General features: G+C 35.0%; 16 protein-coding genes, 1 non-coding gene and 1 pseudogene across 31 annotated transcripts; 6 read left to right on the forward strand and 12 right to left on the reverse strand.

Moving 5' to 3' along the window:
• Window positions 1-6,784: 6,784 nt before the first annotated feature.
• Window positions 6,785-14,337, reverse strand: LOC111018683 (proline-, glutamic acid/leucine-rich protein). Of its 2 annotated transcripts, XM_022294884.2 has the most exons (14): window positions 14,145-14,337; window positions 13,585-13,902; window positions 13,117-13,233; window positions 12,537-12,595; window positions 12,016-12,121; window positions 11,683-11,754; window positions 10,771-10,830; window positions 10,538-10,667; window positions 10,260-10,453; window positions 9,927-10,111; window positions 9,473-9,600; window positions 8,612-8,889; window positions 7,929-8,172; window positions 6,785-7,686 (listed from the first exon to the last, which is right to left on the reverse strand). In XM_022294884.2, exons 2-14 carry the CDS (start codon window positions 13,846-13,848, stop codon window positions 7,070-7,072), a joined length of 2,454 nt encoding a protein of 817 aa, XP_022150576.1. In that variant the 5' UTR covers window positions 13,849-13,902; window positions 14,145-14,337; the 3' UTR covers window positions 6,785-7,069. The 2 variants fall into 2 exon arrangements, with proteins under 2 accessions (XP_022150576.1, XP_022150577.1); XM_022294885.2 differs by lacking the exon at window positions 14,145-14,337 and having other exon boundaries at window positions 12,537-12,591; window positions 13,585-13,726.
• A 2,873-nt stretch (window positions 14,338-17,210) lies between these two features.
• On the forward strand, window positions 17,211-19,903 carry TBL36 (TRICHOME BIREFRINGENCE-LIKE 36). The gene is made up of 5 exons (XM_022294777.2): window positions 17,211-17,619; window positions 18,298-18,469; window positions 18,595-18,776; window positions 19,160-19,318; window positions 19,395-19,903. Exons 1-5 carry the CDS (start codon window positions 17,294-17,296, stop codon window positions 19,690-19,692), a joined length of 1,137 nt encoding a protein of 378 aa, XP_022150469.1. The 5' UTR covers window positions 17,211-17,293; the 3' UTR covers window positions 19,693-19,903.
• Window positions 19,904-20,165: 262 nt separating this feature from the next.
• LOC111018710 (germin-like protein subfamily 3 member 2) lies at window positions 20,166-21,236 on the reverse strand. The gene has a single exon (XM_022294923.2). It carries the CDS (start codon window positions 21,145-21,147, stop codon window positions 20,515-20,517), a length of 633 nt encoding a protein of 210 aa, XP_022150615.1. The 5' UTR covers window positions 21,148-21,236; the 3' UTR covers window positions 20,166-20,514.
• Window positions 21,237-21,910: 674 nt separating this feature from the next.
• LOC111018686 (uncharacterized) lies at window positions 21,911-26,734 on the reverse strand. Of its 3 annotated transcripts, none has more exons than XM_022294890.2 (5): window positions 26,353-26,734; window positions 24,814-24,946; window positions 23,487-23,731; window positions 22,602-22,773; window positions 21,911-22,309 (listed from the first exon to the last, which is right to left on the reverse strand). In XM_022294890.2, the coding sequence occupies exons 2-5, from the start codon at window positions 24,934-24,936 to the stop codon at window positions 22,145-22,147; spliced, it is 705 nt and encodes a 234-aa protein (XP_022150582.1). In that variant the 5' UTR covers window positions 24,937-24,946; window positions 26,353-26,734; the 3' UTR covers window positions 21,911-22,144. The 3 variants fall into 3 exon arrangements, with proteins under 3 accessions (XP_022150582.1, XP_022150581.1, XP_087973187.1); XM_022294889.2 differs by lacking the exon at window positions 26,353-26,734 and adding an exon at window positions 25,212-25,474; XM_088117061.1 differs by lacking the exon at window positions 26,353-26,734 and adding an exon at window positions 25,034-25,187.
• A 9-nt stretch (window positions 26,735-26,743) lies between these two features.
• On the reverse strand, window positions 26,744-31,117 carry LOC111018687 (iron-sulfur assembly protein IscA-like 1, mitochondrial). Of its 2 annotated transcripts, XR_015787092.1 has the most exons (5): window positions 31,044-31,117; window positions 28,784-29,008; window positions 27,667-27,784; window positions 26,904-27,117; window positions 26,744-26,803 (listed from the first exon to the last, which is right to left on the reverse strand). XR_015787092.1 is itself a non-coding variant. In XM_022294891.2 (4 exons), exons 1-4 carry the CDS (start codon window positions 31,051-31,053, stop codon window positions 27,021-27,023), a joined length of 450 nt encoding a protein of 149 aa, XP_022150583.2. In that variant the 5' UTR covers window positions 31,054-31,117; the 3' UTR covers window positions 26,744-27,020. The 2 variants fall into 2 exon arrangements, 1 of the variants encoding a protein (XP_022150583.2); XM_022294891.2 differs by having other exon boundaries at window positions 26,744-27,117.
• On the reverse strand, window positions 30,779-33,326 carry LOC111018714 (replication protein A 14 kDa subunit B). 2 transcript variants are annotated; one of them, XM_022294926.2, is made up of 4 exons: window positions 33,174-33,326; window positions 32,472-32,561; window positions 31,342-31,600; window positions 30,779-31,135 (listed from the first exon to the last, which is right to left on the reverse strand). In XM_022294926.2, the coding sequence occupies exons 3-4, from the start codon at window positions 31,595-31,597 to the stop codon at window positions 31,071-31,073; spliced, it is 321 nt and encodes a 106-aa protein (XP_022150618.1). In that variant the 5' UTR covers window positions 31,598-31,600; window positions 32,472-32,561; window positions 33,174-33,326; the 3' UTR covers window positions 30,779-31,070. The 2 variants fall into 2 exon arrangements, with proteins under 2 accessions (XP_022150618.1, XP_087973188.1); XM_088117062.1 differs by having other exon boundaries at window positions 33,168-33,326.
• Window positions 33,327-33,473: 147 nt separating this feature from the next.
• Window positions 33,474-35,592, reverse strand: LOC111018712 (small ribosomal subunit protein eS25y). Its single transcript, XM_022294925.2, has 4 exons — window positions 35,443-35,592; window positions 35,123-35,197; window positions 34,528-34,662; window positions 33,474-33,779 (listed from the first exon to the last, which is right to left on the reverse strand). Exons 1-4 carry the CDS (start codon window positions 35,443-35,445, stop codon window positions 33,666-33,668), a joined length of 327 nt encoding a protein of 108 aa, XP_022150617.1. The 5' UTR covers window positions 35,446-35,592; the 3' UTR covers window positions 33,474-33,665.
• A 702-nt stretch (window positions 35,593-36,294) lies between these two features.
• LOC111018617 (DUF2996 family protein) lies at window positions 36,295-40,113 on the reverse strand. The gene is made up of 5 exons (XM_022294788.2): window positions 39,806-40,113; window positions 37,986-38,055; window positions 37,619-37,806; window positions 37,468-37,537; window positions 36,295-36,613 (listed from the first exon to the last, which is right to left on the reverse strand). Exons 1-5 carry the CDS (start codon window positions 39,902-39,904, stop codon window positions 36,459-36,461), a joined length of 582 nt encoding a protein of 193 aa, XP_022150480.1. The 5' UTR covers window positions 39,905-40,113; the 3' UTR covers window positions 36,295-36,458.
• A 2,520-nt stretch (window positions 40,114-42,633) lies between these two features.
• LOC111018667 (uncharacterized) lies at window positions 42,634-49,997 on the reverse strand. 7 transcript variants are annotated; one of them, XR_015787136.1, is made up of 6 exons: window positions 49,409-49,847; window positions 49,243-49,313; window positions 46,541-46,890; window positions 46,338-46,384; window positions 44,674-44,746; window positions 42,634-43,071 (listed from the first exon to the last, which is right to left on the reverse strand). XR_015787136.1 is itself a non-coding variant. In XM_022294860.2 (5 exons), exons 2-5 carry the CDS (start codon window positions 49,640-49,642, stop codon window positions 43,034-43,036), a joined length of 693 nt encoding a protein of 230 aa, XP_022150552.1. In that variant the 5' UTR covers window positions 49,643-49,725; window positions 49,882-49,997; the 3' UTR covers window positions 42,634-43,033. The 7 variants fall into 7 exon arrangements, 6 of the variants coding, with proteins under 6 accessions (XP_022150552.1, XP_087973361.1, XP_087973360.1 ...); XM_022294860.2 differs by lacking the exons at window positions 44,674-44,746; window positions 46,338-46,384 and adding an exon at window positions 49,882-49,997 and having other exon boundaries at window positions 49,409-49,725; XM_088117235.1 differs by lacking the exon at window positions 46,338-46,384 and having other exon boundaries at window positions 49,409-49,846.
• On the forward strand, window positions 49,695-57,885 carry LOC111018634 (cucumisin-like; annotated as a pseudogene). Its single transcript, XR_015787198.1, has 7 exons — window positions 49,695-49,721; window positions 49,867-50,002; window positions 50,123-50,366; window positions 53,630-54,045; window positions 54,798-54,904; window positions 56,036-56,216; window positions 57,249-57,885. The product of XR_015787198.1 is annotated as a cucumisin-like (transcript).
• A 1,962-nt stretch (window positions 57,886-59,847) lies between these two features.
• On the forward strand, window positions 59,848-66,982 carry LOC111018664 (pentatricopeptide (PPR) repeat-containing protein). 2 transcript variants are annotated; one of them, XM_088117720.1, is made up of 11 exons: window positions 59,858-60,012; window positions 60,267-60,855; window positions 61,749-61,876; window positions 62,171-62,311; window positions 62,720-62,806; window positions 62,896-63,049; window positions 63,684-63,743; window positions 64,277-64,705; window positions 65,029-65,324; window positions 65,460-65,589; window positions 66,236-66,982. In XM_088117720.1, exons 1-11 carry the CDS (start codon window positions 59,909-59,911, stop codon window positions 66,767-66,769), a joined length of 2,652 nt encoding a protein of 883 aa, XP_087973846.1. In that variant the 5' UTR covers window positions 59,858-59,908; the 3' UTR covers window positions 66,770-66,982. The 2 variants fall into 2 exon arrangements, with proteins under 2 accessions (XP_022150548.1, XP_087973846.1); XM_022294856.2 differs by having other exon boundaries at window positions 59,848-60,855.
• A 5,155-nt stretch (window positions 66,983-72,137) lies between these two features.
• LOC111018703 (transcription repressor OFP13) lies at window positions 72,138-73,472 on the forward strand. Its single transcript, XM_022294915.2, has one exon. It carries the CDS (start codon window positions 72,486-72,488, stop codon window positions 73,245-73,247), a length of 762 nt encoding a protein of 253 aa, XP_022150607.1. The 5' UTR covers window positions 72,138-72,485; the 3' UTR covers window positions 73,248-73,472.
• An 826-nt stretch (window positions 73,473-74,298) lies between these two features.
• Window positions 74,299-76,609, reverse strand: LOC111018615 (Nuclear transport factor 2 (NTF2) family protein). Of its 2 annotated transcripts, none has more exons than XM_088117871.1 (6): window positions 76,267-76,609; window positions 76,097-76,174; window positions 75,959-75,998; window positions 75,137-75,205; window positions 74,939-75,048; window positions 74,299-74,764 (listed from the first exon to the last, which is right to left on the reverse strand). In XM_088117871.1, the coding sequence occupies exons 1-6, from the start codon at window positions 76,383-76,385 to the stop codon at window positions 74,638-74,640; spliced, it is 543 nt and encodes a 180-aa protein (XP_087973997.1). In that variant the 5' UTR covers window positions 76,386-76,609; the 3' UTR covers window positions 74,299-74,637. The 2 variants fall into 2 exon arrangements, with proteins under 2 accessions (XP_087973997.1, XP_022150478.1); XM_022294786.2 differs by having other exon boundaries at window positions 76,097-76,180; window positions 76,267-76,605.
• Window positions 76,610-78,366: 1,757 nt separating this feature from the next.
• On the reverse strand, window positions 78,367-84,861 carry LOC111018684 (exocyst complex component EXO70A1). Its single transcript, XM_088117759.1, has 12 exons — window positions 84,535-84,861; window positions 84,079-84,174; window positions 83,153-83,358; window positions 82,374-82,634; window positions 81,903-82,041; window positions 81,619-81,831; window positions 80,344-80,549; window positions 79,796-79,996; window positions 79,619-79,718; window positions 79,276-79,385; window positions 79,031-79,177; window positions 78,367-78,868 (listed from the first exon to the last, which is right to left on the reverse strand). Exons 1-12 carry the CDS (start codon window positions 84,697-84,699, stop codon window positions 78,751-78,753), a joined length of 1,962 nt encoding a protein of 653 aa, XP_087973885.1. The 5' UTR covers window positions 84,700-84,861; the 3' UTR covers window positions 78,367-78,750.
• A 2,310-nt stretch (window positions 84,862-87,171) lies between these two features.
• TRNAD-GUC (transfer RNA aspartic acid (anticodon GUC)) lies at window positions 87,172-87,243 on the forward strand. Its single transcript has one exon. It is a non-coding gene; the product is annotated as a tRNA-Asp (tRNA).
• Window positions 87,244-87,967: 724 nt separating this feature from the next.
• LOC111018605 (nudix hydrolase 26, chloroplastic) lies at window positions 87,968-91,815 on the forward strand. The gene is made up of 6 exons (XM_022294775.2): window positions 87,968-88,210; window positions 88,304-88,354; window positions 88,978-89,070; window positions 90,098-90,192; window positions 91,015-91,129; window positions 91,241-91,815. Exons 1-6 carry the CDS (start codon window positions 87,983-87,985, stop codon window positions 91,304-91,306), a joined length of 648 nt encoding a protein of 215 aa, XP_022150467.1. The 5' UTR covers window positions 87,968-87,982; the 3' UTR covers window positions 91,307-91,815.
• Window positions 91,816-92,577: 762 nt separating this feature from the next.
• Window positions 92,578-95,055, reverse strand: LOC111018657 (UDP-Glycosyltransferase superfamily protein). Its single transcript, XM_022294848.2, has one exon. The coding sequence runs from the start codon at window positions 94,364-94,366 to the stop codon at window positions 92,930-92,932; it is 1,437 nt and encodes a 478-aa protein (XP_022150540.1). The 5' UTR covers window positions 94,367-95,055; the 3' UTR covers window positions 92,578-92,929.
• A 141-nt stretch (window positions 95,056-95,196) lies between these two features.
• Window positions 95,197-100,975, reverse strand: LOC111018658 (uricase / urate oxidase / nodulin 35). Its single transcript, XM_022294849.2, has 8 exons — window positions 100,619-100,975; window positions 99,927-100,019; window positions 98,671-98,746; window positions 97,793-97,902; window positions 97,248-97,339; window positions 96,959-97,132; window positions 96,735-96,828; window positions 95,197-95,485 (listed from the first exon to the last, which is right to left on the reverse strand). The coding sequence occupies exons 1-8, from the start codon at window positions 100,835-100,837 to the stop codon at window positions 95,402-95,404; spliced, it is 942 nt and encodes a 313-aa protein (XP_022150541.1). The 5' UTR covers window positions 100,838-100,975; the 3' UTR covers window positions 95,197-95,401.
• Window positions 100,976-105,208: the final 4,233 nt, after the last annotated feature.

Raw genomic sequence — 105,208 nt, forward strand, 5'->3', positions numbered from 1 at the left:
AAGCTTGGCATAAGTCATCTTAGCTCGTCCCCCGCACATCCGCAAGCAAATGGGCAGGTGGAGGCGGTCAACAAGATCATCAAGCGAGGCATCAAGCTTAGACTGGACTCCAAGAAAGGCAGGTGGGCCGAGGAGCTACCAGAGGTTCTATGGTCGTACCGGACCACCCAAAGAGAATCGACAGGTGAGACCCCGTTCTCCCTGGCCTTCGGCTCCGAAGCTGTAGTCCCGGTTGAGATCGGCATGCCATCTGACAGAGTAGAACATTACGAGCCTACAGCAAATGAGGAAGAGCTGCTCCTCAACCTCGACTTGTTGGACGAAAGAAGAGCAATGGCCCAGCTACGCCTGGCGGAATATCAGGGCAGAATGGCCAGACATTACAACGCCCGCGTTCGACCTCGGACCTTCCAGGTCGGACATCTGGTCTTAAAGAGGGTCCAAACCCATGTGGGTGCCCTTGACCCGACCTGGGAGGGGCCGTTTGAGGTCAAGGGAATAGTCTGACCTAGGACGTACATATTGGCCGATCTGAAAGGAGACGTCCTCGCGCACCCGTGGAACGCGGAGCACCTGAAGCGTTATTATCCTTGAAATGCCAAAAGGGTTTTCAATGGATCTGTAAAAACTGTTTCAAAAGAATTATGATCGGAATGAATGTGATGATTTAATTTCATGATTCCGAGTTCGACCAGAAATTAAATGGGGGCCACAGACTCCCACACGATCACATTCCAGCAGTCGGTTAAAATCCAATCCTCCAAAACCTAAGGGTACGAGGTGCGATGCCAAAACCACTGACGAACTTAAAATTCAAACCTTCAAGGTAAAGAGGCGATGTGAAAAGTTCAAAATGATCAAGCCTCCGAACTTGAGGGTACGAGGTGCGATATGAAGAACAGCTACGGACTTAGGATTTTAGCCTTTTAACGTTTTTTAAGTTAAGGGTGCGATATTAAAAAATCCAGAGTTGGTGCAACGCATTGAATACTAGACGGAGATTCGAATTCAAAATTTCAAGTATTTTTTAAGGCGCGACCTCAAAAGTACGAGGTGCGAGGTGACATTGGCTTTAGCTTAAAGAAAAAGCAAAGAAAGGAAGGCAACAAAGTAAAAACAAACGAGAAGCCTCTTTATTGAATGAAAAGCAGAGCCAAGGCTTATAGACCTTGCAGCTCTGCCCTGACACTTACAAACAAAGGAGAAGAGAAGAAAGACAGAGAAAGGCCTCATGAAGGATGATCGCCTAAGAGCCTGCCTGAGGAGCGCCCTCCTGAGTGGTGTCGACCTGGTCCTCTTCGAGATCGGAGTAGTCAGAGTCCAGATATCTGACATACTTATCCACCAACGCTTGGGGGCCAGGGGTGCCGCCAGACCCAGACGTCCACTGCTCAGCATACCTCTTCTTCAGACCACTGAGATCGATCTGAAGGTCAGGCATGTCGGAAGTAATGCCCTTCATGAGAAACTTGAAGCCCGCGTCAGAGAAGTCTTTGGCAAATCCATCGAAGTCAGGATGTTGCCTAAACGATTCCTCCAATAGGACTCCATTGCTGAGACGCTCCTTCACCGTCTCCAGCTCGGCAGTCACATGCTTCAGCTCCTCCTCCTTCGCTTCAAGCGCTTGGAGCATGTCGTCCTTCTCCTTGAGGAGTTGGAACTTCTCCTTCTCCAAGCCCTTGGTGATAGCATGGGCAGCTCGGAGCTGGGCCTTGCGTCTGTCCTCTTCTTTCTTCAGCAGCTCGGCCTTGGCCTCCACCTCGGCCTTCAAAACTTCCACCTCAGAGTGAGCTTTCAGCAGCTCATCCTTCATGGTGGAAGAAGCAGCCTCCAAGGCAGCAGAGAACTCCTCTTTCTCCCTCGCTGCCAGAGCTTCCCTCCCATCCAGCTCGGCCTTCACGGCCAGAGCCGATTGAATGGAAGCAACAAACGTCTGAGAAAAAACACCAAGAAGAAAATTAGACCGAGCTACCTGTTAGGTAAATTGAGCAAAAATGGAGACACCAATCTTACCTCAGCGGCGTAGTCGATGGTCCTCTGCAGAACGGACCCTGGGTCACTTACAAATTTGGACGCCCTCATTAGGCAGCAGTCCAAACTTGCAGCCGAGATGCGGGACACTTGGTCCCTCACCCCAGAACTTGACGGCTCGACTCTGAACCGTACTGTCACGTCGGACGTCCCGCCCATCCTGGCCTCAGGATCGTCCACCCGATCTGCGAAGCTCGCAGGCAGGGCCCCACGAGCTCCGACCTCCAAGGGGGAGGTGGTCTTCTTCTTCTTCCTCCTTCGCTTCAGGAGGGCCTCCTCCCTCACCTCCTCGCCCAAAGGCGAGACGTCCACCGCCTCGGTCTGATCCCTGGGGCGCTTCTCCCTCGAAGGACCCCCAGAAGACTCCAGCTCGATCACTGGGGCTGGATCTTCCGAGGCTGGCCCTACCACAGCAGGAGTGGCAGGTTTCGAACTCTGGGCGGCCTCAAGAGCATGGGCTCGGCCCTTGGACTTGCGCTTCACGTTGCTTGCAAATCTGCAAACCATGGCTGCAAAACAAAAACAGGAGTCAACACAAAGTTAGAGGAAAAAGGGGGGGAGCAAGCTCGGCATACCAAGTTCGGAGTTCGGCCTTGAGGATTCAATGGGACGAACTGCAGGGTTGTAATCTAGCAGCCCGGACTCAAGCAGCAGCTCGTCGGTCACCAAGGTTCCGACCTTCCTACCCCTCGGAAAATGCTCCTTGTAATATTTCAACGTGTCGAAGAAGGCTTGCGTAAGCTCGGGGACTGGTCAGATTGAAACTGCACGAAGACAAAATCCGAGTTAGACCTGAATGACAGGAAAGAAAATCACAAAAAGTAAGAACTACTCCGTACCTAGGTTCTCAAACCTAGTGGGAACGTCAAAGAAGGAACGACCTGACTCGTCCTTTGCGAGCCATTCCCCAGAAGCGTAGAACCACTTCCTCACCCATCCCTTGATGGAGGTCGGCCCCTTAACTATCCCGCCTGCGCCTTTCCTTGCGCACATATAGAACCGACCAGGCTTCTTAGCTATCCTTTTCGCTTCGAAGCACGCGAGGAGCTGGTCTACTTCCAGCAGCTCGGCCTCTTCACTATCCCGAGCTCGTAGCCAAAAAAGGATGGCCAAAGCGAAAATGACACCCCACCTATTGGGGGCCACTTAAGCCGGAGCCAGCCTAGTTCGGAAAAGAAACTCTTGGACGAAAGGGTGAAGGGGAAGTCTGAGGCCGTACTCAAACATTTTGAAGTAGAGAGTAACCCATCCCTCTGGAGGATTGTCAGCTCTCTCCCCCTCCTCCGGAATCCTAAGGAGGATGTTCTCAGGGATAGCGAACCCCCTACTAAGGGATCCGAGGTAGTGCTCAGGTATCCTAGAAGGGTATTCCAAACCCTGACCCGAGGTGGAGGCATCACTATCCTCCCCGTAATCGGAGAACCTAAAGTTTTCTATCTCCTCGAGCTCGGACTCTAACCTACGAGCTAAATCCTCATCGGATCCTAAGTTGCTGCTAAAAGAGGACGACATGGCAACTACGTTCGAAAGAGAAAGTGAGGGAAGAGACCGACCTACCAAGGGTTCGAGCTGTCTTCAGATCGAACTCCAAGAATTCAGGAAACGTAAGGTATGACCTGAAGGATTGGGGGTATTTATAGCTCGTCGGAAAAATTTCCCCACCGTACACGTGTAATCAACGAGCGGCTAGGATCCTCCCGAAGATCCGAAGCGTCGGAATATTTGAATATTCCGACGATAAATCCACCGCAGCGGTTATATCTTCCCACGAATAGGAAGTCGCCACGCGTCCAAAGCAAGTCGAATGAACTTCTCTGCCAGGTCGAGATCGGACCAGACAGAGAGGGGGCCAATGTTTGGGGAAGAGAATACCCTAGACACGTGGAGGACCCCTATTGGTGCTCCAAGATGACTCATGAGTCATGCCCAGCTCGGGCCGCCGAGATCACCACCACCAGCGTTGACAGATGCTAAGATGAGGGCCGAGGTGAACCTGACCGAGGTCCGATCTACCGGGAAGCTCGGTGGGGGCCGAGGTGAGCTACTGTCAGCGGCGTGATTACCGGGTGTAACCGACGGTCCCAAGATTACCGGGTGTAACCGTCGCGAGATTAGCGGGACTACCACCCATAAGTAGAGGACCTCACTCCACGATCAGGTACGATGATTTTCTGACCTCGAACTAAACTGGGAATCCGACCTATACTGACTTGATCGTCGGAGTGCTCACCTTTTTGTGCAGGTCCGCCTAAGTATTCAGATCGGTCCGGAGGCCGAGTTCGAGCTGCAATCTGAAATACACTGTTGTGCATATCCTTGCATAAACAAAATCCAATGAATTTAGCAACTTAACATGGATCGATTAGTTAATGCCAAAAAGTCGTTGACTCAAATTCCCACCATGTGTGGTTGTACTGAGAAAAACTACTAAATTTTAAAAATTTTGTTGATGCCGAAGTTTATTAGCAAAAGATTTCGTAGTTATGAGAGCGTATTCTCGTCTTATTTATAAAGAAAGTCTCTTTAGGTTGGTTTGGATGGACCGACTTGACTCAAGTCGCTTTCCTAATTTTAATTCATAGATATTTGATAGAGTAATTTCACCACTAACAAAAGACTCATTTAGTCTATTGAAAATGAAGGGAAATAATATGAATTATTATTTATAATGATCTGAATCGTGTCTAAATAATTAAAGAGGGTTACATTTAAGATTTTAGGGTCATGGGTTTTAAAACCGTGTACTATTTATTTTATTGAATCGAACACATATATGACAAGTCTGAAATTTTGTTCCTCTTTATTTACATGTTGTTGTTGGGTTTTTCAATTAATTTTAGTAAAAACATGAAACACGTTATGAAATAATGATTAAGTTCCTTTCCTTTTTTAAACCTTGAATAATAATAATAATAATAATAATAATAATAATAATAATAATAATAATATAAAACATATTCTACAATTATAATGAGATGGTTGTCTTGTCATGTATCTCAAAAGAAAAGAAAAGAAAAGAAAATGGTTGGCCATGTCACGGGGAACAAAATTGAAAGAAAATGAACTCATTTTTCACGTGGCCATAAATTTAAATTAATTCTCTTCCTCGTGATTCACGGGGTTCTTCCCCACTATTCGCCTATGGTTAAATATTATTTTAATAGTGTGCATTTAATTGTTATGATTCAAAGAATGAGAATGGTTTCCAAAAGTTCAACAACATCACCCTTTATTCTTTTTTTTTTTTTTTTTTTTTCTTTATTCTCATTTTGTTCTTATTTTCGATGTCTGATACCACCACTATTTATTTTATAGGGTTCGATAACAATTTATAGTTTGAGAGATGATAATAGGGTATGGTATAAAGCATGATTCTCTTCCCATCTTTGCATAAATATTTAATTTCCATCTCCGCACCATTCATGGATTATGGGAATTGAGGTCCAAGTGAGTTGAGTACTTAATTTTAATTTGTTTAGAATTTATAAAATAAAAAGAATAATAAATACATATAAATTATATATATTTTACTAAAAATTATTATTTATTAGTATAAGTAATTAGTTTTAAACAATATTTAATATTTTATTCATAATTTAGTATAATAGTTAATAAATTATATATTAATTAAAAATGAAATCAAAGACGAGGTTGGGGCATGGTGGGAATAAATGCAAGCAAGGACCCAATCTCGGAGGCATCCTTGTCCTCCCTCCAATGCAGATACATGAAAATGAGAGATAAAAAGATTTTTTTTAAAGAGAATTTTTAGAAACTAGTTTAGAGATGTAAAGAAAAAGATTTAGATAAAGAAAAGTTTGAGAAAAATTTAGGGATAATTTAAAGACAAAAGGATTAAAATTTTAGAGAAATAGGTTTGTTGAACATTGTATTAGGCAGAAAAAAATTAGACAGGAAAAAAGTTTGAGATATATTTGTTAGAGAAAATATAAATAAGAAGAGAAAGAAAAGTTATAAGTAAAGAAAATTGAAAGAGAAACAAGAAAAAAGAAAAAGAGAAAGAGAAAGAAACAAAAAAACTTAATTTTATTACAAATATTATCAAATGCTTCAATTTCTTAATAAAATTAAAAATGATAAAAAAAAACGAAAACGCTACCAGAAATAAATGTTAATATTCTCAATATTTAGGTCATGCTAACTAAGAAATTGCAACTCTCGATTCAATGATACATTCATCGTATTTTCAAGGATGAACTAAATGTGAGCTTTGAAGATGCAGATTTTTTTTCCCCAATTAATGGAAGATGGAACGAACACACCTTGAGTTGGTGCGTTTGTCGAGAGAGGATCGGTGGGTTTGTTTGAATTTCGTCGAAAAGTTCAATTGAAAGGTTGGCCGTTGAGAGTTTGTTGAGAGAGAATTTGAAGGCTTGTATTGAGAGAGGGCCAGTGGATTTGTTTGGATACCATCAAAATATTCGATCGGAATGTTAGCCACTTTGAAAGAGAATAGGTTTGTCGAGAGAAGGCAATGAGAAGTCGCGGGTTAATTGGTTTGTTGAGGAAGAGAGGGGCACGGGAGTCCGTGCAAGATTGCAAGGTAGGGCAAAATTTTAAATCGGTTTTTAAGAACCAGTCGAACCAAACCGACTTATGCTATAACCAAACCCGACCAACCTGAATCAGATCGGTTTGGGTCCTTACACCCCTATCCAATAGTGTGATTCAAAGTACACGAGTAAGAAAACGGGCTGCAACACAAAAATTAGTAAGATTTTCGTTAAAACAATTAAATAAATTTGGTAACTAAATTTCATTACATGGCCAAAAATGACACTGGCAGATCCTAAGCTTTAGCAATTTGTTAGACTTGGTAACTGAATTTCATTCTGTAACCAAAAATTGACACTGACAGATCCTAAGGTTTTGTAATTTTTTGAACTTCAACCTTAATATACATAGTCATCCTAAATAAGCTTAAACTATGGTGACATGTATTAGAACAAAAATAATTTATCTTGAACTGAAACATTCTCATCTCTACAAAATTGATTTAAGAATGCCAGTACCTTTTTCACTCTTCATAGTCTGTATCTGGATCTGCATCGATGATATCGGGGAAATCGTCTTCTAGCAATAAATTCGAGCCCCGATCCCTTTCGAAATCATCAGTTTTATCAGACTTTGGAGACATGGGAGAATCATTTATACTTGCATTACCAAAGGCATCATCTTTCTCTACAACCCCTACATCTGTTATGGCTGCTGCAGTCTCCTGCTCGCTCCTCTTAGGTGTCTCTGTGCTCGACGGACCAAGGACAGAGGCCTCTTTGCTGGAGTCATTAGAGGTGTTGTACGTCGTTTCACCATCATTTATCTCATTACCAGCCTCTCTAATTGGAGCCTCTTCGATATCATCTGCAACCTCGTTATTGAACAAGAAATCGTCATCTAAATCAGGGGCACTCTGCTCCACGCCCTGCATTGTGTCAATCTTCAACACTTTGCTAGAATTCAGACCATCAAAGAACATATTCTCCTCGAATTTATAGGTAGATTGTCGTTCAGAAGAGCTCAAATGCACCGGCAAGAAATCCGACAGGGGAAGTACCCTCGGATGTATTAGGACCTCCATGGCTAAAAGAGCATGAGCGCAGAATTCAGCTAGTTTAGTTCCGGATTCTTGTTTACCTGAGGAAGAAAATATCTATCAAAATATAGCCAACAGAGACGATAATGTAGCTTATAGAAATATTTTCCGGGGGAAATTCACTGATAGAACAATTAGGAGGAGGATTCAAAATCCTTTTTACTCCAACTCGTCTTTGTCGGTTGAGCTCTTCCTAAGGGACGCTTCAGTAGATAAATTTATTGACGTTAAAAGTAAATATTACGACACAGTGATATTATGAAAGTCCTTTAAAGAGATCTACCTCGACGGAAAAGCTCGAGACCTTGAGCCAAAGCCAGCGGGCGTACATGGACGGCGGACAAAAATGAAGCTAGCAGCGTGCGAAATGCTGCCAGCTGATAATCTGTCCAAACCTCAATAGATTCATCAGTTTGGAAAGAACCGTTGTCTGAAGCCCGTGGCCAATCAAAAGAAGATGTTGCAGCCGTTGCTAAAAGTTGTTCAATTTTTCCACGCCACCCTTCTTCAGATCTCAAAGCACCAGCCTATCCAAATAAACAAATGGGAAAAGCAAAAAAAGCTAGAGCAATTACTACTAGCATTTAGGTATCATTTCAACATTTTTATTTTAAAATGAAAAACCGAACTTTTCATTGAGAAAAATAGAAAAAGACAATAAACCGGGCATACAAAAAACAGCTCAAAGAAAGGAGCTCCAATCCAACGAGATAACACTGCACTGATAATTACAAAAAAGAACTTGGAAACTGACCCCACGAGAAAGAATTAAATAATCTCCAAAATATGCTCCCTCAATATCTCCACCCCCATCTGTTATTATACTCATTTCAACACAAAATGAAAAAGCATCCGAGACCAATTCGTACACAACCTTACAAAAAAACTCATATGCAGATAAATAAACCTACTCATCTAGCAGAGGAAATAATAAAGATAAATGCATATAACATAAATAATACCTACCAGGGTAAGAAGGGTCTCCAAAGCCTCAAGCGCAGCTATCCTCAAAGGGACTGGAGTCGACATAATGATGTTGTCAACGTCCCCTGACCCATGCCTCTCCTGCTGCTGTTGCAGGGAAGTGGGAACTGAAGGACGTTTTCTCTTCTTGTGGTGTTGCATGAATTCCCTTTGAGTGTCCTTTGAATTCACACTAGATGGGGCAAAATTCTCATTATCAACAGGATTCAAATCGATAAGTGCATTCTCCATCACATCTCGTGCAAGAGATGCAGCCATTCCTGAACCAGACGCAGCGTCGAACGAGTTTAGGTCCCAAAACATTATTTACACATATATGTATAAAATATATAATCCATGCCAAATGAAATACAAAGAATGTATCTTTCAATGAATTGATAAAGTGCAACACAGGAAGATCCATGCATTCCATGCATGTTCAGCAATAAGCAAGTTGGATTGGCAAACACATTTATTTTGATAGCCTGGTTAAAATTATGCTGATTTCTCTAATAGTAAAGTGGCAAAATCCTATATTTCTCAAACTCCCTTAAAAAAATATCTAATTCCAATTAGCTCTTAGACTCGACTTGCATTCTGAGCACCCTTTACCCCTAGTGAATATTTTTTTAATTGACCATCAAGAAGTTATAGATAAAAAAAGAAAGTACAAGAGGGTAAAGTCTTAAAATAAAGGGCATGCTATAAATAAATCACATTATTTGGATTCATATGCTACAATCACATTATACAAATTCATAACATCTAATTGATTTCTCAAAAAAAAAAAAAACACACACACACACACACAATTGACCAATACATAGATGCATAATAATTGAAATACTACTGGCTACTACTTACCAACGCCCAAAGACATCATCAATAACTTGGCAACTGCATAAACCTTTACTCTCAATTCTGCAGAGACACACTTCTTGAAGTACTTTACAATGAGACGCACAATAGATGCAGCATATGGTAACAATTGACTGCAAACGGAATTTAATAATAAGTATATCAACAAAAATATAGCATACGAATTTGCGGTAACAAATGACTTGATAGGCTTCACACTTTCCTCCTCGTATAAGTAAAACAAATTGGAGACTTTATGTTCCTATTGGATTATTTTTTAGTACGAGTAGGGAGATCCAAACTCATGACCTTTTGGTCAGAGACTGGTGCCAATTACCGCTGAGCTAGGCTCATGTTCCTATTGGATAATTTTTGTATTCATTTAAACATGAATGATCATCCTTATGGATGAGAAATTCCACAACATATAGCATCTGCAGTTGAGTTGTAGATGCCTTACCTGCGAAGACTCTTAATGATGGCAATGAGAAGATCCAAACAGTTTGAATGTAATGTTGGAAGTTCTGAACAGATTGACTCTTGCTGCAGAGAAGTCATAAATGGCACTGACGTGGGTGGCAAAGAGCCATCCACCATCAGCACTCTCTCAACAAGAGCTAATAGAGGGCGAATTGGAACTGCCACCTGTAAAATATCCTTTTAACATCGATTTTTTTTCTTTATTTCTTTATATTCATGAATAAATTGAGGTCTCACAGTACATAATATTGAGACCAACTATTCCTCTTTCAAGACAAGCGCTGCAATAAAAAATGAAATGATATGATGGTACCTGATGGGGGTATGAACTTGTTATCATTGTAGAACAGCAAAACATCAAGGTTGATATGCTAGATGTCAACAATCTCTCTGAGCTCTTTGTTATTTTGTCAAAGGAACCTCCTGGCAGTGAATTACAGCCTAAAGGTGGTGGAGGATCTTTCCCTGGTGGAATGAGTAACCTTACAACTTCACTCCCCCTTGAGTCTACATACAATCAAATGGATCATTTGCATCGTCTTCACATATTAAAGTTAGCTTAGCTTGATATGATATACGGTTCGTATTCACCTTCACCAATGCCTTGGAAGGCCTCATTCAAGTGATTATCAATTGATAACAAAATCTTCTGCATCAGTAAAGACCAGCTATCTTCATCTCCTTTTGATTTTGGAAGAGATGCAAGGCAATGGGCAAGCTTCTAAATGTTGGATACGAAACAAAGACAGAAAATTATAGAGGAAATGTGATGCATAGCAATATCTATGATTGAAAATACATTAAAGTAAAAAGAAACACAGTACCTTCAGCATATTGAAACTACACTTCCCTGAAAAGATTTTTGAAACAATTGCAGCTTCAGCCTGCAGAAGATATCAATACTCAATGCATCAGGGATAAACAGGCACTAGTTATTTCAACACTAAAACAAACTTCGCATGGGATTTACACATTCCCAGCCTTTTCAATTACACAGATGAAAATTTTCTAGATGAATAACATGCTGACAACTTGAAGTCATGTATGCCAAGATCTTGAGAAGGGACAACCAAATTCTAGAAAGTATAAACAACAGCCCCTAAACCTCTGGACCAAATGTCTTTAATATCAAGTTTTATGAAAAATCCGGAACACCAAAGTTGAGCTTTTTGGGGTGTTCAGGAGTTTTTGAGAAGAGACAATCAGTGCTTGTCTGAGGGAAATTTTGTCCACCTAACCCAAAGGTGAAATCTACTAAAGTTAGAGACTACACAACCAAAATGAGGAAACTAGCAGGCTATCTTTTCTTCTACTGTACTTTGAGCAACAGTATCTAGGTTAAAGACCGTCAAGAGCTTTGATTCTTTTTAGCTCCTATTGGTGTACTCTCCTAGTTTTCATTATTATAATTCTTTGATGATTAATACCGACTGGTGTAGTTTTTTGTTGTAAGCTCCATTGGTATGAAAAAGAAGAAATTTCTATTGATTGGGTGGAGTCGTGAGAGTAAATTTAATTGTTTTAGGTACTATTGGTATACTCTTTCCAGTTTTTCACTGCAGCTCTTTGTGAAGAAGAATGCAATTTTTTCGTTTGCAGCTCAGTTGCAAAATTTTTCTGCACCTCAGATAACACCGTATGGTTTATAGATATTTGACAAGTCAGAGACCTACCAACAGTCTTGTAATTATAATTTATATCATAATGAATATCTCATTATTCGATAAAGCACTTACAGAGTCGTAATGACGATGGACTGTAAAGGGAAAGAAAGCTATCAGAGTGTGTAATAGATTAACTGCAGCCTCCTGCATCGACCAACATGCAGGTAATTATATTATTGATGCGAAAAAAAAAACAGTAGTAACCGGGAAAAGAGTACAAAAAGTAGATATGAGCAGTCTCACAAGAGCCCAAGGGATTAATAAAAAAGGATCTCAGTTGGAATACATCATCAAAATACCATAGTTACAAAACTATTTTTTCTTTAATGAATGGTACAAAACTCTTTAGCTCATTAACACATGAAAATAGTCAATGAAAAATGTGAATTCACCTGTGCTACTTACCCAAACAGCTTCTGAATTATCATCATGCAACAGCTTAAGAACTGGTTGGATGATCTTCCCAGCACAAGAAGTCCCATCCTTCTTTACATTTTGAAATCTACTCAACCTAATTAGTAAATTAGAGATCTTTACAAGTCAAAGTCATGAAACCAGCCATATCATGGTAAAGCACATTACTTTGAATATATAGACAAAATGAACCAATAACTAGCATTATTTGATGGAAAGACCATTTCTCTAGGCCATTGCCTTCCAATTAAATTTAAGTCACCCAGTTGTACTCTTAAGTCAGCATTCAAAAGTAGAATCTGCAATATCTTCAAAGTAAATATATAAACGACAAGTACAAATTCTAAGAGGCTGTTTGGGGTATGCTTGGTAAAAATTGTTTTCCATTTTCAAAGGGCTTAACAGTAAACATTGATATTCCACTTTTGGAAAGGGCATATTTGACTAATCAATTTGTGTCCGAGCGATTACTTTGTATGATAGATTTCTGTCAAGGTCAAATGAAGATGTACCTTGAGAATAAATCTGAGACTGAAGCACAAGCAGCCACCTTGAGAAACTGAGAATCTGTCTATTGAACAAGGGAAAACACCAAAAAAAAGGAGAAAGAAAAAAAAACAAAGTAGTTTAATATTTTTAGCAGCATTCAAATATAAGTAAGAATTAATGAATTATGAGATGAAAACTTAAAAGACGAAAACTGTATAAATAGATGGAACAACAAAAGAATAAACTAGACAATTTTCGGTCATTACATTTCATTTTGAATTACTCTTGGTAAAATGAACCATGTGAAAATTATTAGCTCAACCCTTGGCTCATAAAACTCGCATCGACTATAAGCATGCCTCCGTAAGCATTAGTGTGCTGCCAAATTCTATCTTATTGTTACCACATGCCTCCAACATATTGTTTTACATTATTTCCATCAAGAAATAATCAATCACATTTTATGAAATGATAACCAGATTTCAGAACCACCATATTTACATTCCTTCCTTACATATACTTTATCATTAATATTTTTGCCACTCGATACATGTAGCTAAATACTAAAGAATCAATCCAAGGAAAAAAAATAATTATTATTACCTGAATGTGAGGTAGAAGTTTCTGAAGCCATTCTGTATATGATGCCAAGAAACGACTAGAGCTGCATTGTTGACAAGTCACTCCCAGTAAAATGATTCCCGCCCAACATTTATCAGGCTTTACACATAATGGATGTTAGAATTAGTACCCGTTAAAGGAAATTGAGCAATTTCTCAAAGAATAAAGGATTATTTCTTATCTTCCTGAATGCCAGTGAAATGCTAAATATTCAAGCAAGGTTCGAGTCTTGAAGTTTCTCAGGTAATCTTGTGAAACAACATTGCTTTCTTATTGTTAAATCTCTCCATGGTCGTGTTAGGAATTCCGATAGTAAACACAATGACACCCCCCCCCCCAACACACACACACACACACACACACACACTTTCTTTTGTTGGATCAAGACATCCTAAAAGTTTTCATAGAATTTGTACTTCATATAGAATTCGATGAAATATAAATTTATACCATGTCATTAGAGAGAAGAAGAAACAAGCGGTCGACCCAGGAATCAACGGCGGATTTCCAGCTATCTATCAGCTTTTGGTCCTTGGAAGACGAAGATTCGGAGAGGAGATTGTGGATTTTGATCATAGAAACCGCATTTGAGAGTTCCGAGTGATCATGAAACGTCCGCTTATCATCCGGCACATGCTCTCTGAGAAGCTTGTGTAGCAAGCGTGGCTTCAAAGCTGGGTCATACATATTCGCAACAAGATTGAAGGCCGCCATTATGGTTCAATGAGAAGATTGCAGAAATCGAGTGCCTTACTTCCCGTCTAATAACTATCAAAAACATGAGACAAATGTATTAAAATACACTAATGTAATCGTGACTGTCACCTTTAAACAGGAAAACCAAAAAAAAAAAACCCTAATGCCATGAAATCGAGAGTTTCTCAATATTCTCTCGAAGGCAGAATCAACTGCCATGATTTATCAAAAAATTGAAAATCCATACTTCAACAAGCACAGCAGCAGCGGTAATCAAACACCATGGGCCAAGCAAAATATAAACAGGAACTAACCTCGAAATATAAGCTTTAGCCTGTTGCCGGGAGAGAGAGACGGACGTCTGCTGATCGCCGCCGAAGAGAGAGAGAGTCGCCGCCGCAGAGAGAGGGAGGGAGGGAGAACGGCGCAGGTTTGTTGAACAACTCACACAGTTACACTATTGTTTATATATAAGCTTTGTTTTTTGTTTCAGAAATACCGCCACCCCTTTACTTATCCGGAATCGATAATGAATCGAATGAAAATTAGTACAGATGAGATTAAATTAATTTATTCTCGTTTATATAAATTTTCTAAAATCGAAATCATAGATCTTTTAATGTGGATTACTCATCTAATCGGAATATGAATCACATATATTACAACTATTATTATACTCTTTTTTTTATATCTAACCAATAATAAATGTATTGCTATGTTAATATTTTTTATTAAAATAATAATAATGACAAACGAAGTGGTAATTGATGTATATTTCCAATCAAGTAATTAAAATTAAAATGAAATTGTTGAGGTTACGAGGGATGAATGAGATTACAAATCTTAGGTGAGCCCACAATTCAAATCTACTTCTACGATTTTCAATACTACCCTTAACTTTGTATAGTGGTTCCAAAAATATTTTTTGAGCAAACATCTATTAATATTTTGAACGGAAAGTTGACATGGTAATCTATAATAACGAGGTAATTAGCGTCTCAATTTTGCCTTAAAAGTTATTTTCTTCCAATGCCAATATAGTTTGCTTCTTTATTACCTACCTAATTGTTTCTTTAAAAGGGACGGTTTATTCAATATTTCGTCTCTTTCGACTTAACCTAGGTAAGTTTTCATATTAATTGACGCGTAAGTTTAGATTATTTCACGTCAATTTTTCGTTTGGAATATTAACAGATATTTACTTAAATGATATTTTTTGAAATGCTTATGAAAAATGAAGGGTAGTATTTAAACTTTTGAAATGATAGATGTATTTCAAATAAATGGCAAAATTGACGGTAATTTTTTTTAATTTAACCTCATTAATAATATGAGTTAATTGCCAACATGAGTTTGAATTTTCCACCTCCACTCATTGTACAAATACATATGGAGAGAGAGGTTAATTGTCCTGACAATTGGGTAAATGTAGTCGAAATATATACGAACAAAATAATAATAATAAACAAAGCATTATAGAGACATCAAGCTAATTGTTCTTTTTTTTTTTTATTGTTTCTAACCTCTATGAACAAGACATTCGTTGCTGATCTAAAAAAGATCTTATCCCTTTCAAACAAAGGGCATGTATGTGTTATACATCGGATATATTTATAAAATATTTAGGTAGTGATCCGTTAGTACTCATATCCACGACCACTACAATTTTGAAGCTCTTTATTTTGTTTGAAAAAAAAAATTATACATATTATATATTTATTTTTCCTATTTACAAAAATAACCGATGAAGATGAGTGTTGATGAGTCAATATCTAAATATTGTGAAAAAAAGATATAAAGAATTCAATGACATTTTTTTCGCTCCATCCTCTGAGGATAAAACTTAGCTATTGGCTCGAGAGCACGAATCTCTGCTAACCGCAGCTGTGTTTGCAACAAATAGAAGAGAAAAATAATATTTACTGTTTCTTATTTTCAAAATTAAATAAAAAAATTTGTAGGTTAAAATACCATTTTTGTCCCTGTATTTTAAACTTTGATTCATTTTGGTCTATGTGCTCTTAAAACGTTGGTTTTGGTCACTGTACTTTTAGAAAGTAATCATTTTGGTCCCTTCATTTTATTTTTTTCTCATTTTTTCGATCATAATTTCAACCTAATATTACACTCAAATATATTTCTTAAAATATAGCAATGACCTTGCGTTAGATGATTTTTCCATTGTTATATAATTTATGTTATAATTTTACAATAATGGTCACTTTTTAAAATTATAGAGACTAAAACGAATATTTTGAAACGACAAATACTAAATTGAACCAGAGTTTAAAATATAATAAGTAAATACGAATCAACTAAAATAAATTAAAATTGAAGGTACATACACACCAATATAGTACTTGAACAGGTCGATTTAACCATTGTTGGGAGGCAAAATCCAAGAGGCCGACCTGTTTGAGTAAGGTCGATAAGCCCGACCTGATAGTTCGGGGTCGAGAAGTTCGATAAGGATGGGGATGTTCGGGAGTCTCTTCTAGAGGCAGGCAAGATCCGATGATATGCATGGACCGACGGATCTTGCGAGGAACCTAGCGCGAGCAGAGAAATACTCTGATGGGACAAGTAGCTACCCCACTAGCCACTATAAATATACCACCCACACATCAACCCAGGTACGAAAAATATGTCTGAATTCTTAACTAATTTGGACGTCAGAATAGCCTACCTATTCTTGTAGGTACCACCAAAGGAACTTGCTCCTAACCTCTCGCATCGACCTGGTCGCATCTAGGTAATTAGACAGATTTTCGCATCAATTAACCAAGTATATATGTGGACGAGAGAAAAATCTTTTGACCAACACGGAATAATTAAAGCTGTGAACTTCATAATGAAAATTGAAAAGAAGTCAACATGCTTGGTCGATTGCTATAGCATTGTCCATCTTCATAATGCCCCGCATTTCATGCCCACCAACACAAAATCAAAGCAATGATCAACTCACGACATTGTTCTTTCCACAAAGTAAAATGGGAAGTGAAACACATTATTTGGGACAAATTTAGTAAATTGTCGTGGTTATTTTTTTCCACCAAACAGTCATTTTACTCGAGTGTTTGAAATAATTTAATCTTCACGAGCAAGTTTAAAAGGTAAGTTTTAAACTTTTAATTATTTTTCGGTAACTCTCAAACTTTTTGGATAAAGATATAAAAAAAGGGCAACACACAACATGATTGGAGGTTTAATCCTTAGAGCTCGGAGGTTTAATCCATCGTCTCACATTTGAAAAAGGTCAAAAATAAAAAATAAAAAGAAAATAAAAAGAAAGAAAAAGGAAAATAAAAATGGATGATTTGGTAGAATGAAGGGACGATAAAGTAGAAAAAGAAGCTTAAAATTGCCCCACCTTCCGCCAATCATGCATTAAAGGAGAGCTCTGATCATCAACAAAAATGCAAATACTCTCTCAGTCTCAGACATTCACTTCACACTTCCTTCAATGGCGAAATCAAATCTTCAATTTCTCCTCTTCATCTTCTTCACATTGCTGTGCTTTAGCCATGGAAGCTCATCGCCGTTTTCTTCGGAGGACGGCGAGTCCTGGCTTAGCGAAGAAGACGACGAAGTTCATATCGTTCAGAGCGGCGGCGATTCACAGAGACGATGCGATTTTTCCGACGGAAAATGGATTTTCGATCAGTCTTATCCATTGTACGATTCCTCTTGCCCTTATCTCAGCTCCGCCGTGACCTGCCAAAGGAATGGACGGCCGGATTCTGACTACGAGAAGTGGAAATGGAAGCCACGCGGTTGCTCTATTCGCAGGTTCTTCACGTTTTTAACTGAAAATAGTTAGCGTTTCACAGAGGCATGTTTGGCAATTAAGTAGAAAGCACTTAACAGCTGATTACTTTGGTCTTACACACTATTAGAAAATGTTTTTTGAAGTGCCTCTGTTAAAGAGAAAAAAAAAATCGCTACAACAGTTTTATGATTATAAAGTATTAAATTGTTCGATATTTTTAAAGTTAAAATTGTGTCATTCAAGAAGTTTCTAACAAATTCCATAAAAAGTTTCTAATATAAACCATGAACTTTTAATTTTTTTGTTGTTGAATATGTCCATGTTGTTACTCTGTTAGTTTAATATATGGCATGCTAATTATATAATTTAACGACTATAGACAGGTTGCTTATGTGTATGTTCAGACATTTGATAGCATTGGACTTATTTCTGGACACAATTGAAAGTTTAGGATTCAATTTTGAACTTGTTAAAGTTTATGACATATATTCACAATCTTAAAAGTTTAGGATCTATTTAAAATTTTTTAATGTACAGAGACTAAATACAGATGATCGGGAAAGTTCTAAAGACCAAACTTGTAATTTTATTTTTAATGGTAAATGCTTTTAGCCAGTAGTGTGACATGTTTAAATGTATAGTTTGAAGATTATAATATGATTTTAAGGTTTTTCTATCTCTTCACTCTGATATCACAGGTTTGATGCCTTGAATTTTCTCGGGAAAATGAGAAGGAAAAGGATAATGTTAGTGGGGGATTCTATAATGAGAAATCAATGGGAATCTCTTGTTTGCTTAGTGCAAGGAGTCGTGCCAACTGGTAGAAAAATGGTGACTTACAATGGTCCTTCCATGGCTTTCCATGCTATGGTAAATGATATTTTAATTGGCTCTTGCAGTTAGTTTCTCTTTCTCTTTCTAAAACGCTTGAAATTCTGCAATCTGTCTGTCTTTTGGGTGTGAGAAATCCAAATACTCTGATTTTTCTTGAACAGGATTTCGAGGCTTCAATTGAGTTTTCATGGGCTCCACTTTTGGTTGAACTGAGCAAAGGAGCTGAAAACAAGAGAGTTTTGCATTTGGATAAGATTGAAGAGAATGCTAAGCATTGGATGGGAGTTGATATTCTTGTGTTTGATTCAGCTCACTGGTGGACTCACTCTGAACAATGGAGCTCGTAAGAGAATATAAAAACTACTTTCACTTGTGTGTTTCCTTTGTTATCTACCTTTTAGAAACGTTTCAAAATCTAAGCCAAATTTTAAAAACTAAATAAAGTAGTCCCTAACAAATTGTTTCTGTTTTTTAAATTGTACTACATACCAAACAAATCGTGAGAAAACGAGCATAATTTTAAAAAACAGAAAACAAAAAGCGAAATGGTTATCAAATGGAGCTAGGATTTCATTTTCAGGTATTTCTGCAAATCATTCTCTCTTTGGTCTTCATTTGTCTGCTGAGGAAAGTTGTTATGTATCAACATAGTTCAAATGGTGTTATGATTTGGGACCTATTGTTCTGTTTTGTTCTGATCTTTTGAGCTTCCATAACTGGTTTCAGATGGGATTACTACATGGAGGGCCAGACCATCTATAAATATTTGAATCCAATGGTTGCATATGAGAAGGGACTTACCACATGGGCCAAATGGGTAGACTTGAACTTGAACCCCGAAAAAACCCGAGTCATTTTTCGAAGTATGTCTCCCAGGCATAACAGGTAAAAATCACATCCAAAGTGAAGTTAGTGCAAGTTTTGAAGTTCATATTCATCTGTTTTTCCATTCTTATTCCAGAGACAATGGTTGGAAATGCTATAACCAAAGGCAGCCTTTAGCTTACTTCAGCCACGAACATGTCCCGGGACAGTTGCTTGTGCTTCAAGGAGTATTGAGAAGGATGAGATTCCCAGTATACCTTCAAGACATCACGGCAATGTCCGCTCTTCGAAGAGATGGCCACCCGTCCGTGTATCGAAATGATTTGGGTCGAGAAGAGAAGCAGCACCAGGAAGGTCTATCTTCTGATTGCAGCCACTGGTGCCTCCCTGGTGTGCCTGATATTTGGAATGAGATGTTAAGTGCCTTGCTCTAAGTACAAAAGTTGTTGGTAATAGCTTAAAGTGAAGTGATTAGAGTCACTCTTCTGCTAGTATAGGTTTGTTTATCTCTCGATCTCGCTTCGCGGGTTTCGATGAGTATTAGCTACTGCTTGTGTGTTGTGCTGCAAAATCGTGTCTCGAGACAGACGATATATGTTTCCATCTAACTGTGAAATAGCATTTGTATAAACTTTGGATTCTGGATAGGATACCTTGAAAGAGAGAGTGACGGAGAAGTTTGACATTGGATGACATTCATTTTTAGGCGTTCCTAAAGAAGTTGAATTCGATCGAAAATGAGGAGGCGTCGAACGACTTAAATACCTGAATATTTCTAAATCGATCTCGGCCTAAGAACAGACTGAAAATTCGTGTTCAAATACTAGTAGTAACTATCAAAAGGAAAAAATGTTATTGTTATGAGTTTCTTCAGATATGTCTATGGTGATATCTGCATTTCAAGTGAATAAAAAAATGAACACAAACTTGTAGTACAAGATGATCATTGCCATAAATAACAGAATTCCAAACGTTTCAATATAAATAGTGACATCGACACAAAGAAGACATGTTCGAGCTTTTTCGACCTGACAATACATCAATTTACACTTATATTTGTATCATACTCGTGCAAAGCAAATAACAATCTTAAATAGTATGTTTGAGAATGATTTTGGTATCGTCAAAATCACGTTTGTCATATTCTAAAATCACTTGTATATCATTGTATTATTTTTTTAAATAGAAATAATTTTAGTGCATACTCTGATCTTTTACAATGATATAAAATCGCTACCCAAATATGCCCGAAAGGTCTAGTTCGGTCTACGGGGAGCATGCCTCTTTTTCAGCTTAGCGAGCTCCTCGGGACTCAACCCGAACGCCTTCTCCAATAGCTCTTCTTTGATCCCAGATCCAAAAACAGCAGCTGGAATTTTCATCAGTCCAGGATTTTGGCTGTCAAAACTCCCCAAAATTGTTGCTGGAGTTTCTCCAACATTCATTTGGAAGTGAACTAAGCCTCTTGGAAACACCATGACCTCACCTTTCTCAATCACCTTAGCAAAAATCTGGCTATTGGTATCAACAAATCCAGAATATATCTTCCCTTCAAGAACAACAGCAACTTCAGTTGCTCTAGGATGAAAATGTGGAACATTGACACCTCCAACGTCGAAATCCGCCCGAACCATAGAGATTCCGAGCGTGTTTAGACCCGGAAAGACGTCTGCATTAACCGGTGTGGATGAGAAACCAGATCTGTTAAACTTTCCAGGAAACTTTATACCATAGAAAACAAAGTCTTCTACATTAGCTTGAGAAGAGTTCTTGCACGACGGCGTCCCGCTCGGCAAGCAGAAGTCGAATATCGGATCAGGATCCGACGCCATGGTCATAGAACCATGGAAGAAGATGATGAAAAGCAGAATCACCATTTTTGGAATCATGGTTTTGCAGAGACTTGAGAGTTTACTTTGAGATATTAGAAAGTGTAAAATGCAGCCAAAGGGGACCAAGTTGGCTAAGTTTTTTAATTGCTATTTTCTGTCTTTTTCTTCCGAAAACTTTGCTTGAGAATAAAGAGAGCGGATTAGGTAAGCCAAAATGATTTGTGGTTTGGTTTAAATTACCGTTTTGTTTGCTTTTGCGGCTAACTTATGTTCATGACTTTCATCATAGTTTGAAAGGTAGGAAAGCAACGAAAATTAGAAACAAGCATAATATAAAGTTACAATTTTTATGAAAATGGGATATTTTTGTTTATTCAATTTTTTAAAAAAGAAAATTGCCAAGTATAAAAATAATTGAACCAGTGCAACTTTTACTGAATTATCACCCAAACTTAGGAATGTATTCTCAAATCCGATCTCTGATTTAACACGTGCAGTCAATATTTGATCTTACAATCTTTGCTAATCAATTGAGAAGTTGAATTATACTCAAGTTCACAACCCACCATTTTCATGTATTTCATATTTTTAATCTCTCCCTCTCTTCTCTCTCACAAAAAATTAAAATTGTATTTTCAAATAATGGTTGTAGTTTCAAAATCTATCTCTTCGCTCCAATCCCCTCGGATGAGAGTGGCAAAAGTATGAAATTTTGTAGTATCACCTACCATAAGATTTTGTGTTGAAGCTTTGCACTTGTTGACCAGTCTAAACGAGTCTTCACTATACAGATCTACTAGCGTAAGCCACACAACATCGATTTCAAAAAATAAAAAAAATGCTCTTATTAATATTCGATATTGGTACAAAAAATAAGTTTTAATTTCTCTCTCATACTCCCAACAATATAATCGTAAACTACATTAGTCAAGCCATTCCAAATAATTTATCCCCACCCTCCAAACTTCCCCCTTCTCGTCTGTACCCTAATCCAAATTCCACTTTGTCTACAAAATCTCCTCTACGTTACCCACTAACAAAAACAATGCAAGTCTCACTCCATGGACATGGAAATAAGTTGTTCTACAGTTTTTGACACAAAGCTGACATTGGGAAGAAGAAGACCAGCATGATACTCCTCGGGTTCAAACTCCGACCTCATTAGAGTGCTCCGGTAGCTCTTGGTAGCGAGTCTCGGATGCCCCTTGGCAACTGCCACCTAAGATCATGGGAAAACATAAACAAATGTGAAGATCAACAACTTTCAGTCACTCTATTAAAACTCAACAGGTCCAACTTATTTTTTCCATGGTTAGTCCATGCTATATGGACAAGATTAAAATTTAGATATCATTGACAGACTCCCAGTCTTAAGTTCGATTTCTCACTTGCATAATCTCTTTCTCGGTCGAACGATAGAGTTCGAAGAGTAACTTTTATTTAAAGGAAGTGAAATATCTAATCTAAACATCAAAAGGCTTGACCAAAAAGACGTATAATGTAAAACTTACACAATGTCCATTTCCCAACTCGGAAATCCAAAATCTCCATTCTTTCAGAATTTCCCCTCCAACTTTCACCTGTATCTCATTCCACCCAATGTGATGAAACTCCACTTGCTCCAACCCATATGCCATTCCACTTCCAATAGCTTTCACATATGCTTCTTTGAGAGACCAGTATCTGCATCGTGACAGAAATAGTAGGAAACACCATTTATTTATATATTTGTATTTTTTCTTAGGCATTCCCATAAAAAGCATAAAATAAATATGTATGTGATAGGACCAATGTCTATTATTTATATTTAAAGATAGAGTTGAGAAAGATTCCACAGCTCTTGTCACTCTCCTGGCTAAGCCTTACGCAAAAAAGGACTCAAAATGTACCCCCCTCCCCTCTCAGAAGTGCAGCCTATAAACGAACGTGCTAATTACCTTAATGCCCTGTAACTAACTCGGGCCCACAATATAATAGAAATATTCCTCCCTCCCCGCTTCCTACCTCTCTTTCTAGAATATAAGTTCTTGATTGGGGCCTGTTCATATGTTCAAATATAACATAAAGTTTGAAATAAAAAAAAAAACAGCCTAATTGAAACCAAACTCAAAATGCAACATAAAACACATCTCAGAAAAGTCATACTCAGGCTATATTTGAAAAATATGAAAAATTTTGACATTTTTTTATTAAATTTAAGTTATGTAATGAAAATTTTCCTTTTCTTTCTTCCTTTTTGAGGGTGGGGGAGGAGGGTAGTAATGTAATTATCCAGCTTTTTGGGTCACAAGGGCAAATCCATAAAAATTCGAGGAAATATTAGGTCCTAAGTGAAGAAAACTGAATCAAAATGCATTCATCAAAAGCTAAACAGCAAAGTGGGAGTTCAATCAAACCTGTAGAACTCAACCAAAACACTGGTGCTAGAGCTAGGATTCATGATATTCTTCCATTCTAAACTTGAAAAGTAAGAGGAGAAGCTTTCAACATATTCAATGGTATCCTCATTTTGGGGAGCAGTGTAGGAGACAACATCCAACCCCACAAGACACAGAGGTTCTGATGCTATAACCACATAATCACCATGATGCGATACATTAAAATTAAAATTGGGGATGTCCGAAGTAAGTTTATCACATTCCTGAAAAGAAAAAATATGCATAGAGTTCGTGTGATATTAGTGAACATGACTTTAATGTTGTAGAACAAGCAAGCATCCATTAAAACTTACTGTTGAGAAGGATACATGATGACATTTATCATGCTGATTAAGCGAGAGGAATAAATAAAATTGAAAGGAACTAGAAATTGAAATGGAAGTTAACAGATAGTAGTTATGATATTAAGAAAGAAAATTACAACATTCCAAGCACTTATAAAAGCCTGAACTCTCCCACAAGCTATCTCTAGAAATCTCCTTCCCCCATGCTAATTATAACCATCGTTCATTAACCAACCATTTGTCCAACGACTGTTGACTAGTACGCTCCTAGTATCCTAATAATATTTCTAATATTCATCCTAAATTCTAAGAATATTCTTACCACAAATATAGAAGGAAAAAGCAATTGCAGACCATCAGAATTGAATTAAAACTTTCAGTAACCACATAAACTAACAAACAGTGCAAACCATGAACACATGGAGCTATCAAAACCCATATCTAGGACTAGCAAGTAATCAACATACTTCAACTTTAAACACAAGAAGTAAGAAGCGCCCTTGTTCCTCAGAAGGTTTACTTTTTTCTTTCTACCATCCCGATAATACATAAAGATAGAAAGTACGAAACTAAGGCCTTTTTTGTTTTATGTTTAAAAAATTAAGCTGGTAAACACTACTTTCACTTGTGAATTTTTTTGTTTTGCTATCTACTTTTTAAAAACGTTCTCAACGTCTATCCTAACTTTTGAAAACTAAAAAAATAAGGTAGTTTTCGAAAAGTAGTTTTTATTTTTGGAATTTGGTTAAAAATTCAAATATGTTTTCAAGGGGGTGAAAAACTTACCAATGAAATTGTAAAAAACGAGCATAATTTTCAAAATAGAAAACAAAAAAAAATGAAATGATTATCAAATAGTGCCTGCACAATTTTAGTTTGAAAACAAAATCACATTCCGTTAATCATTGGCAGCTTATTAATTGTTCAGTAACACATAGATCATACTAAATTCTAACAATACTTCTAAACTGCAACTTATTATTTCTAAATTCCAACCTTACCAGATATGGCTTGCCTTCCAATGTGCGCTTTATAATGATCTCATCGTATGGGATTTCCAATATGTTATGCACAAGAGCATACTGAAGCAATCGGCTCACAAGCGCACGTTTCCTGTCTTCCATCTTAAAAAATCTATGAACAAGGAAATAAGCAGAGGTTATCCACTAATATTACTTAAGAATTATACAACCACTACTGTTCCCAAGAAGAGTTACCAACCTACGATCCATATCAGTTTCTATCTATATTTTCTGGAGAAACAAGCAGAAATGTAAGAAGTAACCGAGTCATATTGAAAGAGTTCATGTTTCCGGAAGTCAATTTATGATTTCGATCAGTGATTTCTATCAATTTTCAGAAGAAAATGAGGCAGAGATAAGAAGCAGCAGTAGGTAACCTGAGGATGGAGGAACGTTCATGTTGAGGGAGAAGAGCGAGGGCAGAGGAGAACTCATGAGGAGAGGGTTTCCACTTAGAAACGTCCACAGCCCATCTCTGGACGCCCCTCTCCATGGCTACCCACTCTCAAAAGCTTCGAGGTTTCTCCGGTCCGCCATGGCGTCTTATTTTATTTTTAATAAATTTTTAGGAGAATTGAGAAAGTGAAACCGCCGCGAGTTCATCACGTTGGAGGAATCGCAACGAAAACCAATAAAAAGTGACAATGTTTATAATTATTATTAATATACCATTTTCTAAAAATTTCTATTACTGCCGTTTGTTTTAAATCTTTTCTCCAACATGTTATACTAAAAAAAATTAAATGATATTTGACATTTATTTTTCTGATTGAGAGGTTATGAATTAAAAAAATCTACTCTTCTTTTTGTATGTTGAGAGAAGAAGTTAGGTGTCTTAACCATTATACTAAGCTCATATCGACCATTTCATTCACATATTATTAAATAATATATTATATTATTTAATATAGGCCAACTATTTTTAAATGCTGCTATAATTTCGAAGAGGGAAGGGAAGTAGTATGAAAATTTTCCATCCTACAACATCGAAAAAAAAATCATTTTTTTAAGAAGCTGAGAATCATTGTCAAGGAGGCCAATACAAAAGAGGCCCTAACAGCAAATGGCTTAAGAAAAAAACGCTCCAATTGGCAGTGATATTCACAACGTTATAATTACAGTACAGAAATCTTTAGAGAGAATACACCACAAAGCATAGAAATCCACGAGATCCCAAGCTCTCAAGAGAACTTTTTTTCGTTAAATAGTCTTTAATTTCTCTCGATCCAAATTCCCCACAAAATACGATCATTAAGAAGCTAGAGTAACGCGTGCTTAGGCCAAACAACTCTAGAATCGTAGACCTCACCCTTTTGAGCAAAGTCACAGCGAAGAAACAAATGAGAATGAGAAGAGAGATCAACATATTAGGCCACCTTTTTGAACTATGTCGCTAGTATTCATACTTTTTCTTGCAACAAATCCAGAGAAAAACTTTCAGCTTTCCACAAGCTGATGAGAAAATCAATAGTGAAGCTATTGCTTTGATCAATAAGAGTTCGAGGTCAAGGAGCTTACCGAAAACTCCACAGCCTTCTATCTTCACCTCCATTCGGTCTTCGCGAGGCAATTTGATGATGGAGACTAACCCACTCTTCGATTTCCCTATCAGTTAGATTTCTTCTCCAAAAGTGGTATGCTGTTCCTTCGTAAAATCTCCAGCTTCATTTTGCCAGAAAGCTAGAGTTTTTGATTTCCAAATTCTCCACACCTAGCCCGCAGCGCAAAGATGTTTTCCAATTAACAAGGTTCGTACCTCGCCCCATCTCCTTTCCTTTCCACAAGAAGTCTCTCATGAGCTTTTCCAGCTTGTGTTTCATACTTAAAAATCAACTTTAAAGTTTTAGTCTCTTCCAATTAAATTCTAAATTATTCTGCCGCAAGAAGGATAGTTCTCATTACGAAGTCCTTGAACAAAAGAAAGTCGTGGGAGAATTTTATTACCTCGGAACTCATTAGCCAGTGCAGTCTACAATAATACATACAAAAGAAAGAAAATTATTAGCATAGTACAACGCTTGGCTTTCTAAGAATATATAATTAACCCTATAGATATATAATATTCTTACAATTGTTTTAAATTCTTGTCAGATAACTCTTTTGGTCATTGTCCTTGTTCCCAGAAAAATACACAACAAATCAGCAACTGCAAGTTTGAGTTATTCAAACAGCTCAACTGCATCCTTTTACTTTTTGTTGGCTTCTGCACTGCCTGTTGTCATAAAGGACTCCCCACAGCCACATTGTCCTTTGGAATTTGGATTGATAAAGATAAACTCGGATCTAACAAGGGAGGAACAAAAGAAATGAGTGCATTGCCCACCGGACGTAGCAGTACAGAGATTAAAAAGATGAATTTGATTTGAGCAACAAGACTCGAGATAACCTAACTCTAATAAACTTAATAGTTCTCTCTTAAGTAGTATTAAATATATTCCCCAGCTCGAGGATGCTAAAGATGATCTGAATCCATTCTCAAGCACAGATACTCCCATTTATATAGATGCAAATGACTAATATGATCCTTGCAAGTTGCAAATTCCACTGCCACTATTGCAAATTGATTGACAAGCAAACTCAGAATGGAATTGCTCAGAGCCGAATAAAACATCTTAAATCATGTCTGAAAATCAGGAATATCAAAGCAGTGTTTCCAAGGAGCCATGATAGATGCGGAATAATAGGTTTACATACCGATGCCTACTTATTGATGTTTAAATGCAATTACATATGCTTTGATATATCTTTCTAATATCTCAACTAACAAGCAGGGTATTTCCTCAACATGGAGGGACATGCAGCTGAAGATATAAAATTGTGGAAGAGAAATACCTCAGTTTGTCATCTACAAAGTCCATCTTTGTTCCTATTACATGCATCAGAGCCTTTGGCTCGATCAATATCTTCACGTCTTGATCCTCAACCAGTTCATCAAACTTCCCTTTCTCATCTGCAATATTTGACATAAGAAAACTTCAATATGAGAAAAAGTGCAATTTTGAAGTAGTTCAAAAGATAGAGATCATGACTACAGTCCCTTTATGCCAAAAAAGAGATAAAGGCTGCATCATCTTTTTGCACCATGGAGAAGGCTAGAAATTAATGATAATGTGAATAAAAAACTGAGGTAATGCTGAGTTAGGAAAGGCCTCCAATCACAGTTAACTGGGAACATCGCCTGCATTAAATCAACACATAAACAAGAAAAGGTCCGTATCCACAAGTTTAAAATCTCTAACTTCTGACCATCTGACATATTGATAACAATTCTCTCCAAGTTGACCCACGGAGGCTTGCTAACCCAATTATCTTCTAATTGAACAAAAACAGCACTTTGTGTTCCAATAATCCCCATCTCACCAGTTTTCCAAATAAATCGTTAATTTAAAACTTCCTATCAAATAACGCCATTAATTATAACTGACTCTAAGATCCAGAATGATTTACTGACTGAACTATTAGTTAATACTCCTCTCATATATAGGTCCAATCTACCGACTTTCGCATTAAGGCATGTCAGTTTTAGCTTTTAGATTTGTGTTTGTTAAGGTTAGCAAGAATTCGACAGCACATCTTCGAACATCATACCATGCCCAGGCCAAATTCCAGTAAATCATAATCACATAATCATTTATTCTTCCAATTTTTCTACATCTAATCTAATCATCTTTAAGAAATCCTTGGTCTTGCAATATTTATTCTCGGTATTAATTGGAGATGTAAACAGATGAACCAGTTTCTCTAATTAAAATATTTAGGTTACATCGGCCGAATACATCAAATACCTAATTGTCTCGAATTAACTCTAAGCAGCCACATCTGATTCTGAGAAAAGACGATGAATAGCTGCTTGACAAATTTCGTCATATCCTTAAATTCATACCTAAAATGAGTAAAAAAGAAACGCATAGAATCAAGAAAAGGGTGAAATCCAATAGGTATTACGAACCTGCATAGTTGAGAGTATAGGATAAGCCATTGCAGCCGCGCGCCTTGACGCCGAGGCGAAGGAAAGGACGTTGGCGCTGTTGCAGAAGTTGTCGAATTCTTTCGGCAGCGGCCTCCGTAAGAGTAAGAACTTGGCGGCGTGCGGCTGGCCCAACCTTCTTGGAAGCTGCGGCGAAAAAGGAAGACGAAGAAGCTGCCATTTTTATCGATCCTTCGAGTTTCTCCTCTGCAAATACACTCGCGAAGGTTCAGCGTTCGTTTACCCGAAACTTTCACGCTTTTTTCCACATTGGTTTTCCATATATAGCTTATAGAATTTAACTTCAATTACAATTTTTTTTACCTTAATTCGAGATACTTGCCCTGACACATTGAAATTGATAATTTAATCAATTGAATTATGTTGTACTAAAAAATAAATTTTATTATATTTAATATATACCTTTATTTGATTTCTAAAAAGAAAAGATAAATAAATTTACTTAAATAACTACTTTTCCATTCATTTCCACTGCTAATTGCTTGCCTTGCCTCACTATTTTCCAGTGTGTTTAGAAACCAATACAATAAAAAAGAACTTATTAAATCTAAATCAAATTAGATTACGAGCTCATTTATATTAGTTCGAAGTCTTGAATTATTATAAATGAAGACTATTGGTCAAATTGAGCATAAGTTTAACTTTTTTGCTCTTTTAATTCTTATAAAAAAAAGAGTAAAAACAAAACTCAACGGTTAAATATGTCTATATTTATTCACACTTATTGGTGATGTAAAATTATAAAATAACAATAATAAGAATAAATCAAGAAAAATTAACCCAGTCTAAATTTATTTAATTAAACAAATATCATTTACCCTTTTTTTTTAATTCCAAGTTGGAATATAATTTTCTAGAAAATAGAATCTAAGGTTTGTGATAACTTCTCTCATTTCGAAGCATACAGCCTAAACAATTTGCCCTATTAACAACAATCTTCTCAATAGAAATCTATCTAAATTTACATTTCAAATATTAGATAACCTTGTTTTAGCGTACATCATTAATAAAATTCAAATGAATAATCTACCTCTTTTACTATTAATCTAAGTATAGCTCAATAGGTAAGACATATATTACTATTCAGAGATCAATAACAAGAATAGACGTAGTTCAAAAAAAAAATCCACATTGTTTAGTGTTAATCTAAGCATAGCTCAAGACTTTTATTTCGTTTTTCTTCTTTTTTGACCGATAATATATAAGACATCTATTACCATTTCAAAGATCTATAATACTTTAAACCCAACCCTACAATTGTTGAAATGGAAGTTTCACATGAATGCATTCTTACAGGGTGCAAATTTTGATAAAATGGATGAAACTAACAGATTTAATTTAGTTCAAATTTTGGACTACATATAACGGTTTGGTTGGTTTAAAATTTGAACAACAAATATCAGTAAGTTAATAAAATTGAAAAATGGTCGGTTGGTCCAGTTGATTTTTTGTCATATGGTTGGTTTTTTTTGGGTAAAAAAACTGATTTTATCGCCGTCAGCCAAAAATGGACCCAAACCAACCTACTTATGCCTCTGCTAGAAACTATAATTCAAGGCTAAGGAGATTTGAGAAAAGAGGGTGACTGTACAGCTAAATCCCAAAAGAAACAAGAAATTAAGTTCAAACGGACGGGAAATGAAAAAGAATAATACTTACCTGGTTACCTGTCAAGGCTTCAACATCGAAAAGATAGAGAAACCTAATAAAAGTTTATAATATAAATAGACTACTCTCACTGTTAGTTGGTTTTGAAATGGAACTCCATGAATATTGATGGTATTTGAACTAGCATCCGGTTCAAAAATGAGATTCAACTTGATGAACTCAAAAGAGACTTTATCTTGAAGGGACATGTTAAAGATCTCACGTTGAAAAGACAAGGACTTAAACGTTTTCAAGTAAAAGGCACTACGTCACGGCCAGGAGGTAAGATGAGAAATGGAACCCCCAAGGTCCATGAAAATATGAACTTCATTCCCAATTTAGAACATCAAAATAAAACTTCTGTGCACCTTGTGGCTCACACAATAGCCAAAATAAACATCATGGTTGGAATAGGTTTACCGCAGTTTAATAAGTTAAACACGTCAGATGGGTTACAATACAAGCATAGAAGCTATAGTTTTCACTGACGTACAGGAAAACTTGTTAGGATTAAGAACATGGCGAAATAGCTGTAAAAGGCACTGCTGATTCAAAATCACAGAACAGATTGTACCTCTTCTCATTGCGTAGATACAACTCCTTACAGAAATATACTTTTGAATTCCCCATTTGCAAGTTGGCACAGCTGATTGTAAGATTGTGCATCTGCAAAAGAGGTAAATTTCAACTCAAAGAGTTTTGGTTTTAACTTTTAAAGCAGAAATTTTCAAACAATTCATCGACAACAAAGGGAGGTATTAATACCTCTCCTTCCTATTAATTATCCTATTGTTCCTCTCAAAGTGAGTGTAACAGTAAGATATTATCAATGGCATTAGTAATAACAGAATGAATTGATTATTGTATAATACCAAATGTGTTTCCAAAGTCCGTCGAATGTTCAACATTGATGATCTTGTTGCTCTCAGCGATACCAATCACCTCGACAAAATTCATGAGAGGGACTTTGGGCAAGCCATGTACAGTTAACTCTTGTTCATCCGTAGATTTTCCTGTGACAACTCCACCATCACTTTTGGTAACTTGAAAAACTGCTCGAATCTTTCTTCCGATGTGCAATTTCAATAATTCAGCGTTGACAAAAACTGCAGGGTTTGAGGTATCCATATCCTGAAAAATCAACCATGGAGGATTTAACAGATATTATGATCAGATCATGGCAGTGTAATGTTCAAAACAATCCAAATCGACTAAAATGTATGTCTACACTTACAAATTGAATAAATCTAAGATGATAGCACTTCTTCTACATGGAATGGAAAAATACAAAAACGTTGGAACCAAATTAAGAAGTACATTCTGCGTGCAAAAAATGCCTTTCACCAAACAAATATCATCCTCTCTCAACGGTTAAACATCAGAAACAAACAGCCCAATGCAACTAAAACAATCAGCATAACAATATTTAACTTGACACGCGCAAGGAAATTGAGATAGCGATTCACGCTCTCTTAGGAATTCCATTCAGCTAAACCAGATCTTGAAGTTAAAGAATAGCGTATAATTGCAAAACTGAATCCGTTCTCAAAAACACATTCCGATTCATCGAACTGCTGAATCGGAATGGAATCGGCAGCAGAAGTTCTTGATAAAGAAAGACGACGAGAAAAAACTGAATCCGATCTCAAAAGCGAATATAGTAATACAGCAAAAGAAACAAACCACGAAGACTGGATTTAAGACGACCACAAACATATCACCACAACGGAATCAGAAATCAATTACAGATAATGCTCTATGCGAAGAAGATTACGATCAAACAAGTAAAAGTACATTCCGATTCATAGAACTGCAGAATGAAACATTTCGCTATAAAACTTAAAAAATCACAACACCCCATGCGTATGGAGTAACGCATTGAACAAATACCTAACATACAATGGAAGAAGTAATTCTTGAAAAGAGCCGGATTAATTAACCGAGGAACAGAAAGCCTCTATAACATGTAATAGACTGCTTCAGAAAGATTGCTAACGCATACCTGTGAGACTATGGTTCTACTGCGCGCGCGAGAGAGAGAGTCGGCGGTGCAGTTGAGGACTTCAAGCGACGAACTATGAAAAGATGGGAACTTATGGGCAACCGCAGGGCACAGACCATAGTTTGGCGGGAACGAGATGATGAAACAACATAAGAATGTTAGGAATATTTATGGAAAATGAATAAAACTAAAGAAGTTCATACAAAAATATATATATAAATTAATAAGTTTATTTGATATTTTTCCTATTTTGTCAATTTTTAGTTTATTATTGATTATTTTTATATTTGATCAATTTTTATGTAATACATATGAAATGTGAGACGTTGATACACAAATCAAAGTTAAAAGACTTGGTGAAATTGTAAAAAGCCACCTCTTTTATTACATTAAAAGAAGTCTACCAAAATATATAAATATAAACTAAAAAAAATATATCAGCGAGCATTTTTATCCGAATCATATAAATTTCATACAAAATATATGTTTATTTATTTGTATGTTTTATAATTCATTAGATGCACATCAAAATACTTTTTCACCAGATTTTCAATAACGTACAGTTTGATGAAACTTTCCAACTTGGTGGCAAAATTTAATCTTTCCCAAAAACAAACTTCTAATTCAAAACCATGCAAACATCATTATGATAAATGAAAAAGCTACACTACATGTCTTTTGAGCCGAGTCTCTTACCCTCACCTCACCACAATTGCCAGCGGTGGCACCCTCACCTCACCACCACAATTGCCCGCGGTGGCACGGGCACTGTCTCAGCCAAGTTCCCGAACTGAGACTAGCCCCCACTTCGCTCAAATCAAGACACCTCACACATTAAACTAACCAAACCTGTAAACCACATACTCAAATGGAATTTCAATTATACCGAACAAACCAAGTACACATGATTAGTCGATTCTTTTAACCGATGGATTCAAATACTAATGATAGGTTTGAGCCAAAACCCGACCGACCAACGTGCACCTAAAACATAAGTACTGATAAACTTTCGAATGTTTGGGAACTTGATAAATATAAAAATAGTAATGAACACGATAAAATTCAGATAATTCCTCTCCAAAATGGGAAAAAACTAAAAAATTGCAAAATTCTAGCATCCATATGAAGGAGACATTAGAACCAACAAGCAAAAACTGGAGTAACAGCTAAATCATGACAAGATAATAAAGGGGTTTAGGTATTGGTGGCCCTTGTGTAGATCTCCTGGCTGGCATGAGCAGACACCATTCTGATGAGACCTCTGGCCATCAAATCCTTGATGGCTCTTCGTGCTAGAGATCCATTGATCTGAAAATCGGAATGGCAGATAATCATTTATCAAACACAAGTTAGCTGAACTCAATACTGAAAAGACATGGTGCGATGCAACAAACATGTTCCAAAACAATAAAAACAGAGGACCTGGAATGTAATATTTCTATTTTGTTTTATTTTTCCTCATACAAAGAAATCTTAGGCCATTATGTTTTATAGAATTGATGTTGAGAGTTCCTATATAAAGTAACAGAACCCCATTAGTCTCATAAATCGTTAGATATTTGATATCCTAACACAGCTACATAGGTTCTCAAAAGGAATTTGGGCCTGTGGTTTCTCGACAGAATCCATGTCTTTTTGACCAATATAGTGTATATTTTTTGAGTTAGGAATTTAACCAGAAAGATGCATACTGTACATGAAAAATGTCCCAGCCTGATTACCAATTGATTTTCTGAAAACATAAAGACGATCAGGTATCCAAAGACACAATTTTCAGCAAAACAAGAATCCACAAATTGAAGGTAATAGAGGGAAGGGGAAGGAAAGGGAGATTTTTCGATCAATTATATGGACCACTTTCCTACCCTGGGGAACACAAACAGTCGGATAGATTGAATAAACAATTTAAACAGAAATTTGAAGACATGGAAAAGGCATGGTTATTGTTCGTATCAGGAGTATGCTACGTAAATAAACTAGAATAACATCATTGCGAATGCAAGCCAAACAAAATATATGTCCAACATTATGGTTGAGAAGAGGTTGAGAAACTTACCCTCAACCTATCGGACAAGATTGAAGGAGTGACAAGCTTGTACTTGGGAACTTCTACGAGAAGCTTGTCATAAGTTCCTTGGTCGAATAAAACCATGTTGTTGACCTTCTCCTTTTGCTTTCCCTTGCTCCATTTCTGTTGTATAAATATTGACAAACAGAATTATAAATGAGAAAACTGCATAATCTTAGCAATTAGAATCAAAATTTTACAGTTGCAGGATAGAAATAGAAACAGGAGATGCTCTCCTGATATCACAATTACTATTTCTTAAAAGAAGGGGTGGAATCACATCCAAAATCATAAGTGAATGGTGCCCATAACACTAATTTTCCTGTATAGTTATTTCCATGCATCCTCATTGTTCTCATGAAGTTCGAAACGAGACCATTATTTAGTATAAGTGTTAGAATCCTTTTCCCACAACGCATCACAGTATCATAGATGAACATAAACAACAATCCACGGCAGAAAGTTCAGGAAAACACTGTAACCATAAGACTATATAAAACCTAAAAAAAGAAATGCAAACTCAACTAAAATGATATGGCTAGGAATTGAAATAATGTCGAAAATATAGTTCCAAGAATCTCACCTTCTTCTTCTGCTTCCCTCCGCCAGATTTAGCAGGTTTCGAGGCCGGTGGAGGAGCCTTATCCTTCTTCGGGGCCTAAAATACATCAAATCCACCACAATAAGAGACAATAACGCAAGTACCGATCACAAAAACATAAAAATAAACCAGACGCTTTCCCATTAGGATTCTGAGTAAAGATTGAGAACCAAAGAACAACAAAAGCTCAATGGAACATGCTATCAAGACAGATAGCTTCCGACTTCCCGCCGATTTTTAATATTGTGTCGCCTACAGAAAGAATTCAGAAACAATAACACGAAGTTTACTCGATTACGTACCATTGAATCAAAGTTCCACCGCCGTAGGTTCTGAGTTGGATCTGTTGAAGAGAATGCAGAAGAAATTGCAACACAGCACGAACGGTGGATGGGTAAGCAAATAAAACCCTTCACTATATTTGTGGAGCTAGGGTTTGGGAATTGCACTAAATGGGCTTGGTAGTATATCGGCCCAATTGTGAAATTCGAAGTCCGTACCAACTACCAAGCTTATATCGTGGGCCGAGTGAAGGAAACCCCGGTCCGCTATATTGGGCCTGGACAATAGCGCGTCACTCAAAGACCCATAAAAGGCGAACGGCCCGTAGGAATTATTATGCTTTTTGTTTTCTTTCTTTTTTTTTCTGCCTATTCAGTTGAAAATAAACATAAAAACTTTTAACAAATATTTAATTCAACAATAATTTCAAAGTAGATTAAGCTCATACACTTTGCAAAATTAAAATAAAGACTCTTATTAGCATTTTTGGATCGATATCACCTCATAATTGTTGAATTAAAAAAAACTTTTTAACAATTGATAAAAGAGAATATGCTTTTTTTTTTCTATTAACTTTATCTTCATAATCTAATGTACATGCAAATGACAATTCAATCTCTTGATTTAAAAGTTCACCCAATTTATATTTTCTTTTAATGATATAAAATTGGTCAAATGTGTACTAACCAGTCATGCCTCTAATCGTATTTTCCTTTTTTATCTTTTTTATCTGCCACTTTTTAGTTTGAACTAATTTCCTCTCAATTAATTCTAACTTTTTTAGACTAATGAACTATCCATGATTGTAATAAAAATGGTTTAGGTAATTGTAATAAAAAAAGCTTTGGAATTCACATTCTACCATTTAAGGATTTCACTAAGAAGGGTGAAAATATTAAATTATTGGACTATAAAAGTTGATACATTTCATAGAATCAGTAGACATGTTGTTGAAGGAGCAGTGAAATAAAATAGAAAATTATGCTATACATCATTTGACAAAAAAAAAAAAAGAAAAAAAAAATCATTGTGTTGATCAGTCTTTCCAGACTGGAATAATTCCTTGAGCAGCCAAACGCTTCTCAATCCAAAAGACTACATGTTTTGCTGTAATTTTCTTCTCATCAACCAGAAATGGCTCAACAGAGCTTCCTCCATAGCCATATGAAGATAGTGAAAACCCTTTTGGACCTGTTCATGATTAAACCATTGAAATAGATTACTCATCGAGTTACGATTTTATTTTCTTTTCCTTTTCAGCGACAGACAGACGAGTACCGACTTGCAATGTTTTAAAAGGCTAAAGGCGGCCTCGAGGCTTTTTCTCTTGAAAAGGCGAGGCGTAAGCCTCAAGGCGGTATGAGGCGTAAGCCTCAATTTTAATTAAAAAAATTAAACAAATCCTAAATTTGTGTGGTCAAGTATTACCAAACATAATAGTTATATAAAATTATCAAAATATCCGCCTGTTACTTGTCACTCAAAAAAAATTCTAAAAAAACATCATAACATCACTACTATTATCACCAATAGAACTTACTTATTCTATAAATTGTTGTCTTCAATATTTTTAAAGTCTAGGTAGTAAAAGTAGTAATAGATTGAATTGTTACACTTACAACTCTTGCTTAGGATTCCATAGAAAAAAAACCTTGATATTTTTTAAAAATTGGAAAAATTAATAGTATTCTTGTAATCATTACACGAGGCGTATACGTTAAGCCTCAGTGCGTTTTCAAAGAGGCGTAAGCCTCTTCTATGCGAGGCGTAAGCCTCTTCTATGCGAGGCGTAAGCCTCTTATAGTCCAAAGAAGGAGTAAGACTTGAGGCTAAAAGTTAGAGCCTTGCCTCGAGGCGGGCCTCAAGGCGTAAGCCTCAAAAGCCTTTTAAAACATTGCCGAATTGGCATCAAGATACTCAACAATTGAAGATATTTTGTTCTTGTATTCATACATTCTTCTTGTATTTAATCGAACTCAACCAACATTGCAGTTGGGAAGAAATGACAATGACAAAGGAAATACATTGTCTAAGAATTTGAGTACCTGTGAGGCCATTGGGGAAGAAAGCCCAAAATGAGTAGGGAACTCCATTTTTCAAGAACGAGCCATCCAACTGCCATTTTGAGTCCAAGTTCAATGAGCTCAAGCTCCAAGAGTTTATTAGTGAACAAGAATTCAGATCGGAGAAGCTTACTCTGTCGTCTTGGAACGATAGCTCGATATCGGAGACATCAGCCTGTGCTTCGAGTATCGCTTTCAGTGAAGGTATGACATCCTCCTCCATTAACTCTGGCAGTGCCTTGACTGGCGCTTTTGCTGGCGGTTTGGTCTTTGCTGGAGCTTCCTTCTCGACCACTTTCATCTCCTTCGGCTCAGCAGCAACTGATACAACAAGCTTCTATTTTAGCAGATGCCATACATAAAATGACATTAAAATACAACAGAAAGAAACAAATGTACCGTAGCATAACCCATTTCATTTTAAAGAGAAAAAAGATTCACAAAATATCATTCTGTTATCTCTCAGTGGATGTAGTTTGAAAAACTTGCCAGCAACTAACCTGTTGGAGTAGATGATTCCTGCAAAGTAGAGCAGCATATGACTTTGCGTTCAGCTGCAAGCTTATATATCTGCACAAATCCATTTTATTTGAAAGAAGTTATATCTACTCTTGTTTACTAAAATTATAATATGAAGAGTGAGATGCTGTGTGTGAAGACAAAACAGAGATAATATATTCCAACCATAACCATAAAGCTAGGTGATCTTTGAAACCACTACTTAAGAGTTAAGACCATTTTTTTATGAACAAAAGCAAGGGCTACACCTTCGTTTTCTTCTTCTCTACCGCTACATCTGAAAGATAGTTTTATTTAAAATGCTACGGATAATGTAATCTCATACAGCTATGTTCAAGGATAGTTTTCTTCATACCCTATGGTAGTCACCTGCCTAAGATGTTAAAATCTTTGGAAACTAAATATAGTAGGGTCAAATGGTTGTTCCATGATATTAGTCAAGATGCACTCAATCCGGCTCAAACACTCATAGATATCAAAAGGATATATATCGTTTCCTATTTTTCTTATATTCTATAGACATAACAAATTTTTATTGGTTAAAAAAATACATTTAGTCCCTGTAATTTTACTGAAGTAACAATTGTGCTCCTAAATTTTAGTTCTTAATGATCTAATCTTTGTACTTTTGGTAACAATTTAGCCACTTTAGTATGTATTGTCCTTATAATTTAAAATTTGTAACAATTAAGTGTGATTTTTATAATATAACGATTCAATATTTGTAATTTATAAAAAAATTTGATTCCTCATCAATTTATCAATCTACACGTATAAGAAATTTTATTAAATCTTAACAACAATTGTCACAGCAAAGACTAAATCATTACAAACTTTAAACTAGATAGACTAAATTGTTACCTACTAAAGTTTAGGGACTAAATTGTTACCAATTTGAAGTACAAGGACCAAATCGTTATAAACTAAAGTTCACATCATTACTTAGATTAAAGTACAGGTACCAAAAGTATTTTTTAACCATCTTTAGTTTATTCTGATTTTCTATATCAATCAGTTTTTTTTAATAAAGCTAGAAGAATGCCGAACAAATGATGCATAGATACAACATGGTCATGCTGAATTGAGAGGAATAATAACTTTGTTTCTAGGAACAGTAAAGGAATAAGAGACCTAAGACAGAAATAATGGCTTGACCATGTTGATGTCCTCGACCACAACTACCGATCTTGGAGAAATATTAATGGAGTGAGTTGATTCTCCATGAACTCTCAGTAATTTTTTCTCTACTAACCCCCCTTCCCCACTCTCTCTTTCTCGATCAATGTTCATGACTCAGCCGAGTAAGCCACCAATTGAAATAGGTGACAGGACAATAAAAGAACAACAACAACACAACAGCTGAACTCAAACTCAAAAATGGTCAAGTCTAAAATATTTCAAAGTTCTAATGGTAATTTTATCTTCTCTGGGAATTGGTTTATTTTGGAATTACAATTCCAAATTATGTTGCTCTTTTTTCAATCGGAGCATATTGTGCTTTTTCAAACCGAAACTAATGAACATGGCGATTTGGAAGGATTTTGAAGTTCCGTTTTCCTCATTTCCTTTCCTTATTTGTCTAAAGCACCTCAAAGTCACAGTCATACTCAACCACGAGTTCCTGAAGAATCTGTCCTAAAAGAGAACCCGAAGCTTGAAAAAGTATAATATTAAAGTGCACGTGAGTCGGGAACAAATAGTTCGTGTGAATACTCCAGAACCAGAACAAGAACAAATTAACACGAATAAGAACAGAAACTTGAATCGGAATCGGAATCAGAACAAATAAGAAGAATAATACCGTGTGAATGGAGAAAATTGGGGAAGGTTTGGAAATCTGAGAAAAACACGTAGCAGTTGGAACTCCAATTCCGCCTCCTCCTTTGAGAATCATTGCCATCTGAAACTCTACCGAGAGGGGATTAAAGTTAAACTAGTGGAGAAATTTACAGGCAATAATTTCGGTCCACTTTTCAAAACTTTATCAGTGTAGATTTCGGATTCAATCGTTGCAGTAAGATACTTGGCAACAATGGCGAAGGAATGCTTCTCGTTCTGCGTTGGAAAGACGAAGCCAACGGATTTTATCGGGACAATTTCTGCCACTGCTTCTTTTTCCTTTTCTTTTTCTTTTACTTTTTCTTTTTTTCGAATTTGAGATTATTATTTTTCAAATGGCAAAAGTTTATTTTTATTTTTTGAACTAGTAAATTTTAATATAGCAGAGTAAATGAGGCATCTATTACGATTTTCCACTCTCTGATTATTAATTTTTTTTAGAGCCACTCTCTAATCGTTGAAATGAAATCTAAGGGATTTTTTTAGTACTGCTGATTTTTTATACTAATTCAAAACTTATTTAAAAGCTCATTGGAAAATTTGTCTACCACTGCATCGTCTCCTCAAAAAAAGACATAGTCCACTTCAATAGCACGTCGTCTCTTGACCTCGTTGAGGTCCAAACTTAACCTCTAATTTGAGAGGAGATTTGGTAGGCGATGCTCGTCACCACATCGGTACAAGATATAATATAACTATAGTGTCCCGTGAGCGACACTTGAGTGGTATGAGTATGATCCCAATTTATGTAGCTGGTTCTTCTACACGTCGTAGACGTAATCACAATGGAGGAAACCACCATGAGAACTACATTAGGTTTATAGTAGCTAAAGTTTCGACAGTTGAGCATGCTCAGATTGACAAATAATTTAATCTCGACCAATTGAATAGTACTTGATGGGTATTAGTTAGGTTGTTGAATCTTTTCTCGCGAAGCTAAAAGCTTGTCTTGTTTTGATTTGGAATAAATTTTTTTAGAAGTTAATATCTTATTAAAATTCAAAGTGATATTGATTTTATTTTTTTCACTTTTACCCAAGGTAATTATTCTATTTCTTTTACTTAACTATTATTATTTATTACAAATTTAAATGAAAAAAGAAATTAAAAAGCAAATATTAAAAAAATACTAATTGTCGATTTTATTCATCCACATTATTATTTAAAATTTACATTACGTTTTGGAACTATTGGTATTGGATCATTGCCCTTACAATATGAAACACAACGAATAAAAAACAGGGTAAAATACATTGTCATTTAGTTTGAGGATAAATTTCTATTTGATCCCTAAGTTAAAAAATGTGATAGCTTGATCTCTGACCTTTAGAAAATAGCTCTAAATGATTCTTGAGCAAAATTTACCGTTAGTCAACTAACGGAACAGTGTTATGTATTGCTAAGTTGGCAATTTTTAAATGATGGGTCAATATTCATTATTTTATATTATTTTAAACTTATGTGGCACTTTTCTTTCAATTCATGTCACTTTTCCGTTAGTCAACTAACGCTAAATTTTATTCAGGGTCTATTTAAAACTATTTTCTAAAAATTGTGGACTAAACTGTCCCTTTTTGAAATTTACCAAATAGAAACCTATTTTCAAACTCAGCGACTAAAAAAATATATTTTACCCTAAAAAATAGTGAGGAAAGCAACTATTTTTTTAAACTACCGTTGTTGATAGAGGTAAAATGCTAGGCATACGATCTTTTAATTCTAAAATTTTAAGAGATCAAATTAGAAATAAAATTTTAAAAACGTTAACTTTTTTGTATAATTTTTTGATCTAAGATGAAGTAGGGGAGTAATTGCCTCCTTCCTTCTACCACCTTTACCAATGACGATGAATTATATTAGTCGTTAAAAGACAGTTGTCATGGGGTTTAGATAATAACATTTATTAACAAATCATATTAAAAAAAAACATAGGATAAAAGTAGCCAACTTCAGAATAGCTCAACTGAAACACCTATCTCTAACCAAAGGTAATGAGTTTGAATTCCAACATGATGTACTAAAAGGAAAATAAATAATAGCTAACATAAGCATTCCTCGTCACTTAATGCCTTACTATTTTTCCGAGGTCAAAAGATTAAATTCCCACCCCATGTTTAATTTACTGAGTAAAACATAGCACCTTTCATTTCATTTTATGAAAAGTCTATCATACTATTCCACTCAAAGCATTGACCATGTTATTAGGAAAAAGGAAAAAAAAAAAAGAAATATCAAACACGCAAAGATACCAAGGTTAAATATATCAAATAGTCCATAACAATTCTCAATTTGATCCTTAATTTTTTAAATAGGTCCACCATGTAAAAAATAAAATAAAAAGTTAAAATTTGTTAAGAAATTTTTTTAATACGTCACCGTGGGGTCAGGAGATCGAACTCACAACCTCTTAGTTGAAGATATATGTCAATTAATGAGTTATGCTCACTTTAACTTGTAAAGAAAAATTTGATGTATTAAATTATTGTCTTAGTTACACATATATTTAGATGTGTTACTTCAATGCTACTCATACATAAAATTGGAAAATTTTTTCATACTACATGAATACAAATACTTCTATTTATTATTTGTCCGTCAACATCATACTAATGTTGGATATATCAACATTAAAGAATTATTCATAAAAGTAAAATCATAGTATAAACAAAGAGAGTGATACTAGTACATAAAAAAAAAAAATTCTATAAAACTCAAGCCAGGTCCCTAACAAATCTTTTTAACTAATCAACTTCTATCAACAAATGTTAACTAATCTTTTTAAGGGCTTAATTGAGAATTTATGATACATTAACGATTGAATCGAGAATTATCTCAATGGTGAGGGATTATCTGATATATTCAGCCAAATAAATTGGATCATGACCATAAGCCATGCCTTTTGGGCCACAACCAACAAAACCCAACTAATTTCTTAGTTTCCAAAAGAAAAGAGTGATTGTAAGTCTAGACTTCTAAATACAGCTAACCAACTGCTTTCATGTTGGTAAGAGGAAATATTTTGAGGTTAAACTATATAGCAAACTTCAACATAATTCAGATGTTCAGATATTAAGGCCCATATTGAGAATAAAATTAAAAATAAAGGATATATAATATATGTCGTTTGATGCCCATACCTCTCTTATGGACCCACTTTTAACTGCGAAAGATGGAGAATCACATGAATCCATCAAGCCGCCTGTTTGCAATTGACGTCATTTTGTCTATCTGCTTTTTCAAAGGGAAAAAAAAGGATAAAGTATATGGATACATTTGGCTGAAAATGTAAAAAATTGAATATCTCAAATAATTAACACAAATAATAACGCAATAAACCAATAGTAAAGAAAGAGTTAAGAATAATCTGTAAATTTTGGGTTGAGGCACATGTTTATAAACTCTGTTTACCCAAAAGATGTTTACTGCACTGAGACTCAACTCAAAAAAACATGGTGTGTAGCTAAATTCTCTTACGAATCCTTGGTTGATTGTATGCTCAAAATAAAATACTCAAGAACAAGAGAACTACAATAGAAGAATAATTTACAGAAAAATGTTTGTGGGAAAAAGTTGTGTAAGCTGCTACCTTTCTTTATTAGGATGAGTGGATAGAACAAGTTGACGGAACAAATAAAAAATAATAAAATTTTGAAAGTATCTAGTTTCGGTTTTTTTTCCCTTTTATCCGTGAGTATCTGGGTCAGCTTGTACACATCTCGACTAATCTCACGCCGCAACCGCCTAACCCTACGACATTTGGTGTAAGGAAACACATAGAAATTATTACTTCCTAAAGTACGTGGCCATCATTGGATTTGAACTCATTCCCTACTGATACAAGATCAAACAAAGGGGAGATCAAAAAAAGCATCCCAGTCAAGATGCCAAAAGACTGAAATTATGTAGCTGACAATTCTATCTAAAAATACAAAGATCAAATTGTTATTGAGAAGTAAACAAATTTTAAACCTACTACCAACTGATATTAAACACAGTCCTATCGTGATAACTACATTGAATAATTTTTCTATAGGCTCTTGACTCCTCGTTTTAAGCAACACACGTATCCAGATGTCAGAGGGACGACTAGAGGGAGTAGAGAATTAGATATGGGGAAGTTAGAATCTAAAACCATAATATCATCGAAGAAAGATAAGTGAAAAGAAGTTCTCTTATTGCTGGGGTAGGCTGATTGATGTGACAGCTATTTTGAACATAATCAAACAACAGTAGATCAATAGAGTGGAAACCGTGTATGGAAGACTTAAACAGTTTAAAAAGAGATTCGAGTTCGTGTTCCTTTTCAAAAGGATGTCTCTTATATATTCTAATCCCCTCTGTTTCGTCCTTAAGAGAAGATAAGATCACTTTAGTAGGAAAACAAAAGTCCAACTTCTTCTTCCCCACCCTCCACCGTTTTGTGTAAATAAATCACCATTGCTATAATCAGAGAGAGATCTAGAGAGAGAAGCTGTTTGTATGAAAGATGGGAAGAAGAGAGATGGGATTGATTTTCATGCTGTTTTATTCTACCATGGTGGCTACATCTGCTCTGCGAGAAATCTTGGAAACAGGTCAGTATCCTATCTTTCTCTCAGAAAAATTCTCAGCCAATTTTTCTCTATGTTTTCTTCAACAACCCCATGGTTTCTTATCATAATTCCCACCTAATCTTCCTCCCTTCTCATAGATATTACGTATTCATATTTTTGGGCTACAAAGTTTCCAAATTGAATCAAAAAAGATTCTGAAAGACGAGGAATAGTTACTTGATATCTAGTTCCAAACGAAAGTCTAGTCTCTACTCTTGATAAAAAAAACAAACTATACCTTTAAAGAACTTAAGAGATCACAATTTGTTTGGTGTTTCGTTTTTGCTACCAGTTTGTTTTTCTCTGCAAATCTTATTGAAAGATATAGAAGGAAGTTATCATAACAATTAGTAGAGTAAAATGTATGAATAGGAGATATATAGGCAACAACTAATAAAGTATATACGACAAAGTTGAATAATGAGACCGACAAAGTAGTGAAATAAAGTGTGCACTACAGATAAACATGTGTTGTGAAAAGGCTGTGCATGTAAACGACAAATTTGTATGATTGATGATGTGAATAAAATAGTATGTATGTCCAAAAAGGAGAAAAAAATAGTAATGTAAAAGAGAAAAGAAGAAAAATATAAATATACGTGTTTGAAGAGTGCATGTTAAGTTGTTAACATGCTTTTATTGCTAACTGAAAATAAATAAATCAAATAAAGTTTAGCGAATGGGGGGCCCAAACAGTGTATGCCTTTCCCACTAACTTTAGCTTTTGGTAGATAATATTTCCACTCAAATCAAAATCTAGATGCTGCCACTAACTGAAGTGAGATCAAATAACTGACAAAATTAAGGTGATCAAATCATCAAGTTTTCATTTATTTTAAGATAAATAATGCATATTTATAGGTTTGGTGGCCAGAAATATTATTTTCTTTTGTTTCCTACTTCTATAGTTCAACATAGTTCAAAATCTTGTTCAACACAGCTCAAGTTTATATCTCCCATCAAAATTTGTAGGTTCTAGTCCACAATCTTACATGTTATATAAGGGAAAAAAAATCTTATTTGCTTTTGCTTATTCATTTAATACTCTATGTTTAATTAGAGAATATATCCATTAATATTAAAAGCATATTTTTGAACTTTTTGTATAGGAAAGGATAAAAAAAAAGGGTTTGAAAAGAGAAACGCATTGAATCAATTTTTTTTTCTACACCCATCTCAAAAATCATTTCATTAAATGAAACTTTTTATGCATAATACTTTCTATTGACTAAGTGGTAAAAAAAATTCATCATTCAATTTTTGATAGATAGGAGAGAGAAACATAGAGAAACGAAACATTTTTTCTTAAAAAGATTTAATAGTGGGTAGTAAGAAATTTAATTACACTGCCCTAGTCAGTAAGGGTTGTTCGATTTTTACTCATAAGGCTTTTTCTCTTTTCTTGAAAAATCATAAAAATAATCTCCAGTACAACTTTTTAAGACATGTTATGAAGGTTTTAAAAGTTTAAAATGTAATAAAATGGCAATATAAATACACAGGCATATTAGAAGGAAAAAAAAAACCGTGACCTTCTCAGCGACTAATTTTTTTGCAAAAAGAATAAAAAATCCCTATATTCAAAAAGAATTTACCATTCATTTGTAAAGTCTTGGAAATTATAGCAAAAAAATAAAAATAAAAATAAAAATACACACACACATTAATTTTGTTACGCTATATTCACTTCCTTTCAGCCGCCAAAAATCATAGACGACTTTCTGACTCGTCAAAAAGCATAAAAGATGAATTTGGGGGAAAATGTCTTCTTCAGGAAACTGATTAAATGGAAAATTTGGCATCTCACAAGTGCGTGCTATGCATAGTATATTCCTGCCCACTCCCAAAAAAACAAAAAAAAAAAAAGGTCACCAAAATCAACAGTAGTTTAAAGACACTTACGTGAAATTCCTACCGTCAGTGTGTATTCTTCTGTTGTTCTTCTTTATCTATTAATTTTTTTTTAAAGATTTACAAAATGAAGGAAAAAAGATCAAAATTTGTCATATCCCCATTCCTAAATAAGCTTCTATATGAATGATGCAGAGTCTAATTACCATCAGAAAAGTTACAAAGAAAAATATGGCAAGGATTGGGCTACTAACCAGATTGGCACGAGATACAGTTTAAGCACCGTATCTCATGGTGTTGGTCGTGGAAGCGCAGCCGGCGGCGATAATGGCGGTGGCAGTAGACCTCATTCAGGAGGAGGTTCCGCCGTAATCCCTGTTTATGCAGCTGGTTCGGCTGAAGCACGTCGCCGCCAGGGTCGGCCGCACAATGCAGGAAATCGTTGTGAGAACAACATGGGGCTTCTGGTAGCTGCAGTTTTGGCCGCCATTGCACATCTGCATAGACGTTTCTGATGTCAAGATTGCTTCCACAGGAGTCATCCGGGAGAGAACTGTTCTGTCTGATTTGTGTGGTTCTGCCTTTCTTTTTGAATCTTGATTTCCTGTGACGGTCAAGAAAAGTGCATAATAATTGACTTACAAACGATTGTACATAGAAAGAACCTCATAAAGTGTTGTATTTTTCTTTTTCTTTTTTTTTTATGTGAATAGCTACTGTATCGAGGCTGAACTCATAAATCTATGGAGAGATGTCATATGCTTCAATACTAGACATTAAGAATTTTCATTTGTTAAGCTTTTCGAGAATCTTCTTTTCTTCTAACCACCAAGACTATTGACAAGAACCTTTTACCAGTCAAGCATCTCTAAGTTTTCAAATAATATAGAGTTATCGTTATGGTATGGATCTGAAGCTAGCAGCGAAGGACTTACCCCAGATAGGGTGATGGTCTGAAGCCCAGTTGAAAGAGACAGTGAGAAAGTGATAAGCATGTTGATACGATGGAATCCTAATTAATCTATTGGTTTAATAGACTAACACAATTTAAAGGTTGAACCATGAAAGAACATAAAGCATATCTCAACCTAATAATCATATAAATAATGTCTGTAACAGTAGTGCAAGTGCTTAAGGCCGGTGCAGTCCTACCCCATGGAACATTCCTTGATTGACTGAATCCATGTAACGTTAGGAACTTTGAGCGAGTTCTCTCACTCATGAAAAAGGTAGAGATTGAAGAGAGCTATAGAGGATAGAAGTCGAAGCTCAAGTTTCATCTGGGGTTAATTGCTTGGGCAAGAGACTGTTTTGAGATGGTTGGAGCATGCTTGAAAGCAGAGCCGCTCTTTAGGAGTATAAGATGTCCCGAATCATTAATTTGGTTTCAAGCGGTCTCCAACCCCAGGGGAAACTGGTGGTTCTAAAACTAAGAGTGCAGGTGCAATTGACAAACCTCCCCAATTAGTGGAATCCTTTACGCAGACAGTTGTGGTTGGAAGTAAGGGGGTAGAAGAGAGATCAAATGAAACTAGAGGAGGATGTTGAGTTTGCATTCCAGGTAACAGAATGTGTGCTGGTTATGAAAGAGAGAGCAAGTGATTCGTGGTTGAAGATTGAACAGGGAGTTCGAAGACTGTTCAGGAAAGGTCTTAAGTTGAAAAGGTTTCGTTGTAATATGGCCACCATTCTTGCGATGACGAACAGTTGAGGCTTGTTAGGGACAGAGGGCCACCCTTCACATCTCCAATGTCCAATTTGGGCATAAGTCCTCATGGATTTGCTTATCATTCAAAAAAGCCTCATTATTATCGCCTCCTAACTGCTTTTGAGTGGCAAACAGCCCTACACAACTATCCATCTACCTTCCTCGATTGTCTTCTAGCTGGTCACCCTCTCATACTGCTTGACAGATAGCTCAACCACGGATTTCCAGAGGCTCGCCACATGGTTCAGAACTAGAGGATTCTACTCACATGCTAAGTCAAAACTATAGCTATGTTACTACTTGTTAAGGGGCAAGGGACCACCATTCATATCTCCAATGATATGATATTATCCACTTTGAGCATAGCACTCGTGGCTTTGTTTATCACCCAAAAACTCTCATTATTATGAAGATGATGTCCCTAACTTATGTATCCAAGATCTTCCCCTTTCTTAGCTAACGTTGGGCTTTGACCGCATTCCAAACAAAGGCCAAGCTAGTGAAATTCAGGCTATTCAGCAGAGGGGTTATCTTGAATTGTGCGGTTAAGTTGTTGCCATGGAATACATAGTTGAGGGTGGATCAAAGCGTATGACATTGCCCCTCATCAGAAAATTGTGGAATTGTGTGGTGGTAGGTAGAGGAAGACATTATTTTGGGAGATAGTTGGGATGAGGAGGTCTGTTTTATAGCTCTTGGGAGGGGAGATGGTTTTATCCCGCGAGGTTGTTTTATTTTACAAACTGTGAAGGGAAGTTGCCGGCTGCGGGAGGAGATGGGCCTTGTTCCAAGCGTGCAGCAGCAAAAACAAGAAAATAATAGTCCCTCAAACCACAAAGTCACCCTTTGATGTCCATCGAATTTAACCAGAAAAAAGGGAACGGCATTACCATCCTAACGTATAAGCTTATACTTTTGGATCAACAGTAATGGGCTATAACAGGAGTTCTTGAACTTAAATTCCTACAATATTGCTTCCTCTCTTTTATGTAACTACACGAGGTAACAAGTGTTAAGAATGTATTAAGAAAAACTAAATTTCCTGTAATTTCTAAGCTTAAACTCAGAGTGATATCCAATACCAATATTCTTCAAGAAAGGCCAAGATTTGTCCTAAGATCCATCTTCTACACAGTCAAGTTCAATAGGTAAAACGGAAGTGTATGTGGGCAAAACGAAAGAATTTCTAAACTACTAGTACGGAATAATTTAGCATTTTGGATGAGAGCTCCCGTGGAATAGATATACCATCCAGTTGATTCATTAGCCTTCAAAATTTCAAACAATTCCTCCGTCCTCTTCTTTAAATGTTTTTGAGTCTGCAAGCAAAACATCAAAGGTTAGTTATGAAAATGAAACGAAACAAGCAATGATGTGACATGAGAAACAATTGGGAGGGAATTAGAAGGATCACAAATTTCGCGGACGATCTGGACCTACGAAATTCAAAGACGAAAGTGCTTTCAAGTAGAAACGACCGTAGTACGAGCTTCCATACACCATTGGCCATGATATCGAATAAAGTAAATATTGAAAAAGAGGTTCTCAAATTCATGGCCCAGAATATGATAATCGGAACGGAATGAGATGCGATTCGAAAAGTCGAATTAGAAAATGCAAAACCTAAAACATTGCTGCTGATTTCCATTCACTACGCCAGTCTACCAAATCTCTCTTCCTCTCTCTACTTCGGCATTTCGATGGCATCGTCCCCGAGATCGAATACAGTAACTATTGAAAAAGAAAGAGAACTGTAAAGAAAAAAAAAATTATCCTACCAAAATTATATTTTTTTTCGTTAATATTATATCATTGTCATCTAAATGTGTAGAAATTCTACAAGATAATTATTTTTGACAATAACCAAAAAAGGGGAAAAAAAAAAACCTAAAAAAAATTTGTTCTCCTTTTTCAGTACTCTCTCCAGACTCTCTACTTCATAGCTACAAGAGAAGCTTCAATGGGTTCGTGGTGAAGCTAACGGAAGCGGAAGCAAAGAAAGTTTCTGGTATATTTAAAATAAATTAAACTCTTTTAATTTAATTTTCTTCCAAAATTAATTATGAACTTGAGTTCTTATTATATATTTTAAATTATTATTTTTTGTTGCATAAACTCGAATTTTCAGAAATGGAAGGTGTAATCTCAGTATTTCCAAATGGAAAAAAACAATTACACACAACAAGATCTTGGGATTTCATGGGCTTCTCCCAAAAAGTTGATCGAGCACAGTCGGTGGAGAATGACATCATCGTCGGAGTAATTGACAGCGGTATTTGGCCGGAATCTCCTAGTTTCTCCGACGGATATGGTCCGCCGCCGGCCAAGTGGAAAGGCCGTTGTGAAGTCTCCGCCAATTTCTCTTGCAATAAGTATGATATTAAATTTTTTATAGTACAACTTTAGTTTTTTTTTTTTTTAATATATAAGGGAGGAATACAGTAAAAATGATATTTTTCTTTTTTATTTTTCAAAAATTTTAAAAATTATTAATTTTAGTAAAAAATAGATAGTGACCTATAAATACTTAAATATTATTCAATTTAGTATGCACCTCACAAAATATCACAATTCTTTTTATTAAATATATGATAGGTATGATTTTTTCCGGGAAAATGGTATAGATAACCTGAAAAAGTTTATAGTTTGCTCAAATGACCTCAATTACAAAAATTGACTGACCCAATGTATTATCTGGAATATAATATTGAAGGGATAAATTACTATTTTAGCCTCAATCTGGAACGCAAACCTTTTTTAATATTTTCATTCGTATATTAGTCTAGTTGAGGCTAAGAATCGTATATTCATTTCCACCTTTTAAATTATAGTACCACGACCTCAATCTGAACGTTCATGATGGAATTAACACGACGATGGTTCGATGATTGTTAGCCTGACCATGGTCGTGAACCATAAACCACGATTGTTAGCTGACCATGGCCGTGGAAAATAGGACCACGGCCGTGGTGTTCATGGAGACAAGCAATGAGCTGGGTTTGACCGTGGTTCTTGTTAGCTGACCATGGCCGTGAAAAGTAGAACCACGGCCGTGGTGTTCATGAAGACAAGCAATGAGCTAGGTTGATCGTGGTTCTTGTTTAGCTGACCATGGCCGTGAAAAGTATAACCACGGTCGTGGTGTTCATGAAGACAACCAATGAGGTGGGGTTGACCGTGGTTCTTGTTAGCTGACCCTGGCCGTGAAAAATAGAACCACGATCGTGGTGTTCATGAATACAACCAATGAGCTGGGGTTTACCGTAGTTCTTGTTAGCTGACCATGGCCGTGAAAGATAGAACCACGGCCGTGGTGTTCATGAAGACAACCAATGGGCGCGGTTTGACCGTGGTTAAATTGGTTGCTTTACCATGGCCTTGAAAGGTACGTGAATTAAATGACAATTATACCCCTCAATTGAAATTGTAACCGTTGGTATCCTCTCATTTCATCTTCGTTTCTTTTCTTCCGTTTTTGTTTTCATGTTCGTGTTCGCCCATCTGGTTTACTCTGCTGCACTCTATACTGGTTTTTGCAATTTCGTGCTCCGAATCGCTTCCTATATCTGAAACGTCGAGGTTAGCACATTTTTTTTTGGTATTTGCGTCCCGTTTATGGCAAGAAAAGAGTTTTTTTTGTACTCATATTTGCGATTTTTTTCATCTTTCATTCCTTCAATGGCCGCTTATTTAGTATTTGCGGTAATCAAAGCCACCACGACCGTGTTAGTTTCAGACACGACCATAATATAAAGCACAAACACGAGTGGGGGCACATAATCGAACATTAGAGGACCACAGCCGAGGGAACATACAACCATGGCCATTAATCTAACATTAGAGGACCACGACCCCGGGAACATGTCACAACGGCCATGAAACAGACGATAAGCACCACGGCCAACGGAATTTACAACCACAACCATGAATCAAACAATAAAGGACCACGACAAAGGAACATGCTACCACAGCCATTAATCACACAACCACGGCTGAGGGAATTTGCAACCACGACCATGAATCAAACAATTAAGAACCACGGCCGAGGTAACATGTTACCACGGCCATTAATCACACAACCACGGCCGTGGTCCTAAACACCCCGGTCACGAATCGACAAAATGGACCATGGTCGTGAGCCGATCAAGGTTATCTGTATGCAATCGACCTAAAACCACGACCGTTAATCATAAAACCATTGACCATGGCCATTAAATGAATAAACACGGCCATGAATCATTGACCTACGTAACTTCTTTTACCCACAAAAATACTGATAAAAATTCAGAAATTCCATTTACTCCAACTAAATACATCATATTCTAGACGAATCGAAAACAATATTATGAACCAATAAAAAACTAACCTCGTTCAAGGTGTCAGAGATGAAAAATTGACTTCCTTTAATGGATTCAAGATCTGAAAAATGTTGGAAAAGGTATGGAAGTTCTTCAAAACCACGTGAAAGATGTGCTTCTGGACAATACGGATGGAAACATACTTTTATTCTCTACACTCGGTAGAGAATATGTGGGTATATAATAAATGATAGTACAAAAATTTGGTGGGGAATTATTAAGTTGGTGGTACTTTAATAAATTCATGACCATAAATCAAGTGGAACTCGCCCATGGTTTTAATTACACCAACCTAGGTGATTCTATGCTAGATTTGTTGTAGTTCAATTCATTTGGGGGTATATTCGTAATTACAGACTCTCTGAAATGTCAACAAAGTTAAAATTGTGTTAGTTGAGTCAATTTTTATAATTTAGGTCATTTGAACAAAATAGAAACTTTTTCAGGTCAGTTGAGTCAATTTCCCATTTTTTCATATACCCACAGTGTCCTTTAGTTGTGATAGGTATGGTTTTTTACATTGCGTTTGAAAGTTTGGTTTGAATTATGCGATTTCGTACATTTTTTTATTTAAAAACAATAATTTACTTTAAGAAAGTATCTAGTTCATGACTCGTTAGCACATATTTCTATGCTATTACAACTAAAAATTTGACATTAATTTTTTTAAAAAGTTATGTTTTTATATTTTCTTCTAGTTGTCAAACATTCAAGGTGGTTAGGTTGAGATATTCATATATGAATTAAATTTATCAAATTCATTCGATTAAATTTTTAGGTTGAGTGATAATTTATTCATCATTAATATAGTATATAGAACAAGAGATCTTGTTGTCTTTTTTTTACCGAATTTAGTGGTGGTTTAATCATCTTTAACATCATCGTTTAAGATTTAAATATTTTCTTTTTTTATTTATACAATTTAGGGTGCGTTTGGGAGTAATTTTTATATTTTTCATTTTCAAAATCATTTTTCCGTCCATTAATCATGTTTGATAAGTTAAAAAATTGATTTTAAAAAAGTCTAAAACTATCTTAAATTGACCCACCAGTTATAAATTAGTGATAACTGACGTATCTCATATTGTAAGTTGGATTTTATTGTACTGAAATATCACTTTATTTTAAAAATTTTATTATATTAATATATTTTCTTAAAATCACGGATTCTACTCTCGTGACTGGACACATCATACTTTGATTGACTGAAATATTTGACAATAAAATACATCAGTTCAGAACATTAAGTACACGACATTGTGTGTGTTGTTTTGCAGCAAAATCATCGGCGCTCGATCATACCGCAGCGACGGCCAACTTCCGGAAGGTGATATCAAAGGTCCGGGAGATTCCGACGGGCACGGGACGCACACGGCGTCGACGGTGGCCGGAGGGTTGGTGAGGGGAGCCAGCATGGTGGGGCTCGGCCTGGGGACGGCCAGGGGATCGAGGGGTCCCTTCCGCGCGCATCGCCGCGCTCTCTCGGCGGAAATCTGGTCGGAGATTATTACTTCAACGACTACTTAGCCAACGGATCTTTCCACGCCATCAACCGCGGAATTCTCTCCTCCTTAGCCGTCGGAAACAACGGCCCCAACTTTACCACGATTGTCAACTTCTCGCCGTGGTCTCTGTCGGTGGCCGCCAGCTCCACCGACCGGAAATTCGTCACCAGAGTTGAGCTCGGAAATTCGTCATAAATTCGTCACCAGCTCCTTTTTGTCCTTAGCAATAAGGGTCAAATATTTTATATTTTTAGTTTTTATAATGGAGATGCAAATCTGATTTTTTTTTTCTTTTTATAAATAATAATAACAAAAAAATGGGACGATTTGGCTAATTTCATTTTTGGAAAATCAATACATTGTTTTAAGCAAAATACTAAGGTATTTATCGGCATGCATCCATATTTTGTTGACCATCATCATATATTTTTTTTATTGGCGGTCAACATAGAAATAGATGTTTGACTGCTAAGCATCTAAATATTGTTATTTTCTTAAAAACATTCTACCTCAAAGAAAAGTATAGATGTCTCATCGACTAAGTTCGTATTATATCTAGAAATATTAATTTTGACAATAAAATAAAAACTCAAATCGAATTTATCAATTAATTACCCTCCCTACATATAGTTTTAAAAAATATTATAGGAAAAAGTTACCTTTCTATCCTGAATTTACACTAATAGCTCACTTGACTCTCTAATTTTCAAAATATATACTTTATCATCTAATTTTAACCCAATAGATTTAAATAGTTTTACCAACGTGAGCATAACTCAATTCACATTTATTCAAATTTTTTTTAAAGTGAGAGCTTCGAATTCTATGCCCTCCATGCTTTGAGAAACAAATTGATCAATTTGTTGCGCAAAAAAAAAAAAAATTAAACAGTTCTTGGAGTAAGAGAAAATATAATTGCTGTAATTTACTTTCAAAATAGGTTGTATTTTGAGAACACGGTGGATAAAGAATTGGTGAAGGGTAAAATTGTGGCATGCGATTTGTTCGATATACCAACGGAAGTTGTGGCCGTAGAAGGCGTCGCGGGTATTATAATGCAAGACCAATCTCCACTAGACGATACTTACTGTTATCCTTTGCCTGTTTCGCACTTTGCCTCGAAACATGGTGCTCTCATATCAACTCGACTAGATAACTCGTTGAATTCTATTTTACGATAACGTTTTAATTTGGTTTATATGATTTGAGTTAGATTTCAATTTTTTTTTCTTTTTTATAGTGAGCATGTCAAACTTCACACATTGTTATTACTGTTACTACTGCGTGTTTTTATTTAGAGGTAAGACACAGATCTAATTAATTGTATAAGATAAAAAAAGTCCAACTCAAACTGACTCACCAAAAAGACTAAATTAAACTCGAAACATTTATTATTGATATATAAGAGTAAAAAAAAAAAAACCTTAAGTAAAAATTGTTTTTTTTTTTTTTTTGCAATAGGCAAATCCTAAATCTATTGGTATATTTGCAGTAAATTGTCACCCGAATATAATTTTTATTTTATTTACATGGTTATGAGCTGATGTTTTTTATTTGGCTGTGTTGGTGGAGTTAAAAAGAGAGAAAATAGGTGAATTTCGAGTGGGGTAAAAAAGTACACGGTTGAAAGATAATCTGTGATATTGAATTTGTTTCGTCAAACTTAAAGACATAAAGTTTGAAACTTTCAATTCCTTAAAAAATAAATCCACATACATTTAAAATATTCATTTTAATAAATTAATTTATATAATTACATTCTCAATCCCCAACATTCTCAAGGTAACTGTGTTAAGATTAAAATATTATTTTAACCCTTTTTTTAATTTTGGTTAATTTTAGTTCATATAATTTTAAAATATTCATTTTAATAAATGCACTCTCAACTTGCGTTCATTTTAGTCCACATACTTTTACAAAGTTCGTTTTGGTATATGTACTTTAACAATTTTGATATCCATTTGCAACATTTTAATACAAATTCTATGCATTACGAAAATTTTAGTTACATTTCAAAAAATGCATCGAGTATTATGTTGTGTCGAAATTGTGATAACAAAAAATGAGTGTACAGATACAATTAAGAGATTAAAACAAATATTTCGAAACTACACGAAATAAAATAACATTTTTTTTACCTTAAATTATTTGTTTGGGGTGTGAACTTGCATTGCACAGCCGGAGTTCAAATCCTGGCGGCGTTTCCACTGACAGCTTCACCCTCCGTAGCTGAAGAAGACACTAAAAAGGTTCTTTATAATATAATGTCGGGGACACGCCACCGCTGCAGCCGCATATTTCAAGTCATTTCACCCTTCTTGGTCTCCTGCTGCAATTAGATCCGCTCTCATGACAACCGGTGATCAACGATCTTTTTGGTCGAAAGTATACAGTCTTAACTTAACTAGTTATAGATCCACAAGATTAATGATAATATTTCAAAGATTTTCTTTTAGTACAACATGTTGGAAAAATGATTCGAACTCACAACCTATTGATTAGAGGTATATGTCGATTATAGTGAGCTATGCTCACTTTGACATAGTACACAAAGTTACGTATTATTTTGAATGTTTTCTCATTTCATATATTATATATATATCAACAAAAAATATTGCTTGATTAAAGTTTTTAAATATTTTTTTATTAACTAGGTGCAATGAAAGTATTTTTTGTCTTTTTCAAATGAATGAAGAAATGTTAAATTTTTGATCGATACAAAGATACTTATAAAAATTTGAAAAAATAAAACTTTTATTTCTTATTTCTCAAATAAAGACACATAATGTAATAGTAAATATCTAAGTATTTTTAATTTCTAGATGGTACTAAGGTAGATGTTTCTAGAAAAACAATATTTTAAAGTAAAATACTTGGGAGCTAAGGAAAATACTTGACGATTTCGTCTTCACCACCATTGAAAAATTGACAAATAATCTCTATTTTTACATTTATTTTTGAAAAATATTTGGCTCCTTAATAAATAAAAGGCAGTCTTGCCTTTGCAACCACTAAATATTTGATAACTAAGTGGGAGAAATATAAAAATATGAATTTTTTTTAAGAAAATAATGAATTATCAAATTTTTATCGGTGGAGAAGGATAATATTTGATTCTTATCGTTAAGGACCAAAATATATATTTTTTATTTCTCTTTGTTGTCAAACATGATAGGTGGTAAGATAAAGATTATTTCCCACTACCAGAAAGTCAAGTATTTTCTAATAATAAATTATCAATTTTTATTTATTGAATGGCCGCGAAGATAATATTTGGTATTTTATACATTTCTCTCTCCGTAAGAAATTTAAGGTGATCCGTAGAAGATATACGTTGAAATTATTTTTCTTTTCCAAAAAGAAAATTAACCTATCTTAACTCCATATGCAGCATTTCCAATGAGCCCTAGACTGAGCCCAGGCGGAGAGCTGGCATATGGCTCGGGCCCCATAAACCCAGTGGGCGCAGCCAATCCCGGGCCAATCTACAACGCTTCCGAGTCCGACTACGTAAAGTTCCTGTGCGGCCAAGGCTACAGCACCGAGTTGCTCCGGCGAGTCTCCGTCGACAATACAACTTGTTCTCCCAACAATTCCGGCAGTAGCAGTACGGTTTTCGACCTGAACTATCCTTCGTTTGCTCTCTCCACGGCCATCTCGAAACCCATCAGGGAAACTTACAGAAGAAGGGTCACCAATGTCGGGTCGGCGTATTCGACGTACAGAGCCTCCATTTTTAACCCTTCGAAGAAGCTTAAGATTACGGTGAAGCCTTCCGTTCTTCGATTCGAGGCTTTGGGAGAGGAACGGAGCTTTAAGCTTAGGGTTGAAGGGAGAATCGGCGGTGGGAGCGTTGTTTCGGCCTCGTTGGTGTGGGACGATGGCGAACGCAAAGTGAGGAGTCCTATAACGGTGTTTGATGCTAATATTCATTAGTGAAACTGAGTGTCTATTTTGCCGCTGACTACCACCGCTGCAAATTTTCGGGACATTGATACAAACAATCTTAAGAGTTTTTGAAATGTCAAATACCCTCTTTAATTCTGTCAAATGATCCATTTTAATATTTAATTAAATTTAAATTGAAAGGATATTATAGCAATATCCCTCCATTCAAAAAAGAAACTCTTCGAGATTTCTTCTCTGCTTGTTCTCCCATTGCTAATTCCTCCGGCAAAGAAAATTAATCTTAAGATTAAAACTTCGAATTAAGTTCGATTTCATATAGTGGGCGATCGATTTTGAAGATTATAACTTGGTTTTTGATTGCGTCTGAGGAGTTAATGATCTTTTTTTCCGTCGATTCTGTTTTCGAGTGCTTGGATGAAGAAATACGTGAATGATAAACCATCAATTTAGTTTTCCATCGGCTTGGATTTCATTTTTGGGAAAGGAAATCTACTTTATTTGTTTGTTCTTTATTTTTTGCTCTTTGTGGTTCTTCTGTGTTGTGGTGGTGATGTCATGTTTGTTGAAATGTCGGAGGATGAGGTGATGGGAGGTTGAATAAGACTGAACTCAGACGAAGTGGGGAGTAACCTTGAGTGTGGTTTAGGATTTAGGAAGGTTTTGGACGCTCTGGAAAATTTCCCGGGACAACCTTGATCGAGTTTGAGCCCGAGGTATTCAAAATATGTTCAACCTCGGGCTCAACCTCGAGGTTCAGCCTCTTTCGAATATCTCGGGCTTGACCTCACCCGAGGTCGAACCCGAGAAAAATAACAGAGAGCACAAATGTCACGTGAGGTTGTGTGTATTTGAATTCCCTTGGACCAACCTCGCTCGAGGTAGTTCCCGAGAAATTGGACAGAGGCTTAGAAACCTCGAGCTAGGTTTGGAATTTCTTCAACCTCGCACGAGATCTATCCCACTTCGCCTGAGTTCACCCTTCTTCTTCAACCTCCACCACAAATATTTCTCAAACAATCCTCACACACAGAGACCACATAACTCAATTTCATAGAAAATACACTAAAGAACCAAAAACAATGAACGAAACAAAGAGTAAACAATCTTCCTATTTTTTGAAAAAATGAAATACACGAGAAAGAAACCTAAATCGATGTAATTTTATTCATGTTTTCGTTCATTCAAAAAACACCGGAAAACGGAATCGATGAAAAAACCTAACGTTCAACTACTCAACAACAATGAAAATCAAAACCCTAACATTCAAATCAATGGAAAATAACAAAAATTAACAGAAATCAAACTTATCTCAAAGGGAAACGAAGAAGAAATTTGAAGGAGAAGACAAATGGATGAACGGTTTGGTTTTTGAACATAGGGGTAAGAGTGTAATTTCCTTTCCATTTTAATTCAATTAAATATTAAAGTGGGTCATTTGGGTAAAAGAGGTGTGATTTGAGCCTCCCAAAAACTTTTGAAGGTTATTGTTGTTAATTTCCCCTTTGATAGATGATTTATTTTTTTAAATAATGAATTGCTAATTTATGCGTTATCCAACACATGAATATTTCTCTAATTTTTAAATGATAAAATTTAAGTATTAACGGCGCCTATAAGGTTGCCTCGTTGGTAAATATTTAAGATGTTTTAATCACACTAACTTAGAGATCTTAAGTTCGAACATTTTTTAATATAGAAAATCTTTGATGTCTCCTGAGCTTGAACTTTGAGATTTGCATGTTCTTCTAAGTACAAATTTGAATTAATTAAATATAATTGATAAAAAAAAGTGTGAATTCGAATCTTATTGTAAAAAAATCAATATTTTATTAATTGAAAATGAGAAAATATTTTTTGTTGGCAACATCAACAATGAAGACATTTATATATTTCTAGAAGTTGATAATTTTGTTTGGAAGTGGGTTAGGTTTTTAAAACACTTTGAAATATATAAATTGTAACAAGTAAATATATAGATATAAAAAAGTGATTTCTTTTTGGGGAAATAATTGTTTGGGTGTAATTTAATGGTAATTTTCTTTTTCTGGGAAAATATCCAATTTACACGGTTGGTTCGTTTGACACTCTGAACTCGTCAGGACCATGAAACGAAGCAGAGGCTAAAGAAGATAAAGATAATGGATGCTCGCTCACTCTCAAACACCACCACCACCACTTCCTCCGCCTGTTTCTCCGCCGTCCTCCCACATCGCCGCCGCCACCATTCTCATCCTTCTTCCGCCGTCATTATTTTCTCACTGAAGCCGCCGCTGCCGCCGCCCCATCATTCGCCTTCTCCTCGTTCCGATTCCGACGATTCCTCCAGCTCAACCCCCTCGCTCTCCGGCCGCATCCGTCGCCCCCAAACCCTAAAAACCACTTCCTCCCCTAAACGCACCACCTCCAAAGTCCCCTCTAACCCTCTCAAGAATCTGGTCGGCTCCGCCTATGTTCCCGTTCTTCCTCCGCCGCCACCGCCACCGCCACCGCCGCCGCCCCATGTTTCCTACTCGCTCTCCAACAAGCTCTGGCTCTCCAGCAAGCTCTCTCCACCGCCTCCCCCGACTTCCGAGGCATCGGACGAAGATGAAAATGAAGTTGAAGAGATTGTAACCGAGAATTCGTCGAGTAAGGGGCGGGGAGAAATTGAACTCCGTCAAGAGGGTAAGATTTTTGTCGGGAACTTACCGAGTTGGATCAAGAAGCACGAGCTCCAAGAGTTCTTCCGACAGTTCGGTCCTGTGAAGAATGTAATATTGATTAAGGGTCACGATGCCACGGAAAGAAATGCGGGGTACGGATTCGTGATATACGACGGGTTAACTGCAGCCAAATCGGCCATGAAAGCCGTTGAGTTTGACGGGGTGGAGTTTCACGGAAGGGTTCTGACTGTGAAATTGGACGATGGGAGGAGGTTGAAGGAGAAGACGGAGGAGAGGGCGAGATGGATGGAGGGAGACGACAGCGTCGAGTATCGTTCCCAATGGCATGAAGAGAGAGATAAAGCACGGAATGGCTTTCGCAAGGTTATTGAGACAGAGCCAGAGAACTGGCAGGCGGTTGTCTGGGCGTTCGAGAGGATCAAGAAGGTACATTCTTGAATTCCTTAGCGGGTTCTGAGTTATGCGAATTCTCGTAATATAGATGAGAATAGATTAAATTGTTACAATATGATGCTTGATGATATTGCAAGTCAAATATTCCCTAGGATTGTTTCTCACGTTATATTTATACTCTTAATCAGAACCTCAACTCTATTCATTGTATACTACTTTAAATCAAATAACTTCAATTACCATAGTTATAGCCAATATTGCCAACTAAGCTTTGGGTGATAGGCTGTGGGCTTCTGTTGTACCATGTTTCCATCCCCGAGTTGCATTCTTTCGTAGTTATTTAATCTATGTTCGGTTAGATAGCTCCGTGGTAGTAATATAATATTGTGATTGAAACGTTCACTCATTACGAGTACGGATACTGTTTTTATTCCACATTTGTATTATTTTCATTTATGCTAATGAAAGCTTGGTTTTTCATTAAAAAAAGGTATATTAGTTAGTGTGGTTGGCAGAAACAGATGTAAACTTCAATGGTATAGGCACTTTAATCTGTTACTTCACAACAAATGTATGAATGCTTTTAGAATGGATTTTCCAGGTATGCATTGTTTTACCTTGTAACTGACATAATTATGAATTTCTCGTTAACTTTGCAATTTGTTTTGAGCATTATAAACAAGCTGAGTATGTAAATGTTGATATAAAAAAGTATCACCATGCCTACTTGTGTTCATTTGTTCGAATGTGTGTGTGTGCACACACAGTGACACATTCATGTGCACTAAATGCATGCAATTTCAAACATATGTCATATTTACCATATGCTGAATTTTATTCATAAAAAGACTGAATTTGGGCATTTTCATATTAATTGTTTTTATCTTTTTTTTGTTGCTTTGGGGGTGAATTCTACTATAATTAAGCCTTCTAGGAAAGAGTATGGTTTGATGGTGAACTACTACGCAAGAAGAGGTGATATGCACCGTGCACGTGAGACCTTTGAAAAGATGCGAGCTAGGGGAATAGAACCCACGTCTCATGTCTACACAAAGTAATAACTATTCCTAAATAGTTTCTTTCCTTCTATTTTAATTTGATCTCAATATTAACAAAATATTTTTGCTTGATTTATTAACACAAATGCCACAATTCAGTTGTGAATGGTTACAGTTCGATTGATTTGTATAGAATGTCAATTAAGTATGCTTATGCTTCAAATATCTTTACCTATGGTAGATTTCTGAATTTCATTGCCAAAAATATATATACAGTACATTTTTAAGTTTAATTTTGTGTTGAGTGTTTCATCATCTTACAATAACAGTAAGCTTTAAATGATGTGCAGCCTTATTCATGCTTATGCAGTTGGTAGAGACATGGAAGAAGCATTATCTTGTGTTAGGAAAATGAAAGAAGAAGGAATAGAAATGAGTTTGGTAACTTACAGCATTCTTGTGGGCGGATTTGCTAAAATGAGAAATGCAGAGTAAGTAATTATCATTGCTACATTTCATGGTACAAAGAAAAAACTTAAATTTGGCCCTTTATTTTTTCGAAAAACAAACTGGGTAGTGTTACTTCCTTACCATTGATTGATTTGCTTGCCATTTGTTTCCATTGATGATTAGTGAAACCTACAAGTATGAAATGGCCAATTGCACCAGTTAACCTGTCTCTTGTTCCAAAAAAGAGGGTTACATGTCTTGCCAGACCTCATGAACATTCAATCCTTGATTATTGTCTATTTAAGTTTATGTAGGAAGTAGATGAAATATTTCTGTATTATCTAGTCTTTTAGAGTTTGTTCTCTCAGTTTCTTTTCTCTGTCTTCATATCTACGAGCCATTTGCATCTTTTGATCTAAATTGTATTACATTTGCATTTATCGTGGAAGATCTGCAGATCACTGGTTTCAGGAGGCCAAAGAGAAACACTCCTCATTGAATGCAATCATTTATGGGAATATTATATATGCCTACTGGTAAGTTGAGTGTTTGTTTGTTTTTGGAATATTTGCTAGTATTACACAAGGGAAATACCATTTCATTTATTAGTTTGTTTTGACTACAGTCAAACATGCAATATGGAAAGAGCTGAAGCTTTGGTGAGGCAAATGGAAGAAGAAGGCATAGATGCTCCAATTGACATATATCACACCATGATGGATGGTTATACAATGATTGGTGATGAGGACAAATGTCTGCTTGTGTTCGAGAGATTTAAGGTACATAATGGGTGTTAATATTATCATTTCTGACTTGAATCCTTGTGAGTTGGAAAATAGGTGACAACAAGAAATTTTGTGGGACGAGTTCGTAATAATGATTTGAACTGAAATCTGAAAAAGGAAGAAAAAATTCAACGAAGAGTGCTATCAAACCAAGTTTTGATAGGGTTGCAGTTGTTTATTTGAGTCCATGCCGAGCATTCTGTATCTTGGTTGGTACATAGCCTTTGGGGTGGTCTAAGTGCATTTATACAGTGAATCAAATGTCCGTGAAATTATTTTGTTTTCAGTTTTAATTGCATTTCATTTGAAATTCTTTTTTTTTTTTGGATAAGAAATATTTCATTAGAAAGAACAAAAGAGCAGAACAGTCTACGGACATGGGCCAAGGCAGCCCCCTCCAAAAAAACAAATTAATCACATAAAAGCTCTCCAATTTTGTAAAATAAAGAGAGACTATGATTACAAAAGAATTTCTTGTTTCTTATGCACCACCGAGAAGCTAAAACCTGCATACTATTACAAAAATAATCCCAAGACTTAGCTTTGTCTTCAAAAGAGCGTGAGTTCCTTTCTACCCAAACGTTCCATTTCATTTGAAATTCTCATACATCCATTAACTATGATGCAGGAATGTGGTCTGAACCCTTCAGTCATTACTTATGGATGTCTCATTAATCTTTATACAAAGGTAAATTTTTTTTTTTTAAATTACGTATATTATCTATCATATTCTTGTTTTCTTTATATGATAATTTTTCTGATTCTCTAGAAGGGAATGAAGTGTAGCATTAGTTTCTACCTGCTCTCTGTTTTCTCTGTCTTCTCTCTTCCTCTTTTGGGTCTCTCATCACTTTTCTTTTTATTATATGACATAGAGTACTCTGTACTCTAAAGATGGACATGTTTACTACTGATATTTATTTGGAGGAATAAGAAGGGACGAATGAAGATAACTAACTACTGCAATTTTGTCTGGTTTCATTTTTCTTGGAAATGTTTCTTGACCCGTTGATAGATTTGGACTTTTAGTACTTCATTAGGACACTCAAAGCTGAGTGAGTGAGTTTGGTTGGTCTCATTTCCCCATGTCTCTTTCAAGATCCTGATTTTGAAGATAATGACGCCTGTCATTACAAATGCCAATGTTACACAAATTCTTGCATGCATAAGATTGCATATTCTCTTTGATTATCTTTTACCCTTCTTTAATAATTTTCCCAGCTCGGAAAAGTTGCTAAAGCTTTGGAAGTTAGCAAAGAAATGGAGCATGCTGGCATAAAACACAATATGAAGACCTACTCCATGTTGATCAATGGGTTCTTGAAGTTGAAAGATTGGGCAAATGCTTTCGCCATTTTTGAGGATTTGATAAGAGATGGTATCAAGCCTGACGTAGTACTCTATAATAATATTATCACGGCATTCTGTGGGATGGGGAAGATGGATCGTGCCATTTGTACTGTCAAGGAAATGCAGAAGCAGAGGCACCGACCTACAACTCGAACATTTATGCCCATCATTCATGGTTTTGCTAGGAAAGGGGAGATGAGGAAAGCCCTAGATGTATTCGATATGATGCGGATGTCTGGATGCATTCCGACTGTGCACACTTATAATGCTCTGATTCTCGGTCTTGTTGAGAAGCGTAAGGTAGGTCTCCCAACTTTTTCTTATGAAACATTCAATGCCTTGGAAATTCTTTCTAACCATAGCTCCTACCAAATTTCTCCAGTAGTAGTATTAAGCCATAAGATCACAAATATATTCTTAAAATGGTGGCCCCAAAACTTAGAAAAAAAATACATGAAATCTGCCACACCTCTGTGGGATTCTGACTCCATCTGCACGCAAATTGCTGTAGTTTTTTCAAACGCTCCCTTTGGAGTTTCTTTTTTCCTTCATTTTATTGTATTATTACTGATCCATAATTTCAGAAGTAGTAGTTCACTTATTGGGGAATCATCTTCTTCCAGATGGAGAAGGCTGTTGAAATACTGGATGAGATGACCCTTTCCGGTGTAAGTCCAAATGAACACACATACACAACCATCATGCATGGTTATGCTTCTTTAGGTGATACAGGAAAAGCATTCGCGTACTTCACGAAACTGAGGAGTGAGGGCCTGGAGCTTGATGTTTATACATATGAAGCGTTGCTAAAAGCATGTTGCAAATCAGGCAGGATGCAGAGTGCATTGGCAGTCACCAAGGAAATGAGTGCTCAAAAAATACCGAGAAACACCTTCATTTATAACATTTTGATTGATGGGTATGTCATCTTATATTGCACTTGTTACATGTTTTTTTTTTTTCAATTATTCTGATGATCCTCTCTTGTAATTCTCTTTGGATTGAATTCTCTGTCACATGCCTACTAATTATTTATATACACTTTTCCATATAGATGGGCTCGACGAGGCGATGTTTGGGAGGCAGCTGATCTAATGCAACAAATGAAAAGAGAGGGGGTTCAACCTGACATCCATACGTACACATCCTTCATAAATGCTTGCTCCAAGGCTGGAGATATGCAGGTATCTCTGATCAAATAGCAAATCCTTTTTTTTTCCCTACATCCAATAGTTGATACAATGATGACGCGGTATAATGGTAGCCTAAAGAGGCGATTTTATTTGCTTAGAACACTTTTCATCTGTATTTAAGTTACCGAACTTGTCTTATCAGGAATTATATCATTTCTCGTTTTTGCCTGAATTAATTTCTGAAAGTATTAGAAAAAAAAGCATTTAGATTGGTTTCACCTCAATATATTTGGACTACTTACTTGAATGGTCCTACTCCTATGGAAGAAAACCAAGCTTTCCTTATGACAAGTGAGAAAAAATACTAATGGGCTATACAAAAAAGAAGAGAAGTTCACTAAAAAAAATAGCCTGTATGAGGGAAACAGTCTTGAAATTAAAAAAGGGCTCTAGTTTTTGCTATCTTATAGAACCTGGCTTGAGAGAGAGAAATAGAACTACTTTTAGAAGGCTTTGAAAGTCTATGGGAGAAAGTGTGGTGGTTTATGACTCGATTTCATGTCTTTGGGTGTCGGTTTCTAAAGATTGTTTAACTTTCTTTGACTTGTGTTTTTTTTTGGTACATCATCATTAAACCTTGATTTAACTGATATTCTTGGGGTATATTCCAAATTCTAACCCGTCAACCATTTTCCAGAGAGCAACGAAAACAATTGAAGAAATGAGATCTGTAGGAGTGAAGCCTAATGTTAAAACGTATACTACACTGATTCACGGGTGGGCCCGTGCTTCATTACCAGAGAATGCATTATCATGCTTTGAAGAGATGAAGCTATCTGGGCTCAAACCAGACAAAGCTGTTTACCATTGTCTGATGACGTCGTTACTTTCGAGGGCTACCGTTGCTGCAGAAGGTTCCATTTATCCCGGCATTCTCTCTGTTTGCAGAGAGATGGTTGATTCTGGACTAACAGTGGATATGGGGACAGCAGTTCACTGGTCCAAATGTTTACGCAAGATTGAGAGAACTGGTGGAGAGATTACTGAAGCCTTGCAGAAGACCTTCCCTCCCAATTGGAACTCATACGACAATGCCCTCACGAGTTCTAGCGTAGATGCTGAGGACGAATCCGATGTAAGTGACGACGACGACATATGTCATGGGGGTGTATCGAACGCCGACGAAGATGATGAAAACGATGATGATGTAGTTGGAAGATCATGGTTTTGAACCATTTAGTTTGAGGTACATTCTGTATATTCAGCTGATTTCTATATGGAAAGCATCGTCCACACTGTCCCTAGGGACTTGTTTGGAACTGTGTTCAAACAAAGTTTGTTTAGGGAAAAAAGTGAAAATGTGTTCAGACAAATTTTCTTTGGTTAAATTGTCGTGGTGTATAATAAGATCTTGACCGGATCCAATAGATTTATAAACTTTCAATCTAATGTCTAGTAAATTTTTAAATCTTAAGAGGTATTAAATCTTAAAAGATATCTAATAAGTCTATAATAAACCCAAAGACCATCATGATAATTTTCCGACAAGCCTTGAAATGCTTGATATGACGCTTTCAATTTTAAGAATAATTCCAAACAAATAAACAGATGGCTAGATTTGGTGACAAGGAAGGATTCTTGTGGTTCCATGTTCTTCCCACCACTGCCTCAAATGTGATGGGATTGAATCATTAAAAAGAAAAAAAACTTTGCAACAAGTTTTGAATGATTGTATAAAGTTTATTCTTGAATTGATAGAGTCTAGAAATTGACATAAAAAATGGTGGTTTAAGTATCATAATCTTGTTGGATTAGTTGAATGAAGCTGCATGGCTATGGAGGGTCAATGGAGAACATGTGCAGCCATGGATGAATTTTTTATTTTTCTAAATAATTTTGATGAATTATGTGGATAAGTATCATATTCAAGGGAGACAAACCAGCTCATTTCTTCACCTACCATCTAATTGACAAACACAATAGCCTAGTAATTGCCCTAATTTCTTGCTTTCTACACCTTGAAATTCCCTTTACAGAGACATGCACCCTTTAATTTATTTGTATATATGAAGAAAAACCTAACCACCCAATATTTTATTACGGGTTAAATTACAAAGTCGGACCTTACCTTTCGAGCATGGTTTCGGTTTCAATTAGATTCATGCGGTTTTAAATTTTCAATTGAGTGCCTGTAATTTGGGCTTTGTTTCAATTTGATGTGTGATTTTAGAAGTTTCTAGGTTCATTCAAATCACATAAAGAATCCCTGTCATCGTCATATTAGCACATTATTTTATGTGGCGTTTAAGGCGGAGTATAAAATAGAAGGAAATAGGTGGAGGTTTTCAGGTGAATAAATGATAATTTAGTGATGATTTGTGAGGTTTAACCAAACCATAGGAATCAAATTAAAACTTTTAAAACCACAAGAACCAAATTGAAACAAATCGCAAATCACAGGGACTAAATTGAAAATTTTAAAATATCGGAATCGTAAAGATGGCAAAAAGTAGAATCATTACTAACAACTATGCCATATGATCCTTTATTACTTTAAGTGGTTATGTTCTTGAAACATTTAACTCAAATTTCCAGCTTTTCTAGCTAAGTTCCAAACAACCATTAATTTCATTTGACAACTTGTAAGTTGATTCGGTTTAAAATTTTCATTAGTAACAGTAAAAATAAAACTGGAGTTACCTTTTTATTACGAAGTAAAAACAGAGAGAGAGAGAGAGAATTTAATAATTTGAAACAAAATGACAATAAATGCACATGAAGTTTTCCAACAAGTAGAAAACATAGCATGTCAATCACAGCCATGAAAACATGAGTTTCACCAACATTACTATCACATCTCTTTTGTCTTTGTTCCTAAACCTAAAATTTCCTCCACATTTTTTTCTTGCATGGGGGCTCCGCAATGTTGTATTTTAATTAATTCTCACTGTTTCTCAATCTAATATATAAAAATATCAGCTGATCCAAGCATAGAATGACGAATTAAAGTACTTATATCTGATCAGAAGATCGTGAGTTCGAATCCTCCACTCTCAATATAATTAATATATATATATATATATATATATATATATATATCAGCTAACCTGAGTATAGCATAGCAGGTTAAAGTACCTATGTCCAATAAGAACGTCGTGAGTTTGAATCCCCCACTTCCAATGTACAATATATTATATATATAGACACACACATACATACATCTATACATATATAGTCTTCATATGATGCAAAATAGATCTTGTTCGAAAGTTGATCAGAGATTTCTCTATGAACATTACGTATCGATAGTCTTAATAAATGGAAAAAATTTATAATACTTCAATTGTACTTATTTCATCAATTTACATTTAGATACCCGATTAATTGATACGCTATGTTATTGCAAGAACGCTACATTATTCTTAAATATTGCTAATATAGCTATCAATCTATGAGAATACCCCATTAGAAAATTTCCCAATAAATGTGATCCTCATGGCTACAAATAGTTTTTCTTTTTAGGTACAACACACATAAACAAGACACCAAAGGGACCCATCCACATGTGATATATAGATACAAGGAAGGAATATATATTTATATATATATATATATATATATATATATATATATATTATTGTGACATTTTCCAAGTACTCTACAACATATCTTTAATACAAAAAAAAAAAAAATAAGGTTATTTGGCTTCTTGACCTTTTAAATCAAAAGCTTTTAAGGGAATGATAAAGTTGATTTATAAACCAAAATATTTCGGTGCTTTTGTCTTTTTGGCGAGGGTTTTTAAGGAATAATACTGAGATACTTACTCATCAATAAATAATATTTATTTATTATTATTAAATTTTTGATAATTTTTTTCTTTCGTTTTTCAAAACATTAAAGAGTTGTCAAATTTTTAGACGGTCATTTAAGTTTTTTCTCGCTCAAGGTCAAAGTTTGACTCAAATCATTGGCCAAAAATATATATAATCCTTAATGTAATTGGTCAACTGCCCCCACTTAAAATAAAGTTAACAAAGGCAAGAAATGAACGTTGGTGGATTTATTATATATTTTTCCAACCTACCACTCAGTGAAACAATTTTAATTCACAATTTTGTAATGAATAATCTTATAACTCATATTCACAGGTCTTTTGAACCTAAACTAAATGAAAGCTTCGTATAAAAGCTTTTCCATTCTTTATTGTAAAAAAGAAAAAAAAAACCTTTTCCGTTCCTATACATATTTTTTGCCAAAGCGAACATAGCTCAGCCAGAATGTTTGTTTCGAAAAAAAATATATTAATCCCTATTATTTTTACTTAAAAAAAATAGTATTAGACCAAAATCCACAAATAAATGTAAAATGTGTAGAATTTGAGCTGTCAAGACATATTCTCGATTAAAAACATATTCTCGATTAAAATATTGGAATTTCAAATCATAACTCCCATGTTAACTTAATTCGTGGTTAAAATATTCTTTTGGTCTCCATACTTTTGTTCATTTTGATTCCTATACTTTCAAAATGTTCATTTTTGTTTTTGTAGTTTCGACTTTTGTTCATTTTAGTTCGTATATTTCCAAAATATTTATTTTAGTTCCTATAGTTTAAAAAGTGATGGTCTCTATTTTCAACCTTTTAACACAAATTCTACAAAAATAAAAAATCCTTTATTATAAAGTCATGGTTATATTTCAATAAATATATTAAACGTAGTGTCATGTTAAAATTGTAATAGAAAAAGAGATTAAAAATAAAATTGAAACTAAGGATCGTAATGATTGTTCTTTTTTTTTAATTACAGATAAAACGAACATTTTAGAAATACAAAATTAAGTTGAAAGTACAGTACCAAAGTAAATATTTTCAAAAGAAACAGACTAATATGGACCAACAAAATATATTTATATATAACACATTTATATGATATGTTCTTTAACCAATAGAAGATGGCAGTTATTAGGTCTTGCTAAGTTTGAAAAACAGCAAATTAGTTTTTAAGAAGAAGCCAAGTAACAGTAATAAATAATAAATGAGAAGCCCATCTTTGAGGGCCCAATCAAACCCTCTCCTCATTAAATATTATTTAGACAAGACAACAAAAGTTTTTTTCTCAAAAAAAAAAAAAAAAAAAGAAGTTTTGTTTGAGTATTTTGTGCATGATTCCACCATCCCTCATTAAACAATTCACATGAACTTTGCCCTTCCTTTTGGTCATACCCTACCTGTGCTTTTCATTTTCCCTTTTCTCTCTTTCTCCTTTTTATTTTCCCTTTCTATTCTAATCAAGTTAAATTGTTATCGAATTATTTGAGAGTTTGATTTAAATACAAACATATATATATCAAAGATAATAGGAATAAATTATGTTCGAGTAGCTTTGCTGTGTTTTTTTTTTTTAAGATTGAAACTGTTCTTTTAAAAAAAGAGTTAATACTGATCTAAACATATATAGTATAGTAGCATCATGATTCAAATAATAGATCTATAAAACGGCTTTAAAATTAGTACTATATAATAATATCCTAACACAATTCCTTTGCGACTTTTAGAAAAAGAAAATTTTGTTTCTAAAAAAAAAGAAAAAAGATCAAAACATGTTGCCCCACCCTTATACTCCTGTTCACTTGCCTTTCTCTAAGAGGCAATTTGTTGACACACCACAGCTCCCTAATTAAGATCTACATTCTCTAGTCACTTCCCCCAATTAATTATATTCATCATGTTGAAATTTAATAATATAAGTTTTAAAAATATTAGAGTAAAAAGTTACTAATGTTTTGACCAGTTGAATGATGTGTTTGATACTCGATATTGGTATAAAGTATGGAGATTAAATTAGGTCATTTAACAATTTTAGTTATATCATATATAAAACTATAATAGCTAATTAAGACATATATCATTCGTTACAAAGAAAAAAAAAAGAAGATGTATATCATCGATAAAAAAAGTTGGAGGTTTAAATTCTCATTTTACCTATTGTTGAGCTATATATAAATATATTATAATTAAAAAATAGGTAAAACTATGAAAGTACTTGATTTCTGAAATTTTCAATTTTGTGTCTAATAAGTTAATTATAAACTTTTAAAATCTAAAATTTCCATTTTGAGTCTAATAGATCTATAATCTTTCAATTTTATATCAAATATGTCATAGTTTATTCAACATTACTTAAAATTTATGAACTTATTAGAAAAAAGAATTTTGAGTTTTATGGGTCTAATAGAACCATGACCTTTCAATTGTGTATCTAATAAATCTATGAATTTAAAAAATGTATAATAGACACAAAATAAAAAAAATTAATGATCACAGTTTTTAAGCTTAAGAAATTATTAGATACAAGATTAAAACTTCAAAAGTTTATTAGAACCAATTAAAGTTTACTAAACTTGACAACCTAAACTTAACGCAACAGATTAAAACACATATCTACACCAAAAGATTGTGACTTCGAATTTCCACTCAAATGTGGTACTCACAACAAAAAAAAATTTACTAAGGAAAAGAGAGAGTCTGACCCAAACATAGCTTAACCACTTGAAACATCTCATATTTTTCCGTTCGAGATTCAAATCATTATCTCACATTAGAGAGAGAAAGAGAGAAGAAGATGTTTTTAGAGAGAGAAAGTGGAGGTTTTGAGATTTGAAAAAAGCGAAAGGACTGTTAAATTCAGTTTAGTAAGAGGAGAGAGAGAGAAATCATTAAATTTTGCATTTAATTCCACAAACCTACAAATTTAATACACACACGAAATCCCTCACCAATCCCATCTTCATCCCCCACCTTCTTCTCCTCTGATCTCCTTTAAATTTCTCTCCAATGGCTTCCACTACAAATTCCAAATCCCTCCTTCCCTTTCCCCAACCCCTGAATCGCACTCCAAATCCGCCATTGAAGCGAGCTTCTCCCGATTCTCAGGCCCAGATCCGATGGGGAAGAAGAAGACGATCATGAAGTTTCCTTCCATATTCAAATCCAGAGATTCCGAGAAGCCATGGGAATGGCCCTCCTGCAAGCACCCCAAGACGCTCTCCTTCCGAGCCGCCGCCGGCGACGTCGTTTTCAAGACCGTCAACTCCATCTTCTTCGACCCGTTCGACGGCCTCGAGACGTCCGACTCGCTGTTCACGAACTCGTCAGAGTCGGCCTCCGCGAGCAACTCGACGGCGACGGAGTCCGGCCGCCACGAGATCGACGGCCAGTCGCTGGAGACGGTGGTCCGCGGCGCCAGATCGGAGAGGCTGTTCTTCGAGCCGGACGACACGAGCTCGATCCTGGAGAAATCGAAGCCGAATTCGAATTCGAATCCGGAAGCGCGAGGGTTAGGGTTAGGGTTAGGGTTAGGGTATAAAGAGAGCTTGATTGTGTCCATGGAGTCGGAGAATCCATACGAGGACTTCAGAAAATCGATGGGGGAAATGGTGGAGAGCCATGGCGTCAGGGATTGGGAAGGATTGGAGGAGCTTCTTGGATGGTATTTGAGGGCGAATTGGAAGAAGAATCATGGGTTCATAATTGGGGCTTTTGTGGATTTACTGGTACAAATTCTTCTGGCTTCTTCCTCGTGTTCTTCAGATTCAAATTATTACACCTGCACTGAATCTTCTTCTTCGTCGCTCGATCCATCGCTTCGGCAGGAGATTGATGAGGAAGATGACGATGATGATGATAATATGACAGAAATCATGTAGAATTTCAGATTTCTTACTTTTTTTTTTTCTTTTTTGGGGGTTTTATTTTAATTTTTTTGTATTGTAAATATTAGTTGCTGATGGTCAAGGTGATCGTGAAATAGGTGGCAGCTTAAAACTTGAAACGTTTGGTTGAAAATTGAAGCCAAATAAGATTTTGAAAATAGAGACCTTTCAACGCAGTGATCAATTAGACACGAAATTGATTGTTCTGCTTTTGTCAAATGTTGTTCTCCTTTTGTCAAATGTCAGCCCGATTCACTAGGTTGTGGTACGGTCCCGTGGTTCTAGTATAAGCTATGACAACTCAATTTTGAAACTAAACAAACAAACTCTTATGACCTAATTTAATGGTTCAAGGACTTCTAACATTTTAAAACTCTCTATTTTATTTATAATTGTAATTGAAATTAATAATAATAATAATAATAATAATTTGGTACTTCATTAATAATTCTATCATCCTTGGTACTTCGTGTAAGAATTTGAATCTCCGATCTTAAAGGAATGAGTTGTCAAAAACAACTATGTTGACAATCCGATAATTATGTTCCAAATTTGTTAGATTTATGACCTTAAAATGTAACTTTGAGAACAATAAAAAAAAGATATCAATTAGTGTAGGTGTTAGCTAAAATATTAAAACCAAATTAATTTCAACTTTTACAATTTTCATTCACGCCCCACCATCACAAGAACAAGAGGAAATACAAGGTTTGATAATAGATCATTTTGGTTTACCATTGAAAATAATTTACCTTATATTAACTTTAAAATGAATTAATGTTAACTAAAACTAAAAATGATTAAAAAGAATAATAGTATTATTATGACTTATGGATCCACTTATGTTGGGCTTCTATTTATTGAGGCCCATTAGAAACTCCAAAATTTCAAACCTAAACTAAATGCAAAAAAATATATATACACACACACACCACCATGATCTAACCCGAACTTCTACTTCTTTAAAGTTAAGGTTCAAATTTTTATTCCACATTTATTGTATAAAAGAAAAAACGACTCAATAAGGCATCTCAAAAAGTGAGAATGTTCGCAAAGAAGGAGTATTTTCTATTTTGTATACATTGAATAAAGATAGGTGGTAATTGTATAGCACCTCCGAAATCATATCTTGAGGATGCCTTAAAGCACTCGTTATGTTGTATATACAAACAAAACCTTAAAAGTCTAAAATTATATGCACCCAATTCATATGTGATATGATTGCATTACAAATTCACAATACCTAAGCAAACGATCTAGAGTCTGTTGTAGTTAAGTTGTACTACCTTTATATCTTATTTTCATCCAGGTGATACACAATATAACTAGATATAGGAAAAGAGAGATTACTTTTTGTTCAGTCTGCTGGATGGTTTGGCAAGGTTTAATCTTTTCCAAATCCCATCATTGCATGAGTTGCTAACATCGCACATCTGCGAGTCATTTCCAAAACTCGACCAACCATTGGAAACTTGACAGTTTCCCTATTCAAAAGTGGCTTCTTGTTCCACCTGTAGAATCTCATACATTCAATTATCAGATAATATCAACACTACAAAGTCAACAACAGAAGATCATTGGTGTAATTTCGCATGAGTCGTTCAAATTTTCAAGATTGCAGCAATCTGCAAGCGAAAAATTTAATATAAGAAATATAAAAAGCTGAGAAGTGTTAGCTAATATACCAGTCCTCATGACGCACAACTTTTCCTTCAACAACATATAACTTGATAAGTGATTCCAAATCTATGTCTCTCCCCAAGAACTTGTAGTATTGCTTATTGTCAACTATAATCTGTTCAACTTTTGAGTTCTAGTCAACTGCAAATGTAAATAAATTGGATATAGATAGAAAACAATAGTGATTGTGCTGGTTCATGCACCTCGTGCTTTCCAGGTGAAATGAGTTTTTCTTTGACATTGTATTCCACAATTCTTGATTCACTAAAGACCTGAAGAGTATTAACATAATTCAGCAGGACTGCAAGAAATGGAGGAATATTGTTTGATGGATTACAGTGACATCCAGCATGTAAATAATATGGTAGTAACCACAAAGACAAAAGGCTAAATACACTATTTAGAGAAGATTTCATTTCTCATTTTCTACCCCCAAAACATTCATCCTTTTGATAACATCCTCTGATATATTCATCTTGGGTGATTAATAAAAGGTTGAATATAGGAAGTACTAACAACACTTATTGGAATCCAACAGGTTTATGTTGGGCATAGGATACATCCAAATGAGAATCTAAACTTTTATTGATTTATTTTTAAGATTAGACATAGCGAGAACCAGGAAAAGACATGATAGGAATCATTTCATAATTTTAAAAGCTTGAAGGTGGGCCTTTGAACTCATTTAAATAGTGACAGATGAAATTCAAGGCTTTCTTCATAATTAGAATTTGGTTTCCAATATATGTGCCTATATTTCTTGAGGTTAAAACTAACTTTTCTGAATGGTATAATGAAGAAAACTGTAAAAGTATTTTATCAGCATCTATTAACCTCCTTGTAAATGAGACAACATTTTGGATGAAGGGTTCATCTGATCCAATTTCATCATCACATTCATATCAGCATTGTAAAAGGGAAAGTAGTTCAGACAAAGTTGAGTGAACTTTTTAAGCTGAAACGCGTCATTTATACTTATATGTTAAATTAAAGGAACCAATTGCAGAAAGTGAAAAGTGATAAACCTTGGACAGAGAATAAAACGCCGATTTGATTTCCTTCACTCTGTTTAATCCAAAGACAGAGCAGCTCTTATTAAATAAACAATTATGAATCCTAAATCAACAAGTTCATCGTCTAAAATTGAATCCAATAGTACATACCCGTGAGCACTCGTGAGTGGATCCTCAAAAGAAGCATTAGGAGCGTAGATTTCGAAATCCCGAGGCGTAGCGGAAGATCTATACCTAAAAAAATGAGAATCTCGTCGTTCAAAGAACTTCGCAACAGAAACCGAAAAAATCAAAAAAAGAGAGGGAGAGAAGGTCCTCACAGATTGAGGATGTACGGCATGATATCATCCGCGAGACGCTTCGTCGTTTTGAAATCGCAGGCCCCCTTGCAGCAGGCTTCCATCGATTCATCCGCTTCGATTTCTGAATCTCCCGGCATTTTTTATGAACAGTAACGGATCATCCTCGGTTTTCAAGAACACAATAATGAAATTAATATACAGACGAGATGTGGAAGAAGTTGATGATTACGGAGCGTGTAGCGAGTGAGATTCTTCGAGAATGATCCAATTTTCTTGGCAGCCAAACAGAGAGCTCCACAACTGGATTTTGAGTTCGGACTTCAATGGCGCGCAACGTGGCCACTTTTTTGGCCCTTCGAATTCAAACCCCTAATTTTCTTCTTTATGCAAAAAAGATTTTATTTTTAAAAATATAAAAGTTTAAATTTAAAATAAATAAATATGTCTAGGTGGTGTAGATGGTTATCACGTAGTCTCACACACTAGTAGTCTCCGGTTTGAACCCGGGCTCAGACATTTCCTTCACAATAAAATAATTTTTCATGTGATCTACAAATTTTCTCTTAGCCTTTTCTTATTTTAGTTAGATATAAATAATACGTGAAAATGCATAGTTTAAAATTAAAAATAGAGAAAATTAGTTCATTAGATTATTTTTTATTTTTTAATTACATACATATATTTACTACTTTTATGCCTTTTTTTTTTTAGAATTACTACTTTTATGCTTATGGATTAATAAACTTTAGTAAATATTCGAGTAAAATTAATTATTAAAAATTAAAAAACAAAATCTCTCGTCCTCGTCCTCGTCCTCGTCCTCATCCTTAGGCCTTCTCATTGGTCAGTTAGTGTCAGTTAGCATCAGTTTGGCGCTAAAACCAACCATGTCGTTTCCTGAGATGGAAATCGGCATTTTTTTAATACCGTTTTCGTGTTTTTGAAAGAAATGGAAAGAGGGCATTACTTATTGGTAAGTTTAGTCATTGGGAGGTGTCATTTTCGGTTGGAGGGGTTAGGATCGATGAAAAAACGAAAGGGGATTGTATGTATGTATCTATATATATATATTATATATATACACACCATATATATAACTTCTTTCTTATAGGAGTCCATCGGTCGATTTTGTATAGGTTCATGGTAACCGATCGACCGCTATACACCCCCACCTCTCCATTCCTATCAAGGACAAAACCTTGTGAAAAGAATTGGCATCTCTATAAAATATACACAATGATTGTGTATCGTTGTCCTTGGACCAACTTTTTACAAAGGCAATTGAAGGAAGAGATTCAAATCACTCTGTGAATAATTTTTAGTGGCAGAAATCAATTAAATAAAAAAAATTTATCAACAATAGTAATGGAATGAAGTGAGTCCAAGCTAAGTTGTTCATGAATGACTATTTGATTTGTACGTTGTGGTCCCATTTCTTATTGGTTTCAGTTCATTGCATGAAGAAGAAAGGCTTAGAAGTGCAAATAAATTGTTCATAATTTGTATTTCATTACCGAATTATAATTTAACAACATTTAGATGCTAACTAGTCAACACATGTCTTATCTTCATCCTAATTATCAATCAAAATTTGACCACTATTTAGTTTTTTAGAAATAGAAAAATCCCCCCTTTTCTTCTAATTTAAGTGAAGAGAAAAAACAAATTTCCGATCAGATCATGGAAGTAAAGTGAATGAAGCAATCTTCGTGGGTACCAAGATGTGAATGAAAGGACCATAACCTTTTCTTTTTTAATCTTGAGACTAAAAGTGACCTTTTCGTATATTTTATCCCTTTCTTTTCTGGTTGAAAATAAAAAATAAAAACAAAAAACATGTTTGATGTAGCCTCATCCTCTTCTCTAAAATTTTAAATTAAAAAAGTAATAATTTTATATGAAAATTAACATTTTAAATTAAATATTCAAAACTGGTATGTTATATATATTTTTAGATATTTGTTGTGCAAGTAAAAAAGGTGATAAAATAATTATTTTATCTATGTTTTATGTTTTAGAAAGAAAAAAAAACAAAAAAATTTTTACACCATCTTAAAAATATTGGTTAAAAATGAAAAACGACAATAATAGTTACCAAATACTTATATTTCTCCAAAATTAAAAACAAAAGATGGAAGCTTTCTATTTAATACAATAACAATGGCTTTCAGAGCTTGATATTAATTGATACATGAATGACCTCTTCACAAGGAATTCACCAAAAATAAAAATAAAAAATAACTCTATCACCACATAGTTCCTATATACACATTGTACAAAATAATATTAGAGGCAAAACCATCCAACCCCATGAAGGGAAAAAAGGCAAAGAATCAAGGAAACTATGCAAAGCCAAGATGCTGATTACAGTGTCATTTATGCAACGATGCTAAAACTAGACGAAAGAAGGAACCTCACAAGCTTTCGACCTCCAAAAAAGGAAGCGACTTGGAGCAATGACTGTAGTCGCCATGCCGATCTTGAGACCGAGGAACTGCAAATCTACCGCTTGGGTTCACTCAAGTTCTTCCCCTCGAAAAATTCTCCGAGCATCCGTTCGAGATCCTCTGGCTGGTATCTGACATACTTTTGGGGATTCTTTCCACCATCAACTATTGGCCTGCAACGGCAAAGGCGGGTTTGAAGCAAATGTGAGAAATTTTGTTATGAGAACTTGTATATTCCACCTCGCGAGTAAATAATATCTATTAGACTACAACTAATATCCATTTCAGATGTTTCAATAACATCTATGGAATTCCAAGTGATCAGGAATACACACCCGAAACGTTTTAGGAACGATCTGTATGCAGGAAGTAAGACTTCAGCAACTGAAAGTCTTAGAGACTCCCGCAACTCGGTATCGGGAACTGCCCATTGAGATTGTCTTTGATGCAGTTCCTCAAATTGCATGTTGAAAGTTTTGAACCTGGTAATACAATACAACTCCAATTTCAATAAAACTGTTATAAAAGATGAGCAAATTGACAAACAGATTTAGTTCCATAAAGTCGTCATGACTGTAACCTGTCTTTAATAAGTGCCCTAGAAACTCCGCTACTGTTTCCTCCATCTATTCCAGGTACGCTGCCGCCCCCAGATGAAGTTAACCCTTGAACAGAGAGGCATTGCAGAATCTGCAAGTTGCAGTTACTTATCTTCAGTATGTAACACAGGATAACAGCATACTAGTAAACTAAGCTTTGCAGAAAATGTTCAGTTTTGCTCGTCACACATCCAAAAGTCCCGTAGTTTAGTTCAGTACGGTTTTGGTGGGTTTTGTTGATTTGTTTCTATAGGAAGTCTTTTGCTTGCAACTTCTAAATATCAATAAAAAGTTCGTGTTTGTTGTCAATATATGTTAGATCACCTTTCCCCAAGCGTTCCTTTTATACTGATTTGCATGTTGTTGTACAACTCTCCTATGCCTCTGAACCCAATCATCCCCTAGCAAGTCTTTGGCTTCAGATCTAAAAAGACAATAATTAAATAAGTGACAAGTTTGCACAGGTAAAAAAGTTCTAAAAATAGCATCTATAAAGCATACCTGCGGACAGATCTAACTATATAATGAATGTTGTTCATGAGGAATAAGTGAGTCAAAGCAGGATCTCTGTAATTCTTAGATTTTCCATCCAAATTAGATTGAAGAGCCTGCATTATTTGCATTGTGACAGTAGCCAATTCCGAACTCGTTTGACCACTATCTGCAAATTCTTGGAAAAGCTGTTTCAAGGTTGCTTGATAGCTGAAAATTTTTAAATGGAAATTTGTATATCAACTAACACAGATGTGAGAAAAAACCTTTGCTGAAACTGAAAAATAGCAGAGGCAGTGAAGTAAAGCATCTGAAGACACACTAAGAATGCAGAAAGAATAAATGACCAAGTCACTTTTTTTTATGGGAAAATGGCTAATAAGACTGACTTTTTCATTAGGAATAAGATCAGACCATACTCCATGACAGCGTCAGATGTCAGATCCAACCCCCCCCCCCCCCCAAAAAAAAAAGGAAAAGTTCATCTCATTCTAGCAAGCAACAAAATAATTCCAAAACCAAGCAGCAAATATGCATAAGTCATAAGATTAACTTACTCAAAAAGAAATTTGACATAATTAATCACATAGCTTGTTAGAGGATGAACAGTTCCATCCAACACCGCAGTTTTGGTTGCATCTTTTTCAACAGCTTCCTCAAAATCACCAAATGTATCCTTAGCTGTCTGTGCAAGCCGTTTGGTCAAACCCGATGCAGATTCTCTGATCTCGTTGCATGCTTTACCCTTAAAAATTGTCTCAATCTGGACAGGTGTAAAATTTCAATGAGTAGATGGTTTACATTTACAGTTGACCATTTAAAGTTGAGAGGGGAAAAAAGACTAATTGTCTAGCAAGTCTTGTCTTCTGGTTTTGTGGGGGGGGGGGGGGGGGTGGTTGTTCATGAGATGGGATTTTTATAGTCCAAAACTAAAGGCCCGAGAAGAAGCAAATATTCACAAGCTTCAAAGAAGGCATTATAAAGGAAGGAAAATTCTTAAACACTAGCGTTTAATTAAAAATGAGACTTTCATAGGAAACTCGACTTTTGGAGTCCCACAACACGAAAAATAATTAATTTGATCAATAGCAACCTTAGTTTGACTTAATTTGCCTCTGGTTCCTAATATTGCCAATTCAGAAACATATCAATGATTTTTTTATAGGAAAAAATAGATCTTTGTTGAACAAGAGAAAAAGGAACAGCCTAGAGGCTGGGGGATGAAAAAGCCCCCACCAAACAAAAACTAGTGAATTAAGGTCAGTAGATTATAGAAAAGAAAGAATGCAAAAAATTAGAAATTAAAAAAGAAAAAGTAAAGAGATTCTTGATTGCATCAAGAATCCCATTTTGTTTAAATTCGGTATGGATAAAAGATCTTCATATATTATACTATTCAATTCTCGACGATGAATCGATTTGATAGCTCATATATTGCTATTCATGATATTTTAATATGATTCGATATCATCGAGATGCAAATGCATACAGCTTTCCAATCACGTATTAACATCGTAAGACTGTAATTACAAAAAAAGCCCTTGTGAGTTAGACAACATGTAGGGGCCGTAATCTAAGCATAGATACAAAAAGAATCAAAATAATTTATCTACACAACTTAATACCATTAAATTATCATTTCAAGGTGTTGCTTGAAAGGGCTTGGGTCTACCATTTTCATTCCCACCAAATTACATTGATTATTAAGATTGTGGTCCTCGCGTACTTACAAAAATTTATGTGATTTTGCAATAACCAAAGATAATCCAGCTAAATAGTGGTTAACACCTTGTACATACAATATGCAGGTGAAAACAAAACATTAGCCATACCTCAGAGTGAAGCTCTCGCATTATTTCATACATGTCCAGAAGTACAAATAACTTTTCTGGTGACCTCTTGCTTTTAGCAATCGCCTCCCCAAAACTGAATAGCACAGACACACTACTAGACGTAACCTCTGCAAAGGATTGATCTCTAAGCGATTCAAAGCCTTCAAATATTTGATCACACACTTTTCTTTCTCCAGCAAACAGTAGTTTGACCTGTAATTAAGCAAAGTTATGCATTTTGAAGCCACCAGGAAAAAATTAAGCATCAAATTTTCTATGCTTACTGCAATACGCATAAAATGAATCCAGTTCCCAATTTTTGCCTCTAAAACCTCCCATGCCATCTTCTGGACATCATCTTTGCTAAGTTTTTCAACTCCCAGTTTCCGTAGGCTTTCTTCCAGAACAACTGAACGTGTATCCCTGACCAAAAGAAGATATATGGATAAGCCTTGTTTCTCTCCTGTAAAAAAATTATTCTTAGAGATGGCTGACAAATTCATTTTAGGGAAGATGTTTGGGTTGGGAATTTATCTTCCGAGCCCAGATATTGATGCTCTCATTGTCTCTTTAACCATACTATTTTGCCAACCAGAAGAAATTCCAATGATGTAGAAATAGATGAGTTTACTTCAATTCTAATTGAGGTGCCTTTTTATAAGCTCCTTGAGGTATGGTTCGGATTTTCACACACCAATGTCAGAATGAAGACACGAAGTAACACACACAATAAATCAAGTGACATTTACAGTTACCTGTAGATTTTTAGAATTTGCTGTTGATGACCAGCTTGAACCATCTGCTGTGACAAATCATGCAGCAGTGGTAGAACACGTGGTGGTATGAGAGTGGGAGGTGTGTAGACAGCATTCTCCAAGTTATTATCATGATGTGCAGAATGATGATTTGAGGAGGGATTCTTCCCACCTGAATCATCTTGATGACCAGGAGATTCTGAAGATGGTTGCAACGATTTTGGCAGGCAATCAAAAAGGCGCTCAGGCTCCACAGGTTTGCTGAATTGTCCCAAACAAATATTAAACTTAAGCTCAGTAATACACATTATCCTTATAGAGAATACCAAAAAATAAATAATGAAAAAGTTTTTTACAACCGTCCATGTTCCCTATTCTCATGTGTATGCATAGAAACTCGGTCTGCTAAAGAATTTAACATTATCTCGTATTGATCAATTGCCCTAAGATAACTCTCCAAACCCTCATGTGGCCCATTTCAGTATTTTCGCTTCTTTTCTGGCACTTGGAGATGACATACTCGTTTTTTTTTCCTTTTGCAACCAATGAAAACTAAAGATAAAAATTTATGAGTAAGATTTTGTGGTGGTTCTTTTTAATGAAAAAGCCAGCTATCATAGAGAAAAATGAAAGAGCTTTTGTGGTGGTTTTACAAATAACTTCGTATTTGAATAGGAGAAATGCTTTGTACTTCCAAGAAAAATCATGTGTCAATCAAAAGGCATTTTTAACGTGTATATGTATAGAATTCTTCAAAAGAAAAAATAATATGTAGAAACCTGTAAGACGATAATAGCTGTCTGAACTCATCTTCCAGCTTTGAGATGGCTTTTGCAAGCAGATTATTTGCCTGGTTAAGTACTACCTCACTACTCTTGAAACCTTTATGACTGCTAAAGAATTTAATAATGTTTCTTAATTGATCAATTGCCCCAAGATAACTCTCCAAATCCTCATGAGGCCCTTTAAGTATTTTCGTTTCTGCCTGCACACCAGAACAATAGTTTAACAAGCAAGATGCAATACAGGTCATACCAATAGCCACATTCAGAGGCATGTCCGGGTCTTCAATATAAAGACCTAAGACTAACGATTTTATCTGGCCCTTCGATGGTTATTCTTTTCATATATATTGTTCCACATAATATTATGAATGCAAAAAAATAAAAAGATGTCATTTATATTAATCTTGACCTGCAAATTTAATTTAATAATGAAGATCTTATTATATTTTAAGATTTTCCTTCATATACATCAGTAATAATTCTTTTGAACTAGTAGATTTTTTAACCAGACCTTCGTTAATCATTAATCACATTACTCTTATCTCTAATTAAATTTAGCTTAAGTTTTAGGTCCTGTGATTTAACGTATCAAAGAGCTGAAATGTCATTTCGTGCTATCATGCTTATTATGGAGAATCTGAATTGAAAGATATAAAAGAGTTTTGGGTTTGATGAAAAGAAAGATGTGCAGCTTAGCGCTGGATCGTAACACTTTGGACATCAGTTTTCAAGGCTTGATGTCCAGGTACACTCGGCATTATCTCCCTCATCCACACAACCAACCAAAATTAGTGCATTTGTTGTGAGTTTCATCAGGCTGATGGTTTCGGGTTAAAGATTTTTAAGCTCATACACAACTAAGTGGATGTAGAAAAACTAAGCTCGTGATCTAACAGGCTCGAAGTATCAATAAGACCAACCTGACGAGAGAGATCAAACTGAGCTAAAATAACCTCCGCGGCCTTCAAAGTCTTGTCAATGTTCTCATGAGCTTTGCGAATAGAATGGGTTCTGATCTGCAAAAGCCACACAATAATCAAAAACCTAAACAGTAAGAACCAATGTCAGAACCACAATACAACGAAAAACAATTACAGGAAATAAGCAACCCCATGAGCGAGCAGACAGATTAATCAAACAAAATGGGCAAAAGGGCCAAAACACGGATCTGAATTTTGATTCTCGAGGAAACGAAATGCCAAAACAAAATTCAACAACGATTCTCGCATAGTAAAAAGGAAGTAAACCGATATTCAGTTGGTCGGAACTCGGAACCAACAAAGACCCGTGGAATCAAGAAAACTTTTCATCGCCCCTTATTCACGAAACTTCTTTCTAGTGAATCAAACAGAAAGCGGAGCGAGTCAAAGCAGAACCTGAGTAGGACGCATGGCGGTCTCAAGAGCAGAAAGGCGATGGTCAAACGAACCAAGGATCGAAACGACGTTATCGGTAATGGTTTGGCTCTTCAGCATCGATTCTCTCATCTTCGCCGCTCTTTCCCTCAGAAAATCATCGCCCGAAGCAGCAGGCACTCCCATCGTCTACTTCTTCGTCTTCCTCAGCTCCGCTGGTTCTCCGAGATCACTGAAGAGAGAGAAAACTGTAGAGAGAGAGAGAGGATTCAATTTTGATGGCCTTAAAAATGGAAGAAAACGTAGCCATTTTTGACAGGTTGTAACCATGGGGCGTTCCTTGCCTTGGACCCTTTTCTATTGCTTTTTTCCTTTCTTTTCTTCCAACCTTTATTATTACCAAAAATTTGTACAATATGTCAATATCCAATGATATTTCGAAGTTGTTTTTTTCAAATACAAAATAAATTTTGTTTTTCTTAATTTTAATTTTAAATACAATGTTTGTTAGAGGATGAATTATGGCTGGCCATGTGTTATTAAAAGTCTTGTGCGGTATCTAAACGGATATGCCTTTAAACTAGTTTTGCTAACCGGCCTATCGAAGGTCGGAGGGTCGGATGATCGGAGTGAAGGAAATTGCCTAACTCTCCACTCGTCAATAATATTAAATACTTAAGATAAACTTGTCATTAGTTACGTGCGAATTTGTAAACACGTTAGAGAGAGACGTAGTTTGAACTTTTTATGATTTGAGCATTGGAGTGCTCGTTTATGTTTTGCAAGTCCACCATTATTTGTATTCACGATAATTCATCCAATATACATATTTCTGTTGAAACAATGTTATAATTTTTTATTAAGTTAAATTAAAATTTGTGTTTTAAGTTTTAGAATGATGTCTAATAAATTTGCAAACTTGAAAAAAAATATTCATAGATTCTTAAACTTTTAATACTGATATGATCCTTAAGATTCTCTTTAATAAGTATTTTGTATTTGGTATGTTGTTTTATGTTTTTTCAGTTAAAGCTCATAAACATTTTCATTTGTTATGTATATTATTTTTTTAAAACATTTTTTAACATTTAGTCAAATTTTGGAAAATTAAAAATATATATATTTTTCGAAAGATGGTGTTTGGTTTTAAATCTGTTCAAATATGTTTTAAAAAACTAACAGTTAGAAATGCCTACATTTAAATAATTATTTTGTTTCAATATTATATTTGACAGGTCTATAAATTTTAATTTTATATCGTCACTAATCTTTCAATTTTATATCTAATAAATTTCTTAATAAAACACAAAATTTCATTTGCTGGACTGAATAATTTGTATTTTTTAAAATCATTATTATATTTTTATATTTCAATTTACTAATCTCAACCTCTATTGAGGTAGAAAACTGTTAACTTGGATCCGTTTAATTAGATTAATATCATTTTAATTTTTTTTAGTTCAACAATATGTCGGGATGATAATTTGAACCTCCAACTTTTCGTTGAAGATTTGTAACTCAATATCACTCATCGATAACAATATGTATTTATATAATACAAACAAAACCAACATTAAAAATGTAACTTTAAAGAAAAATAAAAAATGTAAAATCCAACCATATAATTTAATATTTAGGGTTTGAAACATATTTTTACTTGACGATACGATAAAAGAGGGGTTAAGTTACAATTATGATTTCCATGATTTAGGATTAGCTTCAAATTTGAATCTAGCATACCACATCTAATCCATTGAATAAAAATTTAATGTTGGTTGTTGAGCATACTAGGTGATTTGTTTTAGATTTGATTAAAGTGTTTGTTGAAATTTTAATTATATTTATATGTACTTATAAATAAAATTGACGTGGTTTTGTCTTTTGTGGCTTAACTTTATATCTTAGTTTCTACTCTCTCTTCATTTTTTTAGTAAATATCTTAGATTATACTCTTAATCATTTGATTTTAACTTTATTAATTAATACTTAATCCACCGAATTAAACGTTCTTTAAATTTAATATTGTTGGTTTAAGCAATATTAAATCACTGTTGATTTGTCAAAACGAGCATAACTCAACCATAATTGGAATATACCTCCAACCAGTAGGTTGTGAATTCTACTGGTATTTAAAAGTGGGCAACCATTAACATGTTTATTAATATTTATAAAATTTTGTATAAATTTTTAAGATAATAACCACCTCAAATATGAAATGAGGGACTCCTCCTCCTCTAACCACCTCAAATTATCCATTTATAAATCCCAAAATCACTAGCATCCTCGCTGCACAATATCCCTTCGCTACCAATAGTTTCGAAAGTCAAATCCAATGTAAAATGAAGTTTTGAAAGTATAAAAATTAAAATGAACCAAAATTAAAAATATATAAACATACCCAACTAAAACAATATTTAAACTTAAATTCTACGATTTCAGTTTAAGATCCAAATTTGAAAGCCTTCCAATTAAAAGAAAAATTTAAAGTTTTTAGATATTAAAGCAACGACAATGAGAGCCAGGGGAGCAAGAAACATGGAGCCAATTGCCTTTTTCTGAAAACATATTTATAACGTCACTGGTTTGCTTAATTACTATTCACCCAACCTGAATTTTATTTTACATAATTATTTAATTTGTTGCCCATTTCATCATCAAGTCGTTGTAGTATAGTGGTAAGTATTCCCGCCTGTCACGCGGGTGACCCGGGTTCGATCCCCGGCAACGGCGTCGTTTTGTTCTTTTTTAATTTTCATTTGTCCGAAAAGAAATTCCCTCGTTGATAATGATTTTCTAATTGGTAAAAAAATTCCTTCACCAATGTTAATGATTTTCTAATTTTCTGTTTTTTAACCATATGTCACATATCAGTTGCATACCGATATATCCCAGATATTTTTAGAAAAAATTATAAAAATAAAAAAATTGTAAAATAATATTTAAATTAACATTTCACCATTTTTTTACAACTGTCAATTACTAAATAAGTTAATAATTATTAATACAAATATTAGGTCAATATTAATGATGTTTTATTGATGCTTTTTAGATTTTTAACGATTATTTCTACAATCAACTAAACATTGTTGTATTTTTAAATAAGTTAAAAATGATTAATATTAATATTATAGATATACTAGTGATAGACATTATTATATTTTTAAATAAATTAAAAATGATTAATATTAATATTATATGTATACTAGTGATATTTTGTTGATATTTTTCATATTTTGTTGAATTTTTCTAATAGTAAGATAGAAATATCAATTTAGCCCTCTCATGTGGTGTATGGACGGATATTTAATACATTATTCATCTCGAATATTTTTATGGTATCGATATGGAAACGTATGAAAATGTGGTGAAAATGTGGCCATACCAAATTTAATACGTTGATTACAACGAGAGGAAAAAGGAAAAGATAAATCTGGCGCCAGAGAATAATAAATGAAGCGCGAAGCGTTGGATGAACGCCACTTGGGAGCGAAAGGAAATGGCCTTAAATCGACCCGTCGTTTTTACTCATTCAGTGCTCCTTCACTGTCGTCGTCCTCTCCGTCTCCGCCTCCGCCTTCCAACTTCTCCCGCTGCACTCTTCTCTTCCGCCGCGCGTCCGGCGTCGTCTTCCATGGAAGCTCCTCCCGAAGGTTACCGCAGAAACGTCGGCATTTGCCTCATCAATTCTTCTAAAAAGGTCATTTTACAAACTTTTCTATCTGTTTCTCTATTGCCGTACATCTGTTCCAGTAATCGTATGTGACGTGCTTCCGATAATCGATGCGTGCAGATTTTTGCTGCCTCGAGGTTGGATATACCCGAAGCTTGGCAAATGCCACAGGTATCTGATGATTTGTTTGATTCTTCTAGGTTATAGTATGGTTAATTGCTTTATTTTTGTTTTAGCAGCGCGTTTACGAGTTCTGAATAATGAATTGGTACTATTTTACCGCTACATCGCGTATAGATTACATGAAATGTTTCTTCAATTGGATGTGTTCATTGATTAATTGTCGGTATGGTTGTTCGTATATATTTGCTAGAATATTTCGCGGTTGTTTCAATGGGTTGACCGCATTTTGGCATCCGGTTTGCAGTTGAGACATCCATAACTTGCTTTTTAAATGTTGTATAGGGATCATCTACGAAATTCGAGGTCACTTAAGATTCTTTAGCTTGTCTTAGGTTCGGGGTTGCCGTCTTTTATTTTGCTGTAATTCAATGTAATTAGGAGAATGGGAATTAGCTGTTATTTTTATTGGATTGTATCGAAGCGGCGTACTTCCTTTTGTTGTTGTGAGATTGTCATGAATTGGTGACATAGTAGTTCAACGAGAAATAAGTCTGAAATTTTAGCATTGAAGCATAATTAAATAGTACAGTTACAATATATAAGCATCTAGCATAGCCTTGAGTGTTTGATATGTTTTATCCATGATTTATTCATTCTGTCGTGTTAATTAGGGCGGTGTGGATGAGGGTGAAGATCCAAGAAATGCAGCCATCAGAGAACTAAGAGAAGAAACAGGAGTTAGATCTGCAGAGATCATTGCTGAAGTACTATTTCATTTATCTATTTGTTTGTTTTTGCTTTGCTATACATATTTGTTCTTAATTTTTCATGAACTGAGATCTTCTCCTAATTGTTGAAATTGAAGAAAGTATATTTTAGGAGAGATGAGTAGATCTTGCCAGTTAGATCTCAACATCATCCAGTTTCTAAAAAGTTGCACTAAATCACGTTTCTGTTTTCACAAAGGGTTAAATGTGTCTTAAACAAGCATACCTAGTTTCCTCTTTATTTATTTCTTTTTTAGCATCGGTTTATTTACTATGGTGTGAAAGAAAATTCATAATTGATCACTATTGTATCAACCAAAGTCTTAGAGTGATTATTTGAGTTGGTTTAGGATGTTCTTGATGTTTTTACTGTTCTCGATTTCACTGTCAAATTTCTTACCATCAATTTTCTGATTATGGAAATTGGTTTATTGTAATTTAATCATATTTTACTTTTTCTTCATGGCTAACCTATTTGTGCTGGCTTTCATACACTTCAACTAATGTTTAGGTCATTAGACATCTGTTTGGCAGATATCATAAACAGCTCATCGAATATTGAAATATTATTGGTGGCCATATCATAAACAGCTCATTGAATATTGAAATATGATTGGTAGATGGCCACCGTGATTTGAATCTAGATTTGAAGGAGATGATTTTAGAGCATGCCTTTGTGATTACTGTGCCAACCCATTGTGGTCATAATTATATTTTTTTTCTCTGGAGATGAGAAAGAATATTCTGAACTGTCATTAGTGATATCCTAACCCAATCACTTGGTACTTAATATTTTTCTTCCAATATGGCTTGTTTGTTGAAGGATCGTGTAGAACGATAGTTGGACTATAGGTTCTTTTGTATTACTATTAGTAGTTTTAATGTGCATACTGTGGATGCCGAAGTTGTAAATTGGCCAGAAATTTTTATTCTTTCATTTGAGAGTTTTCTCCGAGTAAAAACCTGTGTTTACCTAAATTGGACACATCAGTGAAATGTCTTGAACATTGGTTTCTTAAATTAGGTACCTTATTGGCTGACTTATGACTTCCCACCCCATGTCCGAGAAAAACTTCGACATCAGTGGGGTTCTGACTGGAAGGGTCAAGCACAGAAGTGGTGAGTTCTACTTTCTATCATATAGTTCTTAGGTTGAAATACTATTTCAGTACTTATACTTTTAGTTTTGTTTTTTGTTTTTTTTTTTTTTTTCATTCTGGTCTCTGTACTTTCAAACACCTATTTTGATTATTGTACTTTCAACTTTTATTTATTTTAGTTTTTCTACTTTGAAAATGTCTATTTTGGTCTTTGTACTTTATTTTTTATTTTTATCTAATTTTTTCTATTATAATTCTAACATGATACTTCCCTCGCTAAATCGCCAAGGAACTTCCCTTTGCTAGAATCTTTGACAACGTCATTTTTCTTGCTACGTCTGGGTGTAAATTCTCCCTTTTATTGATGAGTGAAATTACAAAAGGGAGGGATGATAAGACATCTGCGAACTAAAGAAGTTAAAACTTCTCCTTGTAGAAATTGTCAACCTGGTCTAACTTAACTAGTTAAGGGACATATACTCGTCCAAAAAGTCATGGGTTTGAAGTGAACCTCCATCCCAATTGCAAAAATTAGTCCAAAGTTCTGACCCAACATGAATGCTTTGATAGAGTACAAGTACAATAGTACTAAAAAAACAAAAATTGAACTAAAATGGTACAAGGACCAAAATGAATGTTTTGAAAGTACCGTGACCAAAATGAACCAAAATCAAATTAAAAATATTGAGACCAAAATAGTATTTAAACCTAGTTCTTATCACTTTCATTTTCTTCTCGTCCTGCCAAGGTGCAATATCATTTGACTTATTAATTTAATTTCAAAGATATTTCTCCCTATCTGTGATGCTTATACCATGTTCAAATGTTTGTAAAATTTTAGGTTTCTGCTGAAGTTGACAGGAACTGAAGAAGAGATCAATCTTTTAGGTGATGGCACTGAGAAAGCCGAGTTCGGCGAATGGTCATGGATGTCGCCCGAGCAAGTACTAGAACGTGTGAGTAGACCATCATTAACTTGCCATTACCTAGCAGAATGAATCTGATAAATTGGTAATCTGGTATTGTTATTCATTCAACTTACATTTAATTTAATTGCTATCATGCAGGCTGTAGATTTCAAGAAACCTGTTTACAAGGACGTTCTAATGGTATTCAAACCCTATCTCGAGTAATATTGTTCCGAGCCATAAAAAATTTATTCTTGACACTCTCAATAATGTTGGATTTAGCTCCCAAGGGGTAGCCCAGTTGGCAAGGACTCGAGTGCCCCTGGTGAGCCTAATACCAAAAACCTTTGATGTCTCTTGAGTCCAAACTTTAGAGTGGGCGCGAGTGCCCCTGGGTATAGGGGAGCAAAGTTCCGACACTTATTTATCCAAAAAAGAAAATGTTGGGTTATTTTTTTCTTTTGTCAATTGAACCAAGTTACAGAAGAAAATCTTTTTTTTTCTTTTATACAACATGTGGAGGTGGGGTTCGAACTCATGACCTCTTGATCAGAGATAAGTACCTTAGTTATGCTCGGTTTGACGTTACAGAAGGAAATCTTGTCCAGTCTCCAAGCTTTGGTTGTATAAGGACCCAGCTTGATTGGGTAAGTATTCTTCTTCCACGAGGTTTGATTATAGGACTGTTTTATTGGAATATGATCATTGAAATAAGAGGTTTATTTTTCATTTTACACTAGAATGCTATTACATATAGTAATGAGATTTTATTTTATATAGGTTTAAACTAGAATTGTAAACATTTTTAGTTGTACCAAGTAAAATCTGATTTGTTAACAATCAACTGCGAAGAAATTAGTTCATGTTGGCAGGAATTTAGGAGCATATTGTTGGTGATGTTGAAACAATATTCTGACGAAAGGCAATTACCAGGACAGTCTTATTTATAAGAAAAGAAAAAAAAAACTTTTTTGTTTTAATAACAGTCTGGTATTTCATTATGAACATCTTCTGAATTTGGTTCAAAGAATTCGTAAATAGGAAAAAAAAAATATCAAAGATGATAGGCGAACTTTTAATTTTATTCTATTTCTAGGAGATGTACAGAATCTGACTAGACTAATTCTAAGAAAATAACGAGTTTTTACTTCAGTAAACTAAGTTTAATATTAATAAATAGATTTAAACATTTTAAATTGTTTTTTAAATAAAAGAAATCTTGAAGTAATATAAATTTAATTGAAACATTACAACAATTCAAATAATATTTAAAAGAAGAAATACGAAATTACTGTCAACGAGTTGGAATCCCAACAAAGTAATGGTACTAATAATTTTATTACAATGGATAAATATTTCAAGATGCTTTTATTTTCAATACTTTTATAGAATTTCATTAAGAAATTTAAAAAAATAATTTATAATGTTACATTTTTCAACTGTTTGTAGTTCAAGTATCTATAATATTGTACTATGTAGACAACAACAAATGAGGCTTCAATCCAATACTTTCTCTAGTATCTACTACTACTCTAGTATCTACTAGTACAACTATTGAAGTAAGAAAACTAGCAAAGTTTGAAGGCCTAAATACCACTAAAACCTCCAATTCTGTCCTCGGATTGTCCAACTGGCAAGAGCTTGGATCTGTATGATTTAAAGGTCTCAAGTTCAAACCTTCTGATAAGTTTAACCATTAACTCTAAATTTTATTCTTTTTTTTTCTCGAGTGGAGTATATTTCATGGGCATTGATCCTTAATTGCTCATCACAGAGCTGCAGCATAGTCCTAACTCATCTCATTCAACAGATAGGAGAATGGAATCTTGGTTATAAACATGTGACATTTCATCTCTTGTCATGAAATACATTTTGTATATGATGATAAACAATATCTGCTACGATGTCGGGAGAGAATTGCCTGACCATGTCGTCCCTCGCCCATCGTCCTTTGGCCTTGGCTTCGTCAACATTCGTCGTTACTTCCCTCATCAAATCTTGAAGCTTCCCTATGGATGGTTCGGCCCACAGATGCCCTTTGAATGGACCTTCCTTTACCTCACTCATTCTCTCAACTGCCAGTGGATAGCTATTCTCGTCCGTCAAAAACTCCGTTTGCCCCGACCAGTTGGTCGCAATCACTGGCAACGACATGGCCATCGCTTCAACGAGCGGCCTCCCCCACCCTTCGCCTCTCGATGGCAGAACAAACGCATCTGCAGCCTTGTAAATTCTAGGCAAATCAGTTTGAGCTATATGAGTATCAATTACATAAACAGGAGCCCAACCAGAAGCTGGCTTTTGGATGTCTGAGTTCTCTACAAAATCCAAAATCTTGTTCCCAAAATCTCTATCGCTATGGTAAGGATTTGTCAACAAGAACAACCCCACTTGATCCTTCTTAGAGAATTCTTTCAAATAAGCTTCCAACAACAGATCCCAGCCTTTCCTAAACTCCCACTTGAAGATACTCAGAAACACAAATCCATTGTCTAAGCCCATTTCCATGTCTTTGGAACCTAAAACCAGAGTTCCTAAAGATGCAAGACTAAACGGCCTATATTTCAGAGGATCAAAGAAGTTCACATCAATGGGTTGAACAATTTTCACAATCTTGGAAGGATCAACCCCACTTTTCACGAATGTAGAGACATGAAATTCAGAAGGAACCCAAATATAATCCATTAACTTACAGCGATTCACATGTTCTGGATTCACCCTATCTGTTTCAAACATTGTTCTGCCAATCACTGCCTTGAACTTTTGGTAAACACCTGGTGGGCAAGGCAGGGTTTCAAACAATGGAGGATTCCAGGCACCGGGCTCGCTGTGGCAGATCACAACAGTTTCATTCATTCTACAATCTGTTCCGTGAAGTTGAATGGCCAAACTCCTGACAGAATCTGGCAATCCCTCCCAAAAATCGATGGATTCTAGATCGCCATGTTGCTCAATCGCCAACCGGAACTCGTGTGGGGCTTTGATATGGTGGTGAAGGGCTAAAATGTAGGACCAAGCTTCTGAACTGTACCCACCGCCGGAGAGAAATGGAGCCATCCAGAGGACGCATGGAGTGGGAGGTGGGATTGGAATGGAATTTGGAGGTGGATTGAGGAATTTGATGAATTTTTGGAGAAGTTTTAGGGATTGGGTTTTGTGATGATCTGTTTTGGTGAAAGTGAAGAAGGAAATTGCGATGAGGAGAATGAGAATGGAGATTGCAGAAGATCGGAATTTGAGAGAGTGAGGATTCGGAGGTTGTGGATTGCGGTGGTGGAGATCCATGGCGGCGGATTCAGGGAAACATTTGTTTTGAGATTAAGCAAAAATACTGAAAACAAACGAAAAGGATTTTGAAGGTGTTCTGTTCGACGGCGGAAGAGGAAGCTTGGAAATTGGAATTCGAACAAGAGCCATCGAATTTCTAAAAATTGTCATATCACTTTCATTTTCATTTTAAAATAGCTTTGTCCAATGATTCTCTGTCAATTTCTTAGGAGATGGTGTTTATATTAAATTACAAAACTGCCTCAATTGAGCTATGGTTAAAATATTTATGTTCGACTAGAAGCATGTTGGTTCGAATTCCACCTCAAATTTCTACTGTATAAAAAGTGTTTTCTAATTTTTTTTAATGTAATGATAAAATTACAAATGTCTTTTAACTATTACTTCTCACAATGTTTTTGAGAAGTAATGTTTTGATAAATCCTATAAAAAAAATGTTTTGATAAATTAAATTACTTATCATAATATTTATGCATTAGAGAAAAGTATGTTTTGGTAAATTAAATTACGTTTATGTCCGATTGTTAGAAAATTTCTACGATGCTGCTCACTGCATTTGATTGTTAGAAAATTATTACAAATTTCGATATCTTGCTGGTATGATGGTTTATTTTATAAAAAAAAAAAAAACACATTTTTTGCACGAACTAATAGTTAGAAAATCTTTTGTATTACATTTCTAATATGAGCTGAAAATTTGAACACGACTTTTTTTTATCAAGATAAAGTGCTTTAATGAGTTGAACTTGTATTAGATTTTGATATTCTGGTTTATAAATTAATGCGCGGTGGAAATGTGTACAAAATTATAATTTTGATAGAGCACATTTTAAATCCAGCTTATATATCATTATGGAATTGAGAGGAAAGTGAAAATCATAGTAAATTTTTTCATCTGCTTTTTTCATCACAGTTTTAAACTAAAACTGAGAGTTTCTGCAGATGTATACGCACACTTTTCTACAAAGGGAAAGGAAGAACCTGACTCGTGATATTGTTGATATTGAGAAAGCAGAAAAATGCTAAATTTCTTCATAGCTTTGAAGAGAAGCGGCTCAAGCAAGCTTCAATTGATCCATGGGGTTCATCTGTTGGCAGATACACATCATCCTCAAACTGCAAAACAACACCACCACCAGCCATTTCTTTAAAAATATAAAGCAATTTCAATGTCTGTTGTTAAAATCTCTGCTCAATGTAACATGTTTCTATCTTAATTTTGTGATGAAGTTCCTATCTATTTAAGAGTTCCATGTCAGCCAGCAGTAGATAAAATCTGATGTTTATAATTATACAGGTACAGATTGCCATTATAAATTATCATGGTAACATGATGCATGGTAGATATGAAATTATGTTTCAGATATCAAATTCTCGGGTATATTCTTGCCAAGGGCTGCTGATTTCGGTCGATGTTGTTACAAAATTCATGCCATTGGGTTTGGGTTCTTCAAATGGTAGCAACTCGTGGGGTCTGCTAGTGGCATTGGGGACGGGATTATGTTCACTTCTGTTTCTTTTGGCAGAAGTCCAAACCATTGTTCTGGCAGATTTTTGTTATTACTATGTCAAAAGGGAGTGATAGCACCCCCTTTTGCTGAAATCTTTATGGCGGCATGGTTTTGCTCATGGGACAATTATGTTGTTTGGGCATTCTCCAATTTTAGCTCTCATCAAAGGCTTTGGATGTTTTCTCCTGATCTGTATATTGGTGTAGGTTTTGCAGCTTGAAGGGAGTGGTTTTTCGTTTTGTCAAGATATTAACATTTTGTTTTTTAATGCTCTATTATCTTGTAATATTTAGAAATTTGTTCATTATTTGACTGTTTAGTTTTTTTTTCTTTTTTTTTTTGCCTCCCTGGAAGTTTGGATCTTTTGGATCCTTGAACATTTTTCTTCCTTTTCATCCATGATGGAAAGTTTGTTTCTTAAGGAAAAAAAAATCATGTCATCCTCACCAAATTAAAAGGGTTCTGATTGATGATGAAATTCTATAATTCTAATCTTATTTATGATGGGAGAATAACGAAAGCAGGAAGAAGTTGAAGGTCCACAATAAGCAATATAAGAAATTCTCAGGACAAGATTAACCAGAGAAATAACAGGACAATTTTACTATATCTAGAAAGATGAAAAAAAAAAAGAGAAAAATTGCGATGATAGGCTTCTCTAAGGAAATAAAGTAACACATGGTGAAAGAAACTGAATTGGACAGGATATTGGCAATAAAGATATCAAGAACTCTGCATGAACCAAACATAAATTTTAGAGTTCAACCAGGGTTGCAAAGCTATTACCAACAGCAGCCTGAAACCTCTTCAATGAATATGGAAAACGAAAAAGCTAACCTTCATAAGCATCCTACCTTTACGATACTCCGATTGTCTTTTGTTGATATATTGACAGGTAAGAAGTGGAGATTTGGCATTTTCAGCTTCACCAATGATATAACAGGGAACCTAAAATAGTGGAGATCCAAAATTTATTTTCAGAAAGTTTAAACCCTACCACTGACAGTAGAAACTTTTGTGGAAGTTAGTACGATTGTGCATTCAAGTGTGTGCGTATTTGTGTGAATGAGAGAGAGACCTGCTGAGGACACTCTTTGCCATGTCATAAAGAGTGTATTGAACAGATGGACTATAAACTCCCTCTTTCGGAGGACCAAAGAAAGTGTCAACTAACACTTTTTTCACATCTAGGTATGTTTCCGTGAAGTAAAACTGCTTTTTGGGGATACTATAGAGAGCTTCAAATGAATACCTGCATCAAAGGACATACTAGGAATTTATTGTCCTTCTACCTGTACACAAAAACAAAACTGAAAAATAGAAGGCATATCAAAAGCTTTAGTTCTCAGTCACAATAAAAACTATACCTCCACGAAGCAGAGACCTCGGTAGCCAATATCCTCTCTCGTGTCTCAGGAAGAACCGTGTAGTTATCCCTAATAAATCGCTCAAAACCTGACTGCTCACATGATGAAGTTTAGAAGGTGAATTAGCAGAAACATCAGATATCGAAACTGCATCTACAAGAAGCAAGTTTCCTGAATATATTTTCTGCTTTGCATTCTACTAGGTAATCGAGTGCACATGAGTTCAATGTGAGCTAACGTTAAGCCCCATCATACACACCAAAAGAGGAAAATAAAACAAATATGGGAAGGAATAAAAGATGGAAGAACACCTACACCATGCAACACTTTTTTCTATCATAATACAAAGAATATGTAAGAATTGGAATTATTTACTAAAGTGAGAGTCGTAAATAGTCATAACTTAAGCTTCCTGGAAAAAAAGTGTGGAGACCTGTTGCATTTAGCATCAACAAAAACATAAACAAAGAACAATGTGACAGGTCACTTGTATCTAGAACAATATCTATTGAATTTTGAATATGCATTTAAAATGTTAGACTTACTTGAGTTGTCTTCAGCAAAGACAATCCCTCAATACCAGAGGTCACTTGTAATGCACCTGACTTCTTAACTATCACCTCTGTAGTGTGCTTTTCAGATCCAAGTTTGAAGCCTTCAATAAAAAAAATATATATGAAAATAAGAACTCAGAAAACAAGTGGTTACTACTTAGATACAAAAAGATACCAGTATGCTCAATTCTATTACGATAAACTAAATACATGGTTTATGATTATAAGTGCATTTAAGCAAAGATATACAAAAATGTTCACTGGAATAAGCCATCTGTCCCAAGTACAAAAAAATAAGATACAAAATTCCAATGTTAAGTTATTTTTACAAAGGTACATAATGAAGAAAAGTTTAGGATTGAAAGACCAAAGAGGAAAGGATGTTAAGAATTTTGCCTTCTCCCATGTAAAACTAAAAATACATGGTTGTATGCATAAAATTTGTTTGATATCCCTCTAACCAAATTATCTATAGTTTATAGTTATGCTGAACATACAAACTTTAACATAATTTATCTTTTCTTGTTGGATTTACCACCAGAAGACTTTCATTAAGGATCCAAAACCATTTTTATCATCATGAGAAAGGGCAAGAGAACTCATTTGAAAAGGATATCAACCACTAAAGTTCACTAAGTTCATCAATCATCAACATTTAAACTCACTCAGAGACTCCAATTTGCAGACAAGGAAGATGGAACAATGGAAGCTTTAAAACTGTAAGTTCTTTAAACTAAGAATTTCATCATCTTCAATACATTTTCAAAGGTTGGATGATAAAAGGTAGTGCTCAGCAAAGTCGTTACTAAAGTTCGTCTATAAGAGCTAAGAATTATTCACTGGTCAGTCCACAAATATGAACAACTAACCATGGTTGTGTGGTTGACCATTGACAGATACACGCTCCCATGACTTTTCTACAATCTTCACTATTGCGGTAGTAACCTGCAAAATGAATTACAATTATTGAGAACGTCTTTGGATTTTTTAACTTTTAGCCCCTACTGATCGGAGAAGATCCCGATGATGTGCACCATGTACAGTGAGGAGGAAAAGGGGGATATGAGCAGAAGAAGAGAAGATGAAAATGGAAGGAATTCAAGAAGCAGGAAACATATTTTCTGGAAGTTGGTAGTAAATAGATGTCCAAGTTATCCTGCCAATGTACAACCAATTTAGTGAACAGATTATTAATCAGTTGTGCATGCATCTGGAGAACGTCTCAATGGGATCGTGGTCGACATGTAGGGGTGGAAGGAAAAAAAAATACTACGGTCATATTTGATGCATGTTAGCAATATTTAAGAAAGTACTCTAAAAGAGATCTAGAAGCAGAGTGAGCATGCTTCTACTATTTAAGAAAATTCAGATAGTAGGTATGTAATCTACCAATAAAAACATAAAATTATGCAGTAAATCCATTACTAATTTGGGAGCTTAACGATACATATGACCTTTCAAGAATTTTGGAGTGCGCCAATTTTTCTTCCGGATTAAGAATTAACTAGTTAGAAATGAAAAAACAAAAGTTCCACTTGTACGGCAAAAGTCATTTAATCTTTATGAAACCTAAGGCGCATCAAATAAGACCGAGGACAACGAGTTACCGAAGGGATTATTAAGTGATGTGGTGCAGTAGGATAAAACAGTAGAATTTTTTTTCCTTAAATTGTTGCTCGAGAGTGGATCTGCTATGGCGAAGGCACAAGTTGCATTAGATACAATGAGCAAAGTATAATAACTTTGATGTTGAAGGATACGGATCAAAGTGATGGATTGCAGCTTTCAACAAAAATATGTGAGATCTTTAGTGCAGTTTCAGAACTGGTTGGACACGATCATGCAATAGTTTTGAAATCGAGATAACTATTACTTTCAATTCTTACCCGCTCCATGTAGTGGGTTTACCTCAAGATGGAGCGGGCGAGAAGTTAATTTTGCTTGATGTAATGCGAATATGCTGGGTAGATAAGAGACAAGCACATTATCACTGCTGAACTATGCATAATTTACACCGATTAAAACTCCTACCACATCGCAACTTCTGGTTTCTCTTGAATACAAGTGCCAACCTGGATAGATGCGTCAATATAATTAAGAATACAAGTTGAAACATGGGGCGGACCTGCTTGTAGTATGATGTGAAGTGCTTGGCAAGAAGAATTGCAAAATCTTCCACTGAAATTTGCTCCGAACATTCCTTCGCTTTTGCATATACCTAAATTAAATAAAAGTAAATCCATGAACTTTTAACAGTAAATCGAATAACAGAATCAGAATTTAAATTAAAAAAAAAATGTGCGAGCAATTAACAGTATTAAAATTTTCGCGATTTGCTCTGTTTTCCCAACGCAAGATCCAAATCCTAGCCTTCAGGATTTTTCCATCGATTACCAACTTTACTAATTCACATGCACTTTATGGATCAAAAGTTGCTCGATCTCACAATCTCACTCATAGCATCAAACCATAAATAACGATCCAATAAAGTAAATACTAAGAAGTAAGAACAGAGCAGCCGATCTCCAGACTCCAAGCGACTCGTCTAAATTGAACGATCGAAAATCAAACATCGACATAACAAACCCGCAACGAATACGCTCTACTACTAACTTAACAGTTACGCAACTGGTTACTAATTAATCAACATAAACAACACAATCCGAGTTCAAAAAAGAAACGCATAAAAAATAAAAAAAACAATCCAAATCTCGACTCTCGACTCTCCTTTTCCCTTCATGCACCCAACGCAATCAGAATCAGAAGAGACAGAATCATAAAACATCATCACAGCGATGAGTAGACAGAAACAATTACAGTGTTCTTCATAGTATCGGTGGCGACGATATCGGAATTATCATCGCGAACGTAGGCGGAGACGCAATCGGAGAGGATACTGATGCCAACGCTCCACTCAACGATGAAATGGCGGCCGTCTCTGTTCCGCCAAACCCGCGCCACTCTCACTCGCTCCTTGCCGTGCCTCTGCTGGAAGTTGAAGCCGTTCACTGCCACCACTGCGTCGTCGGCCGCCATGAATGTAGTCGGAGATCAGGTTTGTGCTGCAGAGAAATTTGATTTCAGCAGAAGAAAGTTTTTTATTCTTTTTTCTGGTAGTTTTGCAGTAATGGAAAATGTACAGTACATTCTCCAACCCGATATGGTTGAACGACTTGAATTGTGCATTTGCCTGTCCGTTTTCGATGTGTCATACTTCAACTTTTACAGCGCATTTCCCATTTTTTTATTTTTTTAATTGAAATTTTAAATTCCTAATTTATTTTAGTATATTGGAACTCACGGACTTTACCATCTCGGGCTAAGTTCGCATTTTAAATTTGTTTATTAATTTAATGATTTTGGTAACCATAAAAGATGATATCAAACTAGTCCTGTGTTCGAACTCCTCCATTGTTATTTCCTCTTCATTTATTATGATTTCTACTTGTTGGGTAATTTTCTCTACGAGTGAGGGAGAGTATTGAAAATCCATATATATGAATTAAATTTATCTCACCCATCAAGTTTTTGGGTTGAATTGTGATTTATTCATCTTCTCATCTGCTCCACGTTGAAACTGATTCGTTGTGTTGCTTTCGACTTTCGGTAGATGATATTGCGGATATTTTGGGAGTGGAGATGTTTTTTTTCTAATGTTCGGCGTCGCTGCAATCTGTCAGGTTTTATTAACTTTTACTTTACTTTTACTTTTAATATTATTTTGGATAATGGTACTACAGTTGGTTAGAGCTACTCTAGTGCAACATATTAATAAGGTGTGGCTTGAGGAAGTTCTCCCTACCATCACTCGAGTTTTTGCTTTTGATTGTCTTTGTTGCTTCCCTTAATTTATTATTCTCTATTACTATATAAAAGAGAAATATATTAAATTTAAATATTGTTTTTGTCTCTATATTTTTTAATAATTTACTATTTCAAATTTTTTCGACCTAAATTTTTGTATATATAATTTGATTGTACAGTTAGACTAGACTAATAATATGGACAGATGATTAATATTCTTTCAAAGAAAAGAAAGACTGAACATGCACGGCATTAACAATTTTGAATTAAAAGGACAAATTTGATAACATATGATCTCAATTGGATGTGACAGTTAGACAAGAAAAGTATATAATAGTCCTGGAAGATAACTATGATGATTACATTGTTGTTATTGTTATTATTATTATTTTGATAAACTATGATGATTACATTATTATGATAGTCCCAATAAAAAATTTATGTCAACAAAAAAAAAGTTCAAAATTCAAAGTCATAATTTTAGAGAGATGGCAATAGAAATAATGAAATATCAACGTGGATAATGAGTATTTATTAAAAAAAAAAGTGTAGATTACAATGTCTAATTAATCACATGTTTTTAAATTTTTTAATAATTTTATGATGTTTAATAAAAACGTTATTGTGGTGGGTTTCTTATTTCTTATTTTTCATTTTTTTAATAAATAAAAAGAGAATTACGTTTAATAATGTTTTATTTTATTTTATTTTTTTATCTCTATTTTCTTATTGAAAAAGAGAGATAGATATATTTAGTAATGGTTTTTATTTTTATTTTTTGAAAATTTTAAATTAAGAAAAGTAAAATTTATGTATGAAAAATAATTTTTAAAATTAAATATTAAAAAAATAATGTTATACTTATCTGTTAATATTTTTTATGCCTTCTATAAATTGGTACTGATAAAATAACATTTTATTTTCATACAAAATGATAAAATAATATTTTTTATTTATATTTTAGAAAAAATTTAAAATCCAAAATTTAATTTTGTTGCTTCTAAAATAGGTACCTTAAAAATCGAGAAAAAACACGTTCCTTAAAATTCATAAACGAGGAATGGCTTTTAGGAAAGTGAGAAACAAAAAAGTCCTAAATTTTATCGATTTTTCTTTTTTTGGAACAAAAAGAAAATTCAAAATGTTCCTAAATTCTACACGTTTCTTCGACACTAAACAAAAGACTACACTTTTTTTTTCTTCTTTTTCTTTCTTTCTTTTTTTTTGTTTTTTGTTTTTTACAAGGCCTTGGGAGATGCTTATGTTTTGAATAAAAAATAACAGAGAGATAAAGATGGTTCCATTTTTAATAAAATGAAAATAACACAATAATAATAATTGGCGCTGCGCTGCTGGTTTTATGTAATACTGTGGGAAGGAATTGATTTTTCTGTTTAAAATATTAATAGATATTTTTCTAAAGATATTTTCTAAGGCATTTATGAAAGGCTGATGAAGGTTTTGTTCCAAGAATACTTTTAAAATATTTATGAAAGGTGTGGGAATCAGTTAATTAATGAGTGGATCATTTCAACTCCGTGTAATAAATTTGAATAGATAATACCGGACTATTTAGAAACTTATTTACATAAATGCTAAATTTTTTTAATTTTAACACTTTTATATTTCTGTATGTAAGATTTTATTTTAATTTCAATTTTACCCTTATTTATTGCATTTATATTTATTATAATTAGTCATTTATTTAAATGCAAAAGATTAATATTTCAAATTATATTTTGTAAACATTAAATTATTGTGGGATTTAAATCAATCATTCTTATAATTCCCTAATTTGGAAATTATACTCCTTAACATATTATACTAAAGAAAATTTATTACAAAATATTCAATTATTTTGATAATTTCCAAATTTACACCTAAATATATTCTACTAAATAATGAAATTTATTACAAAATATTTTTTCATTTCATTACAATTTTTGGCCAAATTTCAATAATATAATCATTATAACATACACTTATTTATATGTATATATATATTTATATGGAGATATATATCTGGCGACCTTTTTATTTATATGGAAATATAAACTATATCCAGTTATAAACTTAAGCAAGATACACACTTAACAATGCTGATATAAACTATAGTCATTATAACATACACTTATATGGAGATATAACTTATATATGGCTATAAAATATATACGATTATATCCATCTACAATTAACAAACAAAGCAAATAACCTACAAACCTTCCGATCGGCGACTATACAATGGTCGAGATAAACGGAGGGTTCGAATGGTCGACGGACGGCCGACAACAAAAAAGAAACATCAGCATAAACGGACGGTTACAATGGATGGGCGACCGGAGACGAAGGAGAAGCTAGAAGTACTGTTCTGACGACGTAGAAGAACAAAGATGGCAGCTGGAGACGAAGGAACGCAAATGGTGGTCGGAGACGAAGGAACACAAACGGTGGTCAGAGACGGAGGAATGAACGGAAACATAACGACAAAGGAAGAAGAAAAGTCGGAGGAAGGAGGTTTTCGAATTTGTTGAAGAGGATTTTGGGGATTTGATATTTTTTACTTTCAGAAAGTCTAATTAGATAAAATTTAAGGGGTTTAAAATGTAACCTCAAAAGTAACAAATTTTGGATTTTAAAAATTAATCAATATTGAGGTGAGATACAAAAGATATATTAGTTAATTGGGTGATGGGTAACATGGTTGTTTCAAGGCAAAAGTGTAAATTTTATACAATTCAATCATTTTATGTAATTATAGTCTCTAAATAGCCTATCAATGTACGAATTCCATTTGAATATGTACAATATATGTTTATACTATGCTAAAAGAATACATCTAGATGTTTATTTAGTTTTTTTTTAATACATCCGTAAATTAAAACCAGAAAATCATTGACTATTCTTCATGCTATCTTCAACGTAATCAATTAGTTAAAGCATGTGCCATCGAGGTCGAATTTTTGAATCCCAACCCTCACATATTGTTTAATTAAAAAAAACCCCTCATTTACATGTACATGTTAAATATGTGTTTGTTTTTTTAAAATACATGTAGTTTAGAGAATTAATAAATTTTATAGTTTAGATGAATAAAACCCTAAGTTATGAGTTTGTTAAACCCAATTTTACAAGCTAGCATCCCATCATGTTACATTATTGTTTGAGATTTTTAATTCGAAAAAATAAAGGATAAGAGTGCAAGTGTACACTCATCACATGAGTATTCCGAGTATCGATCCTCAGGGATTAATGTAATATTTTCTCTTCTCTGTTTAATCCCTTAAGTTGTAAAAACTTGTCAACCTTCTCAATATTGACTAGATTCAAATCTTAACCGGTCGAAATAAAATTTAAACTTGATAGAAGGTGATGAAAAAGTGAGAAAACATCATTTTTACTCTTGCTGTCATGTTTTAAAGATTTAGCTAATTCTCCATAACCGGACTAGGAAAAACGAATTTAGCTCATACTTTTAAAGGAAAAACAAAATGTATAGGTTTGGCAAAAGGAAAATATGATTAAAAATCAATTTGTTAAAAGCAAAGTTGTAAAAGAGAAGTTTGCAATCCAAATGAACTTTATCTTTTATCTGGGGAGTAAGAA

This window comes from Momordica charantia (assembly GCF_013281855.1).
Source record: "Momordica charantia cultivar OHB3-1 chromosome 9 unlocalized genomic scaffold, Mcharantia_2.0 BLBB01000009.1, whole genome shotgun sequence".
In the NCBI taxonomy this organism is placed as follows: Eukaryota; Viridiplantae; Streptophyta; class Magnoliopsida; order Cucurbitales; family Cucurbitaceae; genus Momordica; species Momordica charantia.

What these genes read in the sequence shown, in the direction of transcription:
- LOC111018617 (XM_022294788.2), bottom strand. Translation starts at nt 39,904, where the DNA reads ATGGCAATGATTCTCAAAGGAGGAGGCGGAATTGGAGTTCCAACTGCT. An exon ending in GGAATCATCTACTCCAACAG is followed by an intron (nt 37,807 to 37,985) that starts GTTAGTTGCTGG and finishes TTGTTGTATCAG; the next exon opens with TTGCTGCTGAGCCGAAGGAG. An exon ending in CTTCCCCAATGGCCTCACAG is followed by an intron (nt 36,614 to 37,467) that starts GTACTCAAATTC and finishes AATCATGAACAG; the next exon opens with GTCCAAAAGGGTTTTCACTA.
- LOC111018686 (XM_022294889.2), bottom strand. Translation starts at nt 25,327, where the DNA reads ATGGAGAGGGGCGTCCAGAGATGGGCTGTGGACGTTTCTAAGTGGAAA. An exon ending in GTTTTGGTTGAGTTCTACAG is followed by an intron (nt 22,774 to 23,486) that starts GTTTGATTGAAC and finishes GTCACGATGCAG; the next exon opens with ATACTGGTCTCTCAAAGAAG. An exon ending in AGTTGGGAAATGGACATTGT is followed by an intron (nt 22,310 to 22,601) that starts GTAAGTTTTACA and finishes CCATGATCTTAG; the next exon opens with GTGGCAGTTGCCAAGGGGCA.
- LOC111018684 (XM_088117759.1), bottom strand. Translation starts at nt 84,699, where the DNA reads ATGGGAGTGCCTGCTGCTTCGGGCGATGATTTTCTGAGGGAAAGAGCG. An exon ending in TTCATTTTATGCGTATTGCA is followed by an intron (nt 81,832 to 81,902) that starts GTAAGCATAGAA and finishes GCTTAATTACAG; the next exon opens with GTCAAACTACTGTTTGCTGG. An exon ending in TATGTCAAATTTCTTTTTGA is followed by an intron (nt 79,997 to 80,343) that starts GTAAGTTAATCT and finishes AAAAATTTTCAG; the next exon opens with CTATCAAGCAACCTTGAAAC.
- LOC111018712 (XM_022294925.2), bottom strand. An exon ending in GAGGGAAGCAGAAGAAGAAG is followed by an intron (nt 34,663 to 35,122) that starts GTGAGATTCTTG and finishes TTTATACAACAG; the next exon opens with AAATGGAGCAAGGGAAAGCA. An exon ending in TCTTGTCCGATAGGTTGAGG is followed by an intron (nt 33,780 to 34,527) that starts GTAAGTTTCTCA and finishes TCCGATTTTCAG; the next exon opens with ATCAATGGATCTCTAGCACG.
- LOC111018710 (XM_022294923.2), bottom strand. Translation starts at nt 21,147, where the DNA reads ATGATTCCAAAAATGGTGATTCTGCTTTTCATCATCTTCTTCCATGGT.
- LOC111018703 (XM_022294915.2), top strand. Translation starts at nt 72,486, where the DNA reads ATGGGGAAGAAGAAGACGATCATGAAGTTTCCTTCCATATTCAAATCC.
- LOC111018714 (XM_022294926.2), bottom strand. Translation starts at nt 31,597, where the DNA reads ATGGATACCTCAAACCCTGCAGTTTTTGTCAACGCTGAATTATTGAAA. An exon ending in GGACTTTGGAAACACATTTG is followed by an intron (nt 31,136 to 31,341) that starts GTATTATACAAT and finishes CCTCTTTTGCAG; the next exon opens with ATGCACAATCTTACAATCAG.
- LOC111018657 (XM_022294848.2), bottom strand. Translation starts at nt 94,366, where the DNA reads ATGGATCTCCACCACCGCAATCCACAACCTCCGAATCCTCACTCTCTC.
- LOC111018683 (XM_022294884.2), bottom strand. Translation starts at nt 13,848, where the DNA reads ATGGCGGCCTTCAATCTTGTTGCGAATATGTATGACCCAGCTTTGAAG. An exon ending in TTCTTCTCTCTAATGACATG is followed by an intron (nt 13,234 to 13,584) that starts GTATAAATTTAT and finishes TTATGTGTAAAG; the next exon opens with CCTGATAAATGTTGGGCGGG. An exon ending in ATAATTCAGAAGCTGTTTGG is followed by an intron (nt 11,755 to 12,015) that starts GTAAGTAGCACA and finishes TGGTCGATGCAG; the next exon opens with GAGGCTGCAGTTAATCTATT.
- LOC111018687 (XM_022294891.2), bottom strand. An exon ending in CTATACTCTCAACTATGCAG is followed by an intron (nt 27,785 to 28,783) that starts GTTCGTAATACC and finishes CAAATATTGCAG; the next exon opens with ATGAGAAAGGGAAGTTTGAT. An exon ending in TTTGTAGATGACAAACTGAG is followed by an intron (nt 27,118 to 27,666) that starts GTATTTCTCTTC and finishes CTCCCTTGTTAG; the next exon opens with ATCCGAGTTTATCTTTATCA.
- LOC111018667 (XM_022294860.2), bottom strand. Translation starts at nt 49,642, where the DNA reads ATGGAAATCAGCAGCAATGTTTTAGGTTTTGCATTTTCTAATTCGACT. An exon ending in GCTAATGAATCAACTGGATG is followed by an intron (nt 46,891 to 49,242) that starts GTATATCTATTC and finishes TGACCGTCACAG; the next exon opens with GAAATCAAGATTCAAAAAGA. An exon ending in CTGTATCTCGTGCCAATCTG is followed by an intron (nt 43,072 to 46,540) that starts GTTAGTAGCCCA and finishes TTGAAAAAGCAG; the next exon opens with ATAGACAAAATGACGTCAAT.
- TBL36 (XM_022294777.2), top strand. Translation starts at nt 17,294, where the DNA reads ATGGCGAAATCAAATCTTCAATTTCTCCTCTTCATCTTCTTCACATTG. An exon ending in CACTCTGAACAATGGAGCTC is followed by an intron (nt 18,777 to 19,159) that starts GTAAGAGAATAT and finishes AACTGGTTTCAG; the next exon opens with ATGGGATTACTACATGGAGG. An exon ending in ATGTCTCCCAGGCATAACAG is followed by an intron (nt 19,319 to 19,394) that starts GTAAAAATCACA and finishes TTCTTATTCCAG; the next exon opens with AGACAATGGTTGGAAATGCT.
- LOC111018605 (XM_022294775.2), top strand. Translation starts at nt 87,983, where the DNA reads ATGAACGCCACTTGGGAGCGAAAGGAAATGGCCTTAAATCGACCCGTC. An exon ending in TCATCAATTCTTCTAAAAAG is followed by an intron (nt 88,211 to 88,303) that starts GTCATTTTACAA and finishes CGATGCGTGCAG; the next exon opens with ATTTTTGCTGCCTCGAGGTT. An exon ending in CTGCAGAGATCATTGCTGAA is followed by an intron (nt 89,071 to 90,097) that starts GTACTATTTCAT and finishes TTCTTAAATTAG; the next exon opens with GTACCTTATTGGCTGACTTA.
- LOC111018658 (XM_022294849.2), bottom strand. Translation starts at nt 100,837, where the DNA reads ATGGCGGCCGACGACGCAGTGGTGGCAGTGAACGGCTTCAACTTCCAG. An exon ending in TCACATCATACTACAAGCAG is followed by an intron (nt 98,747 to 99,926) that starts GTCCGCCCCATG and finishes TTCATTTTGCAG; the next exon opens with GTTACTACCGCAATAGTGAA. An exon ending in GAGGTCTCTGCTTCGTGGAG is followed by an intron (nt 97,133 to 97,247) that starts GTATAGTTTTTA and finishes CCTTTGATGCAG; the next exon opens with GTATTCATTTGAAGCTCTCT.
- LOC111018615 (XM_022294786.2), bottom strand. Translation starts at nt 76,385, where the DNA reads ATGCCGGGAGATTCAGAAATCGAAGCGGATGAATCGATGGAAGCCTGC. An exon ending in ATGCCGTACATCCTCAATCT is followed by an intron (nt 76,181 to 76,266) that starts GTGAGGACCTTC and finishes TCATTTTTTTAG; the next exon opens with GTATAGATCTTCCGCTACGC. An exon ending in CCACTCACGAGTGCTCACGG is followed by an intron (nt 75,999 to 76,096) that starts GTATGTACTATT and finishes TGGATTAAACAG; the next exon opens with AGTGAAGGAAATCAAATCGG.
- LOC111018664 (XM_022294856.2), top strand. Translation starts at nt 59,905, where the DNA reads ATGGATGCTCGCTCACTCTCAAACACCACCACCACCACTTCCTCCGCC. An exon ending in TTGTGTTCGAGAGATTTAAG is followed by an intron (nt 63,050 to 63,683) that starts GTACATAATGGG and finishes ACTATGATGCAG; the next exon opens with GAATGTGGTCTGAACCCTTC. An exon ending in TATAACATTTTGATTGATGG is followed by an intron (nt 65,325 to 65,459) that starts GTATGTCATCTT and finishes TTTTCCATATAG; the next exon opens with ATGGGCTCGACGAGGCGATG.